The sequence below is a fragment of the Peromyscus eremicus genome, chromosome 11 (assembly GCF_949786415.1).
Source record: "Peromyscus eremicus chromosome 11, PerEre_H2_v1, whole genome shotgun sequence".
NCBI lineage: Eukaryota > Metazoa > Chordata > Mammalia > Rodentia > Cricetidae > Peromyscus > Peromyscus eremicus.
Window position 1 is genome coordinate 52,880,007 of NC_081427.1, and position 122,519 is coordinate 53,002,525.

At 45.3% G+C, this 122,519-nt stretch overlaps 1 protein-coding gene across 2 annotated transcripts; it reads left to right on the forward strand.

Moving 5' to 3' along the window:
- Positions 1-20,786: 20,786 nt before the first annotated feature.
- Positions 20,787-118,165, forward strand: Map1b (microtubule associated protein 1B). Of its 2 annotated transcripts, XM_059276236.1 has the most exons (7): positions 20,787-21,036; positions 29,286-29,387; positions 94,194-94,276; positions 96,625-96,765; positions 104,556-111,048; positions 115,616-115,854; positions 117,180-118,165. In XM_059276236.1, exons 1-7 carry the CDS (start codon positions 20,853-20,855, stop codon positions 117,333-117,335), a joined length of 7,398 nt encoding a protein of 2,465 aa, XP_059132219.1. In that variant the 5' UTR covers positions 20,787-20,852; the 3' UTR covers positions 117,336-118,165. The 2 variants fall into 2 exon arrangements, with proteins under 2 accessions (XP_059132219.1, XP_059132220.1); XM_059276237.1 differs by lacking the exons at positions 20,787-21,036; positions 29,286-29,387 and adding an exon at positions 91,166-91,324.
- Positions 118,166-122,519: the final 4,354 nt, after the last annotated feature.

Below are 122,519 nucleotides of genomic sequence, written 5' to 3' on the forward strand. Positions count from 1 at the left end.
TTATAAATGTTTCTAATGAACTGATCGGCTTTCCGACAGGGGCTCTGCTTAACCCATGTTAGATTTTTATTCCTCTGCGTTTGATTAGTGTCTGTGTATTTATAGCTCCTAATGTTTCTGCGGTGAATTATTTCCCCAGCGAGTATGTATCTGATATTCAATAAATCAGATGAGCTACAAGTCATGACAGAAGGGAGAATTAGCTCTGGCCAGCGCTGTGCCTGGAAATCACCGCTTCTCTGGGCAGCAACTTGACCTCATCTAAAACTGTGTCTTGTCCACTCTTAGGTAACAGGGTCCCCAAAGCCCTAAATGATGCAACAAAATCCTGGAGTCCAGGATTTTGTTCTTTTAAAGTAAAGGACTAGGCTTTCAAAATTCACATATTCATTCAACAAACATCACCTGACTCCAACTGCACACAAACAATAGAGACAAAAGGAATCAGACAGATACTGTCCTTGGACCCAACTGGCCTCCTTAAACTGCACTCACAGGACAGGCAAACATCTGAACTTTAATTTTTGTTCGTTTGAAACAAGGCCTTGCTAGTTAGCCCAGGCTAGTCTTGAATTCTTGATCCTACCTGAGTCTCTTAAGTATTGGATTGGGTTCCAAGGCTGTACCACTATACCCAGCCAAATAACCTTTTGTCTGTTTTCGGTTACACACAATAAATTGTCATTGGTGAGCTTTTTTGGACAGGCAAAATAAATAGGCTCAATCGGATCACATTTTAAAATCTGCTTTTATTTAGAATATAAGCAAATTATGGGCATGGAGGATACTTTCTGCTTTTAGGCGCTGGAAACTGTCCTGAAAAATCGCAAATCCTTTGGATTGAATTTGTTATGTTGAAAAGCTTGCCCCCAAAGCAAGAAAAAACACTGTGGGTAAAAAATGGGGATGGAGCAAAATCGAGCCAGGATAAGTCAGGGTTATGGGAAGGGGAAATCTGTGATTACTGGGAACAGTGTGATTAATGGAAGCGCCACCTATGGAAGCCATAAGAACCCTAAGGTGGTTTCAGACTAATCCTGTAGGTCAGGATCCCACGAAACCAGTCCACACAGAGGCTGGTTGCTTAGGCTGCAGCTGCAGGGCTAGAGGGGAAATGGTTCTTTGCATACTCTTTCTGTAGCCTCAACCTACAAAGGGCTTCTGAGTGTGGGAGACTGATGGGAAAACTCTGAGGAAGCCTAGATGGACACCCTGAGGTGACCGAATTGTGAAGGCACTCCCAGCACCACCTGAGAGGGCGGTTGAGCTCCCCGACCCCCTGTCCTAAACACCTTAGTTATTTTTTAATGCCCTTCAATACTCATTTTGAGTAAGTACTGCTTTCACTCCATTTTAGAGACCAGAAAATTAAGGTACACACAAGTTCAATTTTTCAGCTGTTGACTCCAAGAACCAGCATGCACTGGTAACCTCGTAGGGTAACAGTTTCCACTCCAGGGCCAAGAGAAACAGTTTCCACCCCAGGGCCAAGAGAAACCTCTTGAAGTACTTGCAGTCATCTAGTAAGTAATTCCCTCCGTTTAGGTTTGCCACAGTGTTTCAAAGACAAAATGAGAGAGGCTCAGTTTATTCTCCCTCTGAGTCAAGGTTGATGAGGCTAGGGTCAGGGAAGAGCTTTCACGGCAGTAACATAAAGATAAAAACACTCTCAGAAGAGGAATATTCAGGAGCCAACAACAGGGTCCAAACGACAGCCAGGCCCCGTTCCCAGGTTTCTAGGATCACAGAGAGGCTCAGTAGGGAGGTGGTGTGCCAGCTACGGAATCACAGAACCACCAGAAGAAAGAAGGTTGGGGGTAGCCTGCAGGAGATGCTGGAGGCACCAGGAGAAAGGACCCAGCATACCTAGTGCCCAAGAGACAAGGAAGGACTTGGCTGGGCTTCTCAGGATGCCACCCTCTGACTGTCTTCCCTGAGGCAGGCATCTCCGTCCATTCCATCCCTTGATCCAGGGACAACGGGTCCTTACACAAAGCCATGTCACTGGGAGGAGCTGGGATTTAGATAAAAGGGTAGAAATGCTATCTTCTATCAAGGCTAACTTCCTGTGGTAGGTAATTTGTCCCCCAAAGTATGCACTTGGGAGCACTGAGCACTTCCCAGTGGTCGAGGAAGGCAGATGGGAAGTGAGCAGAAACAAGAAACCTAAACCCCAACTAGGATAAAAATTGCCTTGAACCCCCCACCCCAGTGGGCTATGTAGAGAAACACTGTCTCAGAGAGAGGGTGGGTGCGAGCGAGAGATCAAAAGAGAAATGGTTTCCTTGAAAACTCTTAAGAGTGGCATTGTGGGAGGTAGGGATACAAAATTCATACTCCAAAAGTGGTCCTCTGTTGTTCTGAAGTTCATTTAATTGTCCTGTTTCCTGAGCAGCTTCCTATGGGGAGGTGGGGTAGGAAGGCATGAGGGCTAATTGGTCTTCTTTTGGCATAAACTATTCATTTCAGGGTCTGAGCCCAATGGATGGAGAGCCGAGGACTATCGAGCAGAGTTTTAGCTACCTTTCCCCCAGTCAGGGTTCCAGGGATCTGGTAGGTGGGGTAATCATGACAGAGCCTGTTTTAGCTAAGGCAGTAGTAGCCCTGGCTTCCCCAGCCTTTGCCCAGGTGAGCCTGCTTGGAAATTGCTGACCTTGATGTTGCTGTGTTCTGGCCTCTCCATGGAGTGACCGGAAAGGTGTGAAATCTTCACTTACCCATCTATATTCAAACATTCACAGGCTATGTGCTACTAGGATGTAGTCACAGGTATGATCTCTGGAGCCAATGAAGTCCCAAGACAATATGACTTTGATGGAACCTCACAAATCCTGCTCCTTCTCCTGGAAGGTGAACTAGAAACATGTATCTCCATAATTCCATCCCTGTCTACCTACCTCTTCAAAGCTTACTTTACGTATGCCCCACCCCGCACCCCCTTCTCTGTTCTCTGCTGTCCATCTCCCAGAACACTGAGCCTGGTCTCATCCCAGCCTCATCTAGAAGAGTCTCCACAGTGTGGCTGGCTTCTACTCTCCATGTGGGTCATTCCAATGTCCATTTTCCCAATGTCTTCCATGGCCAAACAATCTCAAGAAACTTCTCCTCCAGACACAAGCCAACCTCCCCCCCCCCCGTCTTGTTCTATTATTTCACAAATGTACCGTGCTTTGAAATCATCTTGTATGTTTATGTCTATTAGCAGACTCAGAGCAAATAACACATGAGCTCACAAACTTAACGATGGCAGATATGTGTGTGTGTTTAAGTCACAGCCATGCCCCAGAGGCTGGCACAACACTTGGCATGTTGTAGAGAATTCATACTATTAGTTGGAAACTTCATCTGCTTGTTGTTACGGTTTGAATCTGAAAATTTTTCCATATTTTGAATCCTTAGGCCTCAGTTGGTGGCGCTATGTTGAAGACTAAGGAAACCTTTAGGAGGTGGGGCCACGCTGGTAAAGCAGTTCGCCTGGGTAGAACTCTGAAGGCTGTGGTCCAACCCCTGGTCCAGTGTGTTCTCTGTGTCCTGTTCAGCCATGATATGAGCAGCCCCCGCTTCACATTCCCACAGCCGTGAGCAGAACCACTGTGCCTCTCCTTCCCCTTGGGATGGACTTAAGTCCCCTGAATCCATGAGTCATAATGAAGCGTTCCTCCCGGAAATCATTTCTGTTAGGTGTTGTGGTCACAGCAACACAACAGTCAGGTAGGTTCCCTGAATGTCCCTGTCCACTAGAAGGTAAGCACTCCTAAGCTGAGGATTTCGAAGCCCGCTTTCCGTAGTGAGAACTTAGTTGTGCTAAGAGGGATGGGATGCTGTAGGGGAAAGAAGAGTAGCTAGGGCCCGGAGGAAAGGATACAGCTTAATCACCAGCACTGGTGACTTGCAGGGGAGTAGTTCATGGTGAATTAGTTTGTGCTGATGGCATAAACATTTCAATGGAATAGGCACATATGTATAACAAAGGGTTGAAAGCTGACCCTGGTCTCAAAGTATACATAGTATTAATAAGTGGGGGAGAGTTGGAAATGGTTTCTATTTCACTTACAGGAGGCATTTGTGAGGCTCTACAGAGAACACTGCACAGACTCATTACCTGCTAAGCTCTAAGTCTACGCATAGGGCTAGTCTGTCTTGCACGTCATCTGTTTGTGTCTTTAATGGCTCCTGAGAACTTTGAAGGACAAAAACAATAGGTACCTAGAACATGAAATCTATCATATCTTATTTTAAGGCATTTGCAAAAACACAAAATGAAAGCAGCAAAGGTCAGAGCAAGTAAATGGCCCTAAAACTAAGATCCGCTCTGGAGCTGCGGGCATCACCACTTGTATCTTTCAGTAGATGCTAAAGAGAACATCAGGTAGTGAAATACGCTGTGTCCTCAGCAGCTTCCCTCATGTCTGACACCCCAAGGGTATATAGTCAGTGCTTAATGAATAGGTAGGCCAATGAGTGACTGCACTGTGTGCATAGAGATGGCGCCATTTCTTTGCTTTTCAGGAGAGGAAGCTGACATGGAGGGAGCTGAAGAAGACTGTCCTGTCACTAATATGGGATGAGATTGGGCTTGGAAATGAGAAGCCTGCGTAATACCTCAGCCTGCAACTGATGAGCCATTGCACCATGCTGTACATATGCTAGAGACGTCTTTGGAGATTATTATGTATGTAGGTAAGGTGATATTTTCTACCTATGGGTTGAACATTTGATCCTTATTTTTTAGGATAGTAAAGAGTCAGATACATAAATATTGGTCTAATCCCACCACTGTCATGAACTCTTTAATGGTACACTCTCTTGGGTGGTAGTGGGGAAGGATGGATATGCTCAGAGGACAGCATGTATGGCCCAAGACACACACAGTGGCCCTGAGTTAGATGACAAAGCTGAACCACTCTCCAGGGTTTTCTCCACTCACCTGCCATCAATTCTGAAGCCAAGTGCCTTTTCCAATCAGCTCCACGCCTTCCTTTACAATTGCTCTTTATGGAGGCCAGGCCTGATGGAGCATGCCTCCTTCACTCCTAGCACTCAGAAGGCAGAGGCAGGCAGATCTCTGTGGGTTCAAGGCCAGCCTGGTGTACAGAGTAAGTTCCAGGACAGCCAGGGCTACACAGTGAAACCCTGTCTTGAAAAACAAAAACAAACAAACAAAAAGTAGTCAGTTTTTCTACTTGCCACAGAGGAGCATACAGTTTCAGAGGTTGAACAATGGTGACTTTTGTCCTGCTTCCTCAGGATGTAATATTACCTGTTATCCACAGTGTTGATGAGGAGCACTGTGTCAAGGAAATAATGAGATGCTATCTTCCACACAGACTCTGGAGCATGACAATTTTTTGTTTTGTTTTATTTTTTGTTTTTTGAGACAGGGTTTCTCTGTGTAGTTTTAGCGCCTGTCCTGAATCTCACTCTGTACACCAGGCTGACCTTGAACTCACAAAGATCCGCCTGCCTCTGCCTCTCAAGTTCTGGGATTAAAGGCGTGCGCCACCACCGCCAGGCTTATCACAATTTTTTTTAGCTACATTTTGAACTTTCTCTTATTCTCTATGTAAAGAATGTTAAAAGAATATTAAGTCTCTCTCTCTCTCTCTCTCTCTCTCTCTCTCTCTCTCACACACACACACACACACATACACACACACATACACATACACACACATGCACACACACATACCACATGCATTCACACACATAAGCACACAAGCCTGTGTGTGTAAAAGCTCACCACATGGTAACTGTGTGGTGACATCCATGTTAAGTAATCTGATGGTGGTAATTGTTTTATACTGTGTGAATCAAACTATCACATTATGCACATTAAACACGTATTTGTCAATTTGGCCTCAAAGTTGGGAGAAGAATGCTTAAATACCTACTTCTCTATTTTTCCTGTTTCCTACAACTGCTTGAAGAGTGTGGTGGTTTGAATGAAAATGGCCCCTAGAGGTCCATAGGGAGGGGCACTATTAGGACATGTGGCCTTGTTGGAGTAGGAGTGGTCTTACTGGAGGAAGTGTGTCACTAGGGGTGGGTTTTGAGATTTCAGAAGCTCAAGCCAAGCCCAGTGTCACTCTCTCTTCCTGCTGCCTGCTGATCCAGACATAGAACTCTTGGCTCCTTCTCCAGCACCATGTCTGCCTGCATGCCACCATGCTTCCTAATGGACCAAACCTCTGAACTGCAAGTCAGCAGCAATTAAACATTTTTTTTATAAGAGTTGCTGTGTTTGGCCAGGCAGTGATGGCACACCTTTAATCCCAGCACTCGGGAGACAGAGACGGTCGGATCTCTGTGAGTTTGAGGCCAGCCTGGTCTACAAAGTGAGATCCAGGACAGCCAGGGCTACCTGTCTCAAAACAACCAAAACCAAAACAAACAAACAAAACATAAAAAAAAGAGTTGCTGTAGTCATGGTGTCTCTTCACAGCAATAGAAACCCTAAGACAATGAGGGTTGGTCCAAATCTGTTTTTTCCCCTCCTCATCTCTTCTAGGACCCATACAATCTCTGGTACATAGTAGATGCTTAGTAAAGATGTTGATTCAAGAATGTGTGAGTGGCCAGACAAATGCTTCTTTTTTTCCCTACTATCACAACTAGAAAGCTTTCTTTCATCTGGCTATCTGCATACGGTTTCTTGTTTTCTCATCACTTTAAAAAACTGAATATACCCCACACTCCACACACACACACACACACACACACACACACACACACACACACACACTGCATCTGGAAAGTAACTAATCCACAAATAATGACAGACTCCTAAACAGAACCAAGTCTTGCCAAACAGCAACACACCACCTAATGGGAAATCAGAAACTTAGTGACCATGAATTTGAGCAATGCCACCCAGTTTTCTAAGGGACAGTGTTGACTGTATTGCTGTTCATAGAATTTTCAGGTATTCTTATGCAGCTTCATACTATGCAGAGGGTGGGTTCCTGTCCCTTGTCTGTTCATGCAAGGACATCAGGGATGAGAGGTGGCAAGCCAGGAGGGCTTCCAGGAAGCTCCAACCCTGTTCTACCCATGATACCTGCAGGGTGGGCAAGGGTTTAGCAGAGCTGGCCAGAATCCCAGACTACATGAGGGCATCCCAGACACAGTTACTCGAAGAGCGGCCTGTCTAACTCATTGCATTAGTGTCCTGCTGCTGTGGAACAAATTATCGCAAACTGGGCGGTGTAAAATACTCATTTATTACCATTCAGATCTAGAGATCGAAAGTGCCATATCTGGGTGTCAGCAGGGTGCTGTTCCTTCTGGGGTCACTGGGGGAGAATCCATTTCCTTAGATTTCCCAGTTTCCAGAGGCCACCTAACGTTCATGGCTCATTACCGTCTTCCCCATCTTCAAATCTCAGTCTTGTCTTCCTCCTCTGCTCCCTCCCCACCCCCCACCCTTTTCTCCCCGCTTCCATGTCACACCTCCTCTGACTCTGACACCTTGACTCTCTTATAAGGATCCTTGTGACCAGATCATCTCACCTCAGAATCCTCCACCCAACCACATCAGCCAAGGTTCTTGCCGTTAAAACAGCAGCTCTCAACCTGTGGGGTCGCGACCCCCTTGGCAAACCTCTGTCTCCTACAGTATTTACATCACAATTCGTAGCAGTAGCAAAATCACAGTTACAAAGTAGCCCCGAAAATAATTTTATGGTTAGAGGACACTACAACACGAGGAACTGTACTAAAGGGTCGAAGCATGAGGAAGGTTGAGGACCACAGAATTAAAATGACATGTCCAAGACACAGAGATTACAGCGGGGACATTATTCTGTCTACATTCCCTTCCAGGCTCCATCTGTGTTGTTCAAACACCTGACAGTGACCTTCCGCTGCTCAGCTCTGATGGCAGCTGCGCCCCTTCCTTCTGAACTTTCCTGGTCTCCTGGTTGGATGTAACTGCATCTTCCTTCACACTCTTTACGATCTGGACCCGGCTCCTTTTCTGTGCCTGACACTATGTTTCTGTGCATCTGTTACTTTCTTGAGAAAGTAAGAGTCAACTGGGCCCCCACCTTCCTAAGGGGCGGGGACTAGAACAGCATTACAGGGGGACAGATTCCAGGAGCTATGCTGTGTTAGAGCTCTGCAGGAGACACAACCACTTCTCCGGACTCGCTGTTCCCCCAGGAGTCTCAAGGCACACCTCCTACCTTAGTTAGAGTGTCTCTGCTAGCCAGAGACACCTGTCCCGATTGTGAGCTGGGAGGACTGGCCCCCAGGGGCTGCTGGTACCCAGGGAAGGGACCCACATTTGTATCTGCAGCTCTGCCTGTACTTGAGCGGTAAGTCTGATGGAGATTGCTCCTCTGTGGGCAGGGTGGCTGCCTGTCTGCATGGCCGGCTGAGAAACCTATCTTCAAGCAGGCTTGGCTATTTCCAGCCTAATTCCCTGCCTTTTGGCACGCAGTCCTCTGGTGTGTCAGAATGACTCACTTGGCATTTGTACTCAGTAGGAGCCAGAGTTTAATGAAAAGGCGCTGGACAAGAACTTCCCAATCTCATTTCAGCAACACGCCCCCCCTCCCCCAGCCTCATCCCAACTCAGGTGGAATTTTACCTCCCCCAGCAGTGGAAAGCAGCACGTCTGAGCTGGGGCTGGGGTTGAAGTAGGCAGAAGGCAGGGTGAGTGAAGAAATAAAAGCATAAAACCAAAGTCCCCACTCTCACAGGTCCCCAAATCAATTGAGGAGAAAGATAAGCTACCAAATGATTGCATCATGTTGTAAGGCCTTGCATCAGCAAAGTGCTAAGGAGCTTAGGAACAAATAAGTGATAGATCTCAGTCTACATCTGGAGAAATAAAAAAATATTAAATAATTAAGTCTTCAAAGCACTGGACAAAACCTGGGAAAATTCTTCTTGTACAGTCTAAGAATTGCAAGGCCGTCTTAAGGCTTAAGTACAGTAGAGGACCCAGAAGCCATAAATGAAACAGCTGCTTAAAGATATACCCTATGGCACCGGGCAGTGGTGGCGCACGACTTTAATCCCAGCCAGCCTGGTCTACAGAGTGAGATCCAGGACAGGCACCAAAACTACGCAGAGAAACCCTGTCTCAAAAAACAAAAAACAAAAAAAAAAAAAAAAAGAAAGAAAAAGGAAGGAAGGAAGGAAGGAAGGAAGAAAGAAAGAAAGGAAGAAAGAAAGAAAGGAAGAAAGAAAAAAGGGAGAAAGAAGGAAGAAAGAAAGAAAGAAAGAAAGAAAGAGAAAGAAAGAAAGAGAGAAAGAGAGAAAGAAAGAAAGAAAGGAAGAAAGAAAGAAAGGAAGAAAAAGATATTCCCTATGGCAAGATCTGCAAAATAGTCAAAACAACAGATACCAACCTGAGGGAAAAAAATATGCAAGTCATACCACAAAAAGGCTAATTCCCCTAATATAGAAAGAGTACACACAAATCAATAAGAAAATAAGAAAAACACAAATCATCCACCACAGTGTAGGTAAAGGACAAAGCATACAGCTCACTGAAATAAAAACCCACTCAGCCTCACTTACATGATAGTGCAGCTGGGCTGGGGAGATGGCTATGGAAGACAGAGACCTTAATTCAGACCACAAGAACATGTAAGAAACTGGTATGGTGTTGTGTGCCTATAACCTTCATTGGGGCAGGGATCGGGTAGTCACGTGAACCCCTGAAGCTCCAGCCAGCCTAGCCAAGTGGATGGATTTCAGGGTCAGTGAGAGACTGTGTCAAAAAATAAAGTGGAAAGTGATCAAAGAAAGCCATGTGAAGTTAACCTCAGCTTCTCCCCTCCAAATGCACATTTGCATGAGCACCGGCGCGCGCACACACACACACACACACACACACACACACACACACACACCACTACTAAAACCATAGAGATAGCATTTATTATCTTTAACACTGGAACAAATAAACTGAACATCCTCACATTGTGGGAAGCAGCTCAGTCGTCTGTTGCGGGTCGAGTACACACCAACACAAAAATGTAAAGGAGGCACACTGTCAACATCTTTCAATATTACGAATGTGCTTCCCTTGACTCAGCAATTTCTGAAGCATTTTTCCCTGTGGAGAGCTTCTAACTTAAGAGGACCGTCATCGACTGCAGTGCTGTTTGCGTTATCTGATTAGTTTGTAACGGGAGCACTGCTATTTTTGAAGAAAGGATTGGGAGGCTTCATCACGGCCAGGTTTACACACACTAAGGAGCTCTATGCGTCCGTCAAAAGCAGCAGGGATGCCTGCCCTCCGCGATGAGGATGAGGGTGGGTGGAGAAGCTCCCTCAGCAGGCGCAGGACAGTTTGCTCAGGACACCATTGTTTCTTCTTCGTATATAAAAGAAAGGGGTGGGGCAGGGGGACTACCAGCTATTTTCAGGCGTGAGCTCGGAGTGCTTGTTCCTGCTGGCTGTTTTTGCACGCACTGTCCCTTCATGGAGCTTATCCTCCTTCTATGCCCTGATAGAAAAAAAAGAAATATCTTCTAGGGCAATTTCAAATATTCCTTCCTTTACAAACCTTTGCTGATAATGATACTCTCTCAATTGAACGTGCCTGTAAAGTTATTAGAATGCTACGGTTCGGTGAAAGATAAAACCTAATAATTCATAAATGAAGAAGCTTCTTCCTTTTAAGACAGGTTGGACTTGGAAGGGATGTTTTATGTGGTCAACGCCGTCAGAAGTGGATCAAAAACATAAAACCCGACAGAGAGAGTAAACATTCGTAGCACGCGTTGATGACAGGTTTATTTACCCAGATGTGTTGAGATCCCCACACTCAAATAGTTCAGAGAAGCACAGCAGCACAAGCCAGTGACAGCAGCCTTTGGAAGGCAGCGGCAGCAGAGTCGGGAGTTCAAGGTCATCTCCTGCTACATAGTGACTTCTAGGCAGGCTGGGTTGTATCAAACTCTATCTCAAAAACAAAACCAAAACAGGCCAGCAAGATGGCTCAGCAGGTAGAGCGAGGTATATGCTGCCAAGCCTGATGATCTGAGTTCAATACCCAGGGCCAACACGGTTGGGGGAAAGAACCAGCTCTCCAAAGTGTGTATCACGGCGCACACACACACACACACACACACACACACACACACACACACACACTCACTCAATCACTCCTGCCACTCATATACATACACAGATGTAAAATTTAAGAAATTAACAAGCACAAGACAACAGTAACAACACAAAAAGATAACAATCCAAAAGCGGGGTGGGGAGGAGACACATTTAAGAACACATGGGCTTAGTTGATAAAAAAAGGGGAGAAATGTGATTTAAAAGATTCTTTCCGGGGGAGCGGGGCAAATCCTTGATTTTAGCCAGGAGGTGGTGGCGCACACCTTTAATCCCAGCACTTGAGAGAGGCAGGAAGATCTCTAAGAGTTTGAAGCCAGCCTGGTACAGAGTGAGTTCCAGGACAGCCAGAGCTACAGAGAGAAACCCTGTCTCCAAAAACCAAAAACCACACACACACACCCTAAAAATCTCGATTTTTAAGTAAGTATTTTTATCTGTTATGAGGAAAACTCACCAACACTCAGATTGTGATCTGGGGGAAGAAGTGACGGTATAGAAGGAGTATCAGCCGCTGACTTCCCTTGGGACAGTCACTTGGCAGGAGGCGGTCCGAGTTAAAACATGATAGCACGTTCAGTCCATCTATTCTACTCCAGCCATCTGTGCCCAGAGAGCCGAACACACGTAGAAACATGGGCATTGCCACATCACTCAGAAGAAAGCAAAGGTCAGCAGAAGGATTGACGACAGGGGGAAGAGTGAATTCAGCCCGTGGGTTCCTGTGCACGAGGTTTGAAAATGAGGTCGATCTTCACGTCTCTGAAGAGAGCTTCAAAGAGGGGAATGCTAGCTGAAGAACCATATGGAAAATATTATTGACTTGGGGGATGAGCTGTGTATACGTGCGTATAAACTTGTCTATGCACATAAAACTACACATATGTGTTTACATACATACGTATACACACACACAGAGTTGCTGACTAACACAGTGGGAGAACCTGCATTTTGTGCTCTCTCCAGTCACAGGGATTGACATGGTTCCTTCACTGGCTGTTGAGGAGTGATGGGAGGGACCAGCTCATGCAGCTGGAAGGGATTTATTTGACCACAGTTCCTCCTAAGGTGATATATCCCATCCCCCAGTATCTTACCATAAGAAGAGGCAATTTCCCAGGCAAGCATAATCAAGTAGGAGTGAGTATAAGCTACTTCCCTGAAGCTGAGAGTTACAATCACTGAGTTTACAGAAATGCCCTGCACAAAGAATGTAAATGGCCCTGAGAGAACTGTACCCCTGCCAATGACACAGCACATATTAAAATTGTCTCTAATAGCTCATCCATTAGAAATCATTTCCCTAATTCCTTGTTTCTTCCCAAACTTTGCTGTTTTCTATAGCCCTAGCTTAGAATTTGGAAAGGCAAGGCAAACCAGTGCTGAATTAACACAGGCTACATCCTTACTGCTAAAAGTGGCCTTGAATGACACCCTAGAATCATTTTAATTTTAAAGAATGTTTTTATTTGTTCTTTGAGAATTTCATAAAACACATTTGGATAATAGTCTTTTCCCTCTTCCAAGTTTCCCCAGCTCCTCCCCCGTGTTCCTATCCATTCAGCTTTTTTGTATTCCTTCTTAAAAACACAAAACAAAACAACAAAAACACCCAAGCTGAGGAGGCTGGTGGAAATTAACTCAAGGCCATGCAATCAAAATGCTTCACACAGTAACACAACTCACAGACACAGTCCTTTTGTTATCAGAGAGGCTCCTCAGCTACTAAATGTACACAGACCCTATGTGGGGCACTATGAATACTGAGGTGAGCTGGTGTGTGTGTGTGTGTGTGTGTGTGTGTGTGTGTGTGTGTGTGTACATGAGTGCACTAGGTGTGAAGACATGGCCTTCACTATATAGAGCACAGAGTCTAATAGAGAAGACAAAGTTTAGAAATCACTTCTATAGGTGATAATGATAAGTACTGAAGACACCTGAGGCCTGGAGACACACGTGCTTATAAGTGGTTAGTTTGAGAGGCCTTACCACAGAAGTGATAGCTGAGGTGCCATCTGTAGGATTAGGCCGTATTAACTAGGAGAGTGAACTAGTCAGTGTTGGGGAAAGAAGGGGAGGAAGGAGAGGCTGAACATGGGCTCTTGTGGCGGAGGCTGAAAGACAGGAGTCAGCTGGGTTAGGGGTTGCCCACAGGAAATGAGCTGGTGTAAACAGAGGCTTTTCTGTCCCACCCAGACCTGCAACTGCTTTTAAAATAATCACCCTGAGGCTTAATATTAATTATAAATGTTTGGCCAATAGCTCAGGCTTATTACTAGCTAGCTCTTACATTTAAATTAACCCATTTCTATTAATCTAACTATTGCCATTTGGCTGTGGCATTACCAGTCTGCTGGCATGTTGCTCCTTGGGAGCCTGGATGGTGTCTCCCAGACTCCACCTTTCTTCTCCTGTCTCTCCCTTGGATTTCCCACCTGGCTCTATTCTGCCTTGCCATAGGCCAAAGCAGCTTTATTTATCAACCAATGAGAGCAACACATATTCACAGCATACAGAAGGCCATCCCACATAAAGCTGGGGCTAGACTTTACTAGGGGGCTTGTAGACCATGTTAAGAAGTTTGGTTCGGGGCTGGGCATGGTGTCACAGGCCTTTAATCCCAGCAGTAGGGAGGCAGAGGTAGGTGGATCTCTGAGTTTGTGGTTAACCTGGTCTACATAGGGAGTTTTAGGATAGCCAGGGCTACATAGTGAGATTCTGAAAAGAAAAAAAAAAAAAAGGATAAAACCAGAAGAAAGTATAGTAGTAGTAGTAGTAGTAGTTGTTGTTGTTGTTGTAGTTTGGTCTTTATCCTGAAGACAATATGAGACTTCAAGTGTGAGTGGAATAAAACGACCAATCGGGTAAGATCCTTCTCCTTGTGGTAAGAATCACAAACTGGCTGAGGGTCAGAATAAATAATGTGGGAACCAGTCACGAGACCCAGTTGCTCCAAAGGGAGAAAACAATGCTAATAACTACCGTGGTGACTAAGATTCACTGTTAGCTTGACAGGATTCAGAATCCCTTTGACAACGTTTTTGGCATGACCTTACAGTCACTTTCGTGGAGTTTTAACTGAACAGAAAAGACCCGCCTTGAATGTGGACAGCACCCTCTCACTGGCGGGGGGTCCCACAATGAAGAAAAAAGGAAACGGAGAAGCGGAACAGAGTTCGAGCAATCCCCTCTCTCTCCTTCCTCATTGTGGACACACAGGGCTGGCTAGCTCAGGCTCTTGCCACCACAGCAAGAGCCTGAACATGCTCTTGTTACCACACCACGCCTTCCCCAGCATGAGGGACTGTACCTTCATCAGTGAGCCCACACGAAGCCCTTCCTTCCACAAGTTGCTTTCGCCACAGCAAGGAGAAAAGTAACTATTATTTATAATATAAGTCAAGCTAGAGATAGTTCAAATGTCCACGATCAGTAAGTTATAAACACAATGGGTTACTATGCAGCAATAAAAACTGAACGAGGATTATACATATATATCATTATAGAGTTCTCACCGGGATATATTACTAGGTCGAATGTAGCTACTGTTTCTTTTTGGTGCTGGAGCCTGAGCCCAGGGCCTAGTGCACGCTGAGGATGTATGTGCTCTGCCAAGCAGCTACACCCTCAGCCCTGTATTTGCCTTTTTAAAAGGAAATACTAAATAAGCCCAGGCAATGGGTAGGGAGTGGGGGGATGTGCTTCTAGAAAAACTCAGGGAGCATGGTGGAGGGAATATAAGTAGAGATTGAAGTCATCTGGACAAAAATTGCCTTATAAATTTGACCTTGAAACCATACATTCATAATCATAAGGCAAAATTAAATTTAAAAATCAACTCAGAAATACTGCACATGAAACCAATGAATCTATGTATTGAGTTAATGGCATCATCCTATAAAAGGGAATTAATTAATTAGACTGCATAAAACTGTGTGCCTTGGGGAGATAGCTATTGCAAAAAGAAATTGCAAAAAGAAATTGCAAGCTGTTTTCGGTAATCCTGTTGATATTGCTATCTTGCCGCTGCCCCAACAGTGCCGCGTTGATAATGATGGAGAACACAAAGGACCGGTCATCCTCAGTGCCCGGTGACTGAGCGTCTTGGTTTTCCAGTGTGATACAAGCTAAGAACGAAAATAATTGCAAAAAAACCATTTAAATGGTCTTTTAGTAACCCTACAGTTGGCAAAAGCATTGCATTTTTATGGTGTAGCTACCGAAGTATAAGGCGGAGAAAATGAGCGGCTCTCTGCACTAAGCCTGTCCTTGCTGTCTTGGAGAACTGGAATTCCAGGTGCATGACTAAGACAAAGGACAAGCCCAACCTCTGTGGCCTTGACCGGAGTGACAATTGACACTGTCAACCCATCTCGTCTTTCATCTTGAAAAGAGAAAAAGAAAAGATTCTTCATTTGTGTTTACTGAAAATATCTAGAAACAATGACCAAGAGGGCAGTGACCTTCAGGCAAAATTATCATCTCTAAATCCTATTTTTTTACTTAAGTAATGTAGGTTCCTTAGAGAAATGGATAAATCCTGGTTCTGTGGGTAAATACAAGGTAGGTGGGAAGTATTCCGCATACTCCTGGCCATGGAGGGGAAATGAAAACATCAGTATGAATAACAGATCCATGTTGGATCTTAACAAGAGAAAAAATATCAGTCACTTTGGGAGAACGGTATGGAATGAATGGATGTTGAAAATTAGTAAATAAAAGAGCCATGTGTTTGTCTTTTGTTTTCTTGTACAGAATGTATCTTAAGTTAACCAACTGACAAGGTAAGAATTCTCCTAACTAATGCCTCCTTGCTGTCGAGTAAATAATAAAATATTAGAATTTTCAAATTCTTAATAAATAATGGATTAGGTAACGACCTAATGAAAATCATACAATGAAACCACTATCATCTATGAAGTATAGTTGCAAAAAGCTCAGATCTGGCCAATCTTTTAATTAATGAAATGACTTAGAGACAAGGTCTCATACAGCTCAGGCTGGCCTCCAACTTGCGGCAGAGCTGAGCATGACCTTGGCCTTCCCAGTCTCTTCCTTCTAGCTTCCAAGAGCTAGGATTACAGGGATCAAATGCAGGGCCTCACTCATGGTAGGGCAGCAGTCCAACCACTAGGCTACCCCAGCCCTCCGATCAAGCTCTCAGATCCTACGACATAAAACTTTCAGGAGATATTCAGAGGTATTCAGTAACAAAACATTCATGCACCCAGCAAAATTCAGACTCTGTGAAACTCTTGGTGATAAATGTTTCAACAAAAACATCACAGGGAAATCAAGAAGAGTCAGGGCACACAGAGTAAAGATTAACACTCTGAACAGGGTGTGGTGGCACAGGTCTTTAATCTTAGCACTCTGGAGGTAGAGGCAGGCAGACTCTGTGAGTTCAAGGCCAGCCTGGTCTACATAGTGAGTTCTAGGATAGCCAGGGCTACATAGAGAGATCCTGTCTCAAACCAACCAACCAACCAAATAAACAAACAAACAAACAAACAACTGATTAATTTAAGTACATAGATCTTATTCTGACCTTGACTTAAATAAGCAAACTATTAAAAAACATCATTCCCAATAATTATAATCTTACATGAACTTGTCTAATTTGTACATGTTTGAAATGGTCTATACTGAATGGCAAATAACAATAAACCATCAATTGACCTATATTGAGTGCTTACTACATACATACGAGACACTTACAAGCACTTGTACTATTATCCCCTTGGGTGGGGATGGAGCCTGAACTGGTGAGAGTGTCTGCCTACCACGTGCACAGTCCTGGGTTTCATGCCCAGCATGGCACCAAATGAACAAAAACCCTATTAGCACCCTGCCAGGAAGCTGGTACCCATTGGCACTACATACAAGAAAAGACCAGGACAGAGTGCGTAAGCACCTTGCCCAAGGTCACACAGCTAATAAATTATGACCTCAGGGAATAAGTAGCAGAGGATACTCTAAACCATGGGTTTATCACCAGCATGTCTGGATGAGGGGAACTTTTACTCCAGAACTTTTTTTTTTTTAACCTATATATAGTACCTCTCATAACGGTGAGGACTAGGGTTGTGATAATGGAGAGAAGTGGATGGTTGAGGAGGCATCTCGAAGGTGAAGGTGAAACTGACCAGACTCCATGCAGGGCTGGCTGAACATGCAGCTAAGTAAGGCTCAGGGAAGAATCCAAGACGTCTGTGAGGTTTCCGGCTTACACAGTGGGATAGATGGCGCCACTGTCCAATGGAACAGGAGACATGAGTGCTCAGGTCTAGAGGGTAGAGATGATTTGTGTCTGGAGCATGCCCAGTGTGCAGTGCCTTTGGGACAGTTAGGTGAGGTCACAGATAGCTGGGGATACAGGCAAGCTCCCTTAGAGGTTAGTTTTCCTTTTCTTTAGAACTGTCTCCTTTTTCTTAGGGGTGGGGACTCTTCTAGTTTAGAGGAGTGGCTGAATATGCTGATTTTTTGTTGTTGTTTTGGTTTTTTTTGTTTTTCTCCCAGAGGTATTGGTGGAGTCACCCGTACACTTTGTAAAGCTATGTTGACTCCGCTGTCTAAGGAAATGGGCATGGGGATGGCACTTATTCAACCATGCCTTGGTTGCTTACTGTGTTCCATCTGCTGGATTAAGAGCTTCTGAAGTCTCTATCAGTCACTCTTTCCTCACACAGTTGCAAAGTTCTGATTCTTCCCACGTTTGCAACAAAGGGGCTGAACATTAAAAAAAAAAAAAAAAAAGAACCAAAATTACTTGCCTGATGTCACAGAGGTACAAAGTAGCAGTCCCCATTGCTGGTCTGTGCTCTGCCATGGTGTCTCTGGTTTGCAAAGCATGGTGAAGACCATCGTGTCTCTGGGTTTACAAAGCATGGGTGAAGACCATCGTGTCTCTGGGTTTACAAAGCATGGTGAAGACCATCGTGTCTCTGGTTTGCAAAGCATGGGTGAAGAGGTTCGTGGACATGACTTCGCTGTACAGGCCACCATAGTGAAGCAGCCCCTTGGGTTGCACTTTTCTCTTTTAATGAATGAATTCATGTGTGTGGAGGTCTGAGGACAATTTATGGTGGTCTGTTCTCTCCTCCCCTTGTGTGGGTCCTGGGGATTGAATTTACTCAGAAATACAGGCTTGGCAGTAAACACCTTTACCCACTGAGTCAGCTCCTTGGCCTCATGCTGTGCTTCTCATCCAACACTCTGTTGCAACATATGGAACAATTCAGTTAGGCGCTAGTATGTTTCAACTCTTCTCTGTTCTTGTCTGAGATAGTCTGTACCTCAAGCTCAATCTTGAGCAAATAGTAACAGTGTAGAGCAGACATTGAAGTCGTATCTCATTTCCATTCTGTATATTTGGAGGGCTACCTCCTATTTATTTGTGATATTAGTGTTTCCATGTACATAGAAACAGACTTTTTTTTTCCAAAATAAATTTAAGTAAAATAAACTAGGTAAAAGAGCACTGATATCAACCTGATTATTAATTTGATTGGGTTGTGAGACACCTAGGCTATTAGTAAAGCACACCTTTGGGTGTGTTTGTGGGGTGTTTCCAGAGAAGGTTAGCTAACAGTTAGATAAGAACCCTGGATGTGAGCAGCACTGCCCTCTAGGCTGGACACAGATGAAAGAAACAGGAAGAAACAGCAGTTCCTGGCTGTGAGGAGGTGAGCAGCCCTTCCATTACACATGCACCACCACCCCATGATGTTCGGCCCAAAGAAACAGAAGCAGCAGCCCATGGCCGGAAACTTAGGAACCTGTGAGCAGAAATAAATCTTCCTACCACCAGTCTCTCACAGGAATTCATGACAAAAAGAAACATGAATGCTCTTATGCATAGGAGCAATGGTAGTTCAGAGAAACGGAGGTAACTCACTAGATGAAGCCATTAGATGCATGACCTCTGCAAAGATGTTCTTCGCCTCCTCACCATGGATCACCCCTCTGCCCTTACCTAAGAGTAAATGACTGTCTTCACCAAACATCCATCAACTTCCCACTTAAATATACAGTTTTTGTTCACTGGTGGCCAAATCTTTGCAGTAAGCTTGTTGCAGACCCCTAATGCCATACATCAGACATTAGCTTTAGTCTCCATTGACCAGACTAGCATAGTCTTTGGCTGCCCACCAAATAGCCTATCCAGGCTTCAAGAAAGAAACAGGGCAAAAGGCATGTAACTAGTAAGTTATGGCAGTCAACACCTAAGACACTGGGTTATTTTGAAAAATCTTACAATAGGTATTTTTTTGTTGTTGTTTTGTTTTGTTTTTAGACAGGGTCATATGTATCCCAGGCTGGTCTTGAACTCATCAGTAGCTGAGGATAACCTTGAACTTCTGATCTTCCTTGCCGGCACAGCCTGAGTGCTGGGACTACACTGCCCAGTGGTTATGATGCTGGCATGGGCAAGCATTCTACCAGCTGAGCTACAGTCCCTCCAACTGTCATTTTAAACTAGTATATAGTCCAATATTAAGGGTATTGACTACTATTTCCATCTAACTTTCTTCATGAAAACTCTAATCTTGTTTTTTTTAATTGTACAGTGTTTGCCCTCCCTGCCTGTCCTAAGACAGAAACATATTCATTAGATTTGTGAGAAATGGATGTATATGATGGCCTTTAGAAACATTATTATGAGTTCTTCTAAATATAGACAAAAGCAATAAAAACTCCCAAAGCTATGGGTATCTTAAAAGACATCACTGTCACACAAAATAATTCTGCCTCTGTATCCCCAAGGAACTGAAAAGCACATTATAGTCACTGTAACCCTGCTGGGCAGAGACAGTATCTTCTCTATTCTTTGTTATGCTCGATGCTATCTGTTCAGCATATTAAAAAAAGAAATCTGTATCTAGCATAATATGTCTGCCTCTTCTCATTCATTTCCCATGAGCACCAAAGGCCAGTTCTTTTTCAGCATTAGTCCTTCCAGACTAGACTCCAAAGCCTGAACAAATTAGGTTTAGGGCTTGCAAAGTATCCTTTACGTGAAGGTGGTAAATATTTCTGTTGTTAAAAAAAAAAAAATTATAAATACGCCTTTCTAAATCTACAAGGTCAAAAAGACAGGTTCCAGTTTTCTTGGTACCCTCATCCAGCGCCCACTGTAACTGCTGCAGCTACTCTTCATGATGGATGGGACACAGGCAGAGGCCTGATGTGCACTTGGGACTCAGGACATACTCCTACTCTGAAACAGGAAGTCATCCCCTCTCCGGTACCGGAGGGTGGACGGTTTGGGGAAAGGAAGGTGTGTGTATGTAAGGGGCGTGGTGCGAGCCCCCCTCAGGGCCACAGCTGAGTTCTTTGGGTCCCTCAGAGCCTGGCTCCTGGCCCTGCCCAGACCATTGTCCACACACCTCGTCCCTCCAACTTCCGGGCCGCCGGCGAAATGATTTGCTGCAGATGACATCAGCCCTGGGCCAAGGGCTGGAGGAGTGGAGGCAACCACCACGAGGATGTGCCGGGTGGTCCTTTCCTCCTCCTCTTCCTCCTCCTCCTCCCAGGCTCCTAGCCTAGTCTCCATATAAACGGCACCGCCTCCCCGGCTTCTCACTCCCCGCTCCTCTCTTCCGCGCCGGGAGAGGGCGGAGGGGGAGGCGACGCGCGTCGGGAGGAGGGGGGACGCAGGGGGCGGAGCGGAGACAGCACCTTCGGAGATAATCTTTTCTCCTGCCGCAGAGCAGAGGAGCGGCGGGAGAGGAACACTTCGCCTAGGCTTTAGCAGCGCCGGCAGGATGGCGACCGTGGTGGTGGAAGCCACCGAGCCGGAGCCATCGGGCAGCATCGCCAACCCGGCGGCGTCCACCTCGCCCAGCCTGTCGCACCGCTTCCTAGACAGCAAGTTCTACTTGCTGGTGGTGGTCGGCGAGACGGTGACCGAAGAGCACCTGAGGCGTGCCATCGGCAACATCGAGCTGGGTAAGCAGTCCCGCGGCCCCCCGGGGACGTACGTAGGGAGATGCGCCAGAACGACCCCACCCAGGGCGCAAGGGCCACCTTGTTCTCCCGCGCGCCCCGCACCCACGCCTCTCTAGGCCACCTCCCACACTCCATCTGGACTCTTTTCTGAGCTAGTTTCCAAATTATTCTATTTGAGATCCAGAGAAAGAATCTTTAATAGCCCCGAGGGATGGGTCACCTGGCTGTGTCTGCGGCTACCGCCGACTTGGCCACCTCCTCTCGTGCTCAGTGAAATGCAGGTGTCAGAGGAGCGGAGGCCATAATAAAACCGCAACCGCAGGCGGAGAAAGGGTGGGGTGGACCCAGCAGAACCTATCTTTTCAGCTCCCCTCTCGCCCTAGCCGAAGGCTGGGACCCTCCTTCCCCTTACCTGAAAACCTGGGGTCGAAATACCATGTGCCAAGGCCCGCATGGGAATCGTCCTTATCATAGCCACCTCGTGCCACCCGCCCCTGACACACCACACACACACACACACACACACACACACACACACACACACACACGCCCTGAGAATAGAGAATGCCCTTCCTGACTTAAAACTTCCCGATCCTTTCTTTCCTGGGAATGACTAGGCTAGTCCTAGTGCCACGCCCGCCCCCCCCCTCCCCCGAGGACACAGGCATGGAACCCGTCTGCGCCCTGTTCCCAGACGAAGCCGGGCCTCGCTCCTGCCCCTGAGGTCCTGGCTTCAGCGTTCAGAAAGGACAATGGGGCCCCAGGTTGCAGGGTGGGCTTTTTGGAAAAGTCTCAGCTTCAGGAACCAGAGCTTGAATGGGAGGAGGGGATGGCAGGGTAGGGCCAGCTCCTGGGCTGCTGCGCGCACCAGGAGCGGGCTCTGCAGAGGCGGAATAGCGGTTCCCGGGGAACCCTGGGCGGGGCTGGGAGGGTCCGGGAGGGCGCAGTCTGGGGCGGGCAACGATCGGCCCGCCCTTCAGCCCCACCCGGCCTGCCGCAGTGCCGGCGCCGGGCACCCGCACCTGCCCCCGCACTGCGGCGCCCCCGGCTGGCCCGGCGCTCGCTCTGCCCGAGCTTCCCGCGGTCGGGGGCCTTGCGCCCACCTTTGGCTGTGAGCCGCTTTGTTGCGCTCCCGGCCCCCCTCCTCCCCCGATGGGCAGCTCCGGCTTCTGCCTTATTCCGCCCCCCTCTGCATCCTTCCCTTCATCCCTGGCAGAGGTCGCCCAGTCCTCGTACAGCGCCAGCCTGAGCTGAGCGCTCTATTCTCTCGGGGTGGTGCTGAAACGTCTCTGCCAGGAGACACCGGCTGGTGGGCGTGGTGCAGTCCGCACTGCGGTCTCTACGGCAGCCCGAGGCGGACAAAGGGCGTTCACGCAGCCCTCCTTTCCCGCTCGCACTCACACCAATAAAAGATGGATGCAATGATTTTGGTTTAGATGAATAAATAAATAAACAAAAGCTTGTCACCTGCCTCAGCATTTGGAAATGGCCACTTGTCCCCCAGAACAAAAGGCTGCAGGGTGGGGACTGGAGTTGCAGACCCGGTTCTTTTGTTTAACTTTAAAGCATGGATTTTCCTTTTCAGCTAAAAAGAAAAAGAACCAAAAAAAAAAAAAAAAAAAAAAAAAAAAAAAAAAAAGTGAGCAGAAGCCAGTCATGATTTTTCACTCGGGGGGGAAAAATCAAGAATAAGAGATTTCAGAAATGGAATGCTTTATCTGAACCTCTCATTTTTCATTTTCAGACTATGAGCCTTTGATCTGCTTCTCAAACTTAGTTTATTTGCACATTTTTTTCTCCTTGGAAAAACTCACACGTACTGACTTTGGGTGTGGCTATTGTGGGAATTAATGGCTGGGTGTTTTAAAAATCATTTTTCTTTAGGTAGCCTTGCTGGGAAATAATATATTAAGAAGTGCCTTTTCATCTCCAGAATTTCAGGATTCCATCCACTGTGGTGCCAGGAGAGGAATCATCACGCCCATTTTTAGAGGTTGGGGACCCAAGGAGGCAGGAAGGGTGAGGGACAGACTCAAGGTCATATCGCAAAGCAGTGGCAGGAGGGCCGATACTGCAGTGTCACAGCTTGCCTGACCGAGTCAGATGGTAGCACAGGCAGGTTATCATCTGGGAAAGATTCAGCCGTTTTCAGACCTTGTCTTTGTACGGTCATCCACTTGTGGGCTGCGCTCCGTAAAGGGAGGCGGCTCGGCCATCACCTTCCCACTACAATTATCTTCCTGCTTTGTTACTGGTCTCACCATCCCTTAGGTGTTCCACTCCAGGGTTTATTCAAGCCTGGAAGAAAATATGCAACCAAGGAATTCTGTGATGTGTGTCCTAGCTTTACTTCACTTTACACTGGTAGCGTTTAGTGCTAAAATCCAGATTTGCCTTCAAAACATTAAAAAAAAAATAGTTTCAATTTAAGTATTAGTGAGAGAGGAAAAAACACAAATCATGGGCTAGCAGTTCACTGAGTTTTCACAAAGTGAGCACACCTGCATTGTCCAGATAAGAAACAGCCCAGAAACCACCCCACCCACCAACCCCAATGTTCACTCAGCAATCACCATGCTTTTCTGATTTTTAATTCCCTAATTTGCTCAGGTTTTTGCATGGATCTCTAAAATGGTTGTATCGATCTCATTAAGAATCAACCAAGTGTGTGAGCGCAGCCATTTCCTCCAGGGTAGTAACAGATGTTGTTGATCCTCTGGAGAGTGCTCTCCTGGGTCCTGGGGTCTCCGATGCAGCTCACACTGGCCAGCCTTTCATGGATAAGTGAAAATCCTGCTTCCCAGCTTTTCAGAGAGTCTGAGATGACTTAGCAACAGGGAGGCAGGCTCTGTTTCCTTGGCATGACGCGCTGCAGCTTCAGCTGGCAGATCCCAGCTGGGCCTCCTCCAGAGGTCACTCTGATGCCACTGCTATTGTTGCTGGTGCCTGTGGGCTACATTATGTGAAGCAAGATGGAGCTGCTCCAGGGGCCTCAGCTCTGATTGTGAGCTGCCTGCAGGCTGGGAAAACAGCTTCTCATCTGTTAGCCTTTCTTATTTCCTCTTCCTTTCCCATCCAAACCAAGGCACTGTGCAGTTGGAGACCCTAGAGACAGGCGTGTTTGCCATCTGATTGATTGCCCAGGGCACTCTGGAAAGGAAAAAAAAAAAGTCTAGACCCCTGCAGAGGGATGGTAAATAATGCAGTAAAGCAACCGGCCTGAAACACCCCAGTATGGATGCTAAGTGTTTCTTGAGATCAAGAAAGAAAAATGGTCACTCTTACTTGCTCAGCTGTGTTAGAAGAGCTCAAAGTCAAAGTCAGGGTTGATCATTTCTTTTCCAGAGCTTCAAACAATAGTGCTTCCTTGCATTGGTCCAGCTACACTGATGTAATTATATAGAACTCGATTCCAAACCACAGTGGCCACCACCAACGGATTCATTTGCCCCTTCCTGATTGGCTCCAATGTGGAGTTAGCCTGATGTCCTTATTTATAGCAAAATGCTGGCATTTGGGTATATTTTAATATCTAGGCTCAATACAACAATACCCGGCAAACTGAATTTAAAGCCTGGTGCAATGAATTTTCATTGTTTCATGCCATTCTTTTTAAAGAAACCAAACCATCTCATGAATACTAAGGGTCAGTTTGGTGCTTTCAATTACTTTTATAAGGCAGCTGTCCTTCTAGGTGACATTGGAACTAAACAAGATGTGCTCATGAGAAGACAGATAACTGCAATGTCGACTGCCTTGCATCTTTAGATGTGAGGTGAGCTGGTTACATTGTAACAGCCCGAGCTGGTTACATTGTAACAGCCCAGTGCTGCTTTCCCCATTATGTTCTTTCCAAAATGGTAGACCAGAAAATGAAGAACCTGAGAAAGGTTTGGGGTTTAATTTTCATTTTCTTCTAGCAAGGAAAAAAAAAGTGAAAACCATATATGGTGGGAGTTAAAGAGATGCTAGAATGTGTTACATTTATTATATTCGTCTTCACACTTCCAAAGTCAGAAGGCAGATGGATTTTTTTTTTTTTTTTTTTTTTTTTTTTTTTTTTTTGCCTGCGCTGCCTAATTGGTGTTACCCACTAAGGGCTCTGTGATCCAAGCTGAAACACAAGCCGGTCAGTCCCCAAATGGAAGGTCGTTAAATCGATGCTTTACTGTTAATCTTCCCTGAGAGCTTACTTCTCAAAGTCAATTCCAACTTTTAGATTAAGAAATAAATTCTTCTAAATCACGGTTTGTTTGCTTCTATTGCAAGATGTTATCTAAGACAGTGAGTTTTTCTCGGTCAGTGCTTTGAAATGATGTGCTGTAAGATGCCTTTTGCATCACACAGGCATATGTGACCGACATTAGATTACAGGCTTTGTAAAGAGGTAACCAAAGGTTGGGTGAAAGGAAAACTGGGAAATCTTCTCTAAAAAGCCGCTTAGCAATTTTTTTTTAAGTTGTTTCTCTGGATTTATGCTTCTATTTAAGGTTCAGATTACCTTTTCGTGTCGTTTTCCAAACAGAATCATAGGATTACAGGCTGACCGTTCAGATATTTACAAGAAATACTCAAAAGCCTGTTTCTCAAAGGGAACAATTAAATCGGACCCATTGAGGAAAACGGCGTGTGAAAGGCCCGAGCAACGGTCACGTAGAACCCCTGAGAACTGGCATGCACTGTGTGGTCCATTCATTTTCCTTTCTCTGGTCTGCTGCTTTCTATTAGGAATACGCAGTTTCCATCCATTAAAGGAGAGGTGCCTTTTTGGTTTTATCAAACCGAACATTCCTACAAGATCAGGGTTCTCTTGGCACAATCCAGCCTGCAGGCCCCGGAGGATGTGATGCTCCTCCTCCTCCTTCTTCACCTCGACGTGCTCGGAAATGCCTTTCCGCTTCTTTTCCCATCTGTTAAAAACCACGTGCGTGGCGGCTTCTTTGTGCACGACTACCACATGGGCTGAGAGAACCGAAAAGAAAAGATGCTTGGAGGCTTTCTGTTCACCTGGAATGGATGACACCTTGATAGTGCTTGTTTCCCAGGGCTGGGCCAGAATCCTGGAGCAGCCAGGAGCATTCCTGAGCGCCAGATGCCCCTTGAACCCAGGCATTTGAAACATAGCCTTACTACCTCCAGCCGCTCTGGTAGTTAGCCCCTGGGTAATCCAGTCAGGGTGAAGCCCTTTTATTGCTACAGAATCAAAGCCTCAATCAAGAACTTGTCCTTAGAAATAGAGGATCATGAAAAAAAAAAAAAAAAAAAAAAAAAAGACATACAGCATGGTTTCCCTGCTTCCGAATCTCTTCAGAACCTCTTAACATCTGGGCATCCCCTCTGGCTATGGAGTCCAGAGGGAAAACGTGAGAAAAGCTCATCAGCATCAGGGACTTTTGCCCCCAGTTAAGCATAAAGGGGACAGGTCTACAAGTTTAATAAAAAGCAGTCAATCTTTATTGAGAGTCTCCCTTTACTAACAATATCCAGCATAAGGGACCAAGTTATTACTAAGTCTCTTACTTCCAAAATTGATCAGGCTCCAAAATGTTCATTTCCACCTAAAGTAAGCAGGAAGTCCATTGTAATCTTTATTTTATAAATTCCAGCAGTGATTGTACATCATTAATAAGTACTTTGGCTGGAAATAGCTATTTAAAAAACAAACAAACAAAAAAACGAACCTTGAAGTTTTAATTTCATTGGGAGTTTACACACGGGGAGTTATTTTTATCAGCTGTCTACTGGTTTAATTTAAAAATTAACGCAATGGATTTCTTAAGGCTTAGCATTCTTTTTTCTATTGTCAAATTAGAAATGTAAAATACATCGATGAATCTAAAGCGAACATTTCGCCACTTGTGTTGTGACACGGGGAAGTGATGAACAACAGCTCAAGAGCGAGTGGGTGCCTAACCCCAGATGAAGTCATTCAAATAATGTAGCCATTTAGATGTTACTTAGAACAAAGATGGAAAAATAGTGTGAATTTAATTTAAATACATATGTCTCATTATTAACTTATTGACCCAGCTTGACAACCCAGAAGACAAAATGGAGCTCTGTCACCAGTTCCAATTAAAGCTGCTCAGACGGGAACTCAATGGCTTTCCGCACGCGGCTCGTATAGAGTGTATATATATGTTGAAGTAAAATATTCTAATGAATTCAGACCTCTCAACCTGTCAAGCTCTGCGGGGAACAAAAAGAAGCCGTTTATCATTTCTCCACTAAAAAGACCCACAAACTCTCAACATGCCTTTCTTGTTAAAATTTAAATATTCCATTAGCACAAATGCAAACTGAGGCCATTTAATGTTTCCAGGGAGACTCATAAAATTTTCCCTTATAATTTAGCCTCTCCTTAGGAATGCTACTTGGGGATGTTAACTCTTTCTTATCTGACTTCTTCCCATTATTCCTATGAGAGATTCTGCCTCTAAGGGGCATACAACTGTTTGAAAAATATTCCCTTGATGGAAAATGTCTTTGTCCAACAATCTAGAAGCTCAGGCAGCAGAATTACAATTTTAAGGGCAAGCTGGACTAGATAGAGTGAGTTCTAGGCTGGTTTGGCTATGTAGTAAGATCCCGTCTCAAAAAAAAAAAAAAGATAGAGAATGAATTTGAAGATACCTTTACATGTACAGTGAACTGAGTGTCACAATTTTTTAAAAGATATATATCTAGTATATCTTTAATCAAGATATTACATATAATTAAGATATGTGTTATATATCTATTATATTATAATGCATATGACTATTCCTAAGATAAGAACATTTAATCAACCACAGATGGTGCTAAATACAGGCATACATTAAGGATTTAGAGGTGCATTTCTTGCACTGCCATTTAAACCCTCTAGGCTAATGGCACAAATACCAATCGATCAATCAATCAATCAATCAATGGCCATTTGGTTAGAGAGAGTTCACTTGCAGAGTTAGACCTAAGGGCTCTAGCCCCTCTCTTAGAAGTTGGATAATAAATATTTGTTGGTTCAGAAATTGGTCCTTGGCAGTTTAGGATGTTCACTCCAGTGTACAGTCATGGTGCTATGTACTGGCTCCATTATGAGCAGTCTGTTGAGAAAAGTCTAAGCACATACATGTGAACACACAAACATGTGAACATACATACACATACACATATGTTGTCTAGGGTTCTGGGGTTCGCAGCATTCCCTGGCTGCTGTCCAGTGTTCTCCTAATTTGATGCTCTCTGTGCTCCCTCTGAGGCATCCCCTTTGGGATGAGGAGGGGGAGGTGTGGCCAGTGCTGGAAACCACCCTCATTCTCATTTTTTAAAAAAGATTTATTTATTTATTATATATACAGAAGAAGGCACCAGATCTCATTACAGATGGTTGTGAACCACCACGTGGGTGCTGGGAATTGAACTCAGGACCTCTGGAAGAGCAGTCGGTGCTCTTAACCTCTGAGCCATCTCTCCAGCCCCCATCATTCTCATTCTTGATTGTGGGTTACTCTGGCCCTAATTGTTTCTTCTAGGCTAACACAAGGAAGTTCATGCCCACTCCCAATTCCATCAGAGTCTTAGGAAGTATAAGAAGGTGCCTCTTTTCCGTTTTTTTTTTTCTTTTCTTCTGGATTTAAAAAAAAAAATTCAGCACAACTCACAATGGTGAATGAAAACACTCCCTGTCAAGCTGATTAAATGAAAGAAATGGATAGGACTCCTGGGCCAAGCCTTGAGTTCCACGTGCTTACTGAAGATCACACCATTTGGGGTTGATATCCAAGGGTTAAGAAACTAAGGTGAAAATGAGTGAAAGGAAGAAACCACACAAGCACACTTTAATAGCATCCTTGGAAAGCCAGAGACCTGGGCTTTAATGGCGTCAGCCTATTCCACTTGCATCTGACGCTGGCCACCTGGTGACGGATCCTGGAGAAGCTAAGATCAGTCTGGAGTCTCTTAGTCAGGACTGGCATCTTCTACCCTTTCTCCCCTTCTTCCTGGCTGCCGTGTCCCTAATAACCGTTTTCCTTCCAGCCTCCGGCAGCGCTGCATTTACGTTTTATGAAGGGCAGCAGCTCAGGCCACTGTCCGTTCTCCCTCCCTTGTGTCTCAGTGCAGGGATCCCCCATTCTCCATTTGTGAGCATCCACTGCTAGTCAAGGGACTCTCCAGAGAGAGGCCCGAGACACCGCTGTAGGGATGCTTTCCAAACCCGCTCTGAGATGCCTCACTGGAAGCCTGCCAACTGTCTTCCTCTTCCTCCACAGGGATCCGATCATGGGACACAAACCTGATTGAATGCAACTTGGACCAAGAACTCAAACTTTTTGTGTCTCGACACTCCGCAAGATTTTCTCCTGAAGTTCCAGGTGAGGCTTCCGTTAGTGGTTAGCCTAGAACTTGAAAGGATGGGGGAAGTGACCGTCGGCTGGGAAAACTTCGCCTAGCATGTGAAAAACAAAACAAAACAAAACAAAAGTTCTCATTGCTACAGAGTTCTCTGTATTTTATTTGTGTCAATGACCTTAGCCAGTAGCCACAATCTAAGAAAATAGAATGTAACTGATTGCCATGTGGGTTATTTATGGTGTGGATTCTAGGTGAGAGGTTTCAAAGTCCAGGTTATCTCCCTTTTTGGTTTCAATGTCTCTGACCTCAAGGGGTTACAGACTACTTCAATATTTATTTTACTCAAAGCTATGAGTACAGATTGGGTGCTCCTATGATCCTCTAAGTCCCTTCTCTATAAAGAAAAAGGACACCTGGCATTTCAGACGCAAAAAGATGTTTTTCAGCTCACAGGTCTTCCTTAGGGTGGGGAAGAGTCTGATATTCCAAGCTACTGTGAAAACAGCCTTTCTTTCAGAATAAGAGAGAATCAAAGGTAAGGACACAGACATTGTTCCCTGACATTCCTCTCCAGGAGGATGTGCCCCGCCCACATCTCTGGGTTTTGGTGATGGTTTAGGCAGATTCATCTCATCTTTCTTTGCGAGCAATGCCTTTCTCCCATCTGGTCCCATTTGGGCATTATAAAACAGTTTTCTGGCTCATGAACTTTCTAAGTCGAGGTGTTTCTGTCAAAGGGGTTACCACTGAAACGATACTACATTTTATTTCTTCACTATTATTTGAATCTTACATAAAATCAAGAATTCTCTGTCTATATGCTTCTCTTCTCTGAGTTCTTACTGGCACTGACATCAGGAATGAAGAACATCAGGAATGAAGGTTGGACTTTTTAGATGATTAGATCATATGCCATTATCCCATGTGTACTGAGATTCGAAACCACTTCTGTGGAATGTCGATGCCCTCCTGAGTCATTCTTAACTCGGTAATATGGCCATGGGACCATCCTCTGCTTTTCCTCTTGAATTGGAGATTAGAATAAAACCCCGTACGTTTCAGTGAACCTCAACTATAGCTTTCAGGCACAGAACTGAATATGTTAATAAAAAACGTAGAGAAGATGGTGGGTGAGGTGGGTGGGGGGTAGTGGGGAGGACGTTATCTAGGGACCATCAGCGAGTACTTTGCTGAAGGCTGGGTACAGCTTAAGGTATTTGCTCATTATTGTGTTTTGGTTTTATATCTTGTTTTGTTTTTATTTCTGTAACTATCTCACAAAAGATATGTTTGTGCCAACAAGTAAAAGCCAAGCACTTGTACCTCCCTGTAGGTTCTTCTGGCTTTCTGTTCTGTAAGACTTTTTTCTTTCTTTTGCGAACACGTGCCTTTCATTGTATATGTTCACATTTGGATTGCCTTTACAAGATGACAAATGTGCATTGCAAAATGAAAGATTGAAAAAAAAACTGCTGAGGCATTAACACTTTCTGGACTAAAGGACTTGGACTACCCTTGGAGACTAGGAAGAGAAATCTCTCCAAATTGCCACATTAGCCTGAGATACCCTGTCCATCCTCCCTCCTGCTGTCACCTGCTGTAAGAAGGTCACCGATCTAGCAGTGTTTGGCTTTGAGGACTGCCTCTGGATGCACAGTGTCCTTCCGTTCTGGCCAGCTGCAGAATGAGTTAATATTAGGGCTGCCCCTCCATGCCCCAGCGTCCCTCTGAGCAAAGCCAATGCAATGGTGCCCCTGTGAAGGCATGAAGTTTTCTAACCAAGACTCTACTGCAGCTTGAATATTCCTTCCCTAAAATGGTTGGGACAGGAAAAGTCTTCGATTTGGGGTTTGGGGCCTTGGCATCTTTAGCCCCTAAATCTAAAACTCTTTAATCCAAACTCTAAAATCTGTCGACGAGAAAAGCACAGTTCACATTGAACCTTAGGTGTGTTGTGGAAAGAGGGTAAAGGGTAAGAACACAGAGTGGGGTGGGTGGAGATAGCAAGACCACCCTTGCTTTGAGCTCAAGGAAACACTTATCGAAGTTTCCTGAACACACTTGAGAAATTTGGTCTGGTTCCAGAAGTGTTCAAGTCTAACGCTCTCTTCCCCACTCACTTGAGTCTCACTAAAAGCCGAGTTGTGCTTCTCAGGCTACTTACAGTGGACTCAGCTGAGTCTCCTCATTTAGAGTTTCAAGAGTCTAAGTCTGTTTAGAGATAAAGAATACGATGAATGATGGATTCCTTTAAAAAAACAAACAACAACAACAAAACCGCGGTAGCAGTTAATTAGTTTTGGGTTGTGCTGCTGGGGGCGGGGTGCTGGTACCTGGGCAACCTTTGTCAACATGACTAGACCTGGGTTTGAACAATCGAAACACAGAGTTGGTTCACTTTAAAACTGTTTAAATGGAACCTAACACATGCCATGCACTCTAAAAGGTGAAGTGAGGAGCAGAACAGCCGTGACCTCTGTCACACCTCTGTTCATAGGGGACGAAGAGGCACTTAACAGTCACATGCACAGCGCCATAAAGTCCTGCACCCTAGGTGTTGGTGACACGTGCCTTTAATCCCAGCACTCAGGAGACAGAGGCAGGCGGATCTCTGTGAGTTCGAGGCCAGCCTGGTCTACAGAGTGAGATCCAGGACAGCCAGGGCTGTTACACAGAGAAACCCTGTCTCAAAAAAAAACAAAAAATAAAATAAAAAATAAAAAATAAAAAAAAACCCAAAAAACAAAACAGAAGAAACCTTTTTTGTTGTTGTTTGTTGGTTGATTCATTTGATTTGGTGAGTTTTTAGCTAGCAGCCTTACAGTAGAATATTTGTTACCATCTGTGACTCATTAGGCAAGGGTTCATGTGGAAGTCAGATCCATTGTACATTTATGCTGGTTGTTTTTAAGAATCAGAGGTCATATATGAAAAATTTGTGGTTGCCTTAATTGCAAAGGACAGACCATGTAGATGGATCTAGGCCCTCACACTCATACTACTTTAGACTTGGCACTGTGGCTCTGGGGTTCAATGGGAGTCAAATCACATCTCACTCAAAACTACTCTGAATTGTCATTCGGGACCTGGCATGTAGGTGGCCTTCTGTACACTAGGTGGATTGGTGCAGTGGGAATCCTTCAGAACATCAGTCCAGAGGTCTTGAAGTCCTGTAGCACTGGCAGACTATAATTTTTGGAATGATCAGCCACTGAAGTCTGTGCCAGTGTCTCAAACCAGCTGAGCATGGACTTGCCTCACAATCACTCAGCACACTCCTGCTGTGTACCGAGGTCATTCCCCACAGATTTTCCCTGATTGAAGCTTTCTGGCCATGTGAGAGTTGGACTAGCAGGCACAGTGGTCCTGAGAGACCAGCCTAGTCTTTGACCGAAGAGACAGTTCAACAGCTGGGTCTTTCAACACAGAGCAACCTGTGATAGCCCTTCTATTCTGAATCCCCACGCCATCACAGAGCTTTTGTTCTCGTGTATGATTTTTGTGCCTTAATGATGTTGAATTTGAGTTACTGTTTGCAGATCTCCAGGAGTGAGAATCAACAAGACTTTCTACAGAAGCTCAGGGTTGCCATGATGCAGAAAATTCTATTCACTTCCATTCCTATTGGTCTTTTTCCCCAGGGTTAACTGTAGACCTTGGTGCATACAGTTATGGGGGAAGTTGTCTTCCCAGGGCATAAGAAGTATCCCATGATGGTCTGTGAGGGGAGACGCGCCTCTCATACAAAAAAAAAGAAAAAAGGAAGGAAGGAAGGAAGGAAGGAAAGAAGGGAGGGAGGGAGGGAGGGAGGGAGGAAGGAAGGAAGGAAGGAAGGAAGGAAGGAAGTCATTCCCCAAAGGAAGAGGACACCAATTTCATTCTCTTTCCTCTCATTTTGTCACTTTTATCTGTTCTTTAAAATAGTTAAAATTTTTGATAACCCAGTTCCTTGCCCCCAGCACAAGGAAACAGCTGTAGATTCTGGAGCCAGCTCCCCACAGTTGTTCTTAGCTCTATCATGGATTTTTTTTTTTTTCTGAACGACCTTGGACCCTCAAACTTTTCGTGTCTCTTTCCTCGCTTGTCAATCAGAATGCTTACTTCTACTTCGTGGAGTTTTCATGAAGACCAATTGAACTCATGTGCATAAACACATTGAGACCTATCTTGTAGGAAACGAAATATAAATGAGTAGCCATCTCCCGTCTTCACAGAGAAATTCTGGGTGATTTATACGTGTGGTGACTCTTATTGTCTGTGGGAAATACCAGTATGGCTGGCTCCCTTCCTGTAATCATTTTTAACTTATATTAATGATGATCCTCAGAAAGAGTTGCCTTCGGCATTCTCAGAAGGCATGCGGCTGCTCCTTTTATGTAGAGGCGGTGGGAATCTTTGAGGTTAGTCACAGATATGTTTTCGACATCGCTCTCAGTTCTTTGGATACCAGAGCAAAATGAAGGCCATGCGCTAGAGTAGTGAGGAGTTGAGCAGAGGTTAGACCATTTGCAACATGGCCGACCACACTGGAAACAAGGACGCTGACAGAGGGAGAGAGCCCTAGCTGCCTCCCCTCCTGTGGTGACCCACCCTTCCAGACCTCATCCTCTCCATCCCACCACCATTTCCTCTTCGACACATTAGTGACTACAGTCTCTGCCAGTTTTAAGAAACTCAGATTTCCTGTGGTTTATTTTCTCACTCAACTCGATAAAGAGTACGACTTCGGTATATTTACACTCTGTGACTGGTTTGATCGCAGCTAGCTACCGGATCACATTCACAAAAGCCTTCGTACGGTTGCGATTGATTTTGAAATGTGTACCTAACTGGGCGGTTCTGTTTAAGGACTCAAGTCTTTCCTGTAGAGGATGAAAGACAAACTGCAGGTGAGCGTCTTTAGGTCTGTGCTCAGTGACTGCTGAGAATATCCTTTCCAGATCGGTGAAGGTAGAGAATTCAAAGCAAGCCTTTCAACTTCGGGCAGGCCAGTCTTTTTCTTCCTTTCACATTAATGAGTTGAGATCTCATGACCAACATTTGCCTGCAGAGTCATAAGAGAAGGTACGACTATTCTCTTAGGGTGTGTTTGCCGTATTTCTGTGTCTAGTCCTGTATATTTAGTCATGACGTAGAATTATGGCTTCGTTGCGTGTGCTTAGACTACTGCTCTACGATGGTGAATTATGGATGTATTGCCAGCCTTGCTCTGGGCCTTTAAGCACAGCAATCCATGCTCCCATCGCATTCAAGGGACTGACTTCACCACCCAGGGAAACTGTGACCTCCGGAAAGTCAAGGCTTTGTCCTACCTCGGCCTTTGTTCTAGGCACATAGACAGGGCAGGGTCCCTGTCCCCATGCCCACATGGCTCGCTCATTCCTTTTCATTATGTCATTGTCCAAGATGACAGGAGGAACGCTGATGTTAAAGTGACAAGTCTTATTTTCCATGAAATAACCAGACCTCAGTTTAATACTCACTGAGGTAAATGGTGCTTGCCTGGGAAAGAGTTATTTTAATGCAAATCTCTAGTTTCCTGCCTGGCCCTCCTGCTCAAGCCTGCCTAGCCCTTGCGGGGAAAGGCTGTGTGCTTAGCACCCCTTGGCCCTACCTGCCCCCCATCTTATTGTTCCCCTGCAGACTGCAGGGTCCAGAAGGCAGCCTAGAGCCCGCAATTTTCAAAACAGTTCAAGAGCCGAGCTATGCAGGATCTTGTGGTGGAGATAGCACACGACTCAATTCCTGTGAGATGGCATTCCTCTCAGCTTTGAAATTTCAGAGTTTGTTTTTTTTTTTTAAAGATTTATTTATTTATTATGTATACAGAAGAGGGTGCCAGATCTCATCGCAGATGGCTGTGAGCCACCTTGCGGGTGCTGGGAATTGAACTCGGGACCTCTGGAAGAGCATTCAGTGCTCTTAACCTCTGAGCCATCTCTCCAGCCCCAGAGTTTTTTTTTTTAAATTTCCACACCCTAACACACTAGGTGATTTCCCTCCTTTGGTACCGGTGTGGCCAACATAAAGGAAAAAACATCATGTCATTGCTGTGTTCGGGCGCCTTCATTCCTCAGGGAGTTAATGATGGCTCATTCAGACCACCTAGAAATAACCATTCATCTCACTTTTTTTTTTTTAAACCTGAGTAGAAAGGATGTTTTAGTCTGCCGACAGTAATGGCTCTCAAGGGTTCCTAATGGGCACCGTGGAACTACTCGATACAGACCGGCCTAGGCAGGGAGGTGGCAGGAAGTGGGCTGCCTGGGCGCAGGAGCCGTGCTAGGGAGCGCCAATAACCGTCCATCAAGTCCAGCTAAGTGCAGTCCGGAGCACTTGCCTGTCACTGCTCGCCAAGGGCGGCATCGCAGGCGGCCTCCATGCTTTTTTCTTCCTTTTCAGGGACTAAAAATGCCCATGATTTTACTCAGGTTTTAAAAGCACACAACAGTAGTGAACCGCCCAGGCAGCCCCGGCCCTGCGCTTGCTTACCGCCACCTTTTGGGTCTTTGTGGGGCCGTGTTCTGCATTTGTGGTGATGTGCTAGAGAGAATGGCAGATAAAGGATAAGACACAAAGTGAAAGGTTGTGTCTGGAACTTCAGGCAAATGATACTGAGTACTTATTAATAAGCAAAGAAGCGTGAAGGGAGAAGACATCCCCACTGTTCATAGTTTAGTTAGGAAAAGAAATCCTTCATTCCTTTAAAACTCAGAGCTATTTTACAAAAAAAAAAAAATGCTTTCTTAATTTACAAATTGTGTGTGTGTGAGAGAGAGAGACAGAGACAGAGACAGAGACACAGAGAGATTTACTCTAATTCCTAAAAATCAGGAGTGAAGACGGAAAGCAGAACCAACTCTGTTTCGATTGTTCAAACCCGGGTCTAGTCATGTTGACAAAGGTTGCCCAGGTACCAGCACCCCGCCCCCAGCAGCACAACCCAAGACTAATTAACCGCTACCGCGGCAACGATCAAGTATCTCCAAACATCATACTCCAGGGCTCCCGGCTTTTATTTTCTCACTGCGGTCTGAGGGTAATCACTATTGTGTGTGAAGTCGTGTTTCCTCGGTCCTGGAGACATGTGGGAAAGTAAGAAGTACCCCTGCCTGGGGAAGCACCTTAAAAAATGAGCTGCGGGGCCTGGGCAGCTAACACAAACAAGACAAAAATAACGCGACTTTAATCAACTCTTCCAGGGCTTAAAGGACTGCCTGTACTTAGGAGCAGTGAGATGAAGGCTCACAGAAAAATGAGACAAGAGAACCCGTATGTGATTTGAGAGGAGAAGTGTGTGATTAAAAGCAAGCACCAGAGTGCACCACACCTCAGTTTAAAAGAGTCAAATGGAGTTTGCTTCTAACTGTTGCCACACGGTTTGGAGGGACTGAGATAAAATACAGCATGCTAAGGACTGCCTTTGTTGTCTTGTGGGGAAGTCCCTACATCTGTCCTTTGCCTTAAGCCAGTCTTTCCTTACTTACTAAGGTGGGGATTTCAGTGGTTGTGAGAACAGTCGCTGTGGAGCCACTGGCCCAAATTCATAGAATCCTGTGGGAGCCTCACAAGGCAAGTGTGACAAGGAGTAGCTGAGCACTCAGCACACTGCACAGTGTTGCTTTGGGGCTCCTGAAAATCAGCAAAAATATCACAGGTCATGTTGCAAACCAAACCAAACCAAAAACTGATAGCGAAAGATTAAGGTGCCTAGGTGAACAATACCATCATGATCAACAGCTCTGTAGTCATCTTGCAGAGTCGTTAGCATATTTCCAGGCTTTCACCTGGAAGATGGAGTTTGTGAAAGAGCCGTGCAAACTGCCTTTTAATTACACTGGCTGCACCGGATGCCTGCTTAGATAAGGAGTGACTATTCTCACAACTAGAATTCCAAGTCTTTTCCCAGTGTAAAATTCAGAATTTTGGTGGTGCGGTTCAGTCAGGAGAGAATTTTTTTGGTGATGCCCCATGGGCCCTACGAGGTGTTCAAGCTTTGTGTAATTAGTTTAATACAGCGTGTGGGGGGTGGGGTGGGGTGGGGAGGAGAGGAGAAAAGAGAGTTTTATTCTGGTCCCCTGGAAGGGGTACAATCTCATGTTTTGTGGTATGTCTTTTGAGATAGTTCCCATTGTCAGACAGTCTGTCATTAAAAACATAGGCAGCAAGCACAGTTCAGTTTGGAACCCTGCAGGCGTAAGACAACTTACTGATAAATCCTAGCCCAAGAGTTGGTTCTAATTATTTTCATAAACAAGACAATGAAGCTTACAGTGTGTGCAAATCAGAAATTTGTAAGAGAACCCGGTAAATTCTTTTCATTGAGGCTATGCTAAAAATACATGTGCATAGGATATGCTCCAAAATATATGATCTATGCCATTTGAGACATAGATGTTGACATCTCTTTGTGGCCTGGGACATTTTGAACCCAAACTCAAGTATGCCCTAGATTGAAACTGTTTTAGAGCCGAGTCCTTCGGTTCAACGATGGAAATAGCTATTTTAAGGATTCACAACCTCTGAAATGATGTAAGAACAAAACTCTGGCTGGAGGTAGGCGCTTGATTTCCAGCTGCCTTCATGCCTGAGTGCTATAAACGTGGTAGAATTGGAGACACCAGGGGTGACTGTGACAGAGCTGAGTTCCATGGAAATAAATGTGAATTAACCGGTTCACTGCCCTGCGGCTATAGTGGACACTAGACAGGGTCTGCCCCTTTCTCAGGGGCAGCAGGGCGGGTCCGCTCCCTTCCTCCGGGGGTCCAAAAGTTTGACCTGTGTAGCAGCCCTGGCTGCATGGGAGCCTATTCATTGTCAGCCCTGGAGCTTTCTGGACAGTTTCTGTGTCCTTTCCTTTTCTGAAAATAGAGGGATTAAACTACGTTAGGTCCATGTAAATGTCCTGCAGAACACTCAGGTAATCAAAACAATAGACAAGAATTCTGTGGGATTCTGTGGCAGGCTCTGAAGAACAGTTTGCAAAAGGGTGGAGCTGATTGCTGAGCCCACTTCCTGGTTCTGTAACCCAGGACACCATGAACACTACCACAATGCAGACAGGGGTTTATCCTCTATTCCGCTTAATAAGTTTTAAAAACCAAGTTTAAAAGGCCTATGGGGGGAAAAAAAACTTATTTAGAAAATCTGCCTGCCCCATCTACTAGGACTGTCAATCAGGAAAGAGCCACAACCTTAGGATGCTCAGAGCATTGACTTCCCAGGATGGGCACTCTTGGCCCTTGCCTTTTCTTATTTCTCTTTGTAGAAAGTACAAACCAGATAAAACTTAATTGAATTTGCAATATGGCGGACACTGGTGTTTTATCTACACAATGACACATTGGACCCATATGGCTTCGTTGTCCTTTCCCCTTAAAGAAGAACTTGCACTGTGGTGCATGGTGCTGCTTTGCACCTCAGATTGGCTGTTTATTTACAGGTGTCTGGAAGGAGGCTGAGGACTGCAGCGTATTCATTTGGGGATGGACCGTAGTTTGAGGCTTCGAAGTCCTAGGCACTTCGTTGGTTGTACATAATTGAGAATGGCCTGCATTTTAATGCTCGTGACCAGTTATGCGTATCTTGTCATGTGAACCATCAATTAGCATAGCATAATTTAACAAGTCAGTACATGCAGATATGAATACCCTTGGGGAGCCATGCTCAAATCAGATTATTACCAACAATGTGCATTCAGGTGATCATCACCACAAAGCCGTGATTATCCAAACGGAAAAGTGATTTTTATGGTAATGTGGCTTATGATTGGCTATTGACATTTGAGACCTTTTTATTTATTTATTTATTTATTTATTTATTTATTTATTCATTCATTCATTCATTCATTCATTCATTCATTCTTTCTTTCTTTGCTTATTTATTTATTTGTTTTAGCTTTTTTGAGACAGGGTTTCCCTGTTTTGCTCTGGCTGTCTTGGAACTCAGTAGACCAGGCTGGCCTCAAAATCTGAGATCTGCTTGCCTCTGCTTCCTGAGTGGGTGCTGGCTTTAAAGGCATGTACTACCACACCCAGCTTACATCCGAGACCTTTAAGGTACTGGTTCAATTTGTCCCATCCCTTAATTTGATTATGTTATTAACACCTATATGATATTATTGTATGTTCACAGCAAAACATGCATAGTGTGCTAAAATTTGAAAGAAACAATTTATGTATAATAGCATTATTGGTGATAATGTGTATAGATGACACTATGGTGACCAGTCATTCAAGGGTTCTGATGATAATTCCTTGGGATTTTTCTTTTCCAAGTTTTAGAATCCAATGATAACAGTTGTTTTTTTTAAGGCAAATATCTCAGAATTGACTTAAAATCCCTAAATCAATTTAAATGTCAGCCTAAGATATAAACTGTATGTAGTAAATATGAATTTGGAAATTCATTATTCCTTCTTTCTAGAATGATGCTTTAGAGAGAGAAAGACAGAGAGATTTCTGTAGGTGGAGTTTTCTTGTCCTGGAGCCACTCTCAGATAAACACACTGAGGCTTATATTAATTATAAATGCTCTGCCAATAGCTCAGGCTTGTTACTAACTAGCTCTTACAACTTAACACATTTCTATTAATCCATGTGCTGCCCCGAGGCTCATGGCTTTTACTTTTTACTTCTATCCCATTTTGTATGTCTGACCTGTTCTCTGTCTGACTGGTGACTCCTCTGACTTAGACTCCGCCCTTCCCCATCCCATCATTCTGTTTGGCTTTCCTGCCTAACTTTATCTTGTTCAGCTATTGGCCAGTCAGTTTGTTTATTAAGCCAACCATAGTGACATATATTCACACAGTGTGCAGAAGGATTATTCCACAGCAGGTTTCTCTACCTTTCTCTTCTTTAGTTCTCCCTTTAAGCAAACACTATCATTTATTGGAAACACAGGCCAAAAGACACCCTCACTCAAGAGGAGAACACACCTTGCTTCCAGTTTGGAATCCAGGCTCAGACCAGCCTGCTTACCTTCATGCCCCCAGCATGAACCATGGTGGTAATTCCTCCATAGACCAGAAGGAGTGTGGCGAGTGTCATGGCTCCCAGTGAGTGGCCACTTCAGCACTTCTGTGACTGTCTTTCAGTACAGAGCTTTGGCTCTCTCTGGATCTGCTAATGCTTCTGAGCATTAATGATTCACTGGTTCTGCATGATACAGAAGAGCTAAAACTACTGCAGAGAGAAAGGGTGGGTGAAAAGGGGACCATGTCTGTCTCTTACGCAGCTTGAAACCCACAGAGTTTGAAGAATGTGCCCTAGTATCCTGTATTTGTGTTGCTCTGATCCATGTACCACAGGCATGTTCACTGAGTCTCAGTTACGCCTTCCTTCTTCCTATGTGCCTTCCTTATGAAAGAGTAATGTTTAAAGCACGTAGTTGTTTTCTGCATCACGTGATCCTTTAAGAAGCCACTAAACACAAAATCCAGCCAGGATCTACAGCATAGTTCTCAACCTTCCTAATACTGCCATCCTTTAATGCAGTCCCTCATGCTGTGGTGACCCCCAACCATAAAACTATTTTCGTTGCTACTTCATAACTAATTTTGTTACTGTTATGAATCGTAATGTAAGTATCTGATAATCAGGACATCTGATATCCAACCCCAAAGGGTCTCGACTCACCTGTTGAGAACCACTGATCTGAAAGGAATGAAAAACTAAATTATTTTCAAAAGCTTACTGCCCAAAATATCTTTAAATTACAATTTTTAAGAGTTCATTTTGCAGCCACTTACATGCCCATGAATCATAATGTGTGCGTGCACAGCAGAGGTTCCATAAGCTTGTGACAGACCTGGGACATTCTTATTGTTTAGGGATGCCCTTAACATCATAGTTGAACGTCATGGGTTTCTGTCCATGCTGGTGTAAACACCTGAACTGCAGCTGTGTGGAAGTGTAGCATGTACTGCTATGACAATACACCATGCTCGATAATGATAATCAACTATCACTGATTAGTGTGTTTGCTAAAATATACCTCTTATTGTGATTTTAGAATATACTCCTACTTATGAGAAAAAAATGTTTTCTGTTGGCGTGTGCCATGTGCAAACAGGGACAGCCCCACCTATCATTCCAGTTGTCTGTTGTTCTTCCATTGTGTTCTCAGAAATGCCAGCCCTTCATCCCCCTATGTCATCTGTCTTTCTCTCGTTTCTCATCTCTCCATTCCATTCTTTCTCTCGTTTCTCATCTCTCCATTCCATTCTTTCTCTCGTTTCTCATCTCTCCATTCCATTCTTTTTTTTTTTTTTTTTTTTGGTTTTTCGAGACAGGGTTTCTCTGTGTAGCTTTGCGCCTTTCCTGGAACTCACTTGGTAGCCCAGGCTGGCCTCGAACTCACAGAGATCCGCCTGGCTCTGCCTCCCGAGGGCTGGGATTAAAGGCGTGCGCCACCACCGCCCAGCTCATTCCATTCTTTTTAATAGCATGTCTCCCCACTGTCCAATCACAGCCGCGTTTTCTACAAATAATATTGGTTTGGGTTATTTTTAGACACCTAGCCTGAGGTCAGTGTTTGTTTCTTAAATAAGTCGTACACCATGGTCAGTTAGATATGCTATTATATCCTGTCTGCTTTTTTGTCTTATTGTTTTATACATAGAGCAGAGGTTATTTAGAGCCTTTGGAATATAATTCCAGCATATAAATATAAATGAAATAATGCGTCAAATTAACTCACTTCATGGGGTCCGTCTAGAAATAGGATTCTATGCTTAGAAGCTTCACTGCTGGCAAACTTTACCCAGCCAGTGGACTTTTCTATGCCTAGTAAGCAGGCTCCTTTACAAATTGAAAACCAGTTATCAACAAACATGACAGAAGTTCCAATTTACAACTCAAAAAGAAAGAAAGGAAGAAAGAAAAACACACTTTGAATAAGAAAAAGAGACCAAAGACCTTAAACTAATCACAGAGCAGATTTCAGAACAAAATCTTTCAGGAGTCCAAATTTCAGATGTGGCCCTTTTCCCGGCTGCAACAGGCTTGTAAGAAAGAAGGAATGCGGTTATCTTTCAACCATGGAGACAAAGAGGCTTTAGGTTAAAGAGCCTTAGGGTAATGCCAGGAACTAGGCCTAGCAGGGCACAGTGATGAGTCATGAGCTGTCAGAGGCTCAAGACACTAGAATCACCTTAGCGTGGAAAATAAGCTACATTAGAAAATGAAAACATGCAGTCACTACTTACATTATAAGGTTCCTTTGTGATTGATTTCCTTTAAACACTAAGGTGTAGGAGGGTATTTATTTACAAACTATTAACTTTCAGAGACTTGACCAAGGCAAGTGGCCAATGGCTAGCTGCTGAGAACAGTGGGCAGAGCCCTTAGCAGGTGGGGCTGGGACAGAGACTCTGAGCTTTAATCACCTTTGCTAAGTAGATTTGTGCTCTTGCAGATAAACTACTCTGCATCTTCTTGCCTGTATTTGCTTACAGGATGCTTAGGAGGTAATGATGGTCCAGTCTCTGCCAGGCCAGTTATCTCCACCATTGGCTTTCCATAGGTCAGCGTCACCCTTGCGTCATGGCTCATCCTACTTTGGATGGTACCCTATCGTTTCACAGAGATGTATGCCATATATATATATATATATATATATATATATATATATATATGGATTTTAGTTATTTTCCAGAATTTCACCTTGTTCCTTAGAGAAAGCATTTTTTTGAGATATAATTTTCCACCAACTCTCAGGCCAATTTTTTTTTTTTTTTTTTTTTTTTTTTTTTGGTTTTTCGAGACAGGGTTTCTCTGTGTAGCTTTGCACCTGTCCTGGAACTCACTCTGTAGCCCAGGCTGGCCTTGAACTCACAGAGATCTGCCTGGCTCTGCCTCTCCCTAGTGCTGGGATTAAAGGCATGCCACCACCGCCCCGCTCCAATACTATTTTTATCTTGTCCTGTAGACCTTTTTCAAAGGTCCCATTTGGAGTTCTGTTTGTTCTTTCCCTGGACATGGAAATGTCCATCTAGGCTCAGCATGTGTCAACAGGACAAGGTTTCATTGCCTCCTTCGGGAATCTCACCGTACCCCACTAGAGTCCTGAGTTTTCACCCAAATACTGCCTCCCTTTCCAAGGGCTTTTCCTGAAATACCCACTCAGTTCAGGTAGTCATGCCCACAGCAGCCTCCTCTATACCCAGCTCTGTCTGGTTCTTAAGAGGAAGAAGCCTCAAGAAATGGGTACCAGTTTCCACTGAAATGTGTCCTGCAGCCTAGAATTGTGGACAGGTGTGAAGGACTAGAGTCCAAGCCTTTCCAGCCTTCTTGAGTCAGAACAGTTATGGACAAGTGCTTGGTGCTGAATACACAGGTTCAAATGCAAACTCCAGATCATATTTCAGTTCTCTGTTCCTCGGTTTCCTTACTTATGGTCTTGTCCTACAAAGGATTATGAGTATTCAGAGGCTAAGGGCTATGTGAAGGGTGGAAATAGTGGGACCATATTAAATGATCCTCGAATGCTACCTGTTACTTTTTTCCTTGGGTGAAACGTGGTTAAATTTGTGCTTTCGTTGTTCATCTTTTTCTTCTCCTGGGATCCCTCTCCCCTGCTGTGCCTTTTTTAGCATCATTTCACTTTAAATCACCGTGGCTGTGTTTGTCGTTGGTCGTGGTGGTTTTGTGTGTTTTCATACATTTTTCAAAGACTCATACATTTGGGCAAGAGCATGTTCTTGTCTGTCCCCACGTCACCCACTGTCACTCCACCTAAGTTGAAGCAGTCATTGTGTAATAGAATCTGCTTGTGGAAATCTGCCATTCAAAGCTGTCACCACGTTATAATCTTTGAGATAACTCAAAAGCCATCATTGCAAGAGTGAGTTACGTACTTACTTCGTTTTCATTCATTTCAGTTACTCTCGTTTATTGAAAAGCACTCCGTGGTAGTTAGAACACCCTCTTTTGTTTGTGTTTTGTTCTTTTGAGGTTAGTCCCACCATGTAGACCGGGCTGGCCTTTAACTTACAGCGATCCTCTCCCGTCTCAGTCAGTGCTGGGATCACGGGCCAGTGACACTACAGTGAACTCTGGCATAGTGTTCTTTTTCTAAGCAATAGGCAGATATTTTGAACTATAAACCGATATTTCACCAAGTATGTTATATTCTGTTTTTCAGGTTTTCGGATACACGTTCTTAAAAAGGAAAATATCTATAGTGATGAGTGGTGCTTTTAACCCTTTGGGGAAATGTTGAGAAAGGTTAGGAAAGTGGCTTCATCTGACTCTGTTCAAATTGATTGTACCGTTGGCCACTCTGTAAAGTGATTCATAGCGTCACTCCTATAAGTAGCCGCTTTGGGCTATAATTTCCTTACACTGTTAGCTCGAAGTTCCCTGGAGCCAAGTGTTTTCACTTCTCCTTGTCTAATCAGGGCCCTTCACACTTTGAAACTGACTGAGATCTCTGCCTTCCTTACGGTGTGGTTCAGAAAACAGTCCCTGCAGCCTCGGTACCTACAAAAAAAGTGTCACACTGACTCTCAGTGCCTCTCTGGAAGTTGCTATTTATGAATTGCTGGGAAAAAATGCATAAATTTAGCCAAGACACATTATACTGTTCCTGTCCGCTGCCATGTCATCCCCCTGGCTTCGCTGATCCTGTTTGACTGGAGGCATTCTGTAAAACAGAAACTTCTTTTGTGGAAATTCCTCCTGGTTAGAGAATGTGCTAGCTACTGTCTTGCCTTTTTTTTTTTTTTCCTGTGTTTTTTGGTTTTGGTTTTGGTTTTTTTTTTTCGAGGCAGGGTTCCTTGGCTGTCCTGGAACTCACTCTGTTCACCAGACTGGTCTCAGACTCACAGAGATGCGCCTGCCTCTGCCTCCTGAGTGCTGGGGTTAAAGGCGCACGCCGCCGCCGCCGCCGCCGCCGCCGCCGCCGCCGCCGCCACCACCACCACCGCCTGGCAAAACCTGTGTTTTTAAAGGGGACACATGAATGTTATTTTTACAAAAGAAAACAATGTCCTCCGGTCAGGTTAATTGCTTCATATAAATCAGCACAGCGTCCTTATACCAAGCGATGTGTAGCTATTTTGTGTTGTGAGTGTACGGTGTAGCAATGCTTTTAAGAGTGCTTTCTTTTCTGTTTCTGCTTGCTTGTGAATTTCTTACCGCACACACGTTGTCCTTTGTGAACCCGCAGTTCGGTTGGCTCAGTGGTGGGGGGGATGTGGTTTCGCTTCAGTGGGCTCTTGGAGATGTTTTTGCATCAGAAAATGAAGGCTGGTCAGGGTAGTCCTTTGATTCCTGCTCCTTTTGGTGTTGCCACAGCAAGACCCCACACTGCATGACTGTGTCCCATTGTATTCCCCAGGAAGGCCCGGTGAGGAGGGCTTGCCTGCAGCTCACAGCCCCCTCCCTGATCCTGCATATTAAGCCCCGTAATTATAGCAGACATTACATTGTCTTCTGTCCACACCCACCCTCCCCATAGGATGATGTCATTGCATGGCAAACAGGGGATTAGCATGAAGAGAGAAATTCTATTCGCTTTTTTTTTTTCATTTCCACTAAGAAGAATTTGGTTTTAATAAATTTTGCTACCAGTCACTGTTGTCTTACTTCATAGAAGCTTTTAAAAAGGAGAGGAAAAAAGTCAAACAAAACTTGAAAACACAGAAGCATGCTCCCCGCCCCCTCTCTCTCTCTCTCTCTCTCACACACACACACACACACACACACACACACACACACACACACAGGCCTCCTGAACATAGATAAGCGCTGCAGCTCCGCCTACCAATTAGTGAAAGCGCAGGGACACAAAGCGTGCCTGGGAAAGCGTGCCTGGGAAATCGCCTCCTTGCCTTACAAAGGCGGAGTATCATTCTTCTCAAAGCCCACAATGGCCCTGGGCTCCACTGTAGAAATCAGCTCTGAAAATGCAGCCTCAGCCAGAGCGGCTCCTGGGTGGAAAGGAGACGCAGGCAGCTGGTCCCGTCCACCTCTGAAATGGTGGTTTTTGTTGTTGTTGTTGTTGTTGTTGTTGTTGTTGTTGTTTTGTTTTCCACGATTGGCATTGATGGAGGATGTCTTCAAGGTCTTATTTGTTATGTTTCAGGGTAGAGTTCTTCATCCCCTTCCCATCCAAGAAAATAAGTTAGGGCCAGGTGTTCACAGAATTTCTGAGCCGGGATTGGAGCTTATCACCAGTGTTTCACTTCTTCCCACCAAAGTAAACACAGACTTGGAGAAAAACAAGTAAAATCAATAGTTTAAAGAATGAGAAGAAAATCCTCTTCTGTTGTGGAGAAAGGGGAGTCGTTTCCTTGTTTGGAGCAATCTGATAGCTCTGAGGTGGAAAAGTTAGGGTCAAGGACAGCCTGGCTTTCGCTTAGCTGTGTGACCCTGGACAACTCACCAAGCTGCCCAGCAGGGCTCACCTGCGCAATGGTGCCGACTGACTGTGGTAGCTACACCGCGTAGTCCGAGTCTGGTAACCATGAGAGGTTGTTTCCACCTCCTAAAATCATTTCCTTCAGACAACAGGCTAGTGTCCTGAGAGGATGCCACTTCTCTTTAGTGGCCCCCTCTCTCCTTCCCCTCCCCCATTTCTGTAAGGCTTTTGCAGAATCGGCCAAGGAAACTAACTCCAGCCTGACTAGCCCATCTCCCTTCGGAGAAGGCAGAGGGACTTTGAGATCCAGGGCCACCTGCGTTAGAGAGCCTTTAAAATTGTTTGTTTGTTTGGAAGTTGACGCTTTAAAACATTTTCCAAAGCACGGAAAGGAAGACGTCCACAGAGATTTACTTGCCCTGGTGATCTCACTCAGGTCTCTTAGGTTTTTTGGGGGGAATGGGGGATGGGACTAGTGCAGACCAGATTTCCTTGCCAGGAATGGCATTGCATACACATTGTCCATCTTCTCATTCCTCTTGTTCTGTCTGGAAGGGTGGCTGGAGAGCTACTCCAACCCCCACCTCCCCACCCCGCTTTTTTTTTCTTCAGGTGTTTCTCTAATTGGCCTTTGTTTGTATGAGTGATACTTTAGGGATACAATTCTGAATGATATTAATTTCATCAGTTGCAATTCTGTAAGGTCTGGGGTGGCTATTTGGTTGGGAAGACTCTGGAACGTGCCAAGCTCGGTAGGAGGGATCTGGAAACACCACACTGCCAGGGTCACCTGTCATGTTGACCCTGTGTGGAAAGAACGGAGATGCCACAGCTGTGTACCAACTCTGTGACTGCTCCATGCAGAGTTGGGGGTTCACCAAAGTTGACTTCAGACAAGGGCTCTCATCTCAGTTTCTCCCGAAAGTTCTTCTTAATTGATACAATGTTGCTTCCTTGGGTCACTTGGAATACAGGATAGCTCTCCTACCTTGTCATCACTGTGAGGTTGTGGCAGACAAGGAGTCATTACTTGCTCTGAAGAGCTGAAATTACTGTCTGGAGATGGTCGCATCCTCCTCTTCCAGGTTGCTGAAGGGACATTAGTGTCACCGTCCTTGTTACCCCACTTGTGGTCCCTCCAAGCTCCCAACATGGCTATCATCTGACTCATCCGTGGTTTGGGTCTCTGGGACAATGTTGCATCTGCCCTCTAGCCTGGATGGTAGGAGGAGGGAAATGGTCTTGGTTGCTTTTCATGATCATTACTCCTGCCTCCTGCCAGATCCTGCTCCAAGCCAACCTGGCCTGAAGTTTTGTTCCATTTACTCAGTCGCTGGCCAGACGCACTTCCTGATCAGGGCGTGTCCAGGCTTGGTTTTCAACCTTTTTCTCTCCTTTTATTTTTTTGCCTTTGAAACAAACTCTTGCTATGTTGCGTACCCTGGCCCCTTTCTCCTTCTGTCTGCCTCTGCCTCCACAGTGCTGGGATTATAGGTGTGCATCACTACATAAGGTTCTTCACATACCTCTGGGTTTTTTTTAAAAATAAACTACAATCTTAAATTTTTTTTCTCATGTAGCCCAAGCTAACAAGCCCAACAGGGAAAATCTTGTCTGGAAGTCGCTATTGTTTTTCTTTCCTTGAATCAAAATCAATTGTTTTCAGTGTTGCGGATTGAACCCAGGGCTCCATACATGTGCCACTGAGTTATACTCTCAGGCACCTGCATTAATTTTATTGTTAAAAAGCTATGTACTCAGTTCAGAGTATTTGTATTTGCTCATTTCCGCTTATAAAGAGGTTCAGATTTGTGTGTCTTCTACTGAGGGCTGTGTTCACGGCACTAAATTGAAGGGTTTCTTGGGATAGTTTGCATTTTGGTTTACATCAGAACTCCCAGGGGCTGACTAGTAATTCACAGTCCCAAAAGATCAGCTCAGTGCGCTCCTAAGGACAGCTTCCTGTAAGGAGAACAGCTACTTGATTTCTGTCTGTCTAAAGAGGTCAGTGCCGGCTCTGGTCCTTGGCTATGGACCTCTGAGTACAGTCAGTGACCAGTTGGTCCTCGTACTGTATTCAGCTGATGTCTTGACAGAGTTGGTTTCCACAGCACCTTTGAACACACTGCTTTTCCTAGATCTGCCATGGGAGTTCATAACCAGTAAATAAGAAGCACAGCTACTGTTTTATGTGAGCCCCACATTAAGTTGCACTTTCTGATGGATTTCCACAAAAGCCTGGTGATCTTTAGCTGGTAGGACTGTCTTCATCTGGAATCAAATAGTAGCAGCTTGGTTTAAAAAAAAATAATCTCTCGTTTGGAACTGCTAATAAAAGTAAACACTAATGGGTCCTTTCCTCATATATCTCATTACAAAATTCAGAATTTGAATTAGCATGATTCCTTTGAGTGGGGCTCACATACCTGTGTCCAACATTCACCCCAGAAGTAGCTATGATGATAGATTAGAACTCAGCTCTCTCCTTCATCTCTAACATCCCCGAAGCTTTTCCTTCCCCCTCTTGCCCAACGTAAATAGCCTTAATATTTGAATGTGATCGAAGATCCGGAGCCATAGGATTATGTGTACTTCCAGAATGTCATAAAAACCCCTAATCAGCTGTTCATCTTTGGTATCTAGTATTAAATTAATTGGCGTGGCAGAAAAACAACAATATACATACTACCTTGGACACGTGAGTAGTTACCAAGTATTCTGCTTTTTACCAGTAGATGGCATGACTTATTTCTATGCTGGTGTAAAAAAAAAAAATACCTTACTGCTTTAAATTGCCATACAATTAAAAGTGATTCTGAAAGTGTTTGCTCCACACTTCACAGTCAAAAAGTTTAATATCCTTGTTTTATAAAGAGCTCTTACAAATAACTAAATAAAACCTTAAAAATGGGCATAGAGTTTGAACATTTATTTTATATACACACAGGTGATTGGTAGGCACAGAGACACATACACACAAAATGACCAGTATACCTCTGAAAAACACACAACTTCTGTATATGAAGAAATATGAGTGAACAAAAAGATACAGTTTTACCTGCAAACCACACAGCTTTGAAAATGGTGCTGCACAGTGTCGGCAAAGAGCACAAGCCAAGCTCCTCCTGCTCTGCTACTGGATACGGATGACCTTTCTGAAATGAGAATTTCAGTAAAAATCAGGTCATAAAAGCACACAAGCATTTTACGTAGTTGCTCCTTACCAGACATTTATTCCATTGGAATAAGCAGGGACATGCATAAGAATTATGTAAAAAGTGGCTTACTATCTTATTATTCATATATGTGACAAACCCAGAAAAAAAAAAAACCCTGAAATTCTTGACAGGAGTAAACGGTGGAATTAATGATGGTTAGTCAAGAAAATGCAATGTTCAGCCCACATTACAAATCATTACAAAGTACATGTCACTGGACACATGGTGGTTGTGAGTAAAAGGGCAAAGTTCATAAAGGTCATTTACAGTTCGATCTCAATTCAGTACCAAAACACTTTGTCTTTGCAAAATGAACTCAGATTTTAACTTGGGTCATCAGCAGGATACTTGCACCATCATCTTCTCTGGACTTTTTTACATTTTGTGCGGTGATCACATGTTACTACAATCAGGAAAAGGCATAAGCATTTTTTAAAAATGATAAGCCTAGCATTTGAGGCATGAATCACCACCCCCTTTGTTTTTCTCATGGAAATGAGATGTAGTAGTAAGTTCTGTGTCTGGAGGAAACTGAGCACGTCTGAGTCAGAGGTTGAAAAGTTCTTCAGACCCTAACCTCAGAAACCTCAAACCCGTGTAATGACACAGCATGAAAAGCCACGATGTCAGTCTGAGTTAAGGAGCGTTGAGTAGATACATAGAACAGCCCTGATAGGAGAAAATGGACTCTGAGATCTAGGAACCTTGGGATTGTGCTGCCTCCACAGTGAACCTGAATCAAAAAGGCTGGGGCTGGCACTGAGGAGCCCAGATTCCTGCTCTGGCTGCCTGTCAGTTTCTTTTGTACTTGATGTTGGGCATGTCACCAAACTCTCCGGGCTCTGAGTTTCCTCCCAGTGTCAGATGATTATTATTGTTTGGAATTTTTGTTATTTGTCCTTCTGGTACCATTTCTAGCCATGCATAGTGAGGTGTGACTTTGGAGATGACTGGCCAGTGCCAAGGCAGATGGAGCCTCCTTCCCCATCACACTCTTGGATCCAGTGTGTCTGAGATCGTATGGTCCCCAGTCATAGTAGTTTTGGCAGATCTGGGACTGGATATGTAGACCAGGCTGTCTCACATTCACAGAGTTCCACCTGGTACTGCCTCCAGAGTGCTGGGATCGAAGGAGCACTGGGATCAGAGGTGAGCACCACCTCACCCACCGGCCCAGTCATTCTTGATTAATAAAACCCTAGGACATGTATGTCCTTGGGAAGGACTGCCGTTGACAGTAAGAAAGGCAGTTCAATCTTAGGGATCGCAAGATGAAAGCAAAGAGACACAGAGTATGGGCAAGCCCAATATGTGTTTTAACAATTTTTTTCCTTTATGGAGATCAGGCTAATTTGCATCTCCTCTTCAGTGGAGGCATTTTAAAAATCGAGACTTCATAGGTAGCAGATTGTCATCCATTGTAGGGCGTCTTAGGGTTTCTGTTGCTGGGAAGAGACACAATGACCATGGCAGCTCTTATAAAGGAAAAACAATTAGTTGTGGATGGCTTACAGTTTCAGAGGTTTGGCCCATTATCATCCTGGTGAGACAAGGTGGCATGCAGATAGACATGGTGCTGGAGAAGGAGCTGAGAGTCCTACATCTCGATCCACAGGCAACAGGAAGTGAACTGAGTGTATCTTGAGCTTATAAGAGACCTCAAAGCCCACCCCCACAGTGACATACTTCCTCCAACAAGGCCATACTTCTTCCAACAAAGCCACACCTCCTAATAGTGCCACTCCCTGTGAGCTTATGGGGGCCAGTTACATTCAAACTACCACACAGGAGATTTTTTTTTTTAACCTTAAAGACAAATATTCAGAAATATATAGGAATTTCTTATACACTTCATTTTACCTTGACCCCAATATATAAAACATGCAGTAACTCATAGGTACATAAATTGAGTCAGAGGTTTAACTAAACATTAGCAGAATCTATTACTGCTCTCTGTAATGTGATATGACGTTTGCAGTTGATTTAATTTAGCCTGTTAGAATTACTGTAATTTTGATCCACTAGTTCTGTTCATGCGATGTCAAAGTAATGCAGTACTCATTTTGAAAGGCACTGGCATAGAGCTTTTGGAAAAGATGTCCAGGATGGAGAGAGAGAGAGAGAGAAAAGGGAGGGGCTATATATTGGGACAACCGATGAATAGTGCTTACAAATTCCTTTGCAAAGAAACAGAAAGGGAGTGGAAAGACATGGCTTTGACAGATGAGACTGTGAGAACAGATCATGAGGAGGCAGAGCAGGCCCACAGTAGGAGTGCAAGATCTTGCACCCTGTGTGCCCAGCCCCATGCTTTGGAAATCTCAGACAGATGTCAGGAAAGGTGTGCCAAGTACTTTGAACATGGCAGGCTGCTGGGCATCTGCGGTCACCAAGTGACTTCTCTGGATTGCAGCCATGCAGGTAGCTGACAGCGAAGGCATGCCCACCTCCTCCCAGGGCTTCCTGCCTGGAGCTGATTTACTTGCTGGTAACCCTTTGTTCACAGTGACTCATTCGTTCACTGTGACTGGGATTGAACTGGAAAAGGAAAGTCTAAGATGGACACTCAAAAACCACAACCTCTTAGATCTCTCTTTTATTATTATTTTTTCTATGTGGCTAAAGTGGATGGCGATTTCCTGCGTCCGCATGGGTGGTGTATGATTGCTTCCAGAAGCACAATTTCAGAGGCATTGGCATGACTTTTGTTTGAAAATATTGGATATATCTTTCTTCTCTTTTGGGGGCTGGGCATCAAACCCAAGGCTTCAAGCATGCTAAGCAAGCGCATTACCACCAGTCTGTGATGGTATTTTGTGTATGCTCTAACAAATAAAGCTTGTCTGAAGATCAGAGGGCAGAGCCAGCCACAGAGTTAGCCATAGAGAGGCAGTGGTGACACACACCTTTAATCCTAGCACTTGGGCAGCAGAGGCAGATGGATCTCTGTGAGTTCAAGACCACCCTGGACTACACGAAATTAATCCAGTCTAAAAGAGAAACAGAGCCAGGTGGTGATGGCTCACACTTCTAATCTCAGTACTTGGGAGTCACACTCCTTTAATCCCAGCACTAGGAAGGTTGAGACAGGAAGTGTTATGGCTGGGAGAAAAGAATATAAGGCGGGAGGAGACAGGAGTTTGGTCCCCCTTTTGGCTGAGGAGTTGGCAAGGTGAGAAGTGGTTGTGGCTTGTTTCCTCTGATCTTTCAGCATTTACCCTGTTATCTGACTCCAGGTTTTTAAGACCAATTAGGATTCATGCTACAGCAGTCTTCCTCTAATCCCTCATATCTGGTCTCTTAAACATTCCTTCTATTATTTTTGCTCTCCTTTCTGCTTTTGGTTGTGAGTTTGTGTGTGTGTGTGTGTGTGTGTGTGTGTGTGTGTGTGTGTGTGTGTTTAATATGCACATCTTGTCTTTTGTGACATTGCACTTTGATTTGGCTCAATGGGGAAGACAATGCAGTTTTCTTTCAGAGGTCTCTTTTGCCTTTGTCTGTTAATCGTGGCGCCAGCTTGGCCAGCTCTAAGCATGGCTGGTGGAGCTGAGCAATGGTCCCTGAGGCTCCAGAAGGTAAGTGGCTGTCGGTCCTTGAGCAGGACCGACAAACCTTTCATCCCTTCCACAGGATTGTATTGGCTTCTGTTGCTCATTTAGAAACAGACAAGAGGCATGGCTTCAGAGCCACTGTTCAGGGTCTGTTCCAACAGCTACCCCTAGACTCTGGGCTCAGGGGTTGTTGGAAATCATGAACATTACCCAGGGACGAGTAAGCAGAGAGTGCCCCTTCCTGCTGCTGACCTGCTGTGGTTCTAAAAGACCGGATTCTGTACTAAGTGAGCCAGCAGATCTGTCCCCATGTCACACTCAGAAAGTCTGACCAAGCCCCAGAATGACTTCCTCCACTGAACCCAAGAAGCACTCAGAATCCATCTTTCTGGAGATGCCTTATATGGAGAGGTTCTGAGACTCTATTTTTGTGTTTGTAAGAAGATTACGTTTTTAAAAACAGAGGGAAGAAAGAAAAGCCTAAGGCTGTGGGTATCACGTTACTAAGAGGCTTGGATAAAGAAGAAAACACTCTGTCCGGGCCTTCCCACTCCAATTCTGCATTAAGGTGGCAGCTTGCCATCCATCCGATGCTTTGGGCTGATCTTTCTCTGTGCCTTGTGTCTTTGGACCAAGAACCCTCAGTGACAGACCCGCCTGCTTTTCCCAGCGCAGCCCTGCAGAGCCTGGGATGCCTCGCGGCCACGTGCTTCTGTAGTGGCTGCTTTTTGTTATTTCTGGAGCTCAGCCCCCAGTCCTAAATCCTGAAGTGCTGACAAGGCAAAGCAAAGGAGACCCTACCCAGGAACAGGCTGGTGGGCCCTCCCCACTTTGGTTCTGTGCCCAGCTCAACTGTCTGGAGTGGCCAAGGGGCAGCAGCAGTCATGGGCTTAATGAGTGGGTTGCTCTGCGTATGTGACCCTGTGAGCCTTCCACTTCTCATAAGAGGTGGCAAACATGAGTTTGAATTAAAAAAAAAAAAAAGGACAAACTGGTCCACTGAGATAGGAAAGACACCTGTTATCAAGCCTGATGTTCTGAGTTCAATCCCAGGACCCCCATGGGGGAATGAGAGAACCTATTCCTGCAAGTTGTTCTCTGACCTCCACACATGTGCCATGACCTACTCCCTCCCAAAAAATTAACTAACTAATTAATTAGTAATAAATAAATACATTTAGGGGGCTGGAGTGAAAGCTTAGGTTAGAGGCACTGGCTGTTCTTCCAGAGGACTGGGTTTGATTCCCAGCACCCACCTGGTAGGTCATAGTTATCTATAACTCCAGTACCAGGGGAACTGATGCCCACTTCTGGCCTCCATAGACAGGAGGCATGCATGTGGTACACGGAGGTACATGCAGGGAAAACACGCCTATGCATAAAAAATAAAAGGAAATAAATTTGTAATGCAATTTAAAAATATTATGAATAAAGAGGTAAACTGAGCTGGCTCCAGGCTGTGGAGGAAAAGATTCAGAGAGTAATCTTGTATGGAGCACAGTTCACCTTGAAACATTTTCTGCTGTGCTTTTTTTTTTGTCTTCGTTTTTGAGACAGGGTCTAGATGCATAGCCCAGGTTGGCCTTCAACTTCTTGTATAGCCCAGGCTGGCTTCAAACTCATAGCAAGTCTCTTGCCTCAGCCTCCTGAAGTGCTAGGATTGTAAGTGTGCACCACTATACCCAGCTGCCTGTTTTCTTTCTCACTAGATGGGAAGGTAGTGGAAGCGTAGAGTTCGTGAGTGATTTGAGGACAACTTCTAATTATTCTGACGTCCTCGATCACCCACCAGAAATAAGGCTTTTCTAAGATGAAGTCCACGGTGGAATGTGGATTGCTGTGGTCCTGATAGATTCAAAAACAAATACTAATGATTCCTTGTTATGTTCTTAGGGTGTGTGTATAGTGGCTAGAAAGATACCAATATTGATAAAGTGTAGAGAAATCTTTACATGTACTGTAGATAATCAGCATGAGTTGATTGGGACGACCCCCTCCCCAAGAAAACGTGATAATTCAGTCTCAAGAATTTAGTTACAAAGGAATAAATACACTGCCCTGTTGAGATGCCAAGTATAAGAGAGTGTTTCGTGAAATGGAAGACGAAAACAAGCGCTTCCTTTTTAGGAGAGGGAATGAGGCGGCCCACTGACCTCTTGCTGGAACACTCTGCACCAAAGCCAGCTTTTCAATGACCAACGCAAAGTCGCCTTTACCATGGCAACTGGATGATGTCATTACACCACCCGAGGACCTGCTGGCTTGCCACCAGACGGAATGGTCCCAGCTCTGGTTCTTCATTTGTCTTTGGAAAACATCTCCCACTTGGCTTCCCCTGGGAACCATGCTGCAGAAGTTTCTTTCTGAACCTCCTCCACGTGTCCTCAAGCTACTGTAACAAAATGTCACAAACTAGGCAGCTTACAAGAACAGGAAGTTCTTGTCTCTGGTTGTTGGTGAGGCTGGCTCCTTCAGGGCTCTAAGGGAGACCGCCCCTGGTCTCCTCTTATAGGCAGTCTCATTGTCTCTTTGGTTGCCCCTCTGGTGCCTGTCTCCGATGTCACATGCCATCTTCTCCCTGGGTCTGCCTGTTTCCTCTTATTTTTTTTAAAGACTTCTTTTTATTTATACGTGTGTGTGTGTATGTGTGTGTGTGTGTGTCTGTGTGAGTGAATATCCTGGTGTGTGGGTGCCTATGGAGTCCAGAAGAGGATGTCAGATCTGGAGCTGGAGTAGGCAGGTGTAAGCCACCCAGTGTGGGTGCTGGGAACTAAACTTGGATCCCCTGGAAGAGCAAGAAACTCAATCACAGAGCGGTCTTCCAAGTCCTCTACTGTCCCTTCACAGAAGCACACCAGCCGTTGGATTAAGGCTCCCCCTAATCTTGGAGGACCTCATACTTGGAGCAGAGGTTATCTGTTGAGGGTCTAGGCCTGTCAATTCAGTGCCCTTTCCTTCTGTGACCTTCTCTTGAGTCTGCTGTAGTTCACAAAACCCAGTAAAGGACTTAGCTCATTAGGATTCCTGACTAAATAAGCAGAGAAGAGAGTGACTTGAGCTCAGTATTGAGCTGTGAGGAGGGGGGGGTCTCCCTGTCCTGAAGTCCTTGAACTTCACATGCTTTGGCTGAGTAGGGTCTACTCTGGCCTGCTCCAAGCCTTCACCCTGGGCTGTTGTTTTTATAACTAGATTCTAAACTGAGTTTCTAGCAGCTGAGGCAGCTAGATAAGAGAGTTTCTGATACACTGAGTGTTTCGGCTTGGGTCTTTCACATCGTGGGTTTGTGGATGCTAGGGGGAGTTTAAGCCGTGGGATGCTCAGAGAGGTGGTCTGGACCCTAGCTAGGCTCTGTGAGAGGGGTGCTAGAATAGATCCCTTCTTCTGGTTCAGACACAGACCCCTCTCTTCTCAGCTATCGGAGCTGCCGGAGACTGTCGATACTTGTGTGCGATGCTGAAGGGCCCGTCCCTGCCTATCTCTGGTGTTTCCTGTGAATTATATTGTTGGGGTGAAAGTCACTCTCTGTACAGCTGTGGGGGGGACACTGTTTGGCACCAACTGCCTTCTCAGTTCAATTTATTAGTGTTTGTTTGAGAATTACTCTTGCACCAACTTAGTCCTCGGTTTGTTGCAGGGGGTGACATCGGCCTCTAAACAACGTCATAGAAACCCCAGTGGGGAGTGTTTACCAACCCAGTATGAAATTATAGAAAGGTCTCAGGGAGTTGGGCTCTCTTGTATCAACTTTTGTGTTTCTTCATTGAAAGGAAATACTAAACATTGGAGGGGCACAAAGAGAATGGTATTAAACACGGAATGATTTTAATCTTTGGCATCCATCCACATACTTTAAAAAAAAAAAGTCCTGTTTCCATTGTCACGCACCTGTCATGACTCTGAATGAGGTATTTTTCTCTCTTGATAGACGGTGGTCTTAAAAGCTTGCTGCTTCTCATTAGCGATGTGGCGGTCCTAATGTGCTGTCGTTCTGATAGACCATAATACTCGAATCAGTGTAATTATCCAGTGTTTGCATCATCAGCAAGATTTTGAAGGGAAGTGTGGCACAACTCAGAAATGGCCTCCTATCACCTGACAATACTCCATTCAGACTCCAGGCGTCTCCTCTCTGAGGGGCAGGGGAGAACCAGTGATGGCTGGAGGCAGTGATGGTGTGAAATTGCATGATCCTGAATCATTCGCTAATTGAGTGGATTCCTGGTGCTACCCCGCAGAGTCCTGTTCTAGATCTTGGATCATATCCATCCCTATTGTTCCGGAAGTGTCATCGATTTATTATGCATGAAGTGTACCGTTCCTCCTGGGTCCAGTGCTGACCCACAAAACACATTCATTATGCTCTATTCAGGAGTCTAGGGAGACCTGGAAATGGGGGCCGTAGCGGGGAAGTCCGCAGAACACCTGAAATTGGATAAAGATGCCAGGAACCAAAAAGTCCCCAGGAGTGACTGGGGAAGAGCTACCCGCCCTAAATTCATACTCTTCTTTCTCAGAGTCTCTCTCACAAGAAAATAGTTTGTTCGTTTGAGCTGTCGGAGCTCCGTGGTGTCCGTTGTGAGGAGGGAGGACTGAATTTTTCATTAGCTCATTTAAATCAATTTCTTTCAGCCCAGCATGATAGCCGAGTCAGGGATCCAAATAGTGCCCCAGGGCTGGAGCGCACGGCCACCTGGCTCACCTAATTTGAAGTAGATTGCCTTTTTCATTAAATCTAAAAATAATTTCAGGCAAGCCATCTTTCCAGGGATTTCTAGGAGGGGCTCATATCCCGGGGGAGAGGTTTTGTCTTTCTCAGATAGTGCTGGTGCTGTGTAATTTTGATCGTCTCCTCACGCCGTGAAGCTGTCAGACTTCATAGATGCTGTGAGGCTCTTTGTCTTCTTTTTGACTTGTCTCAATATGCAGCCCAGAGTGGCCTGTGGCTCCCAATCCTCCCACCTGCCTCAGCCCCTCGAAGGGCTGGGATTAGAGGCCTGTGCCACCATCCTCAGCTCTGCAGTCTTTATTTTCTTCAGAGAGGGTCTCATGTGAGGCTCAGGCTGGTCTGGAACTTCCTATGTAGACAAAGATAATCTCGAACTCCCGATCCTCCTCCCTCCCCCCCCCCCCCCCCCCGACGCAACACCTCTATTTCTTGATTACAGATGTGTGCCACTTGTATCAAGTTGATTGGTGCTGAGAATCAAAGCCAGGGCGTGTTAATCAAGTGCTGTAACTGAGCCGTGTCCTCAGCCTTGATTGCTGAGATCTAGAACAAAACTTACGTGACTTTCACCAAGTGCTCACAAGGTGTGGGTGTGTTTGACTGAGTGTGTAAGTAGCAGGTCCAAGGTCACACAATCAAGTAGTAGCAGAGATGAGGTTCAGGTTCTGGAGATCGCGATTCTAAAGGCCCTCAGATACCTCTGGTATCTTTAATAGGGAACACGAAATCCCAACATTGGGAGGCCAAGGCAGGAGGATGGGGGATTGCTGCAAGTTCAAGGCCAGCCTGGGCTACCGACAGTTTGAGTCCCTGTCCCAAGTTTATAACCAAGCTATCAGATTATTTTTTAATGATTTATTTATTTTTATTTTATGTGTATTGGTATTTTGCCTCTATGTACATCTGGGTGAGGGTGTCAGATCCCCTGGAGCTGGAGTTAGAGTTGTGAGCTGCCCTGTGGGTGCTGGGACTTGAACCTGGGTCCTCTGAAAAAGCAGACAGTGCTCTTAACTGCGGAGCCATCTCTCCAGCCCCCAGTATTATTCTCACGGGCTCCCACACACTCTGTGTGATTATCTGACTATTGCATCATCCCTTATAAGGACAGAGGCCTCGGTGCTTGGCACTTAGTAGATGCTCATTACACTTTGTCTTTTGGTCAAATGCTCTGGAATTCCCAGCACTGATTTTTTGTTGTTGTTGTTGTTCTTCTCTCTAGACTTCACAAAGCTACAAGGTTGAGATTGTGGCAGGCTGCTGAAGTCCCGAGAGTCACTGTCCCTTCAGAGAATTGTTCTGTTTTTGACCAACCGATTTCCCCCATCTTGGGGAAAAAAAAAATACATGAGTTAAGCCTGTTGAGAGCTTGGAGGGGTGGCATGCCAACATCTCAGATTTCCCCTTTTCCAAAACAGTCATTTGTTTTGGTAGCAAACTCTCAGTGTCTGTCTAGAAGGCCTTGAATTTTACAGGAAGTGGTTGGGGATTAGTTAGTTGGCTTTGTTGGCGAAATTGTTCTATCATTGGGACTCTGGTTCAGAGACCTAAGATTGAAGACCTTGGTTTTCCAGCCAGATTGCTCTAAGCCTCCAGGGAGCTGCTGTCCACAGAGTCTTCTGGTTCAGTGGGGTTGCCTGGGACCTCCTCTGGACTTTAATTGGAACCACGGAGGCAGTGGGATGATTGCTTAGAATAGAAAACTGGGTGGGGGAGGGGCAAGGGATGGGCACAACGGGACGGTTTATTTGCCTCTATGGTCCCAGGCACGTAGATTGAGAAGGGAGTGAGACAAGATGATTTAAGTCCAAACTGAAATGTATCCCTTGAAGAAGCAGCTGACCTCTTTGAGTTTAGCTTTTCTCCCTAAATATTGACGTAACCACTTAATCCTACTAAATATTAAGTTCGTAAAGTTGGTCTCAGGGTTTGGCTATGTGCGTGAGGGTGTTGGTGTCTCATCTTGCACTTTCCACAGTAAGAGCTGGATCTAGGCCCTTCTACATCCTTTACATATCTAGCTTTTCAACCATTCTCTTGAAATTGAGCTGAAATTTATTCCCACTTAGTTTTGCCCAAAATGGATTCTGACTTGGTGTCAATATAAACAGCCTGGCTTGTGTCGGATACCATCATGGTTACCCAGAAGTCTGCTTGCTTTTGTTGTTATTACATATTAGTTACTGATGCAAGAGTCATTCAGTCTTTTCACATCATTATTACTCAAAACAATTTTCAGTTTGTTCTCCTTTGGTCTAACCTTTCCTCTGGTGATGGTGTGTGTTTTATCTTAAGTGTCACCAGCTGGCTATGAGTGGACATGGCCACAAACCTTGTGGAATGGCCATGTCCTGTCTGCTTACCAGTGAGAGGTAACTAAGCCCAGAGAAAAGTAGACACAAGGTGACTTTATCCCTCCAGCTATCTCTGTGGTAATAACGTGGCATTAAAACTCCGTGAGTCTTAACTGTGTGACAGTTGGCACTGGGTTAGGTCACGTGTGGACTGCTGCTTGGTAGAGCAGGTAGGTCACTGTGAAGAAAGTGCTGAGTTAATGCAGGGGAGCCATTGACCAGAGAAACTAAGTGAAGAAATGAAGCCAGAAAAATGGGAAATGTGGCTCCCCGCTGTGTGAAAACTGCCTTCGTGGAGAAGTGATGGACCTGATCAAAGATGGCCAGTGACTGCTCCTGGGTAAGTGACCACACATCCCCTACAGCTCCTGCTTCATGGGTGGCACCTTAACTGTTCACAGTGGGCGTTCGTGAAGTTTTAGGAGTTTCAAGGGAACTTCCTAGCTGTGAGGCTGAAATAAACATGATATCAAACTGGTAGTGCTGAATGAGTGAAACGCAGGATTTCTGTCTCTGTGGTTTTTATAAGTCCCTCCCCACTTTGTGTTTTGTTATTATTATTATTAGATAATAAGTAACTACTAGTATATGATTGTGAAACTGAGCACTTTAGACACTTCAGGGAGACTCCTTTTAAAGCCTTGTTTTTGAGTGATTTTAAACCTATGAGACAGTTGCAAAGACAATGCAGATTTTGTATCCTCGACTATCTCCTTTGCCTCTGTTGCAACTGGCCCCGCCATGCTGCTGTTTGTTAAAACAAAGACATTGACATTCCTAAAATGCTCTTAATTAAAGTACAGATTTCCCCGCTTTGCCCGTGAAATTTTCTTAGGCCATTGCAGGGTCCCACAAGTCACTGAGATGACATTCCTTAAAGGTAAAAAACCAGACAGTGTGCGTCAATTGCCCTATGTCCCGACTGTTGTATCTACATAAAGACTACCTGGTTTTCCTCTGGGAGTGAAGCCATTGGCGAATGATACAATTGGTTGCTTGATTCTGGAAACAATATTCCTTCTGCCACAAACCCAAGACTGTGACCCCGCTTCTTCCCCTCCTTACCCTGGAGCCTTGTGTTGGCCAGTACCAGGTCTGTGAAGGAACAGTTTCTGACTTTAGTGTAGAAATAACATTTTGAGTGAGGATAGCATCCACCACACAGCTAAGCCCTTGGAGGTAGGTAGGTTGGGCTCAGTGCCCCACCCCCACCCCACCCCGCCCCCACCCCACCCCGCCCCCACCCCACCCCACCGCAGTGCCCACTTGCTGATCTTGCGCGAACAGGAAGTGGTAACGTGGTCCCATCTAGGGAACCACAAGGAAACCAAGGCCGTCTAAAGTCTGAGAAGAAAGCTTGTCTAAGGCCCCAGGAGTGAATGTCAGAAAGCAAAACACAGTCAGGAAATGGGACTGTGGATACGTCTGGTGTCTGGTTCTGTGAAGGCTGAGCAGACGTATAGCCAAAGATTTGCTGAGCTGCTTCGTATTCGCTCTCCATCTGTGTGTGTTCGCTGAGTCTTTTTGCTCAGATTTGTCTTTCTTTCCTGGCCATTTACAAACATGAGGCAACATGTTAGCTGGGCTCTGTCACTTAGCAACAGGCTGTGTGCCCTGCCTGACCAGTGTTCTCACCGGAGAGCCTGGGAGTGAGGGCGTGGATGTGCCCAGCCCATGTCACCCTCCCCTCAGGAAACCGGTCCACAGATATTCAGGAAATCGTCACACTGAACTTGATTAGAATCGTTTACTGAATCAGGTACAGGTGTGAGGTCTTCTCATGGGCTAAGGTTTACAGCTAGCTTGTTAGACAGCCCTGTGTTTTCGGTTATCTGTGGACACAAATGTTCTTCGTGATCATCTCACCCGAAGCAAACCAACCACAAGTAGACCCGAGGCCTAGTGTCATGTGGGGATTATTTATAATGACCCTGGAAGAGTTCTGGTGGGACCACACACAGCTGAGTGTCCCCTGGCTGATGGCAGGCAGATAAGATTCTGGGGTCTCTTCCCCTCTCTGTGTTTCCCTGGTCTTCTGTTGGCCCTTGGTCAAGGAGAGAAAGGGAGTCCCCTCCCCTTTGCTTAGAGACCGCTGGGCTTTGAATAAGAACAAAGAATGGCAAAGATTGAAAGGTCTCCACTCTGAGCTGGGGTTCTTGTGCCCAGCACTTTCCAGAAACGCTCTGCTCTCCCAGAGCCTCACGCTATGGTTTTGTTTTGTCTTTATGAGGCCCAATAAAACAACAGGAAAAAATAACAATACCTTTTCCACAGAAGCTGACAAGATGACTTTCAATCTATGCTTCTTAACAGTAATAAATAACCTAGCCTGGTGACTCACTCCTGTGATCTCATCCTGGGCTACAGAGTGAGAATCTGTCTCAAAAACCAGCCAATGCCCCATAATATCTCAATTAAAAAAAAAAAAAACTTGAAAAATGAAAAGATTTCTAACCACAGTCTGCAGGTTAGAACTTGTATATAGTTCACCATTGTGTTTAAAAACCACTCGTATATTGAGAAAAAAAAAGCACAAACAAAATTCTGTTTGTTAGAAATTTTGTTACCTTTTCATTTTGTTTCTAACTCTGGGGAATTCAGTTGCTACATGTCTGTCTCCTGTCCCCAGCCCCCTCTTCACTCCCCTGTCAACCTGCAAGTGTGGTACGCACCATCAGATTTCTAGAAATACGTATGTGAAGTGTTTTCATGACCAAAGGGAACATGATTTAGGCCCAGGGGATTGGGATGGTCCCAGTGCCCACGTACAATGCCACCCACGCTGAGGGGCTCTCCTCCAAGGCGATGTTAACCTGACACATTTTTGGACCAATGGAGTGTTTGGGTTTTGGTCCTTTTCCAGTGTGCTGTTAACAACTTCATCTGTTTATAAACAGACACAGAGGTAGTGTCTCCACACGAAGAAGGGGGATTTGACAAGTCGTAGTTAATTTGGTCAGTACAGATGGCCACGAGCAGGGGAGAGTCGGAGCTAGATGTCAGAAGAATGAAGCTTATCATTCGGATGCATCACCCAGCACCCTGCCCAGCTGAGCTCATGAACTTTGTCAACAAGGGTTTCCCTGAGTAAACAAGAAGGTCTCCGGCCAGATGGTGAAGAGCTAGGGATGAGACCGCTGGGCTTGGCCGTCAGCACCACTCTGTAAGACCGGGCTTAGGTGCTGCCCTGTGTTCCAGGGCCTCTCCTCCACTAGATCTGCTAGTTCTGGGACTCCACTGGTATTCAGCCTTCTGTCTTATCCTTTCCTCTTTTGAGCGACCTTCCCTGTGCTGTGAACAAGCCACCTACCAAGTCCCACCCATGGGTGCACTTCTGCTAAGTGTCCTCTAAGCTAGGTGTCCTTTATGTCTGAGAAATCCGTGTTGTATTTGTCAGGCAGGGGTCCCCAGAGAGACAGAACCAATCAGGGATGTGAATATACATATTTATATTTGTGAAAATACTTGCATAATGTAAGAGGGGATTTACTAGGGAAATTGGCTAGTGTGATGGTGGAGGATAAGTAGGTTCCACAAGCTAGAGACACTGGGATGACTATGGGTTAGTCCAGATCTGAAGACTTTGGAATCAGAGAATCTAACACAATATAGTTTTCATTCCAAGGCAAAAAGTTTAAGAAACTAGGAGCCATTAGTGCTGTCCTAGATTGCAAGAGGTCAGAAAGAGACTGGCGAAATGGCTCAGTGGTTAAGATTACTGGCTGTTATTCTAAAGGACCCGAACTCAATTCCCAGTATCTACACGGAGGTTCACATCCCTCTATAACTTCAATGTTAGGGGATCTAATACCTTCTAGGGCGGTGGTTCTCAACTTTCCTAATGCTGGACCCTTTATTTAATACAGTTCCTCACGTTGTGGTGACCCCCCAGCCATAAAATTATTATTATTTTTTTTTTTTTTTTGGTTTTTCGAGACAGGGTTTCTCTGTGTAGCTTTGCGCCTTTCCTGGAACTCACTTGGTAGCCCAGGCTGGCCTCGAACTCACAGAGATCCGCCTGGCTCTGCCTCCCGAGTGCTGGGATTAAAGGCGTGAGCCACCACCGCCCGGCTCATAAAATTATTTTTGTTGCTACTTCATAACTGTAATTTTGCTACTGTTATGAGTCATAATGTAAATATTTTTGGAAATAGAGGTTAGCCAAAGGGGTCATGACCCACAGATTGAGAACCACTGCTTTAGGGGATCCAAGACCTAGCTTCTGTGGGCACTAAGAATGCATGTGGTGGTGCACGCCTTTAATCCCAGCACTCGGGAGGCAGAGGCAGGTGGATCTCTGTGAGTTCAAGGCCAGCCTGGTCTATAGAGTGAGATCAAGGAAAGGTGCAAAGCTACACAGAGAAACCTTGTCTCAAAAGAAAAAAAAAGGAAAAAAGAATGCATGTGGTGAACAGACATATATGCAGGTGAAACATTCATGCACATAGAATTAAAAGAATGAATAATAATAATAATAATTAATAATAATAATAATAATAATAATAATAATAGTAAAGACAGAAAACCAGGGCAGAAGAAGAGTGTCCCAGATCCAGGATTCAAAGAACAAATTCACCTTTTCTCTGGCTTTTTCTGTGGAGGCCCCAGCTGACAGGATGGTGCCTCCCACAATGAGGGAAGATCTTTCCCACTCAGTCCACTAACACACATACCAGCCTCTTCAGGAAGCCCTCAGACGCTCCATTCCTCCTGGTAGTTCTTAACTCAGTTAAGTCCCCACGTTAAGGTAACCGTCACACAGGTGCATCCCACAGTTTGGGAATGTCAGCCGTGTGCTGGAGAGATCAGATTATTCTAGAGTGGAGACAGGACAAGTGGGTTGGATATTTTCATGAAGAGAATATTAGCTCCTTAAGGAAGCCGGAACATTCTCGTGACTGGAAGTGTATCCTCACTATGTCTTCCGTGTGTCCCTTCACGGGCTCAGGGCTTGATTGTGTAGGGACGGATACTTTCTAAATAGTTTATATACACCATCTGACCTCACAGACTTCCTTGTTAAACTCCCCAAGAGTCATAATCCCGTAGCATTTGTGTGTGTGTGTGTGTGTGTGTGTGTGTGTGTGTGTGTGTGTAGCATTTTGCTTCTAAGAGCTTCAGGGAAATAACTTAGGCCCAGAAGCTTGGATTGAGTCCACAGAATCAGAGCGCCATTGGAGGCTCTTGAGCTGGGGGAGGACTTAACGGCAGTGATTGAGAAAGTGAGTTGGTGAGAATGTGTTGGCATGCGGAATGTGACGTGGTGAGGCTGTGGTTTGGTGTGTTCTTGCCCTGAGGAAGTATCTGGTAGTTATACTAAAAACAAACATATGTGGAAGTCAGTAAACAGGGCAGGGTGTTCATCTGCACAAAGGTACTAACTATCCTTGGAAAATCCTGCAGCCATCACGTCAGGTGCATACAGCATCATTCTGGGTCTCCCCATATCACATTCCCAGCAGCAGCATTTGGAATGACGGTGAGGTTCTGGGCCTCATTCTGGGTCTCTCCATATCACATTCCCAGCAGCAGCAGCAGCAGCATTTGGAATGACTGTGAGGTTCTGGGCTACCCACAGTGGTTGCTTAGAAATGTTTTATAAAGCACTGTGTTCGCTTTTCCTACCGTCTTCGCGTGGCCAGACTTTATGGGCAGTGTTCAAGGGGTCTTTGAAGGGTTTCCATCTTGAGCGTATGTCTGGCCCTGTGAGGTTTCTGCCTCAGCATTTTCACCCCTTGCTTTCCCTTCCTCAGTTTCCCAAACACTGACTTTTCTTCATTCCTTGCTAACACTAAAGGTGGCAGGGGAGTCCCGAGAAGCACAGCAAACCCAGCCTGTGACACACACTGACCTGCTCTTCAGCCTCAGCTCCTTATGTGCCAACGTTCTTCAACCTTCTCTTGAGAAAGAGAAAACAGAGTTGTTCTGATTCAATGATGCATTGATTGTGGTCCAAAAGGCCTCAGGAGGCAACAAATTTCTAAATCTTATCCTCTTTAAAAAAAAAAAAGCAAACAAGTAAGTCCTTTAAAACTGTAACTTGCAACTGGCATGGCATGGTGCATAACAGAGCCATTGGACACTAGTTGGCACTGAAAACATAACCATGGGAACCGGGGACTGGAGTGTGGACGGGCTCAATGGTTAGAGCACTTGCTGTTCTTACAGAGGACCTGGTTCCCAGCACCCACGTGGTGGCTCACAGACATCCGTAACTCCATTTCTTTTTTTTTTTTTTTTTTTTTTTTTTTTGGTTTTTCGAGACAGGGTTTCTCTGTGTAGCTTTGCGCCTTTCCTGGAACTCACTTGGTAGTCCAGGCTGGCCTCGAACTCACAGAGATCCGCCTGACTCTGCCTCCCGAGTGCTGGGATTAAAGGCGTGCGCCACCACCGCCCGGCCCCGTAACTCCATTTCTAATGGATCTTGAGACCTCTTCTGATTTCCAAGGTACCAGACACACATGTAGTATACATGTATGCATGCAGGAGAAACATAACACATATGAGAAAGAAATCTTTTTTTTCCCTTTCAAACAAAGCATAAATAGAGATGTTTAGGGACAGTAGAAAAACAAGCTATTGACTTTTGATCCTGAAGAGGCTGTTAAGTCTCGGGGGTGTTGGTGATAACTCATGTCTGTATGGTGCAGAGGGGGTTTTGTAGGTTATCTTATTTAAGTCCCATCTTCTGCTTAGGTAAGAATCTCCAGTATTCCCATTTCAACACAAAGAAACCAAGAGCTGGTAGGATTTAGGGACTCGTGTATGATTCTGAATTTCATTCATTTCAGTGCACAGCATGGGTGCAGCACTTTCTCTGATACACACAGAGACCACAGGGAAGACCCTAGGACCCCACAGCTCCAGCTGAGTGTCAAAGCATGAGAGGGACTCTCAGAGCAGGCGGTCCAAACTTCGGTTCCATGTTCCTCAAGCTTTTTTTGGATGAGGACACAAGTCTAGGGTACCTCATAAGTCACAAGTCAGAGCCACATGCTGTGGGGCAGACCTCGGGCTTTTCCTACCATACCATTGCTGGTTTATATGTAGAAGGGAATAGATTTGGAATCAGCACCCCAAGAATAACCCAATGGGTTGGGACCGGCGCTTAGCCAGGATTAGTGAATGTGTGTTAAACAGATGGGTGGATGGTGCCTGACTTTAATTGAAACTGTATGCCAAGCAACACATTTTCTTTTCTTTGTCTTAACCCACTTTCCTACCCAAAGATGTTGTTTTCACTCAGTTTGGAAATCCCAGATTAGACAGTCCACTGACAGGTTCTCCGAGTCTGTAAAGGGCCAGCAGTGGTGCGGCTTTCCTGTCGTATTGTGGATTAATCAAAGGCTTTGTTGTTGCTGTTAAACACAAATCCCCAATTTACTATTGCGCCTGTTGTTTTTATGCACTTATTTGGAATGCAAATAGCAGCAAGACACAGGTCAGCAGCTGTAGTTGTGGGTGCCATGTGGGAGCCAAGGATGGAAATGGAATGCTGAGGACAGCCAGCTGAGGTCTGGGGAGGATGCTTTTCACTCCAGGGGAGGGAGTGGCTTTCTCTGGGCGAGCGGGCAGCAGAACTAAGGGAAATTATTGATCCCAGCCTCTGAGAGTGGAGAATGATGACTAGCTCCCTTCACCTTCCTGGTAGGATTCATAGCCACATCCTAATGAGTGCGGTAAAAGCAATTCCCAACCTTCCTGTAATTGCTTCTAGATGGATGAGGAGGGATGAGTGATGTTGAAGGAAGGAAGATGTGCAAAGCACCTGTGATGCTACCTTGCAGGCGAGAAGCAGTCAGTAAAGGCTATCTCTTCCTTACTCCTTTGCCTGCAGTGGTTAGAAGTCCTAGTAACTGGGTGGATTAGTAAGGGGTGGTGGGAATCTCTCAACGATGCAGACCAAAATTAGCCTCCCACCTTGTCCTTGCGTCACACAACTATGCAGGTAGTTCAAACAGTTGGAGAAGGGAGGAAGTGTCTGAACATTGTGACTGGGTCCACTTACACACAGCAAGCAGGAGTTACACATGGGAGCGGTCAAGTGGCCCGATGAGCCAAGTTTTCAGTGGTGTTGGACTTCCGTGATTGTGGGAGTGATGAGTTCAGAAGGTACTACTGGTGTGTGGATGGGAAAAATAAGGGCAGCTTGGAATTTCGGTGATTGCCGAGTGAGGTGCCAACTATTGCTCAGTGGAAATGAGCAACAGGTAAAACCCAGGCAAGAGGAAGCTGCTGCTGGTTTTGGTCCATTGCTCTGGCTGGTGCAGCAGTTTAGAAGTAAGGGCTCATGGGTGGGAGGTTAGTGTGTCGACTGTGCTGGTGATGATGGGGCCTTGCTAAGGGAGGAGAGAGGAACTGGGTCCAAGGGAGTTCTTCTTAAACTATCCTCCCTCTCTCTCTCTCTCTCTCTCTCTCTCTCTCTCTCTCTCTCTCTCTCTATCTATCTATCTATCTACCTATCTATCTATCCATCCATCCATCCATCCATCCATCTATCCATCCATTCATTTATTATGGGTATATGTGTGGGCATGAGCGTGCATTTGTGCAAGAGGCCAGGGGATGACTCTTGGGAGTCAATTCTCTCTTTCTATCATGTGGGCCTTATGGTCCAACTCAGGTCATCAGACTTGGTGACGGGTGGCTTTACCTGCTGAGCCGTCTTGCCAGCACTAGCCAATGAAGTCATATAAAGATGTATTTTGGGGCCTGGAAGGGCTTATTTCTGCAGTTAGAGAGTAGGACACTACATACAGGTCTAGTTACCACAGCCATTGGAGCCAGCCCACTGTGCTGAGCCTTCACATGCCAGGCTCCTTATGGAGCAGACCTTACTTAGTCCCCTCAGCAGCCCTAGGGAGTATGAGGGACACTATTCCCATTGACCAAGGAGAAACCTGGAGGCCAGAAACATGAAATAATCAGAAGTTTTCCTGTGTCCTGCCTGGCCAGCAGCAGCTTATAAAATAATCATTCAGAGGTTTAACATTAATTACAAACTGTTTAGTTTATGCCTTAGGCTTCTTGCTAACTAGTTCTTTCATCTTAAATTAACCCATTTCTGTTAATCTATGTTTTGCCGCGTGTCTCATGGCTTTACTCGTGTTCCATTACATCTTGTTCCCCTGGCGACTCTCAGCGTCTCCCGACTCCACCTTTCTTCTCCCTGTACCTTTGCTTGGATTTCCTGCCTGGCTAAAACCTGTCTTGCCATAGGCCAAGGCAGCTTCTTTATTAACCAATGGTAGCAACACATATTCGCAGCATGCAGAAAGACCATCCCACAGCACAAGGTCATAGCTAGCAAGTTGTAACACTGGGATATGAACCAAGAGTAGCCAGTTTCCAAAGATGATTTCACTCCTGCTAGGAACCTTCTACAATCAGAACTGGAAAAAGTAAATCAGTTCTTGATAAAAGATTGCTGAGAGGTGAACTTTCATGAGAGTTTAGGAATTAGTTAGAAGGGAGTGTCTCTGCTCAGTTGTGTCTGCTTTCTTCTTAGGAGTCCTTTGCAACCTTTCTGGACTCTTTAGAAAGAACAGAACCAGTCAGGGTCCAGCAGCCTCCGAGAAGGCAGATTAATTGTACGAGTCATTGCCTTGCCTTTGGCCCCTGACTTGTGTGAACTGGCACATCATTAGCTCAGGCCATCTTTTTTGCTGGTGTGTGTGTGTGTGTGTGTGTGTGTGTGTGTGTACAATTATCGGTTGGGCATTGGCCGTCTGGCGTTATTTTGTTGGTAAACGCAATCACTCTAGTGATTTAACTTGTGCCCTGGAGAAAAGCGCAGTCTCGTTCTCCTAATGGTCAGGGAAAATTGGCATTGATGACTTTAGAGGAAGCTTTGAACACATCAGATAATGAAAATGAAGGAGGAAACCTTTGCAAAGATTCAATAGGACCTTCCGGGGTCCTAGGAATTAAAGTATTTCACACTGAATTCACACCGGAGTCTAATTATAAGGGGACTGCTTTCCCGAGACTAATCAGGGTGAGGTGCAGGACTTATTAATGATCGTTTTAACTTGTGATGTGGGAAGGAGGCAGTGTTACACAGAGCCTCTGTCTGCAAGAAACTTGTTTCCAGCTGGGAGAGGATGGAGTTCCATCAGAATTAAACCCAACTGGCTCTTTATCTGTCCCCTCTCTCTATCTGATATCTTTTATAGCACTCTAGGACGTTTGGGGTGGCAGTAAAATGTGTCTTTGAACTGAATAAGAGACAGTGTTTTAGCTATTTCTTCATTTCTCCTGCTTTGTGTTTCCATTTTCAGTTTCACCATAAATGTGAATCTGGAACCAGTTGGAAAATTTTTTTTCTTATTGTGAATTAGGGACGGAACATAAAGGAAGGTTCTCAGCATGTGCTAGGAACTAAACAAATCCTCCCAAACCCAAACACTTCCTGTAGCTACTTCCTGACTATTTTCAAAAAGACATAAAAGCAATAACATCTTTAATCAAGAACAGTGGTAGCAGTAGATCTTTTACTACACGTTATATTTTTCTGTGAGCCCATACTTATTTGCCTGGCTAGAAATAGCTGAAGTTATTTAAACAATCATGACTATTATCTAACCAACAAGTGTAGGCTGGGAATAGACTCGCTGATTACACTGTTTAGAAATAAACCTTTTTTTTTTTTTTTGTGCACTCTTTTGAGGTAGGAAGGGTTCATAAATGTCCCTGTGATTGCTCCATTGTGTCTTCTCTTTATATCAATGTAGTAGTCTAAAGATATAATCATTTTATTCTGTATCATTTAAAGCCTTCTGTGGAGTGAACAGGGCCAGTTCTATCTATTCCTTGAGATAAATACAGAGAGCGCATCAAAGGCTTGTGAAGCTGGGCGTGGTGATGCTCGCCTGTAATCCCAACACTCAGAATGCTAAGGGAGGAGGATAGCTGTGATTTCAAGGCCTGCTTAGGCTACACAGCAGCACCCTGCCTCAGTACTTCTCGCCCCCAAAATGACCTGTGAAGACTCTGTTAGTTCTCTGAAGGCAGAGACTAGGACAAACAGTAGGGCTCTCACCCTTTCTACGACAAGGTCATCGGTCCTGGGTGTGACTTGGAAGAGGAATGAACAAACCTTAGTCTCTGATATTAAAGAGCAAACCAGGCTGACCATGATCATCAGTGATGCCTCTCTTGTCCTGGGCCTCACAGTGTCACCAAATGAGGGAGTGGGATTAGCCTTGGCCCAGAGAGAGATGGGGATTTTTTTTCCGGTCAGAAAAACCCAGACCACAGTTCTCTTTAACTGCTGAATATTATTTATGTCGTACAACTGTTGAGAGATGTCCTTGGCCCTAGAGGGGAACCTGTTGCTTTCCCTTAGGCATTTAGACAACCACGTTTAAGAACCCCAGGCTAGGGGACAGAGAAGAGCCAGCCCCGAGTCAGTCAAAGCATTTAGCTCAGTGGTACTCTGTGTGTAAGGACGGAAAGGCACACTTTGATGTATACCTGATCCCTGGAACCAGTCACTCAGTTTCCCCGCACCTCACTTTCTCCATCAGTACAAGGAAGTGGATCATACAGCCCCAGGGGAAGGTTAGAACTGATGACCCAATACACGGAGAACACATAATAAACTGTCGGGAAATGACAGCTGTCACGGTCCTTAGAAATACTAACCGCCTACAGCAGAGGGGACAGGGAAGGGGCATGGTGATGTCCTCACCTCCAAGCCCTTTCTTCTCTACCCCTCAGCTCACATTGGTCCTGTTAATGGTGTAAGAGAAGACGAGGGAGTGCTGGAAAAGTCAGAACTGAGATGGAGTTCAAAGCCTCGGGACAAGCTGGTGGGCAGAGGGCCTCTGGATCTGGGCAGCCGGTGCCAGCCTGCCGCACCCTGTGAGGCACCAAGGCTGGGCCCTGGGGAGCTAATAATATCCTGTGATCGGGAATGCTGAATGCCACCTGGCCGAGCTGTGTGGAGAAGGAAAACAACCGAGTTAGTTAGTGGCTGCACCGTCCACCCCCACCGCTGTGTAAGGCAATGTTGTCAATGTGATGCTTTAAAGACCTTCTTACCCCTCAGAGCTGCTTCCAAAGGAACTAACTTGACAAGTCTTTGAAGCAAGGGCCCTGAGAGCTTTGGATGGCTTTTTCTTTTTTTCTCTCCCTTTTCCTTTCACTCTTTGGAGGAGGCATGAAAATGAAATGGATTTAAGAGAAGAATATGCTGGAAAACAAAGTTAACCTCAAACCAGAAAAAAAAAAAAAAAAAAGAAAAGAAAAGAAAAAAGAGTTCCTTGCAGCTACACACATGGCTTTATGGTGTAATTTGGAAGGATTTCTAAGGAAATACGATGATGTTTATAGACTTTTTTGCTTGATTGAATAGATCTTCTCACCTCTGAAAGCCTTGGGGTGTTAGCTGTTTGCATGCAGGGTGAGTGATCTGACAGGGGTAAAAACCAATATGAACTCATCGCCGTTCGCTTCTCTTTTGACTAAGAACCCTTCCCGTTGTATGAATGCACATGGGTAGAATATTAATTATCTCACAGTGAGTGTTGCTAAGGGAGACTGAGTCACCCAGCTCGAAGCCCTCCTGTGTGTTAGGTGAGGTTTTTCGTCCATCACATGCAGATCTCCACCAGGAGTCTCTCTCTGAAGATTAGAACCGAGCATGGAGAGTCACATAAAGACACTGACAGCTGCCTGTGAAGACTCCCTGTCTCCTTTGAAAGAGTTTGGCTTTTTCAAAATGATTATTATTTTTATTTTGTGTGTATAAAACTAGTGTTGTGACTGTACCTTTGTGAGTGAACCTCGTGCATGTGTAGGGCCCTTGGAGGCCAGGGGAGAGTGTCACATCCCCTTGAACTGGGGTTACAGGTGGTTGTGAGCTGCGGAACACGGATGCTGGGAACCGAACTCTGGTCCCCCGAGAGAGCAGCAAGTGCTCTTAGCTGCTCAGCCATCTCTCCAGCCCCTTGAAAGAGTTTATAAAGTAAGCAGTTATATTTTCTAGCTGTTCCTTTTCCAAAAGAAGGGCAGATCTAAGCCAACAATTTTAGCCAAGTGGATGAGATTCCTTATTTTTTGCCCTCAGTGACCCAAATCAGTAACCTAAGAATTGAATTTGAACTTCTCTTGCAGCCCAGCTGTGGCTTCCAGGGAAGAATTTGAGAAATATCTAGATTAAGAATCAAAGACATCGTTCATGCTGTTTGGGATGCTATCGCTTGATAGAAGGCCCCCATTATCATGGGGCAGAGGGTGGGAGGGAGGTGTCCTATCACAGAGGGTAAAGGGTTCCAGATCACGTAGAAGTGACCTTAGCCTCTGCAGTGGTTGTGTTGGGCACCGTGAGGATCTGGAAACACACCCCTGACTGCCATCTCTGCTGTTACCTTATAGTGTACCACTGGACAAGTCAGCCTTTTTGAACCTTAGTGTCTTAGTCTGGAAAACACAGAGTCCGTCTACAGGAATCCCCTGAGTTAATAGGCTGTAGGAATTCTGTTTGGACTGCCAGACTCTGTCCCAGAGGATGAGTTTCTCAGGATCTGTAGCTTCTTGTAGATTCCTTACCACATGCCTCCTCCCCAGCTAGCCCCTGCCCAATATCCATTAAGCCCTGTCGTACCCAGAAAGCCTTCTCGAGCACTCCTTCTCACTGTGGTTCTCTTTTGTCTTTAAGAGCTTCATTCATGTCCCCTCCAGGGTGTGTGTGAGGAAGAAGGTGGAAGCCATCTTGTGTTTTCTGCTGGCCTCTCCTCCCCAGTGTTGAGGCTCAGCTCTGTTGGTATTTGGTGGGTTGAATCTCACCCAACAGGAAACAAGGAGCTCCCCTCCCCCGTCCAGGTGTTCATTTTGACCTGTTCTCCTTCTTCTTCTTCTTCTTCTTCTTCTTCTTCTTCTTCTTCTTCTTCTTCTTCTTATTATTATTATTATTATTATTATTACTACTACTACTATATTTTAGCCCTCTTCTTTCCTGGTTTTCCCATTTGGAGGTCTTTTCTCTCCTTTTGAAAATCTATTTTTTTTTTCTTATTTTCTACCTATCAAAAGAATCTTATGATTGTCTCAAGTTACAAGTCTAAGAAACATGTTGATAATTTAAGTTACATCTTTTATTTGAATAGGGACACATTTGAAGCTTAGATTCAAAAGGGACGCTAGCATGTTTTCCTGGCAGTTAGCTTTTCATCTGTCAGTTACAGCACTGGCCACCAGTCTTCCTAGACCCCTCCCACCCAAGATACTCCCATTGGGCAGGTGGAGGTTTAATCCACTAATCCGTCATTGTAAGAGGCACTCCTTTGTTTTTGATGGTCACCAGGACCAGGACCCATTCTGGATCTGCTGGCTGGTAGACCAGAAGGTCTAGGTTTCATATCCATCTCCACAAGGGGAACTTTACTTTCTCATAAGATGTCTATAACCCATTTCATCTGCCTGGCAGTGCATCTGAACTACGAAACCCACTCAATCAGTTAGATTTTAAAGTATTTGAGGTTGCAGGGCATGATGGCACATGCCTTTAATCCCAGTACTCAGGAGGCAGAGGATCTTTGTGAATCTGAGGCCAACCTTGTCTATATAGTTCCAGGACAACCAGGATGACATGGAGAGACTCTGTCTCAAAACAACAACTACAACAACAACAAAAAGTTGAGTTAAAAACCTAGTAATGTATGTGATGCCTAAATGAAGCCAGATAGGCTATATTTAACAACATCCTCAGGTATTTATAAACAGGAAGAATCATAGTTTGTGTGGAGTGTGTTTATGTGGTTATTTAAAAATACTGACTATAGGGATGGAGGGATGGTTTGCTGGTTAAGAGTGTTTACTATTTTTGCAGAGGACCAGAGTTCACTCCTGTCAGGCAACTCACAACAGCTTGTACACATGTAACTCAAGCTCCAGGAGATCCAGTGCTTCTGCAGGCTCCTGCATTCACACCCACACCCCCGACACACACACACACACACACACACACACACACACACACACGTATAAATAAAATAAAAACTAAAAACATACTGACTCTTCCACTCTCACTCTTTATCTATGGCACCCCTTTGCAAAGCCTCTACTCTACCACATCCGTTTACTGTAATTTTTTTTTTAGAAAACTCAAGCCCACATTCTCAGCCAGGAAGGCTTTTCCTCGCTGCCATCCCCACAGATGAATAATAAATAAATGCCAAGCATCTCCATTTGTAAGAAGCACTCGATGCTGTCATGAGACCTGATCTCTGACACCAGAGCAGAGGAACATAGTGTGGTATCCGAAGCTTATGAGTGAGCACCAAGTGTTCTGAGGAACCCTGCAGGAGGGCAATCTCTCTGCAAGGCCTGCAGGCCTTGTAGGAAGCAGTCGAGTACACAGGAAGCCATGAGGTCACTGGACAGAACAGCATGCGTAAAAACAGAGCAGCTCTTGGGGCAGCAGTAGTTTTTTTCCTTCAGGTGACGATTTCTGAAAGTGGACCAGATCATGAACATTAAGGAGTTTAGCTTCCTCTCAAAGGCACTGGAAACACTTGAAACATATCTAAGAATAGCAGGGCCATGTTGAAATCTATCTTAGTTAGGGGTACCATGACCAGGGCAACTCTTAAAAAGGAAAACATTAAATTGGAGCCGGCTTACAGTTCAGAGATGTAGTCCATTATCATCATGGTGGGAAGCATGATGGCACAGAGGCAGACATGGTGCTGGAGAGGTAGCTGAGAGTCCTACATCCAGATTGGCAGATAGCAGGAAGAGAGTTCCACACTGGGCATGGCTTGAGCATCTGAGACCTCAAAGCCCACCCCCAATGACACACTTCCTCCCACAATGCCACACCTACTCTAACAAGGCCACACCTCCTAATAGTGTCATTCCCTATGGGCCTGTGGGGGCCATTTTCTTTCAAACACCACAAAGTCCATAATGAAATGTTAAGTTTGCATTGACCACCCACGTTGTGCTAACACTATTTTACCTCCGTTCTGTTTGCAGATTACCTAGTAAGGCCTTTACTCTGTACAGTGACTCTGCAAGGCAGGCACTATTAGCCTTCCCACTTTGTGGACACAGAGATGGAGTTACTAAGAAGTAACTTTCTTGGAGTCAACAAAGACATTAAACTAGAGCTGAGCTGGAATTTGCATGTGTTTGTGTATATGTGTGTGTTGGGGTTGGTGTATGGGTAGATGTGATCATATGTGTCTGGGGGTAGGTGTATGGGTGGATGTGATCATGTGTGTACAGAGGCCAGAAGAAGGACATCCTGTTCTATATCTCTCAACATTATTTTTTCTATTTTATTTAATTAAAAAAAAGAATTTATATGTATAGGTATTTTTCCTGCATGTATGTGCACCACATGCATGCCTGATGTCAGTGGAGGCCAGAAGAAGACATCAGATCCCTGGAACTGGAGTTATAGACACTTGTAAGCTGCCATGTGAGTGCTCAGAATTGAACTCCGCTCCTCTGGAAGAGCAGTGGTCAGTGCTGTTAACTACTGAGCCATCTCTTCATCCCCTCTGCCTTATTTTCTTGACACAGGGTCTCTTGCTGAACCTGGAGCTCGGTTGGTGGCCAGCAATCCCCAGCAGTCCCCTGTCCCCACCTCTTCAGAGACCTGGAGTGGGAGGCATGTGCAATCACGCCCAGCTTCTTTCTTGGGTGCCCGAGAGTTGAACTCAGCTCTTCATGCGTGCACAGTCAGCACTCTTACTCATTACTGAACCATTTTCACAGATCTCTAGAGCTTAAATGTGAACTTAGGAGGAGGTCTGATTGCAAAGTTGAACTCATGACCATAAGTTAATTGATATTGAAAAAGATCCTTTTGGCAGAGTTTGTCAACTGGGTTGGCTGCCTGGAGACAGCAAGATCGGTAAGAGGCATTTCACAGTTCAGATGAAGGGCAATGATAAGTAAAGACAGCGCTGTGACAAGAGTGATGTCATCTGTTGTTTGAAATTGAGAGTGGGAGCATTGTGAGGTAGAGTCTTTGGGACATCTTGAACAGTGATGTTTTTTTTTTTTCTTGAATGGCACTGATTTGCTGGTTACTCTGGGTCTCTTCTTGCAGTTGAAAAGGGACTGGTGATGAGCTGGGTGGGAACCATTTCATTGGTGGTACTGCCACCCTGGCTCTTTGCTAGGTGCCAGCTTTCTCGTCAAACCTCATTTCCCGACAAGAAAGCAACAAAAATGATGAAGATCTCATGCAGGGTAGCCAGGGAGCCAGTGCAGGTGCCTGAAATAATTAAAAATTTTCAGAACCAGCATAGTGGTGAACACCCACAATCACAGAACGCAGGAGGCTGAGGCAGAAGGATCTCAGGTTTGACATCCTGTTCTCAAAGAACAATAGAAATGAAGAAAGCTTTGAGCCCGAGGTGGGAGGGACCCATTTCTGTCGCTCATACACATGCTCAGAGTCTTCTTGTCTGCAGGGTGAGCATTGTGCTTCTGGACAGTAGAGTTCTTAGTCCACTGGGTGAACAGTTGTTTCCCTGACCGCTGGGATCATAAGGATATTGTATCCCAACTACTTGATTATTTGTTTGTTGTGGAGTCTTGTCTTTTAGAGATACTTATTAATATTTTTCTTAGAGAATTTTCCTTTTTCTTATCCCCCCAGTGTAGCCCTGGATGTCCTGGAACTCATTGTGTAGACCAGGCTGGCCTTGAACTCAAGAGAGATACACTTGCCTCTGCCTCCCAAGTGTTGGGATTAAAGGCGTGTGGCACTACCGGCTGGCCCTTTCTCTTCCTTTTATTTGAAAGTCCTCTTTTCACTTTTCAGCAACTGGGCACATATGTCATGGACCATATACCGCTCTACTGTTGGGTTTTGAATACCGTGAGAGAAACTTGATAGGGTTTAAGGAAGTCAGCTCTTTAGAACTAAAATGATATTTGGTTAGGTAATGACTTTTTAATGACTTAATGACTTTTAGATGACTCTGCCTTGGCCCCTTGAGCAAAGAAATAGTCATATTCCCTATTTTAATTCTTTGCCAATCACCAAGTGGTAATTTTTGATTTGACTGTTTTTGCCTTTTTACTCCCACGGTAGTTTGAGTCTTGCTGGCCATTGTATCCTCATGTCTTGGCCCGCAGAACTTCTTAGTATATACTTTCTAATGAGCAAATGGCTGAATGGACATTTAAAACGTAATGATTAGATCATATTTCAATCAGGCCCTCAGATCAAGCACCTACAATAAACCAGGATTTTAAAAAGATGTGTATCTGGTGACTGGTTCAGTTGGTAAAGTGCTTGCCACTCAGGCAAAAGGACCTGGGTTTAGATCATTAGCAACCACACAAAAAGCTGGAATGGGGCTGGAAAGATGGCTCAGTGGTTAAGAGCATGCATTGCTCTTGCAAAGGGCTGAGTCTGATCGTTCACGATAACCTGTAACTCCAGCTCCAGGGTGATCCAATAACTGTCTTCCAAGAGCCTTTGTACTCACATGCCTGATGCACACTGCCAGGAAAGCATGTGCCTGTTGGAAGATGGAGTGACAGAACACGCCAAGAGGTACCGTAGAGGGAGTTTTCTAACTGGCCACCAGTGAACCTGGGCAGGAGACATCGTGGTACTGGGAGTCTTTCCCATAGCTCTGATGTCCCACCAGCTGTTGGAGCTAGGCATTCTTATGGTCAGCATTTCATATGGCTTGGGATCACTTGTTCCAAGCTCCAAAGTTCACAGAGCTGGCAAGGGGACTTATACCTAGGTTTTCTGGCTGCAGTCCCAGGCTCTGAAATTCTACACCACGACACTCTAACCATGGCTGGAAAAAATATAAGAAAAACTGCAACATGTAGAGATATATCTCAGCCCATTAAGCCTCAGTGAGCATTCCACGTTCAATACCAGAGTGTAAAGAGAAAAGCACTCAGACCCCTTCCCAGCATCTGATAGTGATGGGCAAGAGGAATATTCCACAACTCTGCTATGTGCTGGACATGTGTTTGTAAAAATGCATGATTTTGACCCATAACATACTGCATGTACTGTACTTCTCTCTTCCAACCGGACCCAGGTCTGCTGATACCCAGAGCTGTGCCACCCTTAGAAAGGTCGAAGAAATTACCTCAACAGTTGTTCCCCTCATGTTCCCGGTCAGCCTTTTTGTCCTCTAAAGCCAGCAAGACCTTGGGATAACATGAGACCCAGTGAGTCCTCCCCTAGAGCCCCACTCCCACCCCCGGGAAGCTAGTGATGACCCGACTGGTCTTTATGACTATTCTCAGATGATGTATAAAGGGAAATTTGAGCCTCGGCAGCAGTGGCTGGCCCTGTTCCAGATCCAAAACTGAATTAAAACCTCATTAAGTACTTAGCAAGCAAGGCTGTGTAGTGGCTGCCTGGGAAGCCGAAAGCAGAGGAGGGAAAGGGGTGGGCGTCTCCAGTTGGCAAATGGCAGGCTGTGAGCTGGGCGGGGCAGGCTAGGAAACAAGACAAAACAGGGCTTCTGCTCTGCCATGCACGCAGACATGTTTGCGAGTCTATCATCAGATTGGTGCAGCCACATAATGTATGCTAATTGCTAGATTTCCTTTTTTTTTTTTTTTTTTTTGTAGCCAAGGGAAATGCTCAGTATGAAAGCTCCAAAACCAATGAGGCAAAGCAGAAATGCCAGAATGTAGAGTTTAGAGAACTCAGAGGAGAAACAAAGGGAAGTAGAGGACCTGGGTTTGCAAGATGGCTTCCATCGCGCTGCAGCTCAGTGCCCTGGCTTCCTGCAAACCCGGTCAGCTGTCAGTGGGCAGAGGAGGTGGCCCACGGTGTGCTGCCGCTGTCACAGCAGTGAGTTCAGGGTTTGGGATTTGTGAATCGGATTCTTTCAAAACAAAAAGAAAAACGCCAAAGCCTAGAATGAACAAAGGTAGAGAAAAAAAACCAGAGATGTTTTACTACTAAATACCAGGTTGGATATAGTTGAGCAAGGGGAGCTGGTGGATTTAGCTGGAGAAGTTGTTCTATTGGATTTCACTCTCTGTGTCCGTTAAGAAAGACCTCATACACCAGGCTCAGCATTCCCTGTGGTCAGAGCAGTTAACTTGTGAATTTGTTGTGTGGTCTTCTTCAATGTGTTATAGGGGGTTATGCCAGGCATGGGGGCACATGCCCTTAATTCTAGCACTTGGGAAGCGGAAGCAGGCAGATCTCTGTGAATCTGAGGTCAGTCTGGTCTACATAGTGGGTTTCAGGACAGCCAGGGCTATTTAGAGAGGCTGTGCTTTAAAAATATAAACAAACAAACAAACATATAAATGGCTAACCGCACCCCGCCCCCGCCCCGCCCAGGGCTTTCTGTGCTTGGAGCTTATCAGGTCTTTGGAAATGGTACCCTTTCTCTCGGTTGTCTACGACAACATACACAATAGAAAGGCCAAGTAGACGTGAGGAAAAGGCTCATTACTTCCTTGCTTAGAATAAATAAGAGAGGGATAGTAAGGAGGGAAACACATAAGCAAATTCAGGTTTTCATGTTTACATGTGAGCTCAGCCCGGGAAATCATGGAGTCTGCAGATGCAGCCGAGACCACAGATGTCTGTGCACAGGCCTTGGATTTAAAGAGAACACATTCAAAAGTGGAAAGAACACACTTGGGATTCACTGAAACCCAGCTGAGATTGATAATCAGGCTGCAGGGAGGCATTTGATTCCCCAGACAGAAAGTACAACTTAGGGTAAAGAACAGGAGAGCCCAGTGGTATGTTAACTGTTACCCTTTGGCTCTAGGAGTGGGAGTCAAGGTCATTGAGAACTGGGTGTACTTGTCTGGGTAGCCAAGCGTCCAGCCATGACTGAGTAATGCCAGTGTCACATGGGTGCAGAAGCAGGTGCCGGGTCTGTCTACATACACGTTAACCATCTCACCTCTCCCTTTGAATGAGTCAGTGTATAACCAAACACAGCAAACAAGCAACAAAAATTGCATTCCTTGGAGGTGGGCTGTGGTAGTTTGAATAGGTATGGCCCCCCATAGGCTCCTGTGTTTGAGTGCTTGGCCCATAGGGAGTGGCATTATTAGGAGGTGTGGCCTTGTTGGAGTAGGTGTGGCTTTGTGGGAAGAAGTGTGTCACTGTGGAAGTGGGCTTTGAGGTCTCATATGCTCAAGCTGTGCCCTGTGTGGCACACGGTCTCCTGCTGTCTGCTGATCAAGATGTAGAACTCTCAGTTTCTTCTCCAGCACCATGTCTGCCTGCATGCCACCATGCTTCTCGACATGACAATAATGGACTGAACCTCTGAACTGTAAGCCAGCCTCCATTCAATGTTTTCCTTTATAAGAGTTGCTGTGGTCATGGTGTCTCTTCACAGCAATAGAAACCCTAACTAAGACATGGGCTGAGACTGTGTGTGAAGTATCTGTAGAATTGGCCAAATTTAGTTATGGATGGACCTGTATGTTTTATGTCACTTGTTATGGATGATGGCCCTTGGGACCTCACTTCAGTTGGATAAAGGTCTCCGGTCATTTGAGTCTCACCCTTTTAGGTCAAGATCTTGAATCTAAAAAGTCCCTTTCTGGTGGGCCACTGGCCTGGTTACCACCATTGTTGGTAGTTTTGCTCACGTGGCCTTTACTAGAAAAAAAAATGTGGCTCATGAGGCTAGTGATATGGGTCAGTTGGTAGCGTGCTTACCTGCCATGCATAAAACCCAGGTTTTGCTCTCCAGCACTGTGTAAATCATGTGTGGTGGCACATACCTGTAATCCTAGCACTCAGAAGGCAGAGGCAGGCAGATCAAGAGTTCAAGGCCATCCTCAGCTGCATAGTGACTTTTAGGCTACCCTGGAATATGTTAAATCCTGTCTCATAAGAAAACAGAAACAAGCAAACCAAATCCAGTTCATATTATTTCTCCGTGGTTCAGAACTAAAGACTTGCCCAGGATGGATAATTGCTAGATTCTAGGCTTAGTGTGTGTTCTGTCCTCTATCTGTATTTTTTTCCTTTTCCTTTTTTTCCCTCTTCAATAGCCAGATACTAAAAAGGACCAGCACAATTCTTGTTTTGAAGGCAGATGGATTTGAGGGTGAGTAGCAGCATGGTAATTTGGTTCCGAGAACAACAGGAGAGGATGTAAAAGGTCAGCCGTCTGCTTGGATTTTAATCAATGGTTGGAGTTTTTGGTGGCAAATTAAATGTCAGATAAACCTACCAAAGGATTCTGAGAATCAATAGGTAGTGGGAACCGTTAATTGAATCTTTAATGATTATATTCTGTCCTAGGGAAATAATTCTAGCATTATGTTCAGACATTAAGAGAGTAACACAGGAAAACCATGTAAAGGTGGTTTTAATGCGGCTACTTACTCTGTCCTTATTGAGCATGAGAGCAGACGTTGTCACACAGTCTTGTTTCTCAGAGAAGGGACACAGACCCATCTGAATCACCTGGGAGATTGTAGAAGTGTAGGGCTCCAGGCTCTCCAGGCCTCCTGTGTCGGAATGCCTAAGGGTGGTACGTGCATAGGAGAATTTTATGAAGCCCATCAGTGACTGGCCCATTTTGGCAGGTCTGTATATTAATGTATCACAGTGTCTATGGAGGTCAAACCAAGAGGGTTTGGGATTGAATCTGAATGCCAGAGAGGAGTTCTCATTAGGTTACTTGGTGTCTGAACTATTCTGCCTCAATGCTGTGCAGAGGTGGTTTGAATTGGGCCCTAGAACAGGCTGCAGTTACATGTTACCTTGTGAGGGGCAAAAGTGAGCAGAAGAGGTTGGGAGTTCATGCCTCCTTTGTTTTCTCCAGCACCCCCATCGGCCTTCTCCTGCCCTTTAATTATGGGCATTTCTCAAGACTGTAATCAGGGAGAAGCATGTAGTCCTCTCGAGCAGCATCCACTAGAAATAGACCCTGGTCTGGCTCAGTCTATGACCCAAGCTTCGGATCCATGTTTCTATCTGCTACTAGACATGGCCACCTGGGTAGCCCATGGGGATGTCAAATGCAGCCACACCCCATGTGAAACTCACTGTCTGCCTTAGCTATCTGCCTCCCTGTCTCCTCCCGAAACTCTCTCTCCCTGTTCCTCCCCAGACCTAACGCTTTTAAGAGGATGCCTCACAGTGGAACTCTACCTGTAATCTCAAGCACTCAGGAGACTAATGAGGTAGGAAGACTGTGAGTTTAAGGACAAACTGGCCTAAATGTTTGAGGCTAGCCTGGGCTATGTATAGTGAAAACTGGTCTTTAAAAAATGAAATGAAATGATAAAGTGGTAACTCAGTCCCTGGCCTGGCCTGAGCTCTGGTCCTCATACCATGGGGCAGTCACAGCCCTGGGTTTCAAATCTCTCATCTTCACCTGTAAAATGGGAGCTATGCCTTCTCAACAGGGCTCCAGTGCACATTAATAGAGATGATGGACCTAAAGAACTTAGGTCACTGTTTGACCTGGGGCATATTCAGTATATCATAGCCATTGATATTATTTATTCTCTTATCAATTATTGATTGAACTCCTGCTGTATGTGAGACATTGTTTCAGAGTTAGGTCTCCTGAGTTAAGAAGTGCTCAGAATGCTGAGTCCCCCTGCAGGACGGAGACAGTGTCCGTTCACATTTTAACTCCAGAGCTTCATTTATGAACGTCCCACTGATCTGTCTGAATTTAATTCCAGACAAGTCTGTCCTCTGTAGACAAATAAGAAATGCATCTTTTTTACAAAGGCAGCAGGGGGGACCTTATGATCTTAACTCTCTCAGAAACGTTATTCTCAAGAAAGTCCGGCTGGGCTTGGTGGCCCAGGCCTGAAATCCTAGCTACTCAAGAGACAGAGACAGGAGAGGACCACAAACTCAAGGCTTGCCTGCTCAACTCAGTGAGACCTTTTCTCAAAAGAAAAAGATTAAAAAATGGCCAGGGGTGTAGCTCAGTGATAGAGCTCTTGTTTAGCATGCCTAAGGCCTGAGGTCAATACCCAGGACAATGCCCCCAGCATCAACAACCACAAAAGCAGAGAAAGTTACATCTAATGGTGAAATGTCATTTTAGGTGAAAGTGCTGGTGTTGGTAATCTTCTGGTTCCACCTAACTCTTGACAAAGGCACATAGCAGGTAGTTTTCAAAATAAAAGCCTCTAACAGTATATATCAGAGAACGGAATTATTCTCCAGTCTAAGTAAATATATCCCTCATAAAGCTTTCTCTTTATCTATTTATCTATACATACATACATGTATGTATGTATATGTATGTGTGTGTGTGTGTGTGTGTGTGTGTGTGTGTGTGTGCATGTGCTTAATTTATTTGTTATCTGTCTGTTTACTTATTGGTTTTTCGAGGCAGGATTTTTCTGTGTAGCCCTGGCTGTCCCGAATTAGTTCTGTAGATCAGGCTGGCCCTGAACTCAGAGATCCACCTGCCTCTTCCTCCTGAGTGCTGAGATTAAAGACATGTGACTCCGTACCCATCTTTGAATCTAATTTTTTAAAATATCAAGACATAGGGGGTGGGAATGTAGCTCCGTAGTAGAGAACTTGCCTAGCATACACAAGGCCATGGGTTCATTTCTCAGCACCACAAGAAAAAAAAATTAACTTAATTTTAAAATCTTAAAACTCTCTGAGATGCAGCTGGGGTGGTGAAAGGCCCGGGGATCGGGAGCCAGATGGGCTGGATAGAGCTCCTGGTTGAACAACAGCTCACTGTATCTGTGTGACCAAGGTAGCCAGCTGTTAAAGAGATGGCCGGTCAGCGTCAGTTTCTCTACCTGTAAAATAGGAGGGACTGCGATGACATATTGTTGTGATATGTAGATAAGGCAACATGGAAATAAACGGAATTAAAATGACTGTCTAGTGCATCACAAATGAAAAGCAGTGCTGGTGTTTGGAACCCACCCCCAACAGGAGCGTCCCCAGTATCCGTAGGAAATCCTTCTATAGGCAGCTATAGGCCAGGGTCTGTAGAGCCATGTAGGCCTGTCAACCATGACCCCTGAAGTCTCTGGAGCATCCTCTGGAAAATGAGGAGAGACAGGGAAAACATTGTCACCAGGGCTCCTTCAGGTGCCCCATGTGAGACGAGAAAGTTCAGATTCCTTCCAGCAGGAGAGTGACCAGTCCTCAGGAGACTCATGGGGTACGGGAAGGACATCTCCCATCTTTAGGGAAGAGGAAAGGACTCCATGCTGGTGGTGCACGAGGAGCTGGATGGATTTTATTTTGTTTCTTTTTGAGAGGGCTTGAGCTCACAGCCCCCCCCCCCTCATCTCAGCCCAAGGAAGTAGGTTCAGAGGCTTGGAACAGGCTTAACACGGGGACCCCAGAGGAAAGCACAGTGGGTGTGCTGCCGTGCATCCTGAGGGCTGATCTGTTTGATGAACTTTACCGTGGTAGACATATCTGTAATAGATGTGCCTTAAGGGCTGGAGAGATGGCTCAGAGGTTAAGAGCACTGGCTGTTCTTCCAGAGGACCTGAGTTCAATTCCCAGCAACCACATGGTGGCTCACAACCATCTGTAATGAGATCTGGTACCCTCTTCTGGCCTATAGGCATATGTGCAGACAGAACACTGTATACATTAAAAAAAAAAAAAATAGATGTGCCTTAAAATAGCCGTACTGTCCATTCGTGGTTGGTGACAGGACCTCAGGCCGGCCGGTCAGTCTCAGCTAGTGCCCGCAGTGAGTGTTGTTTATTCTCCGTCAGGTGACCTCCAGGGAGCCCGACGCCATCTACTTGATTGATTTTTGTTCCTTCCTTCTGCCAGTTGTTCATTTCTAACGCCTGACCGTTTGCCTTGGGGCTTTTGAAAACCTAGTGCCAGGGAGACGCAGAGAAACCCTATCTCGAAAAACATAAAGCAAAAGGAAAGAAAACCTAGTGAAGGTGTTCTGGGAATGGTAGCAAAGGCCCGCAATCTTAAAGTACTCAAGAGGCTGAGACGGGAGGATCATGGGTCGGAGGCTAGTTTGCGCTACCTACTGAAACTCTGGCTCCATAACCCGAGGGCTAGAGAGCTGGTTCAGTGAGTAAGAGTGCTTGCTCCTCTTGCAGAGGACTAGAGTTCGGTTCCCAGCACCTCAGTCAGGCAGCTCACAGCCACCTGCAACTCTAGCTCCAGGAGAACCAGCGCCCTCTTCTGGCCTTCACGGGCATGCACACCTACCTGTAGGTACAAATGTGCAGGCATGTGCACACACGTTTACACATAAATAAAAAGAAAAGGAGGTTCCGGGGAGGTGGTGGGAGGAAGAAATTAAGAAGCCAGAGAAGAGCCCGGGGAAAGGACAGAGGCTGGCGACCATGGCAGAGGATTTGGAAAGTGAATAAGAACTCTGCAAAAGGACTAGAAGCCACCACCTTGCCATCAGTCTCCCTTCCCTTCCTTCTCCCGATCCACTCACCACAAACAAAGGTTGCCCAAGTGTACTGGCAAGGCCTCCCTTTGTAAGAGGTTAACACACAGCAGTGTGGGCCAGCTGACAGTCGTCCAAAGCCTGCTGGATGTCTTGATCACCCTCCTACTGGGTTGTTTTGCTGAATGGTCAGCCAAGTTCTCGCCCACCCTCCCCCCTGCCCCCCATACTCCCAGCAATGACATTTCTTTTCTGTTGGAAATGAATTTTTGTTTCTGACGGTTCAGCTCTGAGGGCATAGTCTCGAAAGCCACACTGCTCTTCAAATTCTGGCCATTTGCTTTCCAAGAGAATTTAAAAAAATAAAATAATAAAATCCCATTGAACACAAATTCAGGGCACATTTTAAACGATCTTTTTCAGTGTAAGAAAGCTGATCAGTGCTTAGGAGTAATGTAACTTGATTTCATCACCTTGGTTCTTGGACTTGCAGAACATTCAGTGATTTGAGTCTCTATCTCACTTTCCCTACACTCCTTGCTGTGAATTGTTTTTCTTTTTCCGCTGTCATTGGCTTTGGTCTTGTTTTCCATGGCTGCTGGGCCTTCAACCCGTCCTTCCCTTGGGTGCTCTGCCCTCCTGGACTGTACGTGTCCCCAACCTGGAAACAAGTAACTAAAGCCCCTGACTCCCAAGGTTCTCTCTGTCCCAAGCTGGTCCAAGTAGGTAGAAACCACCCAGCCTTCTGCCGGCAACAGGCTGGCTTTTCCCCTGCTGGCAGGGGAACCCTTGTTTTACATTCTATGTTCCCTCATGTCTCAACTGAGCACCAAGAGCAGAACTTGTGGGAGTGAGATGCTGGACAAGTCATTAGACCCCAGGTTTGTGGTCCATGAAGAGGAGAGAATATTTGTACTCAGGATGTCTTAGGAGTGTTAGGAGACTTAAACACAGTCCCCCACCCACCCACCCCTGGCCAAGATCAAATGCTTAGCTATCCTAAATCATTCATTCTCTGTAGTTGGAAGTTTTCCTGAGCACCACCCAGTCCCAAAGCCATTTGGTCCCAAGTAAACACACAGAGGCTTATATTAATTACGAACTATATGGCCTATGGTTTAGGCTTCTTCCTAGCTAGCTCTTACAACTTAACCCATTCCTATTAATCTATGTCTTGCCAAGTGGCTTCGTGGCTTACCAGTACTTTCACATCTTACTTCTCCTGGCGGCGGCTCACAGTGTCTCTGTCCCCCTCCTTTCCATTCTCCATGTTTAAGGTTTCATTGCTGTGTTCCTGGGATGGGCTTTCAGCCTCATAGTTTGTTTTTGACCCAGGTAGATTGACACCTACCCCATGGAAGGCTCTTTTACTCAACCATGACTATGACGTCAGCCTATCCATTGGATTCCGCTGGTGCTGCCTTTTACCTGTGGTTCCCATTGCTTCCCAGATACTGGGCTAGAAAAGGTTCCTTTTGCAAGCCTAAGGTTGAACAGGTAGATCGGAAGAGATGAACACGTTGATTTGATGTGAGAGGACCTCAGAGAAATCAAACTCCCTATAGGGTGAGAGGTTTTTGTCTCCCCAGAGGGAAGCTGCATCATTTCCTGGTAACAGTTGGTTTTCTGTTTTCTGTGCTGACGCCTGTGGTCTTTGGGGATCCCGGCAATCAGGAGATACCAAGTCCCTCAGCACCTTTGTTTTCCCAAGTTCTTCAGAAGCAGTCAGAAAGGATTTAGTGTCTGCCCTACCTTGTGGTCATGTCTCTCTAGGCTGAGATGATTTCTTGCTCTAGGGACCAAGGTGGAATTGCTTGTTTTGTGGTCTCTCAGAAGCTCCCTGTTACCGGGTAACCTGTAGCCTGCTGGTTTTCTTGTTCAAAAACACAGGTGGGGCAGAGGTGCTCAGGGGACCCCCTTGGACCCTTCACAGCTTTCTTTGCAACTTCCTCACATGCAGGTACCACCTCTCCCCTGTGAGGGAAGTTTAGCGACGTTCCCGCTGAGCCGGGGCTTGCTCAGAGTTAATTTCTTCCATACCAGCTCCGTGTCTCTTTAAACTGACCACACGTTTACCCTGCACATTATGTGGATTCCTAGAGCAAGGAGGCCTGTTTATGGCTTTAAATAAAAAGCTGTTGCTAAAAGCTGCCTAGAGACCTGCAGGTAATTACCGACCACAGGTCTGTGATTTCCATGCCTGCGAAGCACACCTCTTGTTTCTTGCTTTTATCCATTTAGCTAGACTTTACCGGCATAGTATTTTGAGTACAAAGGTTTAGGGCAAGAGGTTTCCCCTCCACAGCCCTTCTGGGATGGAGAGGCGGCGGGGTTGAAGGTATGGAAGGAAGCACTCTCCGCAACTCCCTCCTTGCTTAACATCCAGGGGTATTCCTGACCCTCCAGTGACCAGACCTTACGTTTAACTAAACAGTCTCAGGCCTTTAGCCCACGCATTTCCCAGTGTAATCCTAGGATGGTCTTTACTTTTTACAATGGGGGTCTCTCTGGTGTTGGTTCACAAGGCCAGATACCTTTTCCAAAATGAGTCACTCTGGTTTTCAGCTGGCAAAAGCCGATTGAGGTGATTGTCAAAGGCATGACAACAGGGGAACTGGCAGAGGAAGGGATAGGGATGAAGCTGGAGTGTCATCTTGAGTGTCAGTGATTCAGGACCCTCTTCATCTTTTCCCTGTCATACAATTTAATAAACCGATGTTCAGATAAAGTTCTGGCTTGTTATCACTGAAAGGTAATTCAAGATGGGTCTTGTGCTCCTAGAACAACTTAGATGCTTTTAACAATTCTTTGTCCCTCAGGAGCTTTCTCAATTACCTTGATGCTCTGGCCTAGACTGAGGATGCTGTGGGCTTGCTCTGGCCCAGCAAAGAAGCTATAATCTCCCAGTTACTATATGATGGGCTCTGTGTGTGAAGAAGACCTATCATATAAAAGAAGGTTCTAGATTTTTTTTTGGGGGGGGAGACAGGGTCTTGGGTAGGTCCCAACTGGCTTTGAATACAACAGGTAGTCAAGGATGATCTTGAATTTCTGATCTTCTAGCCTCCACCTCTGAAGTGATGAGATTACAGGCATGTACCACGATGATCAGTTTTATACAGCACTAGATAGAGATCAAACCTAGGCCTTTAGTGTATGCTAGACAAGCATTCTCTCGACTGAGCTACATCCCAGCCCAGGCTCTATATGGCTGTTCTCAATGATGAGTCTACCTGAATTTAGCCATAGTCAATCTCTGAAACCCAGGTTAGAGCCTGAGTTTTGCATGTCACATCCATGCTGAGAGGAAAATCTTGAACTCCCTGAAGAGATCCATAATTATCCTAGAAGCATGGAAATGTCATTTTTACCTTAAGAGATTTCAAAAATCACCTAGATGTAAAGGAAACATAAACCACCTTTATGTTTCAACTTTAAAAGACACGAAGATCCAATCTATCAGCTTTTCAAAATGGAAAAAATAAAAATCTCAGCAATAACTAGAAAGTATGGACTGTTTGAATTTCAAATACAGCTCTAGGAGACCACAGACAAAAGCCCCATTGTCTGAAGGGCCCTGCTGCTTCAAGGGGTCCCCATCCTCTTCGGATTCTGAAGTGGAGCAGATCCTTCTCTGCCACCCCCACCTCACCAGGTCGAGCCTCGTGGCTATGTGGGATATTTGGAGGAAGACTTCAAAGACTCCTGTGGAGTGACACAGTGTGAACTGACTGACACAACTCCATCACTTCATGGCCAGCCTCCACAAAGCTGGGGAGGGTTAACTAATTCATGGGGTGCCCCTTGGTTCTTTTATGAGCTATCTATGGGGAGGGCAGACAGAGGGTGAGGAGAGAGGCTGGGAACTTCTTTTCCGAAGCAACTCAATGGGACCTTTACAGGCAAGGGTGGTGGCTTCTCCCTCAGAATGCCTGGCCCTCTTCCCAGTGTGAAACATTCCCCAAATATGCAGCTTTGTGAGCGTCCCAGCTGCCCAAGCAGACAGCCGCCTGCTGCCAGAGAGCGGGCACCCACGGGATGCTGGGTGTGGGGGCCTGATAGGTCCCTCAGCCAGGGCCCTGGCCTTGCCAAATGCTGGGGAGGCCTGACCAATGCTTATGAGTCTTGAGGCTGAATCTGGACAACATTCCAACCGAGACAAGAGTTGGAGGCTTCTCCGGCTACCTTTATATCCCTTTCTGCGTTTGGATCAACCCTATAAAGAGGCACCTTGGTGTACATGCCTTGTCGGTATTTTTCCCTTGAGTCCTTGCAAAGATGGAGAGACCATCATGAGCTGAATTCCTGGGTAGACTGCTCTGAAAATGACTTAGGAAGAGTGGAGGTGACCAGCAGCTGTTACTTGGTATTTCTTTTGTTTGCAAGTGAGGAAGCCAAGGAGGAAGAAAATGTCTAGTGGACGGTAAGAAGCCCCTGGCAGGGAGCAGCTGGAGACCTCTCTGGGGAGGGCTGGACTGTGTGGGCAGGAGTGTGGCTGTGTCGCCTGTCTTGGCTTTGGAAGGGTGCAGTTGGCAGCATTGTGGGCAGCAGAGAAAGGGCGCCATTAGGGACTCTTGGGAGGGGGACGCTTCTGCAAACCTTGCTTCAGTTTGTTGCTGTGACTTCCGGCAGAACACCGTTAATGACAAGGGTCATACCCGGTCTCACCCTGTCTGGTGCTCTGGGTACTCACCCCCAAAATACAGGTTTAAGTGTCAGCCTCATGTGGCCTCAAGTTCCTGTCTTCAAAGATCCTGAAGTCTTTGTTCCAAGAAGGCCACCGAGGGAAGGGCTTGGAGACCACTTGATCGAGGGTGGATTTGTGCGATTTTTCTCTTTATCATCTGCTTATTTGAATTGTCTTTGCTTTGGCTTTAAGTGTGCATGGTTGTCAAAAGGGAAGACAACCAAAAAGCCAAAAAAAGCAATTTTTAAATTAATTACAAGATATAGCGTTAATAATAAATGAGCTTTGCTTTCCATGATTCAGCATCTTTTTCATGAGCCTCAGGTCTTTGCCTGCTCAAGCTGTTAACGACGTTCTTGTTTGGAGTTTCTTCATCCACTTCATTCTACTTTGCTGTGTAGGTGTGCTCTGCCCCACCCGACCACCTGGTATTCTCTGCTGACCCCCTGCTCCTTTAAGCACATCTCTGGTTTTATTCTGTTCGTCTTTCTCCAAGCTCTTCTTCAACATTTGATGTCCATCTTGCCAAATCCAAATCCTAATAATTAGCATCATAGGGAGTGGAAATCCAGAAGGGATCTAGAGCCAGGCAACCTGGGGCCAGACCCTGGCTTGACCATTGGCTTGTTGTAGAGTCTTGAGCTACTCGCTGACTTCTGTCAACACTTTGTCTTCAGCAGTAGTGGGCGATGGTCCTGGTACCGCGTGTGGGAGCTCTTGAGGGGATTAAGTGAAATTGTACATGTCTCAGAACTGGGCTTGGCTCCATTACTCTTTAGTTTGGGCTGCTCCTATGCCTCATTAGCGTTTACTGGTAAACATTACTGTTAGGAAAAGAGAGAATGATCAATAATGGTCACAGATTAAGAACGTCACTGTGCGGATGTTTATGTTCTCTACCCTTGATGATACAAGGGGAAAACTCTAGCCACGCCGTGCGTGCAGCAGTCTCCTTCCTAACTGCTTTACTGAGATAGTGCCCATACCATGACAATCACCCGAGTGACGTGTTCTCTTCGGGGATTTGTCTGTTTGTCTGTCCCATTGATTCTTCACCTTGTGATAAAATATGCATAGAGAAAAATTTGCCATTTTAATAATTTTTTAAATGTACAACTCAGGAGTGATCATTGTTTACCCGAGGTTGTGTAAACCATCACTTCTATTTCAAAGTGTTTTCATTACCCTAAACATGAAAGAGTACCCATTAAGCAATAGCTCCCCAATTTCCCCTCCTTTAGCCTCTGGTGACTACTAATCTCCCCTTGGAGTCTGAATTTACCTATTCTGGATATTGCATAGAAATGAAATCGTATTTTACTTGCCCTTTGTGTCCAGCTATTTGCATTTAGTGTGGTATGCTCCAGGTTCATCCTTATGACATTATCAGAGCTTCATTTTTTTCCATGCCTGGCTAGTATTCCACTGTGAGTAGACCACATTTTATCCAGTCACCTGTAGACAGACACTTGGGTTGTTTTTTACCTCTGGGCTATTAAAATAAAACTGTAATTAACATTAGCATAGAAGTATTTGTTCAAGTTTCTGCTTTCAAATTGCAACAAATAGAACGGCTGGGTCATCTGTGACTCTATTTTAGCTCTTTGAAGGATCCTAGATCTATTTTTCCGTCTTCCTTTTGTGTTTTTCCCTGTTGGTGTCTCCCTCAGATTCTCTTCCCAACAGCAGGCATGTTCTCCCCCCCCAACCACGTGGCTTCCTCCCACATTTCCGAGGGAACACGCCTCTCTGTCCCTTGTTTGCTGGTAGAGCATACATCAGTGACTCTGGCCACATTCACTCAATCCTTTCATCTCCTTGTCAAGGCAGGGTAGTATTTGTAGAAGGCCGTCCGTAGGTCTCTGCTGACTTCAGGCAGAGGCTGGTCAGCCTCAGGATGGTCCCAGAAGGAGTAGGATACCAAAGGCCCTGCAGAGTGCTGCCTTCAACAGACTCCTTCATCCCGAACCACACCTTGTTTTTTTTGTTCTCCATCCATTTTGTCTTGGCGGGCAATTTGGCCACCCTGTCCTGTGGGAGGGTTGTTCTCCACTTCTCATCTGCCCACAGTTTCCTCCCTTTCCTACAAGCAAGTGAATTAATTAGTGAATACCCCAACAGACCGCGAGCCTGCCTCAGCCAGCCATTCTGGCCACTGGGTTAATTGTCAGCCGGGTTTCTGGCCGTCATTCATTTCACAATGAGGCTCCTAATTAATCTCAGCGCAGTTCTCACCAGAAGAAAGGCCGTTAGGGAGAAACATCCCTAATTACCATGAGAAAGGAAATGTCAAGAGCCCCGTTGAGTTTTTCTGGCATCCCTCCCTGGTCTCAGATGAAAACCCCTGCCATTGGGTTAGGAGGCTGCCTAGCCATTGGCCATGAAAGACCCAGTGTGAGAGCCTGGGGGCCCCAGGCTACACCCGCACAGCTCCGAGTTCAGCCTGCTGTACGTACACCCTCCTGCTCAGTAGCACCCACTGTGTTTCCCAGTTTCCAGGGCCACATCTGAGTTGGAAATTCCCTCTGCTGTCCCAGAAGCAAGCGAGCAGCTTTCCTCTGGAAAAACTAAAGGTCTCTTCTTTGTGTGTGTTTTGTACCTTCAGGACAAAAGATCCTTCATCACCGAAGTGACGTCTTAGAAACAGTCGTCCTGATCAACCCTTCGGATGAAGCAGTCAGCACTGAGGTGAGTATTCAGTTCTGCGAGGTCTTCCTTAGCGCCTCACAGGATGGAGGCTTGGCTGAGAGGAGGGGCTGGGTAGATGATAGTTGGAGAGGGATGCAAGCGGGTTCCAGTCTCCCTTGATACCCAGAGTCCTGCTCTCGGCCTCTAGTATCACCTCAGAAAGCCTCTTCCAGTAAGGACGCAGTGGACAGTGCCAGCTGGAAGCGTATTTGTGGAGGGGTGTGGAATTGGGGGCATGCATTGGGTATGTGGTTGCCAGGATGCAGAACAGGAATGTGGCAGAGGAAGCAGATCGTGAGTGCCCAGGCTGGCACATACAGGGATGGATCTCAGAGATGGAACTAGCATCCGAGTAGCACCCCTGTTCAGAGCTATCCAGGCCAGCCCTTAGCCGAGGCTGGAAAGGCAGGCCAGCACACGCCTCAGAAACATGGTCTCTAGCCCAGGCCAGATCACCTGGCGTCATCAACCAAGGTCTGCCACTTACAAGCTGGTGGCCTCCGTCAAGTTATCTTGCTTCTTCGGTTCGAACCTCTGTGCAGAGGGGATTGTAACAGCCCCTGCATTTAATGTCCCAACTTGTGGTGCTTTGAAGTGCTCGGGGCTCAGAACAGAGTGGCACTCGGTGGCTAAGGTGTCCATGGCTACTGTATCATTAGCATCACACAAAATCATTGCTAGAGAGAATAACTGGGAATTTCAGGACCCATCTTGACATAAGAATTTCATCCTTCAGGCCCAGCATTAACAGAGCTCCTTCCCCACCTCCTTGGAGATGGAGTAGCTTCTTGGACATTAACATAGCCCAAGGCCCTGGTATCATCATGGCTATGGTGCTTTCTGCCCATGCTTTAGCAACTCGGACTATATGATTTTTCAAATTGGGATATGATTCATAAACTGTAGAATCTATCCACTGAAAATACGTAATTTTGCGATTTTTTTTTAAAAAAAGAACGTTTACGAAGTTGAACAGATAAGATCACAATCTAACTCTGAAACATGCCTGTCACTCCCTAAAACGTCCTAAACCCACTAGCAGTCACTCCACTGCACCTTGGCTTCTCGAAACTTCTATATTTTTCTCTCCAGATATTTTTCTGTTTCAGACATTTCATATAATGGCATCATACAAACGTGGCCTTTTTTGTTCGGCTTCACTTTCTTAGCTTAATGGCTTCAAGATTCCATCATGTGGTACCATGTGTCAGTTCTGCACTCCTTTTGATGGTTGTATAGAACCCTTTTGCGTACATATATTGCATCTGATTATTCATTGCTTAGTTGCTGGCACGTAGGTGGCTTTCACTTTTGGGCTATCATAATTGGGCCTGTTTTGACCTACTTCTGCCTGCAAAAGCTCTAAAAGCATTGAGATGGCAATTCCTGTCAGCAAAAAAAAAAAAAAGCTGGAGGATTAGTATATGCCCAGGCAGACTGCCTAGAATAGCTGTGGGGAAAAAAAAAAAAAAAAGGAAAAATAAAATAAAATAAAAAAGAAAACTTTTGGGGGTGAGGGGTGGGGGGAGAATCCAAGCTTAGTCCGTGGATCAGATGAGTCTGAAACAGCTCTTTAGGTATGCATGTTTTTCCAGCAGTGGCCTGTGGGGTTCTTGGACAGGGGTCATGGCCTGTTTAGTTCTGAATTCTCCCCAATGCAGAGCATTACGTGGGGCGTATAGCTCATGCTAAATATTCACAAACCGGGTTCGGAACCTTAGTGCTGGGGGTGGTGTTTCTCTGGAGGACAGCTGGCTCCCTGCCACCCAAAGCTCGCCGAGAGTTATCTAGCAAAGACTAGTCAATTCAGTTTTCCCAGCTTGCCAGGCGGAGCTGGGCCTTTTGTGTGTTGAGTGTCAACTGCTACCTCCTGTGGCTTCGGAGGGAGGAATCCTGGGTAGGAATGGACGTCTTTGAGGCCCTCCTTGGAAACGTGTCTTTTCTGAGGATAGCTGGGGGGACCTGGAGTGACGGATCCACAAATCTCTCCTGGCCTTACATAGGCTGCAGGCTGCTGGCCAGCTGTGAAGACTGCTTTGAAAAGAGGAGGAAACTCGGGGGAGAAAGTCAACAACCACTTCTGTCTTTGGTTGAAGCCAAGCTCTAACATGGCATTCACGGGGCGCACTAATAACCACAATGATTAATTTTTATGAATAACTCCTACAGCCAGGGAGGGCTTTGTCCAACACTCCCCGCCGCCACTCTGGGATGAAGAAATTAGACTCTTGGAATGAGCGTCTTTGGTTGGTAGTAAGCTTCAGGCGCGGACCTGGTGTTGGGACTCAAGGACCGGCTCTCACCCTTTGCATCCTCACTTAACGCTCTGCGCCTGCGCTGTGTTTCAGGTGCGTTTGATGATCACTGACGCCGCCCGCCATAAGCTGCTGGTGCTCACCGGACAGTGCTTTGAGAACACCGGAGAGCTCATTCTCCAGTCAGGCTCTTTCTCCTTTCAGAACTTCATAGAGATTTTCACCGATCAAGAGGTGGGTTCCGCACGGCGTGCCCGCATGTGTCGGGGGGGAAGGCAGGAGGGGCCCCTTTGCAATAAGCAAAACTGCGATCCAAAATGACTTGGGCCTGGGCTGGATCACAGCTCCAGCGGTGGGTGGTTGGAACCACTGCCGGTGTGCTGGAGACATGAGTGGGCAGTGGAATGATCAACATTTACAGATGGCAGAAGAGCTGGAGACAGTAGAGAGGACAGCACTCCAGCAGAAACCCAGCTTTCCTCTTTTCTGAGAGACTTCTCCACAGAGCTCTTGGGCTTCAGCAGGAGGTCCCTGCCTTGATCTCTGTTAGGACTTGTGCCACTTTTCTCCTGGCCTGATTATTTCTGATTTCCCTTACCTGTAATGACCGGACCCTAGGTTTAGAGTGAAGCACTATGAAAAGCTCGGGGTGGGGTGGAGTGGAGTGGAGTGGAGTGGGGTGGGGGTGAGGTGGAGTGGAGTAATGTGGCGGTGGGGTGGGGTGGGGTAGAGAGTGGGCTGAGGGCTGTGCTGGCAGGAGTTAGCATAGCCATTTAGCTCTGTCTCCCTGAGATGGCAGCCTTGGTGTCTCATGTGTGCTGGGAAGGGCCATGCGCCTTGTCTTCCTGCATTCAATCTTCCTCAGCCCCCCACTTCACAGCGAGGTCTCTGTGTGCTTACCCTCTCAGCAAACTGCCCAGCTTCATCGGTTTCACCCAGAGGCCCCAGTAGAACCCTGGAGAGATGACAGCATTTTTCCTCTCTCCACACACCGGAGGGGTAGACAGCACAGAACCGTGAAAAGGAACGTTTTTTTACTTAGTGTCTGAAGCTGTGGCTCTTTCAGAGCTGTGAGGTCATCTGTACCTGGAGGCACATAGCACCAGCTCAGCAGAGTGAGAAAAAGGTCCCTTGCTGGCAAGTGGTTCCTTGCTCACAGGCCTCTGGGCTCACTCACAGCTGGCCTGTCTCCCCGCTTTAAGGAGGAAGCTTTGTCTGTGTCTTTCCCCGTGTTCTCTCTTCCTCCGGGGCTGAGCCAAACACCCTGATGTATCTCACCCACATTGCTCAATTGCCCTGAAATGCCGAGAGAAAGAGCTACGATCTCCCCTGTTTGGACTGCCCTGAAATTGGTGAATAGTCACTACAATGCCAGCTCTTTTTCAAGATCGTGTTCTTAGATCATGTGCTACGAAGGGCACTGTGGCACTTGTCTGGCATTTCAGAGGTCAGCATTTTGTCCCAGGGAGGGGAGCGCGCCCTGGAGGCCTGATAGAGGCCCCAGTGTAGTGTTGGGCTCTGCCTGTACGTTCAGCTCAGCCCTGCGGCCTGGGCTCATTTACATGCACATGGTGCCTTCTCGCATTCCTGTTCAGTTCCACAGTCCTTCCTAGTGTTTGCTTTCTGCCCACATCATGGGTTTGGGTTTTTTTGCCATGAAAACCGAGCAAGGGAAATGTGTAAGGAAAAGCATTTTATCATCACCAAGATTTTACATAAGGAGGCATCATGTACCACTCATCTGGGCCCCAAGTAACCTCCCCCCTTTTAAAATAAGGAATAGTTTTATAAAGTGGCTACTTAAATCACTTCTAAAAGTCATGGAAGTGGAGGTTTTGTACAATGGGCTGTGCATGTGCCCAATTTTACCGTTCATTATAAAGAAAAAGAAAGTCTTATCTAAAGAATTTAAGTTCTATAGAAGGGGCAACTTCTCCAGGGTCTGTAGTCATAAAGGTGGATACTAACCATAATCCACCTGGGCAGCCATCACTGAGGCCCCGGATGGTCATATTCTTCTCTCCTACCCCACCTTCTCTGGAAGAAGTCATGCTCAGTGCACACAAAAAGGTTCTCCAGAGTTTTCTCTAATAGACTAGATCATTAATTAGTATTAGGGTGGTGGGGGATGTGGAATTCATGCTTGCTCTCCTGCCAAACCAATGAGACTCAGCCTGTGGTTCTTTTACTTAGACACTGAAGAAAGGATGCCACAACTAAAGTGGATTAAAGACTACTAGATGAGGGGCTGGAGAGATTGCTCAGTGGTTAAGAGCACTAGCTGCTTCTCTAGCGGTCCAGAGTTCAATTCCCAGCACCCACATGGCAGCTCACAACTGTCTGTGACTCCGGTGTCAGGGGACCCAACACCACCTCCTCTTCCTCCTCCTCCTCCTCCTCCTCCTCCTCCTCCTCCTCCTCCTCCTCCTTCTTGCCTCCTAGGTAGGACACTGCGTGCATGTGCTACACAAACAGACAGGCAAGCAGGAAAATTAATAAAAATTTTAAAAAATTACTAGCCTAGACCAATGAATATTCATGTTTGGAACTAGGATTGCTGGTTGCTGCCTTGGAAGAAGGCTTGCAGAATGACTCAGTGAGGTTATTTGCTGTCCAGTCTTGCTGCATTTCTCCAACCCTTGAAACATACTAGTCAACTGAAAAAGAACCGGAAACATAAAATTAGAAAAGCAAACATTTCTAGGAACATTTTTCAGCCTTTCCATAGGAAAGTTTCTTGTTTTTGTTTTGTTGTTGTTATTGTTGTTGTTTTGAGACAGGGTTTCTCTGTGTAACAGCCCTGGCTGTCCTAGAACTCAGAGATTTGCCTGCCTCTGCCTTCCAAGTACTGAGATCAAAGGCACTTGCCACCACGCCCAGCAAGATTTTTCTTTTTGTTTTATTATATCTTCAGGGAGGGACTTTGAGCCCATGTCCACCTACACTTTCCACTCATTCCCTATATTAATCATCTTTGGTTTTACTGAGTTATCCATAAAATGTAAAAGGTCTTGTGTGTTCCCTGTCATGGTAGGTATGAGGAAATTCAAGCTTTCTGCACTGGTCATTCTTTGACACACCTCGGAGTTATCAGACAGGTGGATATTTGAGCCCAGAGTGAAGAAACGTTGCCTTGTCTAGAGATACTGGTTTGTAATCCATTTGCGTGTTATGCATATTTAAAGCCCACAAGACAGATGCTGTACTGTAGAGGGAGGAGCATTAAGAACCCTAGAGGCAAGCCGGGCGGTGGTGGTGCACGCCTTTAATCCCAGCACTCGGGAGGCAGAGCCAGGCGGATCTCTGTGAGTTCGAGGCCAGCCTGGTCTACAGAGTGAGTTCCAGGAAAGGTGCAAAACTACACAGAGAAACTCTGTCTCGAAACCCCCCCCCCAAAAAAAAAGAACCCTAGAAGCTAAAGTCAAAGAGGAGGCTCCAGCAAGAGGGACTTGTTTCAGGAGTTTTGTTTGTTTAATCAGGTTTCTCTAAAATGTCACAATTTGGGTAAGGGATGTTGCTCAATGGTAAGCGCTTGCTTAGCATTCCCAAGACCTTGGGTTTGACAACCAGCATCAATGTGCAGGCATGTGCATGTGTGCACATGCACATGCACATATATACAGAGAGGGAGAGAGAGAGAGAGAACACAAATAAATAAATACAAATTGTTGGGTATCTTGACCTAATCTAGACATCATTTTCCAGAGTCAGTAATTTGTACAGTTTCCAGTCCAGTTAATAAATAAGCCTAAAAGCTTCCAATTTTCTCTAAGCATGATTAAATGTCAATGGAGAAGAAATACAGGCCTTGAGGCATTCTGCAACTTAGCATAATATGGAGATTCCCATTAGGAAAAAGAAAAGCCTTTATTAATACATTTTTAAAGTACAGTACTTCAATAGAGGACCAAGCTAGTGAGGGACCTTGAAGTTTAAGCTTCTTTGGCTTCATGTAAATCCATTTGATTGACAGCTAAAATCCCCGAGGTTTTCCAGGGATATTGTCGCTAAGCCACATCTTCCAATCCCATCCTTTTTACTTCGCTGGCTTGTTGAACCTTAACATTTATCTCTTTAGAATGCTACCCTGTTCACAGTTGCCATGGCATTATATCCTCAAGTCCAAAGCCTCCATAAACACCTTAGTTCTACCATCCCGCATTCTGTTATGCCTCTTATTTTGAAGCCATGCACAGATTTGATGAGCATCCTGCACCATTTTCATCCCGGTCAGGATTCAACAGGACAGAAGTGAACCTTGACACAGCCTGTCACAGACCTTCCTCCAGGTTGACACTAAAGAACACTACTTTCGTGACTGCCTGTAAATCCACCTAATTCTGCTATCCCACTGTTCCAAGACCCTGTTAAATGTCTCGTCAAAGCCCAGAGATACGCTGTCTACAGTATTTCCTCTTCAGCTAAGTAAAAGTATTTCCTCTTAATCAGGAAAGGAAATACAGTTTGAAATCTGGGGTTTAGAAATCAAAATCTTGTTTCGTTAATATCTCCAGGAAAGCCTTTTATTCCTTTACCGTCTTTCCTCTTTCAGTGTGCCTGCATTTAATCAGAAAAGGTAATGAACAAAAGAGATGATTTTGCTCCAAAGCAGGATTTCTCCTACTCACATCTGCCACCCATCTCTGTAAGACATGGCAACAGTCCCTGTGTTTGACAGGCATCAGCTGTCATAGCTGCAAAGATGTCATGTGTTGAACTGACCAAGCTAAGTGCAGTATAACCTAGTGTACTGAGTCTGGTTCTGGGTTTGCTGTATGGTTGTTAGTACTCTTCACGTGGCTTCCGGTTCATCTCGAAGCAGCCGGTTTCAAAGAACTGGTCATCATTTCCTTCCCCCTGCCGGCCTCTTAGATCCTTCTCACTGATCCCACCATTCACTGAATGATTGTGGATTGAGCATCACCAAGGACTGGGTATCTTAAGTCATCTGTTGCCCTTGAAGCCTGTCCTCAACATGATACTCATCACACAGGCCTGGAGCTGGGCTATGGGAAAACACGGGGGCTTCAGTTCTGTTGGGTAGCCTCACAGCTGCCGTGAAATCCTCCTATCTCCTGCCCTGCCCCATCTGTCTCCTTGACTGGCTCTCTCCAACTCTTGTCTTTATGTCCTTGTCTCACTGGGTACAGCATGCTGATGTTCTTCCAGAATAATTAGATTTTCACTCTCTGGCTTGCTTTCCTGATCTCATTAAATCATAGTTGTCTATCCAGTGATGGCTGTTGGCTGTCTTTCATGCTCTCTGACTTCCTCAGAATTCTCGGCAACCTTATTTGTTTTTGAGTCACTTTGAGTCACTTCCTGTATTTCATAGGAACTCTCTGGGAACAGGTAAAGAGATGGAAAGTAGGATAATATCCCTCAAGTCTTTTTACTTTCTCCTTGAATTAGGTGACTGTATATTTCATATTAAAAGTTACAAATTGGGGGCTGGAGAGTTGGCTCAGCAGTTAAGAGAACTGGCTGCTATTCCAGAGGACCTGGGTTCTGTTCCCAGCACCAACATGGTGGTTCTCATCCTTTTTGCCCTTCATAAGCACCAGGTGTGATGTGGTGCATATATATTTGTGCAGACAAAACACTCATACATATAAAGCAAAATAATCTAAAAACATTAAAATCATTAACATAAGTTAATAATTGAATAACCCCAGACACACACCTTTAGAATATACCATCATTTTGCCTCAACTCAGATAGACTAGATCTCAAAGATTAAAATGAACTGAACTTATTTTTAAATTTCCACTGTGAAAGACTTAGCAGTTTGGATTATTATTGATTTGCCCCCTAAAATGTAAATATGAAGAGTTCTCATGTACTCTGTGTGAAAGTTAGGAATGAGAGAATCCTTATTGTGCTGAAATTATGGTAATGAGGGTCTTTGTCAATTATTGGACAAGAACCCATATTTAAGAGAAATAAATAAAATGGGATAAGAAAAAAATGTAAAGGACCAATGAGATGGCGCCATAGGTAAAGGCACTGACCGCCACGCCTGTTGGCTTGGTTTGATTCCCCCCTTACTTCTTCCCAGGATCACATGTTATAAAGAGAACACCAACTCTAGCAAGTTGCCCTCTGACCTCCTCACACATACACCATGACACATACGTACCCAATATGAATGAATAAATAAATAAATGCAATAAAAATGAAACCTTATTCATGCTGGCTTTGGCCAGCAAATAATCTGAACAAAGATTTCCCCAAGGATGGCTGACATTTATAAGAAGAGATTTGATCAGTGATGCCCTTTACCCCCATGGGTACTTGCCATTTGCTGCATTAGTTTTCTTAGTTTCCAAAACAGGAGTTGACGCTTAACAGTTTTATGGAACAGTACTCAGTAAAGTCAGAGGAAAACAGCAACGCATTGTTATTTTGGTATTTTGTGACATCAACCACTGTACTCAGGATTGATAGTCTAACAAAAATGACTGTTCTCCTGCAATCTAATATAGGAAAGTTAGGCTTCTATACATTAATTACCTCTGCACACATACCCTTCACACTCCTAACTTTGGAATGATAGTATTCTGGAATTCATTGAGACAAGAAACCAAGGGCAAGGGCTCCGAGCCGATGGGTCAAGAACGGCCATTTGTTTTGGCCCTGAATCATTTGCATCTGGATATATAGCCCTTGTCACTTGATCCTCTGAACTGATGGGTGAGATTTGCTGAAACAGAAGTTTGGAGTGGATGGCATGATTTGCCTTTGCTGAGCCAAGACCAAGAAACACATGACCTTGATATTGAAAAAAGAAAACTGTTTCTGTAAACCATACTTGTTTTGGTTCTGATTCGGTTTTCCATATTTCCTTCCTTGGGAAGTAATGAATGGTATCTTGAAAAATGTGTAAGCCAAATGAGATCTTATTCACTCGCAGCCAGCTTGTCCCGAATCCACTGAGATTATGGAGAGAGCTGAGAGTCACACCTTGGAATTATTTATTTTGATTGTTTTTCACCTTGGAGTTAAGCTTAAATGGAGGAATGAATGTGGCTGCTGGTTTGTATAATTGCCAGACCACTTTGTCATCATGGCTTCAGTGGGAGCATTTGTATTTGGAGAGGACCAGGAACTTAGTGAGCGTGGGGGCCAGCATCTAGTAATTTATTGTAGTAGTGGGCAATCAATAACTTCCTGTCTCTTAGAGAGAAAAAAAAATCAAACTTTTTTTCTCCTGTGCCTATTGGGTTAAGAAAAGCAGGGCTTTATTCTTATTAGCTCTTTGAGAATTTTATACAATGTATTTTGATCATATTCACCCCCTCTCATAACTCCTCCCAGAGCTGCCCCTTTTCCCCACCGATTACCATCGTGTCCTCTGTTTCATTTTTTTTTAAAAATCCACTTTCTTCAAGGTATGCTGCCCATCTGTTCTTTGATGTGTGGCCTACCACTAGGTATGACCGACCGAGGGCCACATCTTCAAGAAAACTGGCAATCCCTTTCCTAGCAGCTATTACTTGTAATAGCTCCTTAGCTAGCAGTGAGACTTCACACCTAACGTCCTCTCCATGCTGGCATTTTGTCTGGCAGAGGCTAAGGTAAAGGTTTCTGACTCAGGGTGAAATGATGGATGCAGCTTTCTCCTGTGATAGCCTAGTATTTGTTAATGAGCACCTTTGCCTGGCAAACACCCAGAGGCAGTATTCAAATTATTTTATAACTGCTGCCATGTAAGCACCAATCACCCAGATGCTCCCTGGTTTTGAACCAGAGCGGGGTTCTGGAGCAAGGCTATATACATATGGGGAAAGGATTCTAGAGCAGAGGTCAGGAGGTGGCAGAGGGTACATATGGGGACTCAGGACAGAGGCTATCCACCTTCCAAAATGCAAGTTTGTCAATATTTTAATCAGAACCGTGGCCAAGTTTTTGATATTAGCCCTATGTAAAGTCAGTGATCCTGAAATAACTAATAATAGATGGGAGTGATGGATCAGTAATGACGTCACTTAACCCTTTTCTTCCTTTCTTTTTTACAAACCCAGATTGGGGAGCTCCTAAGCACCACCCACCCTGCCAACAAAGCCAGCCTCACCCTCTTCTGCCCTGAGGAGGGAGACTGGAAGAACTCCAACCTTGACAGACACAATCTCCAAGACTTCATCAACATTAAGCTCAACTCAGCTTCTATCTTGCCAGAAATGGAGGGACTTTCTGAGTTCACAGAGTATCTCTCCGAGTCTGTGGAAGTTCCTTCCCCCTTCGACATCCTGGAACCTCCCACCTCGGGTGGATTTCTCAAGCTCTCCAAGCCCTGCTGTTACATTTTCCCAGGGGGCCGGGGTGATTCTGCCCTGTTTGCCGTGAACGGATTCAATATGCTTATTAACGGAGGATCCGAAAGAAAATCTTGCTTCTGGAAGCTCATTCGGCACTTGGATCGTGTGGACTCCATCCTGCTCACCCACATTGGGGATGATAATCTGCCTGGCATCAACAGCATGCTGCAGCGGAAAATTGCGGAGCTGGAAGAGGAACGGTCCCAGGGCTCCACCAGCAACAGTGACTGGATGAAGAACCTCATCTCCCCTGACCTGGGGGTCGTGTTTCTCAACGTCCCCGAGAATCTGAAGAACCCAGAGCCCAACATCAAGATGAAGAGGAGCATAGAAGAAGCATGCTTCACCCTCCAGTACCTGAACAAACTGTCCATGAAACCGGAGCCCCTATTTAGAAGTGTAGGCAATACCATTGAGCCTGTCATTCTGTTCCAAAAAATGGGAGTGGGCAAACTCGAGATGTACGTGCTCAACCCAGTCAAGACTAGCAAGGAAATGCAGTATTTTATGCAACAGTGGACTGGTACCAACAAAGACAAGGCTGAACTGATCCTGCCCAATGGTCAAGAAGTAGATATCCCAATTTCCTACTTAACGTCAGTCTCATCTTTGATTGTGTGGCACCCAGCCAACCCTGCTGAGAAAATCATTCGAGTTCTGTTTCCTGGAAACAGCACCCAGTACAACATCCTGGAAGGACTAGAAAAACTCAAGCACCTAGACTTCCTAAAGCAGCCACTGGCCACCCAAAAAGATCTCACTGGCCAGGTGCCCACCCCCACAGCGAAACAAGTCAAATTGAAACAGAGGGCTGACAGCCGAGAAAGCCTGAAGCCAGCTGCCAAGCCACTCCCTAGTAAATCGGTGAGGAAGGAATCCAAAGAGGAAGCCCCTGAAGTCACAAAAACTAGCCAAGTGGAGAAAACACCCAAAGTGGAGAGCAAAGAGAAAGTAATAGTGAAAAAAGACAAGCCGGTGAAGACAGAAACCAAACCTTCAGTGACAGAAAAGGAGCTGGCCAGCAGAGAGGAGCAGTCCCCTGTGAAAGCCGAGGTGGCCGAGAAGCAAGCCACCGAGAGCAAGCCTAAAGTCACCAAAGAGAAGGTGGTGAAAAAAGAAACCAAGGCAAAACCCGAAGACAAGAAGGAGGAGAAGGAAAAGCCCAAGAAAGAAGTGGCTAAAAAGGAAGACAAAACGCCACTCAAGAAAGACGAGAAACCCAAAAAGGAAGAGGTCAAAAAGGAGGTCAAAAAAGAAATCAAAAAAGAGGAGAAGAAAGAGCTGAAGAAGGAGGTTAAGAAGGAGACACCGCTGAAGGAAGCCAAGAAGGAAGTCAAGAAAGAGGAAAAGAAAGAAGTTAAAAAGGAAGAGAAGGAACCCAAAAAGGAAATTAAGAAGATCTCCAAAGACATAAAGAAATCGACTCCTCTGTCAGAAGCAAAAAAACCAGCTGCGTTAAAACCCAAAGTAGCCAAGAAAGAAGAGTCCACCAAGAAGGAGCCTGCTGCTGCTAGCAAGCTCAAGGACAAGGGGAAAGTTAAAGTCGTTAAGAAGGAAGGCAAGACCACAGAGGCAGCTGCCACAGCCGTGGGCACTGCGGCCACTGCGGCTGCTGCTGTGGCAGCGGCTGGGATAGCGGCCGGTGGTCCTGCCAAAGAACTTGAAGCCGAGAGGTCCCTTATGTCATCCCCTGAGGATCTAACCAAGGACTTTGAGGAGTTAAAGGCTGAGGAGATCGATGTGGCGAAGGACATCAAGCCTCAGCTGGAGCTCATTGAAGACGAAGAGAAACTGAAGGAAACTGAGCCGGTGGAAGCCTACGTCATCCAGAAAGAGACAGAAGTCAGCAAAGGTTCCGCTGAGTCACCTGACGAGGGGATCACTACCACCGAAGGGGAGGGGGAGTGTGAGCAAACCCCCGAGGAGCTGGAGCCAGTCGAGAAGCAGGGAGTGGATGACATTGAGAAATTTGAAGACGAAGGAGCTGGTTTTGAAGAATCCTCCGAGACGGGAGACTATGAAGAGAAGGCGGAAACTGAGGAGGCTGAGGAGCCAGAAGAGGATGGGGAAGACAATGTGAGCGGAAGTGCCTCTAAGCACAGCCCCACGGAAGATGATGAATGTGCAAAGGCTGAGGCGGACGTGCACATCAAGGAGAAGAGGGAGTCTGTGACCAGCGGTGATGACCGGGCGGAAGAAGACATGGATGAAGCACTTGAGAAAGGAGAAGCTGAACAGTCTGAGGAGGAGGGTGAAGAGGAGGACAAAGCAGAAGATGCCAGAGAAGAAGACTATGAGCCTGAAAAGGCTGAGGCTGAAGATTATGTCATGGCCGTGGTTGACAAGGCTGCAGAGGCTGGTGTTGCTGAGGAGCAGTACGGATTCCTGAGCACACCAACCAAGCAACCTGGAGCCCAGTCTCCTGGCCGAGAACCCGCGTCTTCAATTCATGACGAGACTCTACCTGGAGGCTCAGAGAGTGAGGCCACTGCTTCTGATGAGGAGAACCGAGAAGACCAGCCCGAAGAATTCACTGCCACTTCTGGATATACTCAGTCTACCATTGAGATATCTAGTGAGCCTACTCCAATGGATGAGATGTCTACTCCTCGCGATGTGATGAGTGATGAGACCAACAATGAGGAGACCGAGTCCCCATCTCAGGAGTTCGTAAACATTACCAAATATGAGTCTTCGCTGTATTCTCAGGAATACTCCAGACCCGTTGTGGCATCATTCAATGGATTGTCAGAGGGGTCAAAAACGGATGCCACGGATGGGAAGGATTACAATGCTTCCGCCTCCACCATATCACCACCTTCATCCATGGAAGAAGACAAATTCAGCAAGTCTGCTCTGCGTGACGCTTACTGCGCGGAGGAGAAAGAAGTGAAAGCCAGTGCCGTGTTGGACATCAAAGATGTTTCAGATGAGAGACTTAGCCCATCCAAGAGCCCATCCCTGAGTCCTTCTCCACCATCACCCATAGAGAAGACTCCCCTGGGTGAACGCAGTGTGAATTTCTCCCTGACACCCAATGAGATTAAAGTCTCTGCAGAGGCAGAAGCGACATCAGTCTCTCCTGGAGTGACCCAAGCAGTAATTGAGGAACACTGTGCCAGTCCTGAGGAGAAGACCCTGGAAGTAGCATCGCCATCTCAGTCTGTGACTGGCAGTGCTGGCCACACACCTTACTACCAATCTCCCACCGATGAGAAGTCCAGTCACCTACCTACAGAAGTCACTGAAAAGCCACAGGCAGTGCCAGCGGGTTTTGAATTCAGTGAGGCCAAAGACGAGCATGAGAGAGCTTCCATAAGCCCCATGGATGAGCCTGTGCCTGACTCGGAGTCTCCTATTGAGAAAGTTCTGTCTCCCTTACGCAGCCCTCCTCTTATTGGATCTGAGTCTGCATATGACGACTTCCTCACTGCTGATAGCAAGGCTCTTGGCCGATGTACCGAAAGCCCCTTTGAAGGAAAGGATGGGAAGCAAGGCTTCCCAGACAAAGAAAGCCCAGTGTCTGACGTGACTTCCACTGGTCTTTACCAAGACAAACAGGAAGGGAAAAGCACAGGCTTCATACCCATAAAGGAAGACTTTGGTCCAGAAAAGAAAACCAATGATGTTGAAATCATGAGTTCTCAATCAGCTCTGGCTTTGGATGAAAGGAAATTAGGAGGAGATGTGTCTCCAACACAAATAGATGTCAGTCAGTTTGGCTCATTCAAAGAAGACACCAAGATGTCCATTTCAGAAGGCACCGTCTCAGACAAATCAGCCACTCCTGTGGATGAGGGTGTGGCAGAAGATACTTACTCTCACATGGAGGGTGTGGCCTCAGTCTCTACTGCCTCTGTGGCCACAAGCTCATTTCCAGAGCCAACCACAGATGACGTGTCTCCTTCTCTGCATGCTGAAGTGGGCTCCCCACATTCCACAGAGGTAGACGACTCTCTCTCAGTATCTGTTGTGCAAACACCTACCACTTTCCAGGAAACAGAAATGTCTCCATCTAAAGAAGAGTGCCCAAGACCAATGTCAATTTCTCCTCCAGACTTTTCCCCTAAGACAGCCAAGTCCAGGACACCAGTTCAAGATCACCGATCCGAACAGTCTTCAATGTCTATTGAATTTGGCCAGGAATCACCTGAGCACTCCCTTGCTATGGACTTTAGTCGACAGTCTCCAGATCACCCTACTGCGGGTGCGAGTATGCTTCACATCACCGAAAATGGGCCAACTGAAGTGGACTATAGTCCTTCTGATATCCAGGATTCTAGTTTGTCACATAAGATCCCACCAATGGAGGAGCCATCCTACACCCAAGATAATGATCTGTCTGAGCTCATCTCTGTATCTCAGGTGGAGGCTTCCCCATCCACCTCTTCTGCTCACACCCCTTCTCAGATAGCCTCTCCTCTTCAGGAAGACATTCTCTCTGATGTTGTTCCTCCCAGAGACATGTCCTTATATGCCTCACTCACCTCCGAGAAAGTGCAAAGTCTGGAAGGAGAGAAGCTCTCTCCAAAATCCGATATTTCTCCACTCACCCCACGAGAGTCCTCACCTTTATATTCACCTGGCTTTTCAGATTCTACCTCTGCAGCCACAGAGAATGCGGCAGGTCGCCAAACCTCTTCCCCACCATTGGATGCTGCTTCTGCAGAGCCCTATGGCTTCCGTGCCTCCATGTTATTTGATACAATGCAACATCATCTGGCCTTGAATAGAGACTTGACCACATCTAGTGTGGAGAAGGACAGCGGGGGGAAGACACCCGGCGACTTTAGCTATGCCTATCAAAAGCCCGAGAAAACCACCAGATCTCCAGATGAAGAAGATTATGACTATGAATCATATGGGAAAACCACCCGGACCCCCGATGTGGGTGGCTATTACTATGAGAAGACAGAGAGAACCATGAAGTCCCCATGTGACAGTGGGTACTCCTATGAGACCATCGAGAAGACCATCAAGCCCCCAGAAGATGGCGGCTACGCCTGTGAAATTACTGAGAAAACCACAAGGACCCCTGAAGAGGGTGGTTATTCATATGAGATCAGCGAGAAGACAACCCGGACCCCTGAAGTGAGTGGCTACACCTACGAAAAGACTGAGAGATCTAGAAGGCTCCTGGATGACATTAGCAATGGCTATGATGACTCTGAGGATGGTGGCCACACACTTGGAGACTGTAGCTACTCCTATGAAACCACTGAGAAAATTACCAGCTTCCCTGAGTCTGAAAGCTATTCCTATGAGACATCTACAAAAACAACACGGAGTCCAGACACTGAGACATACTGTTATGAGACCATGGAGAAGATCACCAAGACCCCACAGGCATCCACATACTCCTATGAGACGTCAGACCGATGCTACACTACAGAAAAGAAGTCCCCCTCCGAGGCACGCCAGGATGTTGATTTATGTCTCGTGTCCTCCTGTGAATACAAGCATCCCAAGACGGAGCTCTCGCCTTCCTTCATTAATCCAAATCCTCTGGAGTGGTTTGCCAGTGAAGAGTCCACTGAAGATTCTGAGAAGCCCCTCACTCAGGCCGGAGGAGCCCCTCCACCTTCAGGAGGGAAGCAGCAGGGCCGACAATGTGATGAAACCCCACCCACCTCAGTCAGTGAGTCAGCCCCATCCCAGACCGACTCTGATGTTCCCCCAGAGACGGAAGAGTGCCCCTCCATCACAGCTGATGCCAACATTGACTCTGAAGACGAGTCAGAAACCATCCCCACCGACAAAACGGTCACATACAAACACATGGACCCACCTCCAGCCCCCATGCAAGACCGAAGCCCTTCTCCTCGCCACCCTGACGTGTCCATGGTGGACCCAGAGGCCTTGGCCCTGGAGCAGAACCTAGGCAAAGCTCTGAAGAAGGACCTGAAAGAGAAGGCCAAGACCAAGAAGCCGGGCACCAAGACCAAGTCCTCTTCTCCTGTAAAGAAGGGTGATGGGAAGTCCAAGCCCTTGGCAGCATCCCCCAAACCAGGAGCCTTGAAGGAATCCTCTGACAAGGTGTCCAGAGTGGCTTCTCCCAAGAAGAAAGAATCTGTGGAAAAGGCTACAAAGGCCACCACCACTCCTGAGGTCAAAGCCACACGTGGGGAAGAGAAAGACAAGGAGACAAAGAATGCCGCCAATGCCTCCGCATCCAAGTCAGCGAAGACTGCAACAGCAGGTAGGTGGGGGTATCCCTTTACAGACCATGGTTGTGTTTGCACTTGACACTTGTCTGCTTCTCTGTTTGGCGTTTTGCTGGGAAGAGCAGGGAGCAGGGACTGTTCTTCACCTTCCCTCTGCCTTCCTCTTCTGCCTAAAGGTACACCTCTTAGCCCAATGTGGCTCCCAGGCTTAGAGAAAGCAGAGTACATGGTCCAGGGCTGCTGGAATCCATCAGGCTGCAAGCCTGGTTGCAAACTTTCAAAAGTAAGAACGTGTGTCTCTGGCTGTTCAGGGAGACTTCAGGCACATTGGCCCTAAAAATCACATTGAGATGATAGGCCAGGAGCTCCCAAAGGCCTAGAGCAAACTGGAGGTTCCCTAGCAAACTTGGAATGTTCAGTCTAGGCACAATATTTATTTCTTCTGGAAAGTTTAAAATGTACAGTTGTTTTTTTTTTTTTTTTCGAGACAGGGTTTCTCTGTGTAGCTTTGCGCCTTTTCCGGGAACTCACTTGGTAGCCCAGGCTGGCCTCGAACTCACAGAGATCCGCCTGGCTCTGCCTCCCGAGTGCTGGGATTAAAGACATGCGCCACCACCGCCCGGCTAAAATGTACAGTTTTTAAATTTACATTTTTTTAAAAGCCATCATTTGGTCAGCATGTGCCGATTGAAACATCTGCTGTGTTTTCTTACCTACTCATGAACAGAGTAATTCCAGTTGACCATTAGTCTAATACAAAGAGAAGGGTGCATTAAAGGCTGTTTCTTCTTCCTTCCTACCCATGGCCTCACTAACACAGTGCTTTTCCAGACTGGATTTCAACTCGACGGGAGCTAAATAAAGAAGTCTAAATAAAGTAAATAAATAAACTAAATAAAGTCTGAGGGCTCCCGATTTGCCACTGACACACAGCAGTCTCCATTTCTTAGCAGCGACTTGAGGCTTTCGGTTTGTGAGATAGGTTCTAGCCTCATAGCCCTGGCTGGTTATGGTTTTGTGATCCTCCAGCCTCTACCTCCTGTTCTGGGATCACAGGAGTGCACCACCAGAACCAGTGTGAGCAGGCTTTTGACGGAACGGCTCCTGGACAGCAGAATTCCTCCTGTTGCTTTAATCACATCTAGTAATACACTTTGTTTGCATCCCATAATTACCCAGACATCTTCAATCACAAAATAATACACATTTACCCAAATGTGTAAAGCAAAAACTTAATTTAAGCATTTCCTTGATATATGAGGGAAAATCCAAGAGACCAACTTCTGGGGCTTTCAAATCCAGCACCCTTTAGGACATATTAATTAGTTCCAGCCTCAGGTTTTTATTTTGACATTAGATTTCGTCAGGCTTGGCACTTACATAATTCAAATAGAAAACAAACTGAATTTGGTCATGATCAGATTAAACATAAAACCACCAGATAATTAACTCCCTGTTTTAGAAGAGTTGACAACCATCTTATACTTAGGAGAAGGCATGGAATTCATCTAAATAAGATCTAAATAGGAAGAAAAACAAAACAAAACAAAACAGCACAGCTGAAATTTGCTAAAACACTAGCTCATATAACTGATTAATTGTTTTTTCTTTTGGCATCTAAAGAGGTAAAGACAGTGCTGTTGAGATAGTTTTGTGGGTAAATGCACTTGCCACTCAAGCCTGGCGACCTGAGTTCAATCTCTGGGTGCCAATGTGGGAAGTTAGCCCCTCTGATCCCCACATGTATTCTGGCATGCATGTGCCCCTGTACTCATTCACACTCAGATTTCTAAAACAGGCAAAAGGAATCATAAATTGACTTTGAAAACAAACCTAAGTGGGCATTTGATAGCTTTGATGCTTGGTATATTTGGGTAAAACATTTATCGATGATAAGGATTTTCCTGTTCAAGGGAAAATTGTAGACATCGTGATGGCTAATTCATTACATCATAGAGGATACTGCGAACACCTGATCCCCCTCTTGCCACTTCTGTGATTATAGGTGTGTGCTGCCGTGGCTGGCTTCTAAGTCAGAATTCTTAGGGGGTCCTCAAATGGATAGCTTGAGGCTTTTCAGCCCAGAGTCTCTCTCTCTCTCTCTCTCTCTCTCTCTCTCTCTCTCTCTCTCTCTCTTTCTCTCTCTCTCTCTCTCTCTCTCACACACACACACACACACACACACACACACACACGGTCTCCCAACTTACTTATAAAATGAATTCACTTATCTAAATACAACTCTAGCCCATTCTCACCATCTCCACCCCCCAAAGTAAAATGGGAGAGTTGATGGAATTCACAGGTGTTTTGACTTTGGGACGGGCAGTTTTTAAACTTCCCCATGGAGAAAGGAAAGAATCAGCATGTAGACTCTAGCTGTTTTGAATGGCTTTGCAGCAGTGACCTGAAAACCACTATCATTTGAATCATCTGGGCTGAGCAGATAGCGGTGTCTAGGGCCTGTAACAGTTAGGTCAGATTCAGCAAGGTGAGGCCTGCATCAATAATCATCTGCAGTGATTCTGACTATGTGGCAGAGTGCTCTTCCTTCCTTCTACTAGTGTTTCCAGAATACTACACCAAACAGGGGTGTTGCTAGTCATTTTTTTTTTTTACTCTTTTGGCTCTTTGCTCTTTTGGGGGCCCACCACCCAGATCCTAAATAAACCACACACATGGAGGTTTATACTTATTATAAATGCCTGGCCTTAGCTCAGCTTATTTCTAGCCTGCTTTTCTTAACTTAAATTATCCCATCTACCTTTTACCTCTGGGTTTTTTCCTTTTCTTACTTCTGTATATCTTACTCTTACTCTGTGGCTGGCTGTGTAGCTGAGTGGCTGGCCCCTAGTGTCCTCCACTCCTTGTTTTCTTGCTTCTCCTTCTTTTTCCTCCCAGATTTTCCTTTCTATTTATCCTCTCTGCCTGCCAGCCCTGCCTATCCTTTCTCCTGCCTCGCTATTGGCCATTCAGCTCTTTATGAGACCAATCAGGTGTTTTAGACAGGCAAAGCAACACAGCTTCACAGAGTTAAACAAATGCAACATAAAAGAATGCAACACATATTTGCATCATTAAACAAATGTTCCACAGCCTAAACAAATATAACACATCTTAAAATAATATTCTACAACACAGGGGTGCCCAGGCACTTTGGGGGCTCATCCAAATCTTGGCTTTTCCCAGCTCTTTCTGATTTAGGCTGGGAATTTTGGCTGCCAAGTGTTTGCCCAGGCTGATCTGGCATGGTTGGTTACCTAAAGCCTAGTCTTTCTGGACCCTCCTTTTGCCAAAGATTGGTGTCCAACCCTGTCTAGGGAGAGACATTTACACTTTCTAAGGAGAGTGGGCTAGCCCATCCATTTACTGGATAAGCTTGAGGTGCTGAGGACCCTATGGACCATATGGGGTTGAGGTCTGAACTGCTTTCTAGATCAAATGTTAGGGAATCCCATTGAGCTTTTTTATTTTTTTAATAAGAGACCCTAAAAAGGATTATTAAAGTCACTAAACTATGGTTTGCCAAATACAAATGCTTCCTTTGGATTTTTAAAATGTTTACATATGCACTTACCTAGTATTTATTAAAGATGAAAATCTGCATACTGGTAAAGTGAGTGTACTTTTCATTTTTTACATGAAGAATTAAATTCTAGCTGAATACTTGATACTGTGGAATGGAGAGTATCATCAACGTTTTTCAGACTTGACCAATAGTCTTGTTTTATAATCATCTCTGCTGAGAATATTGCCTCACATAAGTATGTAGTACAGAATGGCAGAAGTATGTGTAGAGCCATTTCAGAAATTATTTTGCAGCTCCAACCCAAAATTTGTTGAACAATTTTCTTTTCTGAAGCCCAAGTCATTAATTCAAATAGCAGTGTTTTATTTTTAAATCAAATGTTCTAGCACAAGCCAATCCAAAGATACACTCATATGATATGTACATGCTGAGGTGGTGGTAGCAAACTATGAGAAGTCTGTCTTCCGGTAATTAAACCATTATGTTTCTACAAGAGCAGTGTGTTTCAGACACCATCCATTGCCACCACACAGTAGGGCGGCAAGCACAGTGCACAGTGGGCATGCCTTGGTCCAGAACCAAGGCTGCAGCTGAAGTTATGTGAGCCAGGCCGGCAAACACTGCCAGAAGAGGCCCCATGTACTCATCTGGTTTTGAATTAATTTCTGGTCATTGGTGACCAGAAGCCTCTTCCTATTGAAACATGGTTATTGAGCCATCCACATTTAGTTGTTCAGTCCATATGGGCATCAGAACCCATGGTTTAAGCCACCATCTTATAGTGCTTTTCAAATTAAAATGCACATCAGTAGATCCTTGAGTGGAGAGTACTACTATACTACCTAATTCCTTCTTTTGAAAAGCCCTGAAAACTCTTTTTAACTTCCTAATGGGTTGTCTGCAAAGGGAAGCCATCTCATCCTCCATTTTTCTTATTGAGATGATTAACGACCATGGTCTATTTTCTCAAATTCCCAGTGTCTGATGCCCTGTACAAGGCTCCATCTGGGGACAAGTAGATGCATTGGTGTCTTCACACTGCTATGACCCTTGCTTTGTCTTTGTTACCAAAGGACCAGGAACCACTAAGACGGCCAAGTCATCCACCGTGCCTCCAGGCCTGCCTGTGTATTTGGACCTGTGCTATATTCCCAACCACAGCAATAGTAAGAATGTTGACGTGGAATTTTTCAAGAGAGTGAGGTCATCTTACTACGTGGTGAGTGGAAATGACCCTGCTGCTGAGGAGCCCAGCCGGGCTGTCCTGGATGCCTTGTTGGAAGGGAAGGCTCAATGGGGAAGCAACATGCAGGTAAGAGCACAAGGCTCACATCTGAGCTGCACTTGAGCTAGGGCTAGAGGCAAAGAGGCGGAACCATGTTTAAATAGGCATCTTTGTGATTATGGATTCGTATGCGGTGTCTCCTGAATGTTGTATGTGAAATATACTGCACAGAAAGTCAGCTTAACATACAGAAGATAGCCCAGAGTAGACCTCTTTTGTTTGTTTGTTTGTTTGTTTGTTTGTTTTCAAGACAGGGTTTCTCTGTGTAGCAGCCTGTCCTGGAACTCACTCTGTAGACCAGGCTGGCCTTGAACTCACAGAGATCCCCCGGCCTCTGCCTCCTGAGTGCTGGGATTAAAGGTGTGTGCTACCATGCCCGGCCCAAAGTAAAATTCTCGATAGGCCCACCATCAGTGGCAGAGGAGGAGAAACACCTTACCTAAGACAAGAGTTCGTGTAAAATGACCTGAAATGAATCGCTCTTCCTCCAGCGTGTTGAGTATTGTCCGTGTGGATCAAAGTTGTCCTGTGTCTGTGGAATTGCTACTAAGGAATTGTTTTTACTTACTTGTGTTTCACCTGTAGACTAAAACCGGGAACATGGTCACTGGGCTAGGAACATGGGGATCAAGTCTCCAGGTGGAATTTCAGAGTGGTGTCATTGTTTATTCAACATCAGACCCTCAGATCTGGCCATGAACCACCCAGTCTCTATGTCTCTATTGGGCTGTGATTACTGGTTATCTGGTTTATGGGTTGTTTTTTTTTTTTTTTGTTTTTTGTTTTGCATATAATCACCTAGCAACCTGTGTTGGAATCTTGAATAAGATTAATTTATAATATTTCCGTAGTATTCACATGAGAAGTATCAATCAGCACCCCACTCCTATATCACATAGTCTTTGTTTTCAGGCCAAGGGGTGGCCTTCTGAGGGTTTTAAGCTGTAATAACTAAAAGTCCTTGTACTAAATATGGAGTATAGTCCAGACAACATTTCCCCCATGTTAAGGGAAATATGAGAAGCTGTAGCTAATCCAAACACTTCTTAACACTACATACAGCACTGAAAAACCAACAGTGAAATTTAGATGAATGAACTGACAAGTCCCCAGCTGATTTAGAGTCTAGTTTCCAACTCCTCCCTTCAATGGAAAAAAAAAAAAAACTTTTATTTTTACAGCTTGGTTGTGGTTCCTGGAAAGTATCAGTTGAAAACTTCATTTGCATTTTTTGGGGGAAAACCTTTATCCTTCGTCCCCTTCTTGTAGGGCTCCAACCAATGCCTCGCTCTGTTTTGACTTCCGGCATCTCTCTCTGCCCTTTAAATATCCCCTTTTCTCCCCCTCTGTAGGTGACTCTGATCCCGACACATGACTCAGAGGTGATGAGAGAATGGTACCAGGAGACCCACGAGAAGCAGCAAGACCTCAACATCATGGTTCTAGCAAGCAGCAGTACAGTGGTCATGCAGGACGAGTCCTTCCCAGCATGCAAGATAGAACTGTAGAAACCGAAGCCGGCCACACCACAGGATTTGAACTTTGTTTCCAGAAATTCTTGAATTTGAAACTACCTTTTCTAAAACGTCCATTCATCTAATTAAGTCACTGAACAATTACCTGCCAAATGCTATACTGTGTCATGTGATGCAAGTCACTAATATTTCTCAGTCTTTGCTGATCGCTAAGGGAAGTAACCATATTCCCACAATAGGATTCAAGTTACTGCAAAATTACCTACCCCCCTGTTCATCTCTGCTGAACATTTGGAAGCCATGCACTCGCGCACCCAACTGACTTCTGCTAGGTATTGGTATTTGTCTTAGAGAGAGAAAGAGAGAGGGAAAGAGAGGCAGAGGGAGGGAAGGGAGAGAGGGGGGAGCGAGGGACAAAGAGAATGCAGGAGAGAGAGAATGAGAGAGAAAGAATGAGAAAGGAAAAGAATGCAAGAGAAGGCGATGTAATGGTGAAGAGTTCTCATGTGATGCCCAGGGAGAAAGAGTGGGCAGGATGGGGCATATGGAAGACACCAGCAACTAGGTCTGCATTTTCTCTGACAGCAGCCGTTCTGTGGTCTACACCGGTGAAGTGTTCTGTTTTCATCAGAGTCATCAGAAAGAGTCTGAATCTCCTAAAGCATGTTTCTAAAGAACAGAAAGAATGAAGCCTGTTATGAGGGCATGAGATTTTTTTCACGCCTTAATTAAATCAACGCCTTTCCTATAAAGGCTGCCCACGGCATAATGTAGCAAGTGTAGACTGGACATGTGAGTGGCTGGAACCCCAGTCAGAACTCTCCGACTTTTCCAACACCATGAGTAGGTTGATCTAAGGCATGCTCCCAGCACTTGTCCACCCACTTAGTCCACACCAAGTCAACCTGCATGCAGCAACACCCAAGTCCACCCCAGTTAACTGAAGCAAATACCAAAGCAGTTGGGAGTACATATGGGAGACATTTTGCCTTAGGAAGTGACTTGAATGTACAAAGATACTTGATGCACTTATTTTTTATTGTGAGACAGCAAGTTTTTCAAACATCCATGTAGGATTGTAGATACTCCAGGTAAAGGAGCCTGTGGGGAGGGAAGGTACTAGAAGCTCATCTGATTGGTTCAACGGTTTAGTGCTGAGTCATGCTTGCTGAAGACCACCACTTCCGGTGATGCAGCCATGGCCTCTCAGCCAGACGAGTTGCACCTTTCCTAGCTTCTTTAACTACTTCAAGTTCAAGATTGAAATGGCTTCTATGATCAGAACTGGGAAAACAGTGAATCTTGTGGTGGAAGAGGTTCCCAGCAAGTGTACAGTATTTGCCTCCCTTTGTCTTGCATTGGCTATTTTACTTTTTCCATTAATTTCAACACAATTACGGGAACACATGTACAGAAGATTTTTTTTTTTAGATACACGAGAACTTTTCATAGATGAACTTTTCAATGAGTGTTTTCATTTACAGGAAAATGCAAAGAACATTTCAACTGATGGTCTTTTTTTTAATTTTAAGTGTTTTATAAGACAAAAAAAATTGAAGTTTTTTGGAGGTTCTGGCAAGATTTAAAGTCTGATATTGAAGTCATACTATTTATTACAAACCTCTAGCCACCAGAAATGGTGATGCCTCCCATGCTTTGACTCTCATATCATGAAAGTCTGAGGACGCGCTGTTTGAGAGAGGGTGGATGGCAGGGTAGGCTACTGTTTAGGGCCTTAAGTGCATCACTCAGTCTGTCCCACCTTCTCCTTTCAAGATTGTCCACCATGAGGTTAAAAGAGCCAAGTTCAGAAGAACCCTAGCACCAATTTGCTCGGGGGCTTTCTTTTCTGGAAAACATTAAGTAAAAGAAATAATAGAGCGAAAACAAATGAATTCCCAACTCCTATGTTCACCATGTAGAGTTCGGACATAATGTCCATTGATGTCATCACTGAACCACAAACCTATGAAGCCAGATCACGAGGTGAATGGATACCAAGTCTCAAGTGGCAGATCCATGTACCAGGGTTCAGAGATGGCGGACTTCTCGGTGACAACCGTGCTGTGCTCTGTCACACTACATTTCCTGCAGACTCTTAAGATCTACGGAGTAGTGAACAATGACCTCATTTTATTTTCTATGTTAGTTATTTATTTCAGAATTTACATTTTAGTTGATTTTCGTCTGTGAAGTATATGTTTCGCACTGCTATTTACTCTGAGGGTTTAAACAATGCTTCTCCAGGGTCCCCTCACTGAGGACCTGTGCAGTCTACTTAACGCTGTGAATCACATTTTCCAAATGTTTAATTTTTTAAAGAAAATTAATATTCTATTTTTGTTAGGCGTCTCGTAGGAATGCAGTTTTTATTTATTATCCTATTTCTTTTGAACCCGTAAAAGTAAACACATTAAAGGTACAGAATTATGATCGAAAAGTCATCGTGATGAAAACAGACTTCATTGACTATACACTCATTTGTTTCACACTTCGTGAGACAAGCTGAATACATACAAGTTAGTTAATTAATGGTAGCTATTGGGTTGGGCTGCTTAATGCATGAGAAAAGAAGCCGTTTCTAGCCTTCTTGCCAAATCCAGACCTCTGGCTGACTTTTCTTTCATAGAAGATGGAGTTACTTTCCAGATTCCCAATTAAATTTATTTAGCCTATATATTATTTTGTTTTAAAAAATATAAGTATACAAGAGCCATAGGCAGCCTTCAGTTATAACCGCTCTACCCCACACTTGTTGTTTCTACAGAATCAATGGGGACAATACTTTTCAAAACTGGCTCTGATTTCCTACAATCGGGCAGCACCCTCCTGCACCCCCTGTTCTCAGTGATGGCCATGGAGCCGAGGACACCAGGGTGAGCTACATTTGCTTTACAGGTGACTCCTGATGTCCCAGGCACCTCTCCTACCTGTGTGGCTAATCTGATTTTGCTACTTCCATACATACACAATTAGTTTAGAAGTAGCCATCACAATGGACCATGTACATTTGTGGTGAGAACTAAAAACCGACACAGACTTCTAGAAGATTTGTGCATATGATTCTTAATCCGATTGTATAGATTGAATATTTGAGTGGAAGGAATTTCCACCCTCTTTAAATGACGGGATTCTATTGAGCTAGCACTCCTGATCATGACCTTTTTGGTAGTGTAAACAAAATTCCACAGAGACTAAATCTTAGAGATAATCCTCCATTTCAATTTTAACCAATTCTATCCTCTTTTCCCAACCCCCAACCCCCATGCATGCTTTCTCAGTCTTGTGGTGGGACTGGATACAGTGACCGACCCCTCGCCCCAAACACCATTTTCCATGGAATTCAAAAGAAAAAACTTTTTTTTCCTTAATGTTACATATCATAGTGAATGGTTTCCCCAGTGTATATGGATGTTTTAAGTGTTTCCAATAGCTTATGAAATTTAGGAGCTTTCTAATACTCATTTTATAAATTTAATTATTTGCTAATGGAAATTTTGCCAACCTTCCATTTCTGTTACCAGTCTCAGCTCCCGGGAGCGGCGCTACAATTCTGGAGTTGCTTAGCTTGCCTCGCTTACCTCTTCTGACGCCTGTCACAGGAGGTTCCTGCTTGGCAATGCTACTTGTGAGTTAGGATAATGACTTTCCCTTCATTTTTCCTTTTGTACTTCAGATTTAGGAGAAAAGATTCTGTTTCCATGTGAAAGAAACTGTAAGCTTTTATCATTTAACCAGCTGAACAACACACACATCAAAAGCAGCCTAGGAATGAGCACCGCTTTAATAACAATTAGGTTTTCTTCACCTGGTGTTACAACTATTCACTATTCCAAAACATAACAAAACAGAAAACTGTGACTTTATGAATTCATTTCCAAGGCAGCATCAAAAACCGAAAAGGAAGGAAAATAAGGAAGAACCGGCTTCTCCGCGCTCGCGCACGTGTAGAGCTCCACAAACTGGAGGCCTGGAGAAGCGGCTCTGCTCAGCTGCCCTCGCCCCAGTGATGGTTCCGAGTCTTGCTTTCCCCACACCGCAGGCAGCGTGCGGTCCTGAGCCCGGCTGTGGAGAAGCAGCTCACTCCTCTCTCTCGTTCTGAATGGTGTTTGTGTCGGTCTGCAGCTGTGTATGGTATTATGTCTTATAATCCTGCATCACTTCCATCCTATCCAGTCATATCTAATGTAGAAAAATTAGTTTCCAGTGAAAGTAATATGTAGTGCTTTTATGATATTTGTGTGCAATATCCCCTCTTCCATTGAGGATATTTGATGTAAAGGAAAAAAAAAAAAAGCAAAATAAAAAAAAATCAGAAACTCAGTTCCACAATAAAATACAAAGTGGCAAAAGTTCGCTCGTGTGCTGAGACATCTTTGGCTTTCTTGTCACCTGGAATTTGCTGCCACGATCAGCCATTTCATGGTGGGCTCCCTAGCTGCGGGTGATGGGCTGGGAGGGCCCTGAACTGATTTTTGCAACTTATTTGTGGTGTCTCTTTTATAGTTGAGCCAATAGCTCCTCAGGGGAGGGATGTTGTGCTCACAAGAAGGAGGCTTCTGAATATGGCTTTTGTAATCAAGTGGGCATTTGATGACTGGTGAACTACAGGCTGGGAAACACACACCCTAGCAGTGGCCGGCACACTCAGACAACTTCTGAGGGTAGTTTAAGGATTAGCATTTTGAACTCTGGAGATGAAGAAATAAAAAAATAATAAAAAAAGGAAATGCTTTTATACCATTAGGTAATCAAAAGACAGTTTCTGTTTATAAATCATATATAATTATTTTTTCTCCATAGCCTTTAATCTGGCATTTAAATCCCATGATGGAATTTATTTTCCGATGGGTTTGACCAGAATAAACTCCCTGTCTTCTGAACATGTCAAGGACAGATCTGGAATCTGTTGTGCATACATGATCTCAGTAAACCCACACACAGACTAGGCAATGATCTTGCTTTAGACAAATATTTGAACATATTTTAGTCACATGGTCTAAGGCACATTGCCACTGTTGTTTATTCAAGCTTCGTCATTTCTGTACAGGGAATAGCATCTTCAGGGCCATAAGCAAGGGCCAAACCAGAGGAAGAAAAGTTTACTTGAGCCAAGAAATTGTTAGACTATAAGGCAAGCTTCCAGGTGTCACTGTTGGAAAGCCCTGCTCATGGCTCTCATTTTTAAGGTGGGGTTTTACAATATTTATAATTTTC

Bases quoted from the DNA above. Each gene is read 5' to 3' on its own strand.
- Map1b (XM_059276236.1), top strand. From the start codon at position 20,853: ATGGCGACCGTGGTGGTGGAAGCCACCGAGCCGGAGCCATCGGGCAGC. The intron at 21,037-29,285 runs GTAAGCAGTCCC...CTTCCTCCACAG, and splicing joins CATCGGCAACATCGAGCTGG to GGATCCGATCATGGGACACA. The intron at 94,277-96,624 runs GTGAGTATTCAG...GCTGTGTTTCAG, and splicing joins ATGAAGCAGTCAGCACTGAG to GTGCGTTTGATGATCACTGA.